The sequence below is a fragment of the Colossoma macropomum genome, unplaced genomic scaffold, assembly GCF_904425465.1.
Source record: "Colossoma macropomum unplaced genomic scaffold, Colossoma_macropomum, whole genome shotgun sequence".
In the NCBI taxonomy this organism is placed as follows: domain Eukaryota; kingdom Metazoa; phylum Chordata; class Actinopteri; order Characiformes; family Serrasalmidae; genus Colossoma; species Colossoma macropomum.
In genome coordinates, this window is record NW_023495294.1 from 1 (window position 1) to 116360 (window position 116360).

At 39.4% G+C, this 116360-nt stretch overlaps 5 protein-coding genes and 2 pseudogenes across 5 annotated transcripts; 3 read left to right on the forward strand and 4 right to left on the reverse strand.

Moving 5' to 3' along the window:
* The first annotated feature begins 10712 nt into the window (after positions 1-10712).
* LOC118801650 lies at positions 10713-21637 on the forward strand. Its single transcript, XM_036562015.1, has 12 exons — positions 10713-11862; positions 11940-12641; positions 13160-13229; positions 14217-14260; positions 16262-16287; positions 16395-16465; positions 16555-16772; positions 16945-17198; positions 17359-17469; positions 17557-17695; positions 20310-20348; positions 20561-21637. Exons 1-12 carry the CDS (start codon positions 11181-11183, stop codon positions 20830-20832), a joined length of 2628 nt encoding a protein of 875 aa, XP_036417908.1. The 5' UTR covers positions 10713-11180; the 3' UTR covers positions 20833-21637.
* A 1686-nt stretch (positions 21638-23323) lies between these two features.
* On the forward strand, positions 23324-25431 carry ins (preproinsulin). The gene is made up of 3 exons (XM_036562016.1): positions 23324-23448; positions 24274-24454; positions 25165-25431. Exons 2-3 carry the CDS (start codon positions 24277-24279, stop codon positions 25311-25313), a joined length of 327 nt encoding a protein of 108 aa, XP_036417909.1. The 5' UTR covers positions 23324-23448; positions 24274-24276; the 3' UTR covers positions 25314-25431.
* Positions 25432-27699: 2268 nt separating this feature from the next.
* On the forward strand, positions 27700-28977 carry LOC118801652 (annotated as a pseudogene).
* A 3239-nt stretch (positions 28978-32216) lies between these two features.
* Positions 32217-74625, reverse strand: LOC118801649. Its single transcript, XM_036562014.1, has 13 exons — positions 74355-74625; positions 58257-58958; positions 51274-51966; positions 46112-46816; positions 44150-44854; positions 40865-41569; positions 40055-40711; positions 39277-39355; positions 38445-38504; positions 36224-36337; positions 35917-36030; positions 34742-34849; positions 32217-33050 (listed from the first exon to the last, which is right to left on the reverse strand). The coding sequence occupies exons 1-13, from the start codon at positions 74500-74502 to the stop codon at positions 32867-32869; spliced, it is 4974 nt and encodes a 1657-aa protein (XP_036417907.1). The 5' UTR covers positions 74503-74625; the 3' UTR covers positions 32217-32866.
* A 27257-nt stretch (positions 74626-101882) lies between these two features.
* On the reverse strand, positions 101883-105984 carry LOC118801653 (NACHT, LRR and PYD domains-containing protein 1-like). Its single transcript, XM_036562017.1, has 7 exons — positions 105897-105984; positions 105177-105223; positions 104258-104292; positions 104080-104153; positions 103774-103991; positions 102534-102790; positions 101883-101927 (listed from the first exon to the last, which is right to left on the reverse strand). Exons 1-7 carry the CDS (start codon positions 105929-105931, stop codon positions 101883-101885), a joined length of 711 nt encoding a protein of 236 aa, XP_036417910.1. The 5' UTR covers positions 105932-105984.
* A 47-nt stretch (positions 105985-106031) lies between these two features.
* On the reverse strand, positions 106032-110066 carry LOC118801654 (GTPase IMAP family member 9-like). Its single transcript, XM_036562018.1, has 5 exons — positions 109947-110066; positions 106931-107593; positions 106607-106765; positions 106074-106188; positions 106032-106035 (listed from the first exon to the last, which is right to left on the reverse strand). The coding sequence occupies exons 1-5, from the start codon at positions 110059-110061 to the stop codon at positions 106032-106034; spliced, it is 1056 nt and encodes a 351-aa protein (XP_036417911.1). The 5' UTR covers positions 110062-110066.
* A 3381-nt stretch (positions 110067-113447) lies between these two features.
* On the reverse strand, positions 113448-116175 carry LOC118801655 (annotated as a pseudogene).
* Positions 116176-116360: the final 185 nt, after the last annotated feature.

A 116360-nucleotide genomic window follows, 5' to 3' on the forward strand; every position in this document is an offset into this window, starting at 1 on the left:
CCCTCTGATTTAATGACAACAGCACAACTGTTCTTAAATGAACTGATTAGGGTTTTATTCCTAAACGTGAGAACTGTAAAATAAAATAACAAACACATGTACAATTGAGCATAAATGTCTAATTTACTCCAATATTAAACCCTTTAATCTTAGTGTCAATGTTGTCTTTGTTTACTTTAACTTCGTTTTAAAACACCTTCATTTAACCGTTAGCTTTACACGAACATATAACTACATGTATATTAGCACTAGCAGCAGCAATGCAATATAAACTTCACGTAAAATAAATAACAAACAGAACACAAACCTCATTGGCTGCATTAAATTCACAGGGAGGGTATGGTTTCCCTTGTAGCGCTCCTTGACAAACGTGAAACACCTTTAAAACACTTAATTTTAACCCTTTTAACGGCGTGCAATACGAGTTCTCCGCTATCCGCACCGTCCGTGCATATAACGGGCCCCCCCCCCGGAAACACTTGCGGACATATAGTTCCGCCTCAGTCCTTAAAGTCCTTAGGGGGTAGGAACCAAAACAAAACGCGCTACTGCACTGCCCAGGTAGGCAGTTACACTCCCACCAAAATCTATGATAATTACATACTAAAACAGAAAACTAAACAACATTAGCTTCAGATCTTGGGCTCCCCAGGAATAGTCACCACAGACTGCACCTAGAGGGAGATAGAGATAGAAGAAAGAAACAGATAGAAAGATAGAAAGAGAGGATGAGACTGGAGTCTTCAGTCAGCTTCCAGCAGCGTCACCGTCTTATGGATGGGCCTCTCAAGATGGACAGGTTTGGAGACGCGCTTTCCCTTCTCATCAAGGCTGGAGTCACTGATGAGCAACTTCAGTCTTCTTACTCTTCCATCCTTTCCTGGATATACTTCGATGACCTTTGCCAACTTCCACTGGTTACGTGGTGTGGTATCGTCCTGCAGAAGAACAACGTCATTGACCCTTGCGTCTCTGCGGTCTTTTATCCACTTCTGTCTGTGTTGGAGATTCAGGAGGTACTCCTTCTTCAACCGCCTCCAGAAGAGATTGGCCAAGAGTTGGACACGACGCCATCTCCTGCGGAGGTAGAGATCTTCCTTGACAAACCTTCCAGGAGGTGGAGCGAGAATCGTCGACTTCATTGTCAAGATGTGGTTTGGGGTAAGGGGCTCTGGGCTGGATGAGTCATTAAGACAATCAGTGGTCAGAGGTCTGCTGTTGACTTCATATAAGAATGTACGTAGGGAGGAGCAGTCAAGTTGTCTGGCTGACTGTTCCATGATGGATGTCAAGACACTTCTAATGGTGCGAATTTGTCTTTCCCAGACTCCACCCATATGACTTGAGGCTGGGGTGTTCATGATGAACTCACATCCAAGTTCCCTGAGATCTTCCTGATTCATCTCTTTCAGTGCTTCAGCAAACTCGCGTCTTGCTCCGACAAAGTTTGTCCCTTGATCACATCTTATGTGGCGTACTGTTCCACGAATGGCGATGAACGAACGCAGAGCATTGATGAAGGCATCCGAGGTCAGGTCGTTGAGCATCTCAATGTGCACTGCTCTGGAACACATACAAGTAAGTAACAACCCATAACGCTTTAGCTCCTTTCTTCTCTCTTTGATGTAAAATGGTCCAAAACAATCCATCCCACAGTAGGTGAATGGAGGTGTGGTTTCCATCCTGTCTTCTGGTAGGTCTGCCATCCTTTGCTGTTCTGGGCTTCTTCTGAACTTCCTGCACATTGTGCACTTGTAGACATGGGACGATACGGCTTTGCTGCAACCTAGTATCCATATGCCATTGGATCGGAGTGCATTCATGGTCATTCCTCGTCCCTGATGGAGCACTCTCTCATGATAGTGCTTGATGAGTAATGCTGACACATGACTGTCCTTTGGAAGGACCGCTGGATGTTTAACATGTGGATGTAGAGCAGCATGGGTTAAGTGGCCTCCTACTCTAAGGATACCTTGGTCATCAAGAAATGGACTTAATCTATATAGTTTGTTGACCTTATCCTTGACTTGTGGTTCCTTGTGTCTCAGGAGGCACTGTATCTCCTTTGAGAAGGTTGCTTCTTGAACCATCTTGATAATGTTCATCTCTGCTTCTCTCCTTTCCTCTAGACTGGTGACTTCACAGGACCTTGGCTGGGGACCCTTGATTTTTTTCACATGGCGCTTGAGTCTGGCGATAGCTTTTACCGTTCTGGACCAGTCGGAGAACGTGTGCAGGCGATCTAACAGCAACTTTGTCTCTTTCGCCTGAACGTCATGGACCTGGACTTTCTTGAGTTCAGGATCATTACTTGAGATTTCTCCCATTTTGACTTCACCGCTTGGTAGCTCCCTTTGCCACAGAAACCTTGAGCCAGTGAACCAGTCAGAGGATACAAGCTGCTCTACTGTGAGACCTCTTGAGGCTTGGTCTGCTGGATTTTCTTCAGAAGCCACATACTTCCATTGTGTGGATTCTGTACTTTGCTTGATGCGTTCCACACGGTTTGTAACAAACACGTGAAATCTTCTGGCTTCATTATTGATATACCCAAGGACAACCATGGAATCAGTCCAGAAAAATTCTTGTAGACACTCTACTTCCAGTTCTTTCTTGAGCATATCACTGATGCGGACGGCTACAACTGCTGCTGACAGTTCAAGCCTTGGTATGGTTGTTCCCCATAACTAAGGAGCAGTGAACTTCACCTGATTCACTGACTGCTCGGAGATACGAGCAAGCACCATAGCCTGACACACTGGCATCGGAGAAATGGTGAAGCTCATAGTGCTGTGCCTTGAAGCTGGATGGAACGTAGCATCTTGGAATCTTAACATCAGCCAAGCTTTGCAGATCTTGGAGCCAACGTTCCCACTGAGGTCGCAGGTCATCAGGTAAAGTATCATCCCAACTGAGCTTGTCCCAACACATCTGCTGTAGGATCTGCTTTCCAACTAGAACGAAGGGTGCCACAAATCCAAGAGGATCATAGACAGAAGCAACTGTAGCCAACACTCCTCTTCGGGTAAGTGGTTTCTCTTTGATGACCACTCTGAACTGGAACTCATCAGAAGCCACGCACCACTGCACACCGAGGGCTCTTTCCATCTGCAGTTCACCCAGTGCCATGTCTTTGTCTGTAGCAGCTTCAGCACATTCTTCTTTGGGAATGGTGGCGAGGACTTCCTTGCTGTTAGAGACGAACTTGTGCAGTCGGAGTTTGCCTGTGCTGCAAAGCTCTCTTGCTTCTTTCACCAGCTGGATTGCTTGACTTGTGGATGCTACACTTGACAGGCCATCATCAACATAGAAGTTCCGCTGTATGAACTTGATGGTGTCGGCACTGAAGCGTCCCTGTCCTTCAGCTGCAATGTGCTTAAGTCCATAGTTGGCACAGCCAGGTGATGAAGCTGCACCGAACAGATGGACCTTCATTCGATAGGTGGAAGGTTGAGCTTCAAGATTTCCGTTCTCCCACCAAAGGAATCGAAGGTAATCTTGGTCTTCTGTCTTCACGTGGAACTGGTGAAACATGCGCTCTATGTCACACATGATCGCAACCAGTCCTCTTCGGAAGCGAAACAGAACTCCCACCAAGGTGTTCGTCAGCTCTGGACCGGTCAGGAGATGGTCGTTCAAGGATGTTCCTTGGAACTTGGCAGAACAATCAAAGACAACGCGTATTTTCCCTGGCTTTCGTGGATGATACACCCCATGATGCGGGATGTACCATGCTGGAGTTTTGTGGATGTCTTCTTCTGCGACCCTTTCTGCATCTCCACGGGTTATGATCTCATCCATGAAGGTCTTGTAGTCTTTATTATAGTGCTCATCTCTTCTCAGCTTTCTTTCCAGACACTTGAGACGGTGGATGGCGCACACCTTGTTATCAGGTAAGTCAGGTCTGTCCTTCTTGAATGGCAGTGGCATTTCATAATGACCATCACTCTTATGTATGATGCCCTCTTTCAATTTTGATAAGAACCTGAGATCTTCTTGAGAGACATGGTTAGCTTCAGAAGCTCTTTCAGCAAAGTCAGATTCCAGCATCTTGATGTTTGCAGGTAAGATGACTTCTTTGATCTGTGTTCTACAAACGTAATGCACTTCATTTGTGAGGCCTGAAGAGGACTGAAGACCTGGAATCACTTGCTTCACTATGACTTGGTGGCTTACTCCAATTGCATCTCCATAGTTGAGGCATGGATTACCATAGCCGACCACACTCCACCCCAAGTCTGTTCTCTGAGCAAAGGGTTGATTTTCTTCACCAGGCACCACTTGTCTTGGTACGAGGGCTTGAGGACAATTGTAGCCGATTAGCAGGCCGACATCACAGCCTTGCTGAGGAGCGATCTCATCTGCAATGTGTTCAAGATGAGACCATGCCTTCGCCGTCTCTGGTGTGGGAATATGGTTTCTGTTTGCAGGTATAAACTCTCTGGAGTAGGTCACTGGAAGTGGGATTATCTTATCTGAGTAGAACCCTCTTACTTGTAAACCAGTCAATTTCCGGCAGGACACGACTGTGTTCTTTGAAGCCAGCGTGGAGAGCCTTAGCTGCACTGGTTCACTCCTTGTATTGAGCGCTCTTGCAGTCTCTTCAAGGATAAAAGTTGTGTCACTCTGAGTATCAAGGAGTGCATACACAAGAACTTCACGATTTGGCTCAGTCATGGCAGAGACCCACACAGGAATTATTGTGGATGTATGAGTGCCTCTGCTATTCTGGGTAACTCTATGAGATGTTGCTTCACGTGATGTGCTTGGTGCTTGATCTTGTGGCTGATCTGACTTCCCATCCTTTGACTTATGGTATCTACCTCCATCAGTCCTTGCCTGCATCCTTTCTTCCTTAGTGCGATTATCATGGAGGCAAGTTGGATGTCCTTTTTCACATGTCTTGCAGATGTTCCTGTCTCCACAATCCTTGGAGCGATGGCCCCACTTCAAACAGCCGAAACACAACCTTTTCTCTTGGACAAACTTGACTCGTTCTGTGATTGTCTTCCTTATGAACTTACGACACACTGGGAGACTGTGCCCTACCTTCTCACAGAAGATACAGCTTGTGGCGTTGCCGTTCTCATCTGAGCTCGTTGTTAAGGCCTTTGCTCCATGACTTCTGTTCTTTACAACCTTGCTCTTCTCTTCTTCATTTAGTTTCAGTGCATGGAGAGATGTTATTGGATTGCAAGCGATTTTGACTTCACGTGTGAGGAACTTGACAAACTGGCTGAAGCTTGGGAATGTTTGACTTTCTTCCTCCACTTCTATGACTTTCCGGTTCCATCTTGAAGTCAACCAGTCTGGAAGCTTAGCAAGTATTTTTCGGTTCTCGTTGCAGTCATTAAGCACCTCAAGACCCTTGATTTGAGACATTGCGGACTCACAGCTGTGAAGGAAGTCGACGAGTTCTTGAAGTTCCAGACTGCCCTTGGCACTTATCTTGGGCCATGCGTCAATCTTATCTCTGAAGGCTTTGGCGATGAGGAATGGACTGCCATATCGCTCCTCTAGGATGCACCATGCTGCAAGGTAGGCTGACTCAGTGCCTAGTAGGAAGTAGCTCTCCATGGCCTTCTTTGCAGATCCACCCACATACTTGCGTAGATAATATATCTTTTCTTCAGCTGGTATGTTCTTCCTGTCAATGAGGGTCTGAAAGGAAACCTTCCAGTCATTGTATCTGAGTGGGTCACCATTGAACATTATTGGTTCAGGTACAGGAATACGGCTGGCACTAATGGATTCTGTGAGTGCTCTGACAAGAGCTCCTGTGTAGTCTTCAGCTGGATGTGTTACAGCTTGTGGTGGAGAATGATACTGCGGTGGGCTTACTTCCTGCTTGAATTCCCTTCTACCCTTCACAGGAACAGGTTGATGGAGCAGCTCATTTATTTCCTCATCTGAGCATTGACATTGACTCTGTTTAGATGTTCGATGTGAGCATTCACTCTGTTCATATACTTGCTGTCGTGCTTTAGCAGCCTTCAGTTTCTTAATCGTCTCCGGATGTTCTAATTCTCTGCGCTTGGCTTCTAGCACTCTTTGTCTCTCTGCATTTTCAGCCTCCTGTTTAGCTTTTAGCTGAGCAGCTTCAGCTTCCAGCCTCTGCAGTTCTTTAATATGATGTTCTTGCTCTAGCAGTACTTGCAGGGTGGCTTCATTGGCAGCAACTTCAGCAGCTGCACTCTTTCTGCTAGCAGAAGTTAGACGGGAATGAGTGGAGGCCTTAGTGCTGTGAGAGCGGACACTCATCTTGGCTGACCTTGTCTCTTCGTCGCCTCGTTCTTCATCCCCTTGACCTTGAGCATTTATTATGTCTAGAATGTCCATTACTTGCTGAACGATTCTCTGTGTCACTGTTTCACAGGTGTCAACTCTACGACGTGTGTCATGGTCAGGAATGCTGATGCGTCTCAACTCTTCATAAACAGCATTCAAGCTCCTTAAAGCACTGTTCACTTTGGTAACATGTTCATTCAGCAAGCTGGCTGAGCATTGACCACTTAGAGTTCGGTTGGCTATCTTTGTGACCTCCTTCCACTTCTTATAGCACACACTGAAACGACGTTCAAGTCTTCTTACTTGCTCATCGTGCAATTCTTGACCTTTCTCCGACATCTTGCGGACTCTTTGGTCTTTTTGTGGCTCTTGTTGAGGAACGAAGTCATAACCTTTTGTGCCGTTACTCACTAGTGAATGCATGTTTGTGTAAGGCTGCAGCTCATCCCTGTCGCTTGGTTGTGGCTTCATGTCCATGCAGCTCTGCGGCATATGCACACCTGCACACTCTCTTTCACTCTCAGACATCTTTTCTGATTACTGTAAAACACTGCTCTCTGGTGCTGTTTTCTGGAGCATTGAGTTCTCACTGTACCTCCCTCTGATTGAATGACAACAGCACAACTGTTCTTAAATGAACTGATTAGGGTTTTATTCCTAAACGTGAGAACTGTAAAATAAAATGACAAACACATGTACAATTGAGCATAAATGTCTAATTTACTCCAATATTAAACCCTTTAATCTTAGTGTCAATGTTGTCTTTGTTTACTTTAACTTCGTTTTAAAACACCTTCATTTAACCGTTAGCTTTACACGAACATATAACTACATGTATATTAGCACTAGCAGCAGCAATGCAATATAAACTTCACGTAAAATAAATAACAAACAGAACACAAACCTCATTGGCTGCATTAAATTCACAGGGAGGGTATGGTTTCCCTTGTAGCGCTCCTTGACAAACGTGAAACACCTTTAAAACACTTAATTTTAACCCTTTTAACGGCGTGCAATACGAGTTCTCCGCTATCCGCACCGTCCGTGCATAGAACGGCCCCCGGAAACACTTGCGGACATATAGTTCCGCCTCAGTCCTTAAAGTCCTTAGGGGGTAGGAACCAAAACAAAACGCGCTACTGCACTGCCCAGGTAGGCAGTTACAGTTGCACTTACTGAAGTAGTACATGGTCTGCTGGATTAGCAGTAAATAGGCCAGGTTAACAGCTGTGACATTCATTTTCCTGTCTTTTCTGACTGTTGATGCACCTGCACTTACTGCCCTTGAGCCACAAACTATGCCATGGGTTTGTGTGTCGCTAGATAGGGTTGCCCACCCCCCCCCCAGCAATGTTTAATTGGCTATAAACATAAACATGGTGATGGGATGATAGACAAACAGTTACTATTTGTCACTGTTTTTACAAATTCTTATTGTTTTTTCATGATGTTAAATAAAGCACACCATTATTTCTTTTGAGAGATATTTGATTGCATAAGCTGTATTTAATTGTAAATGGAGATGAGAGAGATGTTGCTGTTTCATGAGCTTTGAATGGTTAGGCAAGGCACACAATGTCAATAGAATTTTACTTTGTTGCAACAACTGAAATTGAACGTTGCAACAACTTAATCTGTTAATTGGATCATTCAGAAATCTAAATTATGCTGTCAGGACATTGACAAATATTTGTCAAGAGGACATTTTTTTTATTGGTGGGGTTTTGATGAAAACGTTTTTTGTAAGTCTTCATTTGGGCTTGTGTAAACGGGGATGATATGTGATAATAACCTTAAATTTTAGCATTGTAAACTTTTATGTTTATGCCATGATTCTGTTGTTTATAATGACATTCACTTGGCAGATATATGCACAGGTGAGATACTTGCTAGACATTGCTGCATGTTCTGGAGATTTTATAAGATCTGTATTCATAGTAGAATGAACTGTATGCCCTGTATTTTCAGTCTGTGAGAAAATAGTTACTGTGTAAGCTTTCTACAAGTGTGACCTTCAATGAACAGTGAACAGGAAAACGTGGAAGATAAGAGATCGTGTTGGAAATTAAGAGTGTTTTAGATGAGCTCAGGGTTTGGAACATGGCCAAGAAAATGATACAGCACTTTTCACCCAAAGCTGGACATGGCCCAAAAATTAATGTCATATTGGTAGCCAATGGAATTACGTAATTTGAGAATTAAGGGTTCCCAAATTATGTCAAGATGAATAAAATGGTAAGGCCAAATGAGGAGACAGCTGAGACTAAAGTATAAAAACTGATGTATTTTCTTTGTGGGCTTCACAAAGGGGCAACTCAGGTTAACGCTTTCATTTGTGGGGCCTTAATCTTTAATAAAAGATTATACCTTTTGTCTGCCATTCTTGGTGTTTAATTTTTATCTGTTTTGTATTAGGTAAATTTCAAATATTTTTGAATTTGAAGAATGCAGGACATCTCACTGCCATCCCTGGCCCTAAGATATGTTCTTTCCCCATGTCTTATCTTTTCTTCTGCGTCCTCAGTCAGCTTCTTTAGCACCTTCCTCCTGTTTGATTCTCACACCTTTGGGTGGATGTTCACAGAAAAGTTCTAAGTCCCATTTCTATGGGGTAGGTGACAGCCCCCGTTCTTCTTTTCTATACTCAGCTGTTAGGGGTGTGTGCTTGGACTTGTGAGTACCCCTTGCTGACCATAGCAGAATATCTGGTCAGAGTGTGGCTGTGGAAATTTCAGCTGAGAAATGAGGCTGCCAATCAAGGTCCACATTCAGGCCACAGCTATTCCCAGGTGTCAGGATTGTTTTCCCTCTCTGATGGTCTTTTGTGCTGTGACTTCCTTATCTGACAAAATGGATTAACCTTTCATGTGTTGATGTATGACCTCTATTTGTCTCTTGTTTACCAGCCTCCAGAATCTCTGCCAGTTTCTGTAAGAATGTCACCATCTCTCTTGATCTTGTGTCAATGCAATCTTATCATTAAAAGGAATAGTTTGAAGGACTGGGTTTGGGGCATTGCAGAGTTGGCAGTTTTTCTCAGAGTTAAACCGGAGTCATAGGTTGCTGGGGGTTGGCAGGGTGTTGTAGGTGTACCTTGATATGGAAGCTGAGCCTGACTTGTGGTATCTCTTCCCATGTTGTCCACTTACCTCGCAGCTGCTGCCTCACTGCTTTGACTTTGTACTGCTCCTCTTCCAGCCTAGCTACTTCTGATATCAACTCTTTTCTCTTCCTTCTTGTGGATGACCATGCTACTGCAGCTGTTCCCCACCCTAGACCAATCCTGCCTGACTGGGTCATGCCAACAACCTCCTGGTGCCTCAGTCTGCTGATGCTCAGACTACTTGTGACCTGTTTGGATCTGGGCCTTTTGTTACATATTGACTGATCTAATGACTCCCAAAGCTCTTAAACCAAACTTGCCTTCTCTTGTGTGTAGTCTAGGCTGATTGACTTAACTGGCAACTTTAAGTGGAAACTGAAGTTGTTGTCTTCAATTCCATGGATGATTAGTGCCATGGTTAATCTCAAAATGTCAAGGGCCACATCAGGTGTTGGTGTAGGGTGAACTGAGAGCACCAGATTTTGAGGTCTTTGTCGCTCCCCAGGTTTCAGATAGGTTGTTGCAGGAGTAGTGGGATTCTTTATCCCATTATAAAGGAGAAGGTCTAACTTCCTCAAGCTTTTTCAGGAACCATTCTGTGCAGGCTGCTATCTGGTAAATGCTTGTGATATTATCCATGTAGGCCCAGGGTGGCAATTTCTGGCCTGATTGTGACTTGAGTCCTTATACCATCTGTTTACCTCCGATGAAGATGACTTCAAAGGCTGCTGTGAATAGGATCTGGGGAGACTGAACAGCCCATTCCTATGCCTTTCTCAAGCCAATGCTAACTGTTACATCTGCTGTGATGTATGATATATCTGGAAGTCACTGAAATAACTAGTTATAACACATCTTTGATCTCACTCCACATGGGAGGTAAGTTGTTAAATTGGGAGACTGGTTTAGCAAGACGAGGTACTTGTCCTGGTGAGCTGAGTGGGATTTTCTTTCCAGGGTCGCTTAGCTGGTTCTTGGTGTTATCCCCAATTTCTTCCCCAGTGATCTCTGACTTCCCATTCTTCTTCTCCTCCAGAAGGCGTTGGGCATACTCAAATATATTTTTAAAGAACCTTGTCTTGTCCCCTTTTTGGTTTCTGCACTTTCAGATCTTCTATGCCCTTGTCAGGTCTGCCCTCCTCAGCTCTTGTGTCCTTATGTCTCCAGGTTCTCCTAAGTGTCAGCCTTGTATTCGAAAGCTCCAGAATTTCCCTTTCTTTCCTTTCCATCTCCGTGGATGACCACTTTTTATGCAAACTCTCTCTTGGCATTCCTATTAAGTCTTACTTTTGTCCATTTGATTATACTTTGTTGAGTTGAGTTCTTGCTTCACTTCTATTGTGGAACAGCTGCTGGGTATCTTCTCCTGATGCTTATGTTATCTTGTGATCCTGCTGCATTTCCACCGATCTATTTACAATAGCAGGTTCAACAGCACTTTTTTGGGGATCTGGGATTCACTTATAATGAATTGAGAGTGTTTTGGGTACAGTTAATCTGTGTTGTATTTGCATCCTAGGCATAATTCTTGGTAACAATAAGAAAATTAGGGCATCTAGGGATATTTCAGTATCTCCAAAAGGGAATCAATAAAATATCCCTCCCAGCTCTCTTGTTCTTGGAACATCCAGGTGCCCATAAGCCAGGACTTGGCTAGGAATTGTGGTAGTGACAATGCTTGATTATAACAACTAATATCTTGCATGCAGATCAGATTTGTTGTACTTCTTCTTTAGTTGCCTGTAATTACCTATCTCTCATTTTGTCATTTGCAGAGAACACCAGGGATATGAGAATTGTTCTGCTGGGGAGCATAAATGCTGGGAAGAGTTCAGCAGGAAACACTCTCCTGCGCAGAGAGACGTCTGAGTTAAAGAGAACTGCTCAGTGTGTGAAGAGACAGAGAGAAGTAGCAGGGAGACACATCACTGTGGTTGAAGCTCCAGGATGGTGGACAGATACACCTGTAAAAGAGAGCACTGAGTTACTGAAACAGGAGATTGTGCTCAGTGTGTCTCTGTGTCCTCCAGGGCCCCATGCTGTACTGCTGGTCATACGTTTGGACACCATGTTTAAAGAGGATGAGAGAACAGTATTATTGGGACACCTGAATCTTCTCACTGATGCAGTGTGGAGTCACACTATAGTGCTGTTCACCTATGGAGACTGTCTGGGAGACACACCCATAGAGCAGCACATTGAGAGTGAAGGGAAGGAGCTCCAGTGGCTGGTTGAGAAATGTGGGAACAGGTGTCATGTTCTCAACAATGAGAACAGGAGTGATGACACAAAGGTCACAGAGCTGCTGGAGAAGATAGAGGAGATGGTGGCAGCAAACAGTGGACGCCATTTTGAAATGGACAGAAAGATTCTACAGGAGGTGGAAGAGAAGAGGAGAGCAGAGGGAGAGAAGGCTAAGGAGAGGATGATGACGGTGGAGAAACAGAGAGAGGACCTCAGATCACTGATTGGTATGTTGGTTTATAGGAAGGACTTATTGTTCTTTATCATACTTTTATTTTTTCTATCTGCTCTTCTTGTGTTCTAGGATACACACCTTATCTCTCAGAGCTGAGGATTGTCTTGCTGGGGTACAGATACGCTGGGAAGAGTTCAACAGGAAACACCATCCTGAACAGAGAGGAGTTGGAGTTAAAGAGAACTGCTCAGTGTGTGAAGAGACAGGGAGAAGTAGCAGGGAGACACATCACTGTGGTTGAAGCTCCTGGGTGGAGTAATAGGGCTAAAGAGGAGAGCACTGAGTTACTAAAACAGGACATTGTACTCAGTATGTCTCTATGTCCTCCAGGACCTCACTGTCTCCTGCTGATCATTCGAGTGGACATTGTTTTTAAAGAAAATGAGGGACGCATATTAAACGGATATATGAAGCTTTTTAGTCAGAGAGCTTGGAGTCACACTATAGTGCTTTTCACCTTTGGAGACTATCTGGGAGACATACCCATAGAGCAGCACATTGAGAGTGAAGGGAAGGCCCTTCAGTGGCTAGTTGAGAAATGTAGGAACAGGTATCATGTTTTCAACAATGAGAACAGGAGTGATGACACTCAGGTCACAGAGCTGCTGGAGAAGATAGAGGAGATGGTGGCAGCAAACAGTGGACGCCATTTTAAAATAGGTAGCAAGATTCTTCAAAAGGTGGAGGAGGTGAGGAGAGCAAAGAAAGCGAGACCAAAAGAGAAGATGAAGAATGTGCAGAAACAGAGCAAGAATATGAAAGCAAATATCGGTAAGAATTACTAATAATCTCCAGCTTGAGATTCCTTCAAATCAGTGCATTACAATGTCACTTTTGTGTGTTAAAAGACAAACAATATATGATATAAAGTGTTCAGAGCATGGTTCTTGTAGGGCTGCATGCCCTTCTGTCCATTCTTTATCTCCCTCCCTCAACTTGTACAGTGATTCTGATAACATTTCAGCAAGTGAGTCCATAATGTGACAAAAATGCTGCTGAACAATATAATGCTATTTGAGACAAACATAAATTATTTTGAGCATGAACTTCAGTACCATTTTTATAGAATATGCCTGTGTAAAAAAACATCTTAAATGATAGAAGCAAGTACTATAAAATGAAAAATTGAAGTTAAAATTTTGCTAGCATGATGCAATCTGTACCTTGGTGACATTTATTTATTTATTTTTTAAATATTTGGAGTAAGAGGAAAAGAGAACTCAACTACACATGTGCTTACTCGTCCTTGTACACTGACAGTACTATTTTTGGCGTATCAATTTCCATAGACTCATCCCTCAGTTCTGGCTACGGCTCTCTAACCTCAGTGAAGGTTCCAGGGAGGCAGGGAAAGAAAAAGTGAGTTTTTCAGTTATTTGTCTGCAGATATTTTAAAGAAAGTGAAAGCTGTTTGTATAAGTATCCAAACCCCTGCTCTTTTGAAGCTTCAAACCTATACAGATGAAAAAATACAGGGGGCCAACTGCCTTTTTATTGGACATGATTGGACATAATTGGATTCCATATTTACATTTCTTCAGAGTAACTCACAAAGTGTGCAAACAGCTGAAGCCTGGACTGTGAGAATGCAAGCTTTGTATCTGATTGTTCTTTGCACAGAAAGTAAAAGGAATGATCTCAGCAAAGGAGTCACATTTGAAAATGTCAGGAGAAGACCCACATTATTCTGATGCTCTGTAGAGTAGCGTGACATTTAAGAGAAGGCATGCAGAGTCTGGAGATGACTAGAGCTTGAACAAAACGTTGTGTGGCCTCTGCAGCCAGAAAGGGTTGTACTCTCCTGATGTTCTGAAGTAGGAGTCTGCAGGATCTGAAGGTAGAAGTTTAATGATCAAAGTTGATCATCCAGCATCACTCCAAGGTCTCTCGCCCTGACTGATGGATGGTGAAGGAGTCAGGAGTGATAGATGAGTCCAGTGTAGGGAAGGGCCCTGAGTAAAATGCAGGTAGTTGAGCTGTCTTGTCCAGATTCAGTTTTAGGTGTTGTAGAATATCAAAAAGATACCTTCTGTAAAGGTTATATATTTCACAATGTTTGTAGTATCTAGAGGGCTTGAGTAGACTAGCATAATGAAATATGTTAAAGAGAAAAATAAAAAAGAATTGAGCATTGTGGAGTCCTCCTCAGTGGTCTTCGTTGTTGGACTCCTATAGGTAGGCTCTTTATGCAACTGAGTCTAAGGAAGGCTGTAGCTATAGTAGTGCTTTCACAAAGGAATAGTACCAGAGCTAATAGTTTGATCTGTGGGAGCCGATGAGTGAGAAAATGTGTCAGAATGAAGACTCTCTCTGTGCAGAATGGCTCAACAAATATTTTTATTCTAGATTTATGAACTCAGCGATGCCAACCAGTGAAAGTATCTGCTTGGGTGAGTTATAATCAGACTTTTAAACTTTTGTTTTAAATCAGAAATGCTGCATCAACCATGTTATATATACACCAATCAGGCATAACATTATGACCACCTCCTTGTTTCTATGCTCATTGTCCATTTTATCAGCTCCACTTACTGTATAGGAGCACTTTGTAGTTCTACAGTTACAGACTGTAGTCCATCTGTTTCTCTGCATACTTTGTTAGCCCCCTTTTACCCTGTTCTTCAGTGGTCAGGACCCCCATGGACCCTCACAGAGCAGGTATTATTTGGGTGGTGGATCATTCTCAGCACTGCAGTAACACTGACGTGGTGGTGATGGTGTGTTAGTGTGTGTTGCGCTGGTCCGAGTGGATCAGACACAGCAGTGCTGCTGGAGTTTTTAAACACTGTGTCCACTCACTGTCCACTCTATTAGACACTCCTACCTTGTCAGTCCACCTTGTAGATGTAAAGTCAGAGACGATAGCTCATCTGCTGCTGCACAGTTTGTGTTGGTCATCCTCTAGTCCTTCATCAGTGGTCACAGGACGCTGCCCACAGGACGCTGTTGGCTGGATATTTTTGGTTGGTGGACTATTCTGAGTCCAGCAGTGACACTGAGGTGTTTAAAAACTCCAGCAGCACTGCTGTGTCTGATCCACTCGCACCAGCAAAGCTAACACTAACACGCCACCACCACATCAGCGTCACTGCAGTGCTGAGAATGATCCACCACCCAAATAGTACCTGCTCTGTGAGGGTCCATGGGGGTCTCAACCACTTTTATATATTTTATATATATATATATATAAAATGTCTCCTCTTAATGCTGATTTGTAGCTCTGCAAAGATGCATGCATGCATCGGTCGAGACACCAGGAACAAGGGCATAGCTAGAACTTTTAGAATGGGGTGGCCAAATAAGGCCCAGAGATTTTATTAGAGTGGCACTCTCCTAGGGAAAAAAATTAAATCGAATAGTTTTATTGTATTAAACTGACATAAAAAGTGGTGTTTTGTTTTTTCTCTGTACAACTATATCTGTCCAAATACTACCAGAAGTAAACTGAAAGACAAAACTGTGTTGATGTAACATATTTTAGTCATTGATGGGAAAAATTATGTATTTGAACAAAGTAAATTAAATGCATTTTTCAGTGCACAACGTTACCTTTCATACAGACAGACCATAGTAGTTATTTATTTACTCTGCCCTCGCTACATCTTATACTGAAGTCTAATGATTAGAAGGCTAACAAGACAGCGCTGTATAAAGTAGTCTATACCACATGCATGTCTTCTGTAAAAAGTAATAAGTTAGCATGATGAATGATTATAGTTTACTCATTTTTGATAGTTAACTCATCTTACCATCACATCGCTTACTTCATAATGTAGATCTCAGAGCAGCACTGCTGAAGGCACCCAATGCACAATCACTCTCAGTTTGCTGAGCAAATTAGCCTGTTGCAGTACGATTAGGTAACTATTAAATGCAGTGCCATCATACTTTTATTACTGACTGGTAACTACCTCAATATGAGATTTTCACCATGATGCATAACTGATGCTTTATTGATGATAGCTGACTGATGATTGTTGATTGTCTCACTTTCCATAATTGGGGTTCAGGGAGATCTCTAAAATCTCCACTATGCATTATGCAAATCTGTGGAGCTGCTGATTGTGTGTCTGGTAGAGTTGGGGGTGGGCCCAAACAATACTAGACTAAACTACAAATAGTAAAACTGGGAACTGGAGGGCTGGAACTTTGGAGTTTGTTGATTTACCTGTTCAGTCATGCCCGATTCAGCTCTGTTCCTCTGTTCCTCTGTTCCCCATCCCTGCTGGTGACAATCATATTGGAACCTAGAACGTCCTGACTCCCAAGTCAACTGAAATTTGAACAAAACATTATCATGCTCTTTGTGTGCTAGACTCAGCCTTGTCTTGTAGATTTGTGATGCAGACAATGTAGATAATGACTTATGTATGTTTTTTGTACACGGGCAGAATCCAGGAGTTTGGGCAGTGGAAATGTGAGTCACCATCATAATTTTGTTCAAAAGTTTTTATTATAGTGTATTATTAAGTGTAGTGTATATATGGCAAGTATTAATTCATCTACTGCTCTACACTTCAATAGCCTGGAGTCCCTAAAGTGTTTAGCCCTGAAATGACTGAAAAAGACTTGGTGATTGAAAACAATTCATTCCGGTACTATGTTCCAAATTACCTATATACCACTTGGCTACAATATTGCACATATTAAACATGCTCACCTCAATGCATCTTCTGCTTTGCAGGTTTCAGTGCCCTCATGCTGGTCAGTTCCAGTGCCAATTTACCAGCCTTGTGTTTGAGTTGGAAGGGAAAGGGGAGTTGCAGTACAGAATAGACTCCTGGGGTACCCATCTGTTGGATGGTATAAGTCAGATGAAGCCTGCAGGTCCTCTGTACAGTATCGACTGTTTTGAAGTTTCAATCAGTCATCTGCACCTCCCACACTGTGAGATACTTTCAGGTATGTTTATTTTTGATAATGTAGTACAGAGGTTCTAGTGGGTCTTCAAGCCTTGAAATGATTCCATTTATATATAAAGAAGATAACTGCAATGATTATAAGAGCAAGTAAAAGCACCAAATTTGTGTTTACATTGACTGTAAACATTGCCCTTGCTGTTCATGTATTACAGAGGGAAACCAGGCTGAGCTGGTTGTGGCACATTTCACTGGTGATAATGTAGAGGTCATACAGCCACTGAAAGTGACAAGCACACATGTGATTATCAGTATCCAAGGCCTTTCCCTCCTTGGCCTTCTAAAAAACATGTTCTATGCTGGTCCTGTTAGTGCCCAAGTCTTACTCTTCTATAAAGAAATCACTGGAAAGCAAAGCAAGAAAAAACTACACATCCACTTACTGCCAAGGAATGTGCCAGTTGAAGAGGTAACTTTAATATCTGCAAATAGCGGTTATATTTCTGTCATGTATTGCTCATGAGCAGTGGCGAATGTCTTTGTTTTACCTTAGTACATGAACAGGAACACAGTTGCGCATTTAAATTTAAATTGTGCATTTAAATTTCTAAACTGTCTTGCCTTTAAAGGTGGAGAAAAGGCATAAGAGCAGCATATACTTTGACACCAGCTCCACATGCCAGCTTATCCCTGGTAGAAAATACAAACCATCCTGTGACCCTTACAAGCCCCAGCCAAAGGTAACTTACCATCCAGTTGTGGAGAAAGTTTTGTGTCCTTAAAAAAATTCTGTATCCTTAAGTTCAGCTGCCATTTTTTTCCTCTAGAGTGCCACATTCGAGTGTGACTATGGCCCAAACTATCACCCCACCTTTGTGGTGTTCTTTGACACTGAAGATTTTACAGTAAGTCTTTTGGATGAAGATGGCTTGGAGGTGTGGGAGCCACATGACGTATGTCTTTCAGGTAAAAATGACAATAGCATTTTCCTAGTGATAGCAAAACAAAGCAGTAAAGCTTTTGGTTAAATTGTATCATAAAAGGGTTTGTTGCTTGAAGCTTTTAAACCCAGTGCACATTAAAGAGACCTGGTGGTTAAAAGCATAAATAGCAGATATAAATCTACTCTGTTCTGGGGGATGTTTTAGGATAAACATCCAAATCTTAATCGTCTAATGATTTAAAAGAATGTGATTTCTTTCTAAAGCAAAAAGGTAACTAGTAGCACAACTACGATGCCGGGGTGTGTCACATGATAAGAAATTACATCGTCTTAGAGGCTTAAATTAGGTTACAGCTGGTATTTATAGCAAATCTCATGACAACCTCACACATTATTCATATATAGTTTGCCCAAGTCTTTCACATATTCCTTCACAGTCAAGGTAAGGGCTTCATATATGAAATCTAAATCAAGATATGTGCTTGGTATTGGCATGAAACCATGGAAACCCACTCTAGTTCACTCATTCTGAATCAGTTTCTAAAGCAGTCACATAGCTGTGTCCCAAAAAAAGCTTTGGGTGTCATTGGCCTTTTCTCCACTGCAGGGCCGAACGGTTCTGAGCACGGAGGGTTCCAGTGGCGTTCCACATGGACATGGTTCGACATGAAACGCTTTCGGCGTGGTTAGCTAACTATACTCAGGGCCACAGAACCGTTCGGTGGGATGATGTAGTGATGTAGCTATATGCTGATTGTTTCTTGGTTTATGTCGGTGTTGTGCCACAGCATCCTGCTGCATTATTATAAACTTAAAAAGAATCAAATAAGTTAGGTTTGTTCACACGGACGCCAAATACATAAAAGCAGTGCACAATTCAATAAACACCAAAGCTTCTATCTAACACCAGTTTCTAAATGTGAAATGGCAATGCTAACCAAGAGAGCTGGTTAGCGTTAGCTTAACTAGCATGCTGCCAGGTCTGCTGTCTACAGAACAGGTTGAATTCTGACTAAGAAAAGCTTTACTGACACACATTTAGATGATAATGATTTAAATCTGAGGAAACTAAGCTGAGTGGCTGATGTTAGAGGGACAGAAAGCTGAAAATTAACCTGTTCTCTGGTGTTTGGAGCTGGAGCCTCCTAGCTAAGCTAATGCCACCTGGGTCTTCTCTCCTGGCTAGCAGGTTCAACTGCTCTGCTATCACATGTATAGATGGTAAAATCTTATAACAGTGAGAGCAAAGTTGACTGATTGGTGTTGGAGTGACAGAAAGCCGAAATCAGACCTGTTCTGTAGTGCTTCAAGCTGCAGTCTGCTAGGCTAAGCTAATGCAAGTGTGCGGTGCCTCCCTCCGCAGCACGGTCTCAGTTCCAGTGAACCGATGATTAAAAACAGGATAAAGACTTGTATCTGACAGCACAATTTGGTGCAGAAGGGACAGAGATATAAAATATAGAATTGTTCCGTGGTGCTTTGAGCTGGACCCTGCTTTGCTACGCTAATGCTAGTGTAGTTAGTCGGCTATACGTGAAACCCACCACAGTAAAGGCAGTTTCAGTAACTAATGCTCAAAAAACAGCCGTTAAGAGGATAAAGAATCTGAGAGCACGGCGAGAGGTTTTGGAGTGATAGACCGAATCAGACGTGTTTTGTGGTGTGTAGTGTGTATGTAGCTATTAGCCTGTTAGCCACTCATTTATGTAGTTTTCTTGGGTTTTTCGTGGTTCTGATTTAGTGGTACAACAGATGGAAAAAGAAACGTAACCGGTCTCACAAGTCCAGACCAGCACAAAAACAGTCCAGTACGTCCCTGAGAACCATTTGGCTCGACAGTGGAAAAGAGGCCATTGATCACCAAGCATCGATACGACGGTTCACAGTGAAGCGAGTTGGTTTTTTGACACATGCTCCATAGCTTCAGTATCAAGGCTGACATCACTACATTTTTCTAAACGTATAATGGCCAAAGCTTACTTTGCAGTGGGAAGTGATGGTGAATGGGGGGAGGTTAGAAAGTTCTAGACAATAAAGTGTCAATTAACTGGTTATCGTGATGTGGGGTTTCTTACTTACTTTCATCTTCTTTAACATGTTGTATGAACAGGCAGGTAATCGTCTTCACCCATAGGTGCTATATCTCTATATTTAAACAGATTGCTGATTCATTTTAGTTGTGTCAATTCATAATATTTGAGGAAGGCACGGTTACTTCTGCCTGTGAGCCTAGCACCAGCCCTTGAGAGGAATGAATGTCATTTTTGTCAGGATGGCCTTAGCAAAATCTATGATTGTGCTTGTCAGTTGAATTATAAGTACATATTTTTCTGAAATAGTGTGTCATGAGGTTGGAGATGTGTCTGCCCACACTACTGGAACAGGATGTAACCTGTATATTTGACATTTCTGAAAGAACCACGGTTCTTGTTAATTCAGCTAGTTTGAGTTTTTCATTTTATATGGTTATAAGCCTATATGTGTGTCTTTGCATGTTGAAAATGTACAAAAATATAATTTTTTTGCCTGTGAAAAAAACACAATGACATCAATGACCTTTATAAATCCAGTTCTGGGTAGTTTTCTTAATCATGCTGTCTGACATGCACTAATCTTTTGGTGTTCTCACCATCTCAGCTCACAATACGGATGCAGCCCTAATCAAAAGGATGAAAGGTACAGTGTGACGTTTGTTTGTAATCCTTTGGGGCTTGTAAAGCTAGCAATTAAATATTTATTTGAGTGCCACCCACACAGCTAGTAGACATGCTGGAGGATTGGCTCCCAATAACAGGCCAACTTTGCATGTGCAACAGCAACTGGTGCCAGAGCTAACTGAGCCTTTAAAAGACGCTCATCTGCAATCATTTTTACTGTTTGCATTTCAGCTGCTGAATTTGTGGACGAACACAGAGAAAAGCTCATTCAGAGAGTTTCCTCAGTAATGGAACTAGCAGACTCTCTACAAAGCAAGAAAATGATTGGTGATGAAATGTACAATAACATCAAAGTCGCAAAAACATCTCAGGGACAAATGAGGATCTTGTACGAAATTCTTCAGTCGGGAGGAACCGCTGTGAAAGCAGAATTCTATGAAATCCTTAAACTGAAACAGTCTTTCCTAGTGGATGAACTGGAGTCTGGACCCAGAAAGGCCTAGTGGACCTTTAAAAGGAGAACATTTTGTCCAGAGGTGTACTTTGTGATATAATTTAGCAGTTAACATACTGCCGTGCTCTGTGACATATAAAAATAGTGGGCAGGCCCAGCTGACCTTGATTTGGACTGATGGAAGAAGAAAGAGGGAAATATCCATGTGACTTTGAAGGAGAAATCATTATTGGATGTCGGATCAGGAAGACTGCTCAACTGGATAGTGTTTCCATAGAAACAGGGACTAAAGCGTCCTCTGCATTTAAATCTATGGGAAAGACATCAGTAAAAAGGGTCGGAAATTCTGGTCACAAGCACAAATTCAGTGACCATGATTGTGCATGATTGAACACTTATGGGAGATTTTGGAGTGATGTGCTCTTCACCACCAGCGTCAAAATTGAGGAAATCAGCATTCTCTAATCAGCTGTTGGCCAAGTTTTGCATCAGTTGGCAAAATGAAAAGTTTGGGACTGGTCTGCATTTTTCACAGCTTTGGATACAGTACTCATATTTTTTTTTGCACTATTTATTTACAGTCATTGCACAAATTCAAATTATTTTAGCAAATAATTTTCTCAGTTTTTCTCAGTCTTTTTGTAAATCATTGTTTTTATCATTTTTATCCTTGGTACCTTGTGTTTTCTGTTTTTTAGATTAATTTATATATCTGTGTTTTGCAATTCATAAAGTGCTAATTATGCATTGTGCAGTAGCAATTTCAGAGTTGTATATTGTATATATGTTGCAATTACTTGTTTTTTCCCCATGAGCCTCCTGTGGCTAGAAATACTTAAAACCCTTCCTACATATTTGCTTCTCTTCATATTTCCTTCAGAATTGTCACTGCCAGCATTGGGAAACATTTGATTGGGGACATTACAGAGTAGAGACAGAGTAAGACAGAGTAAGACAAGGGCTGAGAAATCTCAGTTATAGAAAATATACTGCTATACTAAGCATTGAAAAAGTTTACAATTGATATTTTAGACATCAGGTCTTCAGGGCAACAGTGCCAGCTCAAGTGTCCAAGAGTAACTGCTCTTGGAAGCAGCAGTTAAAATTAATTGAAAAGATTTTCCCATATGTGATTTTTTTTTTTCATAAGCCAAGTTTTTAGGAATTGTTCATGGACAAATTTTGTGCAACATTTCAATGAGAGAAGGTCACCTGTCCTAAATGAACTGTCAGTCAAAGTCAATGAAGCAACCTTTGAATCTCAGTGGAGCCCCCTGACCTGAAAATCTTGGGTAACCATTAACTTCTCATTTAATGCTATTACTACACACTGAGGTTATTTGCATAATAAAATATTTACTGATCACTTACATAAAACATGTTAGTTTATTTTTGGCTTGTGAAAAAAATCCACTGTAAATTGTAAATTGGGTTTTAGAAACAAATTTTATGTTTTTGACAGTAAATGTTCATTTAAAGCATTAAATCCCTTAAACGTTTAACAAAAGATAAATATTTAAGATGTTTTATGCAGGTGGCCACCAGATCACCAACCCTGCCAGAACTTTAGAAGGCTTCCATAACACCTATATCCTGTGGGCATTGTATATAGTAGTCTATAATAGTCATACAATTTTTTAGAAGATACTAGATGACCAGTGATGGATCACCAGTTTGGCCTATTCTGCACTTACTTATTGGCTGCATATTGTATAGACCAGTATAGATTTACAGTAAAGACCTTTACATGAGATTTTGTGCAGTAGATGTCACGAAGTCATTTAACTTATGAAAACACAATAAAAAATGCAAAGACAGTAAATCATAGAATTTGAAACAATCTGAAAGTGTTACTAGTGAGTAGATCTGAATTTGTAACCAGTGATCAATGTGTTCCCAGGGTACAGAATTCATCCCCTCAGAATTCACTATAAACCAATAAATTATGTTGGTAACATACTTGTCTTGGAAAATACAATAAGTTCATAAAGTGCAGTGTACTGTTCACAAAAATACCCAAATATTCAACAGAATAATACATAGTATATGATAATAATACATAGTTATATGATCCGTTTAATCACTATCTGCACCACTCTAATAGCAGATGCTTAGTCAGCAACTACTCTATCACAGGAAACACTACGACACATAAGCTTGTGCTACATTACCCTCAATTGATATTTACCACTGAAGGATCTTTACTAATTAAACTGACCAGCTGTCGCCTTCTGTTGCCCCCAGAAAGCAAACGCAAAATGTGCTACTCAGCGTTTAGTCCAATCTTTGATGCTGCTGCCTGATCTGAGCTCAGAGTACTAATGGTTTAGCTCCATTCTGACCCTTTTATAAACTTTTTTCTCAAAGTCAGTTCAGATTATCCTTTAAGGATTCTCAGAACACATGGAAACAAGAGATGTAAGTCGGTTCAGGCGGAAAAGGCAAATTAGCTAGACAAACGTAGCTAATGTGGCATGTGTGATCCGACAGCCACTTAACGGCACTAGAGCGTTTGTGCGTGCAAGGTGTCTTTTTCCGCTGACATGGACCAACAGCAACACCTGCACAGGTATAAAGGTGGAGAAGAACTGTCGATCGTCCCAAACGGTCTCTCCTCTCTCAGCACCTCACCAACTCTGTGGGACTCCTCTGTCTACAAGAACAGGTAAGAAAGAGAACCTTTACAGGGTAGAAAGGGGTCCTAAGTGTATTTAACATTTAAAACCTCTCTGTTATCTATTTGCTGTGTTGTTGGGTTTTAGTTAACATACTAAGATGATCGCAAACTACACTATGTGACCAATAGTTCAGACATCTGCTCCCCTTGCTGATGTTGGAGTATTGCTGTGAGGATTTGGTTGCGTTCAGCCACAAGAGCATTAGTCAGGTACTGATGTTGGATGATCAGTTCTGGACACTCCAACTCATCCCAAAGGTACTGGAGGAGCTCCATCACTCCAAAGAACACAGATCCACTGCTCCACAGCCCAATGCTGGTGGGCCTTATACCCTCTAGCCAATGCTTGGCCTTGGGCACGATGATCTCAGGCACATGAGTGTCTGCTCCAGAACATCTCATTCTATTGGTCAATGCTCTTCTATTGAGATCACAAAGGCTGGGTGTCCCAAATTAAACTCCTGTCAGAAATAAGTGTAGCTGGATTCACTAATTTGAAGGGGTGTCTGGGTAAAGGTTCGACATGTAGTGTAAATGAATGAACACACTTATAATCTCTGAAGTTCTGTCTTTCAAAAGAAATATACAGATTTCTACCAAAAGTGGGCGAACGATTGTGTCGCATTTCAAATGATCAGTTTTAATCCCAGGATGCATCACTAAGAAGCTTAATAATTAACTCTTAGAACATATTAGGTACAATGTAGTTATGGATATTAACCTTAATAAAAAGAATCTGCAGCAATTACACATTTTATCACAAGTTTTACGTTGTACAGTACAGTCATATGGCTTATTTTGTCTTCCTCTCAGACCATGGCAGCGTGGCTCCAGGCTGGTGCTCTGTTGTTCCTGCTGGCGTTCTCCACTGCAGGAGCCAATGCTGGCGCACCTCAACACCTGTGCGGATCTCACTTGGTGGACGCCCTCTACCTGGTCTGTGGCCCTTCGGGATTCTTCTACAACCCCAAGAGAGAGGTGGACCCACTGCTCGGTGAGAAACAGTGTAACTAGATGGAATTAAGCAGTGGATGCTCAAAATGGATATGCAGTATTATTATCGACTGAATACTGAGAAAGTATATTTGTCACTGAACGGTTACTGAAGATTTTAGTCTTTCTAGATATGCCTAATTCATACATAGTCTCTGCCCGAAAATACCAATATCATTATTTCATTGATCAATTATATAAGATAATTATTTCAAAAAGTCTTCTGCAAAAAACTTGATGCTCCCTTCCCAGAAGGAGGAGCTTCAAATGTTTTCTCCACTCTCAACAATAAAGGTGCTAAAAAGGTTCTTTGTGGTCTGCTCTAGAAGAACAACTTTGGTTCCCTAAAAAAAGTTTTCTATAGATTTTTTTTTACAGAACTGTTTTTGTAAAGTAGATGTGGGAAGATGAAGAACCTTTTCTAAAGTTTAAAGCATAATGTAAAGCTTCTCGGAAGAACCCTTAAACTGGTATTGGTACACTATGTGAAGGTTCCTTAAAACTTTTAAATGTTCTTCACACTCACACATCTCTTTTTCTACCAATCCTTGTTTGATTTTTAGGGAATGAAAAGTGGTTCTTCTGTGGCATTGCTCTACGAACCCCTGATAGGAGTGTCAGTCTGGCTTATTTGTATATTTTGTCTTACAGAAAACACCATTTTTAACTTCTCCGTTAGAATGTTGCATTATTTCTGATTCCCTCTTTCAGGGTTCCTTCCCCCCAAGTCTGCTCAGGAGGGGGAGCTGGCCGAATTCCCTTATAAAGAGCACACTGAGCTGATGGTGAAGAGAGGCATCGTGGAGCAGTGCTGCCACAAACCCTGCAGCATCTTCGACCTGCAGAACTACTGCAACTAAACCACCAGCTACACCACCAGCATAGACTACCCCATCAGCTCAGAGCTACAAATGAAAAAATGGTGAAAAACTTGATTACTTGCCTTTTTCCTAGAAAATAAAGTTTCATCAAATGAAAGCTGAGTGTGTATTTGGTTTTTCTAGTTTGGTCATACAGCAGTGAGAAGTAACACATGTAAGACAACTGAAAACATGAGTTAAAGGACAAAACCTGAATCAGGAACTCACACAGTTACTAATCCTCATGATATAAAACCATCAACACTGTCTTAGACACTGCTTGGGAGAGGGCTGTGTGTAGAGTCCCAGCTATTGCGTCATCAATGGATCTGTTTAAGTTGCTAATGTTAGTCTAAGATGTGTTTGTGTTATTTGTGCTTTATTGTGCTGGGCTGTGGAATAGTCGGAGTGGGAGGAATCTCACTTATAGCATGAGAAGCTCTGATTGTCTTGTATAAGCGATCCACTGAAGGTTAGAGGTTCACCATTAATCTGTAAGTATATGCTAAGAATAATTAAAGATAAACTACTGCAAACAAGCAGTCCTCATGATTCCCTGGTTATATAGCGATGTCCATCACTACAGATCATTACCATGATGTAAGTACCAGAGTTGTAAGTAACGAATTACATTTACTCTCGTTACTGTAATTGAGTACAGTTATCCCTGTACCGCTACTTTTTGGAGTAGAATTAAATCCTAGTACTTTTACTCTTACTTGAGTTCATTTTTACTGAAATGCTTTTACTTCGCTACTTTAATTTTCATAACGCTACAGAGTAAAAATAAATGGTGAGCGTATCAGCTTATCACCCAATAATAACAAAGCGCGGTTAAATTTAAAAGATTTACCAATCAAAAAACAGCAGCTCCTGCAGGAAAAAAACACCACAGAGATGTCCAGTTTAGTGGAGAAGGACAGGAGAACTGAACCAGCTCACACGAGGAGCAGGCCGCGTCCAAACGGTCATCTGTGTTCATTTAAACATGAACTAAAGAAAAAGGCGTTATTATCAGCGGTCAAACATGAAACCTGCTGAGAGCCGCTCTCACAGCTCGACTCCAGCCTGAGGCAGCGTTAGCCGAGCTAGCTGACCTGAGCTAAACAGGTACCGTGTTTACGGGTTTCTTTCTTTTATAATGATTCTGTTTATTACACTGGAAATCTGTTGCGTATATTTTATTACAGTGCCTCTCAGACACTTTACTGAACAGGTGTCGCCCACAGTTTAACAGTTTATACAGCCTAGTTTAGCTGCTGTTTGGAGATAAACGGTCGTTTACGGCTGAGAAATCTAGTCTAATATGTTTTTTCGTCAACTCTGAAAGTGATTCTGTCATGCTGTCGTTCTTTAAGCTGACTGACCTGATCTGAGCCCCCCAAAGCTGGGTATGTTGCTGATGATTTTAATGGTAGAAGAGATATCAGCGAAAATATACAGTTTGAAGGCTGTGAATGTGTTTACTGTCTGTAGGGGGTCACACCTATTAACGCAAGCTAGAGTCCAGGGAGCTGATGGATGATAGGTGTGATCTTCTCATAATTCTGACTGTTTTATTCTTTTAAATGAACGTAATTAAACAGTAACAACCTCTGGACAGATAAACTAAGTTTTATGTAATCATCTAACCATGAAACACATGCAGGTTAATGTAAACCTTGTTCCTTACACAGCTCACAGAAAGGTGTGTGAGGCTGTGATCAGTCTCAGCTCTCAGAATTTTAACTCTGATGTTTTTCTGTACAGATTATTTCCAGTGATGTAGCCCAGTAGCTCAGAAATATTTTCAGGTTGTGACAGCGGAAGTATATAAATTATTATTCTCAATAGTTGTGTAGATCTTAAAATGATTAGTTAACAGAACGTTAAACACATTTTATTATGTTAAATTATTATTAAAAATTAAATGAAAACATTTTCAGACACAGAATTAGCACATTTCTTTTTACAGTGTAGCAAAAAAGTTGATTTCTCTTATTGGTAAAAGTTAGAAACACTTTACCACATAATTTGTGTGTTTGGGTTTAATAGAAACATCAGTTCAGTGAAATATGGTAGTAAACAAATTCACATTTTCCACTTACAAAGTACATTTTAGATGAAAGAAAAGAACAAACATGCAAGAAGTTGAGGATCTTCAGTCTTCATCATAAATAACAATTGCAGCTTCTTTTATTTTGTTTTTAAGAAGGGAATTTGTAATTCAGTCTTCTTCTAAAGAAAGGTTATCTTTATCTGGTCCTCAGCCAGGTGTATGTGTGTCTTTTCTGTTTCCATCCTCCCAAGTTCTTCATAGCCATCACTGTTTTTCAAAGCCTGCTTTCTTCTTGTTCTGGGGGATACTGATGTTTCTGTATCTGCTGAATGTTGTGGTCCATTATAAATGAGCACGTCTCCAGACTCAGACTCCACAGGGGTAAGGATTACCCACAGGCTCTCTGAGGTTGAACTGAGAGCTTCACACTTCCCACTGTCATTTTCTGTATTTTCAGGTCGTGACTCACTTTCTATGGCAGGCAAAGTTCCCTGCAGAGCCTGGTTTTAGATGATATCCAGGATTATATCAGTAAATGCCCTTTCTGTATGGTGCTTGTTCCCAGTCTGAGGGTATTTTGCTTCAGAGTTGTCTTTACAGACCTTCTGCTTCAAGTTTTTCCACCTTAGTTTGACGGTTCTTAACTGGCCACTACCAGTGGCATTAACTCAGACTGTGATTGTAGCCCATTCACTTAGTTTCATTTTCACTCTCCTGACCTGAGTGCTAAACGTACCCATCAGTTGCATGTTTTATACACTCAGCTTCCAGTATGGCATTTGAAAAGAGGGTTCACAATAAACACCACAGGCAATAGGAAGATTACCCAGATGACACCCTTTATACACAATTTAGATTTGGCTGGGAAGACGTTCTGTTCATCTGCATTCTACTTAAATCACATTTAGAAAGTGTCGCTCTAAGAGTCTAAGAAGCCACAGCTTCACTGTAGAGGTACAAGACCTAATCATGTTGTGGTTCTAAGCATGTGGAGCATTTTGTCAAGTTATTGGAGACAGTATGTGTTTTACAAAATCCACTGTATGTATGGTGTTTCATAGAGTCCCATTTGCTATATCCAGTCTTCTGAACCAGTTTGTTGCATATCCTGAAAATCCAGAAAACCTCAAAAAGATTAAACAGGATTATTTCTTGAGTAAAATGCCAAACACTACTGGGGTGATGAGCTGCACCCATGTCTGTACTCAGGCACTTTGTGAACAGGATGGAACGACATAGCATTAATGTTCACCTTGTGGAAGTTGCTGACCTAATCATTACAAACTGTGTTGTGAGATTTTTAAGCCCCCCTAGACCACATCGTACTTGGTTACAGTGTTTTCCCACTCTTATCAAGGTTAATGACACCTTTTGCAACAGTTAACAGATGCAGAGCTGAGATTTAACAGAACCCACACAACAGCAAGAGGAACTACTGAGCAGTTAAATGGGGTCCAGAAGAGACGTTTTGCTTGCTTGAGCTACCTATGTGTTGAGCCAAAGCAAGCATACAACATCATCTGTTCCTGCATTGCTCTTCACAATATAGCAAGAACACGCAAAGTCACTCTCTACAGTGATGAACAGCTGGATAAGTTACACTGTGAACCTTTGTTTCTCAAATGATCATTTAAAATGACTTTTTTCCCAAATGTGATGTTTACAATGCCTCCTAAGATGAGCTGTAATTCTTAAGGGTGCAGCTGGAGAATAAAAGCATTTTCTCTTTTAAAGTGGTTCATAAGTGATATTTATTTTTTTATTTACCAAGATCATACATCATTTGTCCAGTAGATGGTCACAGAGAGGGCTATTAAAAGCACAGAAAATCAGTTGTAGAAATTCTTATCCTGCAACTCTCCTAATCTGGGACATAGTCTGTGAGATCATTTTGATCCTTGATAGGAAAAAAGGGTGATTTGATTATCTGAAAAATTTGGATCAGGATTAAAGGTTTTGAAAAACCAAGCCCTATTGCTCACATGCTGTTATGAATACAGATTAATTTTCTTCTAAAATTAAATTGTAAATGACAGTGAGTCTGTCTGGGTTTTATATAATTCATGTTATATTCCAAACACAGCCTTTTGAGGTCTTAATTTGAAATAATCATTTTGAGACTCAGATTTTAACAATACAAAATAGCTGCAAACCTAAGAAATGAAATAAATGCAATGACTTCAACTGAAGGCCAGTTAAGAACCAATATTGTAAACTAACAATGAAGCACAATGTACTCTACATCACTGAAATGCTTCAAAGATGTCAATTATCTTTGAAGCAAAAGAAAAAAAAACATCTGCATATTTAATCAAGTCCATATTTGGCCCAATATGTAAAGATTTTCTGGGCTGCCCTCTTTTAGCTCACATATTTTTTCCCTTGCAAACCCACTTAGTACCCATGCCCACCAGGACCCCTTCTAGTCAACTTTGTACCCATGTGGATCAAACAGAACCATGATGACTGATAACTTGAAACTTACTTATTTAGTTGGTTAGTAATCACCTATAGGACTAGAAAACAGTGAACATAAAATCAACTTACTTACAGGCCAAAAATAATCTTTATCAAAATGTCTTATTATTCATCTCAACGAGGTGTTGCATTAGCTTTAATTCATTAGTTTAAGTGACTCCAAATGTAGTGGTTGGTGGGTAACACCTCTGCCTGCCATGCTGTAGACTGGGGTTTGATCCCAGTCTAGGCTAGAACCCTGTGCAGTCTCAATAAGAGTGCTTAGGCAGGACTCATAACACTACTTTTGTCTACCTGTGTAAAATGATCAAATTGTAAGTTGATCTGGATAAGAGTGTCTGCCAAATGCTGTAAATCTAAATGCAAACATCTGTAATGTTTAACTGTGTTTTTTTTCATTAAGATGTGTGAGAGTGTTGGCTGAATATGATCATTAAAATGTTTTCCACACATCTTAGAATAATATTACTTTGTGTTCACAGAATGTCAAATTATCCAAATTTATCAGGCTACAAGAAAAGTCACAAAATAAAACTAGGCCATTTACCATCTTACGTCAGCTGTGGCCTATATGACTGAAATGATACATTTTCTTGTTTATGAAAATTCTGCTGACCATTTCCCCCACAATCAGCTACTGCATGGCTGCACGTTTTTATTTCAGTAAGGCAGGAGTTCACCTGATCAACTGTTTGAAGACTGAGAAACAAGTAGAATCAAGTATGTTCTTGATTTGATAGAATGCAGACCTGCAAACACACTGGACCTTTGTGGATAAGACTGGACATCCCTGAGCTAAGCTAACAAGAGAATAAGTTCTGTACCAATGCAAATACATTCACTGTTTATCACACAAAAACCTTGTATTTCCATTTTTGTCATTTTATACTTTTCTTGCGATTTGAAAACTAAAGTTACTCTTTAAATTGTGTTAAAATTCCACAATGAAGAGACCAATTGAAATGTTCCAAAATGACTTGGGAAAAATCATCTTCCGTTACACATTTTTCCATTTTTTCCTTCTTCTGTAAAGTTATCATTTTGGAGATACAAGGTTTTGTTCCAACAGCTACAAAGTATGTGTAATTAAAAAACAATGTAAAAAGCAGTTACAAAGTCATACCATTAGTATGAAAGACTTCTTAATTATTACAATATCAAAAGTTTAATACAATACATGAGCATCACCAAGCAATTTTATAAACATTTGTCTCACAATCTGCCCAGAGTTAAGCTCATTCCCCAAAGAAAAACAATATATGCAAAGTAACACATCTACACATCCAGAGACATCCCGCTCATTTTTACATACAAATCGTGTATAATAGTATAACAATAGTGTGCCCTGATATACAGACTCCAGAGGTTTTAAAAGAGAAATCACTGCATTTATATATATTTTCTCCTAATAATTTAAACAAGACTAATTCCTAAGAACGACTTTATTTTAAGGTTACTGGAAAGTCAATGAACATGTTTTAAAAGATAACTTTACATCAGTAAATACTATTTAGAAAAGGATAATTATTTAATTAGTCACCAGATCCGGTATTTGTGATGCCATGAACTGAAAACAGTATTTGAAAGCAGTGGTACAGCAGTGGAGAGACAGAATGTCGACTTTGTGCACAGGTAAGCAATGTTTCAGAGCAAGTTCAGAGTTTATAAATACAAGTATGTGTCATGGCCTACAACACTGGACCTACGACAAACACTGACCCTCTTCTTCCACATCAAAACACCAACCACTGAGTACAAGCCAGATAGATCATTTAATTGTTTAGTGGCAGCATCATGCTATGGGGATGAAGTACAAGGCCAAAATAAACAAACTCTCAAACTAACTAATCAATAAACAAAACTAACCAAACCAAAAGAAAAGAAAGAAATGGATGAAAAAGTCAAATCAAATAATTTCAAAAGATAGATAGTTAGTTAGTTAGTTAGTTACTTAGTTTGGTATGTTTTCTTGGGTTTTGTCTGAATAAATGAATCCACTTTTACTTTTCCAAAACGTGCTTTAAACTGTTTCCACGTACAGCAATATTGTCCACCCTCAATCCATGGAAAATCAGATTAAAATTTCAGTAACTGTACAGATGCTGTCTCAGACATTTTTCATAGTTCTTCCATTGTAAGTTAAATGATTATTTTATATATTTATTGCTAAATAATCTCACTTATTACATGAATATCTGAAGATCACATGGAAGTGATCCCCTCAAAGTTAAGGTTCATCCATTAATTTGTAAACTTATGCTCACAATAATTTTACAAAAACTAGTATAAAGAAGCAGTCGTTATGATTCCCTGTTTGCAATCATGTTCATCACTACAGAACCCTACTGTACACACTTAAAAATGATGGTTCTTCAAGGGTTCTTTAGTAAAGAAAATAATTCTACATAGAACCATAAACGCTCAAAGAACCATTTGCATGATAAAAGGGTTCTTTGCATTGTGAAAGGGTTCTTCAGACTGATGGAGAATATGCTGTAGACGGTTCTTTTTAGAACCTTTTTGAAAATGGTTCTATAAACGATGTCAGGCGTGTTACAATAGAAAAACCGTTTTGGTGCTATATTAAACCATTTTCAAAAAGGTTCTATATAGAACCATCTACAGCATATTCTCCATCAACCTGAAGAACACGTTCATGAAGCAAAGAGCCAATTAATCAGGGAAAGGGTTCTTTGAATGTTCATGGTTCTATAGTGAATGATTTTCTTTACTAAAGAACCCTTGACGAACCATCATTGTTAAGTGTGCAGGTACAAAGCTTGAGTAGTGAAGTTATGCAAATACAGGCTCTTTGTCTGGGCAGTGAACACAGAAGCTAAAGGGAAGGGTGTCATCACCAAAGAACCAAACTGCCATCATCTACAGCCATCCACGTCCAGAATCATCTGGAACAACAATACTCAGCCTAGCAGATCCACGCTCTGACCATCAGCAGAACCTGCAGAAACAGAGTGAAGGAGGAAAAGAACCCTCTGCCAGTATAACTTATGAATTTCAAACAAACAAATAGTCCTTTTTATAAATGAGGCTCCAGCTCTACAGCGGCCTCCTCCAGAGTGTGGGTCTCCAGGGCTTTTACTGTGTAATGCGGCTTCACATGAGTTTCACAGAAAGACTGAGTGCAGTTCACACACATCTTCACTGCTTTCAGCTTCCTCCCAGTGCAGACATCACAGGCTGTGTCTCCAGGTCCAGCGTAGCTTGGAGAAACAGAAGCAGGACTGATTACTGTTTGCTCAAAGTTCTGGATCATCTCTCCAAATCCTGATGGTTTAATCCTCAAACACACTTTTCACTGTTTAAGACAAACATTTCTCACTGCAACCTTCCAACTCATTAAAATGTGCTTTAACACTAAAAGCTTCAATACAACACTAATAGCTCTGAATACAGTAACATACAGTAACGACCATGTTTACTAACTGCAATTCAAAATAATACCAATAATTAACTGAAAACTTAAATAAGCCAAGTAAAAGTACTGAAACACTAGTGGGGCAAATATTAGTGTCTCTTACCTTTATGTAGGTCAGTATTTAGTATTTTATTAAGGTCAGTATTTTGTTGTGTGTCTTTAAGTCTTTAAGGCATGGAGTGCAGGAGTTTGAAGGATTTTCTCTTTTAAATGTTTAGAGCACTGCAGGTTTTAAACACTTCTTGTCTCATTCTAGCACTTCACTACAATTTTTCACTCTTGACATTGGATTTTTTTTAGTGCATTTGAACACTTTCTCATGTACATTTTATTACCAAGAATCATTGTTTTGACATATTGAATTCAGCTCAATGGTCATAAAAATTAGAGGTTGGGGTTAAGACAATATTTAGCTTGTGTTTCTTTGATTCAAACTAGTGATTGATAAGCCTAATGACAATAGAAGTGTCCCAAAACTACTTTTGTGTGTGTACAGTATCTCACAAAAGTCAATACACCCCTTCACATTTCTGCAAATATTTTATTATATCTTTAACAGCCCTGCTCCCCATTCACACCTTGTAACTCTAACGAGTCACATGACACCAGGGAGGGACTACGACACAATTGGGCACAATTTGGACATGTTCACTGTGAGGTGTACTCACTTGTGTTGCCAGCTATTTAGACATTAATGTCTGTGTGTTGAGTTATTTTCAGAGGACAGTAAATTTATAATGCTATACAAGCTGTACACTGATTACTTTAAGTTATATCCAAGTGTCATTTCTATAGTGTTGTCCCATGAAAAGATATCAAATATTTGCAGAAATGTGAGGGGTGTACTCACTTCTGGGAGATACTGTAAGTTAGAAATGACATAAAAGGTGCTACAATGTTACATGTTTTTGACAACACTATATGATTCCACTACTGACTAAACTGATGAAAAAGTCACTGATTTAGAAAATGTGCTGCTTAAAAGTGCTATGATGAACAGAAATTCATATTATGCAGGTCCTGACTGTGAAATCAGTTCTGTAAGTCACTGTATCTGGACAATCTGAACAATAAGAAAAAAAGATAGAAGAAAGATCATTCCTTACACAACCTTTAAGTTTTCAGTGTGATATTTATATTATAGCTGTGTGGGAATCCCTCATATTTTTTATCAAAGTTTAAGGCTGACACTAAATCTAGAAAAGAAGCAAGACATCTGCGCAGAAGAATATATAAATATATAAACTATATAAGTCAAATATGTAAAAAGCAATTATCTCTAGAAGTATGCTATTTGGGGTTAAGGAGATTCATCAATGTAAACACTGCCAAATCCCCCCCCTAACCAAAAAAAAAGACTTTTGAGTATTCTGTATTTTTCAAGTTCAAACACAACAGCAAATGTGAAAAATGACTTTACTGTTACATTTTTGTTTAATACTATTATAAAACGAACAGTGTAGTTTGTAACAGTACCTTTGATGATCTTTTGAAGTCAAGTCAGTGAATTTTACAGCTTCATCCATTGATGCTTCAGACTTCATGGACAGGCTGCTGGGAGCAGGAGACGTGCTGAGCAGAAACCTGAAACATGAATTTGTGTCATTAAGTTCTGTTTAGGTGTGCTGAATTGAATACTGCTGATCTATTAAATTAAAATGTGAACTTTTAGCATATTGGCCCTTTAAACCAGAGGTTACAATCCCAGTCCTGGCAACCCAGCACTAGGGACATTTTTGTGCTTTGTCTCATTGAGCGCACCTGATTCAACTCATTAACTAATTAACAAGCTAAAAAGCTAAACATTTAAATGAAAGCTTTCATCTTTAAAAAGAGAGGAGGAAATCAAGCTCCACTCTTGATTCAGATCTGAAAAAATCCACAGGTGTTTCTGTCCATCCTTCCACTGTGAGAAGACGACTCAGCAAAGAAGAACATTTTCAAATCAAACAAAGAAGCTGCTGGTGTTCTCAGAGCAATGGACTGTCCACCAAGTCCAGACCTCAGCATCAGTGAATGTGTTTGGGATTACTTGGATCGTGAGAAGCAGAAAATACAACCAACTTCTAAGACTGAACTTTGGAGGTGTGTAAAAATATCCCTACAGATTTCTTTGAAAAACTGAAAATAAGTTTCCCAAAAAGAATGGAACCTGTAATATGGGTAAAGAATGGACACACTCAATATTAATACTAGGTTTTCTGTTTTTGCTCATGTTGAAAAATGAATAACTTGTACCTAATGAACAGTTTGGCCACTGTAAAGATGGTGGTCAGCATCCATCTTTGTCAGACTATTTTCACAATTCAACTCCCACAACAGTAACTTACATGATAAATCTGCTATATTTATTCCTAAATAATTTCACTGATAGTAAGAGCACCTCTGATGATCGTGTGGGGGTGATTTATTGAATTTTAAGGGTTTCGCCATTGACCAGTCAGTCTTCATGGATACTTCACTGGGAACAGGTGACGACCTCTCCAACAATCCAAATCTAAAATGTAACCATTTTTCTTATTTAGCTTATCATATTTCAGTCTGCAAACAGTTACCATTTTACCAATTTACCATTCAACTTAATCTTCTAAAGTTCTTCTAAAGTCTAGTATTTAGGCCCATTGTATCTTCCCACAGATGGCATATGTTACCCTTGGTATTCAGATAATGGCGTTTCACTCAAGCTGAAGTTGTGTTCTGCTGAGCATTCAGTCTCCATGGACAGGTAGCTGAGCACTGATGAAGGTCTGCTCTCCAGTCCAAACCTAAAACATCACATAGTTCTCTTTAAAGCCAACATGAAGTGTGTCATGTGTTTGTACTTTTTATGTGATCTTCACCATTTCCTCATGACATCACAAATTTGAAATTGAGAAACTACAGCACATTGATTAGCCTGTGTGAAAAATTAAAGAACCATAGTTAACATAAAATAAAGAAAAAGCTTTGTAAAAGTACCTCTGATTGTCACGTATGAATGATCTACTGAACTGTAAAGGTTCCTCCATTGACCAGTCAGTCCTTATGGACAGGTAACTGGGAGCAGGTGATGGAGCTCCGTTTATACTAAATCTGAAATATAAATTCCTTTTTTATTGTCATGTACCAGAACCTGTAAAGTGCACACATAAATTACTAAGCAAAATGATTTTTGAGTAAATTTCATACTAATCTGTAGTCTATAGTCTATAGTAGTCTCTTTTCTTTGTAAGGTCTTTTCAGTGTTTTTGAAAATGTGTTTTTTGTCCTCATCGGTGGTCATTTTCTCACCACAAGACCACTGTCAGCTGCATATTTTTGGTTGGACTATATACATTAGTTTAATATATACAATGATTCTTTCTTTTTAGGATATTAGACATCATCTTAGAATTGGATAAATCTAATACTAAAAGATAAAACATTAAGAAGTTATTTTATAACTTTAATTTGTTTAATCTATTTAAAGACTCTAAATCATAGGGAACCTAGGCCCAATCCCATTTCTCCTTTACCCCTACCCCTTGTTTTCGAGTGTCACCCTAACCCCTTGGAACTGAATGGTTCAAATCTTGCCCTACAAAATGGGATAACCCCTTAAATAAAAAAAAAGAAAAACAAACAGTGCTTCATTAACAGCTACGAGCGCTGCTCTGTAGGCGACCCTGCGATTCTGCAGTGATAACAGACAGTAAAGTTTAGCTCCTCGCCGCAGGGCTTTAGTTACATTTAGGGCATCATGTGCTTTCAAAGAGGGTTATAAGACAATTATTTGTTATCGCCCACAGCTAATTCTTTGGTGATACGAAGCTGAAGTCAGATATTCGCCAGCTTCTTGTTCGAATTTTCCCGTTCCACCTTAAATGGTGCAGCAGTTACATTCTGGCGCTTCAGGTGTCAATACTGCTGGACTATTTAAGGTGAAAGTTAGCTAGTTAGCCACTGAGGAATTAGCATGCTATTAGCGAAGAAAATGGCCATAATACATTGAAACGACATTAAACTAAGATAATACAGTGTTTACTGTCATTTTTTTAATGGAGAAAATACTTACATTTGTGGGTTTCTTTGGTCGCTCACACAGCCATCTTGCCGGTTTTTCTTTTTTTTTGTAACACACTGTTTGGAGTGAGCCTCTGACAAACCTCCGTTTGGACGGCCATGTAGACCTAACACTTCATCCTACCCCTCTATCTCAATAAGAATCAGGACAACCTCACCCTAGATGTGAATGTGCAAAACAGAGGACTAAGGGCTAAGTGGCAGGGGCAAGGGGTGAAAGTGGATTAGGCCCTTGTGTTAATAAAGAAAGCTCTCCATGCTCTGATGCTGCTATGTTATCATTAACAACAAAACCTGAACATTCTATACTAAAAAAGCAGCATCTTTTGGCTTTGAAGTATTTTCCTGACTGTTTTTGCTGTTCTTCTGAAAGAGTACCTGTGGCGTGCGCCCGCCCCCCGGGCCCCGATGGCAGCTGCGAGAGCGGGGCCTGAATATCGAGCGGTGATGAACCCCAACAAGACAGCAGGGGGTGAGCCGCAAGTGGGTAGGGGACAGCACGCAAAGCTTGAGCTCCGCCGAGAAACACGAGTGACTGCGGGAGGAGGAGGACGATGGTGCCGGCCATGAGAGGCATGAGGGCAAGGGGTGGGGCATGTTCCACAGCGAGGCCGCTTCACTACACCTCGTGTTCAACCCGGGCGGACGAGCTGCGAGCTGGGGGCGGCGACAAGGAGGCGGAGCAGCAAGCTCTCGTTCCCTCTCTCTCTCTCTCTCTGTTCCCTCTCAGCTCTTTATGCTCACGTATCAGCTGGCTCTCATTAAGGGCAGCGTGAGCACCTGAGACAAGCTCCGCCTCCTCGCTCCATCCTCCACCCACTCGTGGCTCTCTCCCCGCCATCCTCGCCAGGGTTCGTCACCGCTCGATGTTCGGGCCTCGCCTTCTGGCAGGCTTTCGCAGCTGCCATCAGAGCCCGGGGGATGGGTGCACACCACAGTACCACAAGAGCCTTCCTTATATGATGAGGCACAACTATTTAGAATTAGTTCATGCCACAGATTCTGTGTTCTTTAGTGGCTGTACTGATGATATGACAATTAGACATTACAGTCCACAGAAAGAACTATTCCCTTTCATTTAACACCATATGAATGAAGATGTTCCAGGGTCATTTATGGTATTTTTTTTTTTACCCACCGGTCAGTGATCATGGACAGATAGCTCTCGGCAGGTAAGGCCTTGCTCTCTAACTGGAACCTAAAAAACATTAATCTATTAACAGCTCATAATAAATTTGTAGCTTAAATACAGCATGCTTTTAAAGTGTTTTTTTCAATATTTGTTTTAAGTAAAACCTTCAAATACTCTTAAATGTTTTCCCAAAAAATGCAAAATTATTTAAAATAATACACTGAATATAACATTGTTCTACATTTAGAATTGTGCAAGTCCACCTTTGCAGTCACCAAACTTATTTACACTTATCTACTGAATGATGCTGAAATGGTCTGCAGAGGTCACTGGTCAAAAGAAGGTCATTTTGATGTGGACTTGTAGAAATGAAACAGAATTTTAGAACATCGTATTAGTGCAGAGAGTCTGACCAATGCATAAAAAATAGCTATTTTTGTCCATGTAGCAGTCAGCTGGCATTACATAAACTGAACAAGAAATGTATTGGTGAAAATGTATGTCATGACAGCACTGCAAACTGTATCAAATCTCCAAATCTAAACTGAATCAAATCTCCATTTGTCAAGAGGTTTCACATTTTGCAATGATTCTGCTGCATAATTTCACAGAGGAGGTATTTTTGAACAATACTTAGAACATGCATATGGCTATATATTAAGATCTTGTTCATTTCACCTGAAACTGGTGGAATGTTCTTACAATACTTGTGATTTCCATATGATTCGCTCAATACAGATGTACACAATTATTTCATTACAAATCATGTCAAAACAACAAAAAATGTGTCATTGTCCAAACACATATGCACTTGTTGAATCCTCAGAGGTCAATTTACCTTCTCACACTTGTACTGAAGCTGCTGCCTCCTGTGGATATTCTCTTGGTTGCTCTAGATGACGGAATCCTATGGGGTTCTGACACCAACAGATATAACCAAAAGATGAGGAAGAGAAAGGTACATGGGATAAAACATTTCTGTCCAGAAAATATTGCAAGATTTTACCATTTCACATTAGATTAGAATTTATTAGCAGTGGCTTACAGAAACCAAACCAAAAGAAAACAAAATAGTGGTTTTAAATGGAAATTCTGAATGTGTGACTAAATACCTTAAATATATTGATTATATCAAATGTGTTTTAAGCTCAATGATTCAAGCTTTGTGGTTAAGCATAATCACTCTGTAATACTTTTAAAGATATATTTATGACATTCATATCCTTCCACAAATTAGGGTAATGTCAAATTATAAGGAGAATATTAGCAGAGCACATAAATGTAATATAACATTTAATAACACAGGAATATCTTGCCGACTAGTTTTAAGTCACTGTTCATCATTTTCAGTCACACAACAACGTGTAAACTCTTGCCAGCCCCGAAGAGGTTTCAACTGGGCTGAGTTTCAGCTCTTCATGAACAGGTGCCCTTTTTGCAAACAAGCAACAACAAGCACAGAACAGGGACAGGAAACTGGAGCATCATAAAATGTGCATTCAAACTGAACTTTCTGCAGGTATAACACATGCAGCTCAGACGAAGATCTTAATAAGTAAAAATATCTGACTAGAGGCAGAATATTTTGGAGAAATAAATGAGCCAAATAGACTCACCTGCATCTGATCTGAGGGAGTTTTTCCTCCCCATTAGCATTTCCTCTTCTGTTCTCTGTTTCTCTTCCTCCTTCTGTGTATTTTGTTCACAGTTTGCAGCCACCATCTCCTCTATCTTCTCCAGCAGCTCTGTGACCTGAGTGTCATCACTCCTGTTCTCATTGTTGAGAACATGATACCTGTTCCCACATTTCTCAACCAGCCACTGGAGGTCCTTCCCTTCACTCTCAATGTGCTGCTCTATGGGTGTGTCTCCTAGACAGTCTCCAAAGGTGAACAGCACTATAGTGTGTCTCCAGACTGTTTCGCAGAGGTGTTTTAAGTATCCTTCTAATGCGTTTAAGTGCTTTTCTTTAAAGCCAACCTCCAGACGTATGATCAGTAGTAGAGCATGTGGTCCTGGATTACAGAAACGTAAACTGAACATTATATGTCTAAGTATCTCTGAGCTCCTCTGAGATTCATCAAACTGCCATCCTGGAGCTTCAACCACAGTGATGTGTCTCCCTGCTACTTCTCTCTGTCTCTTCACACACTGAGCAGCTCTCTTTAACTCAAACTCCTCTCTGTTCAGGATGGTGTTTCCTGCTGAACTCTTGCCAGCTCCTTTATATCCAAGCAGAACAATCCTCAGCTCTGAGTAACGTCTATTGTTACCTTTGAACAAAAATGAATTCAATGCAATTTATTAGCGCAATTTCTACTTTTTGCATCAAAAGTAGCAGCATTCTTTACCTTTAAAACACCAAATTACATACTCCTCATAATGAAGGCCCACAAAATATTTTTGTATTATAATAAATGTCTTACTTATCTGTAACTGGTTACTCATCCTCTGTTTCTGCATTTTCGTCATCCTCTCTTTTGCTCTCTCTTCCTCTGCTCTCCTCTTCTCTTCCACCTCCTGTAGAATCTTTCTGTCCATTTCAAAATGGCGTCCACTGTTTGCTGCCACCATCTCCTCTATCTTCTCCAGCAGCTCTGTGACCTGAGTGTCATCACTCCTGTTCTCATTGTTGAGAACATGATACCTGTTCCCACATTTCTCAACCAGCCACTGGAGCTCCTTCCCTTCACTCTCAATGTGCTGCTCTATGGGTGTGTCTCCCAGACAGTCTCCAAAGGTGAATAGCACTATAGTGTGATTCCACACTTCATCACTGAGAAGACTCAGGAATCCATCAAGTACTTTTTTGCATTTCTCTTTAAAAACACTGTCCACACGTATGACCAGTAGTAGAGCATGAGGTCCTGAAGGGCCCTGAGACACACTGAGCACAATCTCCTGTTTAAATAACTCAGACATGAGGTCTACAGGTATATTCTTCCACCATCCTAGAGCTTCAACCACAGTGATGTGTCTCCCTGCTACTTCTCTCTGTCTCTTCACACACTGAGCAGCTCTCTTTAACTCAAACTCCTCTCTGTTCAGGATGGTGTTTCCTGCTGAACTCTTCCCAGCATATCTGTACCCCAGCAGCACAATCCTCAGCTCTGAGAGATGGTGTGAGTCAGCTACAGGAGAAGCACAGAAAATACATGTAAGATTGTAATCAGTATTCACAGACAGCACAATTTAACAATTTGTTTTATTTTTTGTTACCAAATGTAACTAAAATGGGCATTACCTAATTGTGTGTCAACTGATAATTCTGAATATTACAGGGATGGATATTTAAATTTTAAAATTAAATCTCTGCAACATGTATTATTACATAAGGGTGAATAAAATAAGAATTACTTAATTATTCTGTTCTGCTTGATGCTCAAGCACCATATGATAATGTGTGCTTGTGTCTTCTGAGATTTATCATTCTGCTGCTAAAGGTAGACTCTGATTTGAGACTTTCTTTAGCTAAGACTCTGTTAGTCACAAGGCTGTCTTGTGGAACCTGGTGCTTGATTGTAATTACTAGTTTCAGGTGTGGTTTCAGGTTAGCCAAAGGTGTGAATTGTAGGGGCTAATATATTGAGGAGGTAATCCCTTGAAGAATCAGTGTGCTTGTGTCTTCTAACTGAGATCTGAAGATGCTAGTTCAGTCTCTTGTCATCTCAAGGCTTGACTACTGAAACTCGCTCATGGCTGGTCTTCCTATGCGGCCGTCAAGCCTCTGCAACTCATCCAGAATGCAGCAGCACAGCTCATCTTAAATTTTCCTAAGTTCAGTCATGTCACTCCACTGCTGTGCTCCCTTCACTGGCTTCCTGTAGCTGCACGCATCAGATTTAAAACCCTCATGACTACAAAAACAAAAACGGACCAGCCCCTACCGACCTAATGGCAATGGACAAAACTTGAACTGTAGCTCGAGCCCTTCGAGCTGCAAATACAGCTCGGCTTGATCCACCAGGCTTCAAGACGTGTGGAAGACAAGCATCAAGACTTTTCTTTGTCCTGGCACTCAGGTGGTGGAACAAACTCCTGCTGTCTCTCTCGCAGTCTTAAAACATAGACTAAAGTGAGCACTAAGTATTTACTGTAATGTATTGTACTGCACTTATTGAAATGTACTGTGCTGGGTTTAATTCTGTTCCTTTTTCTCTAGGTATCAACATGGGCTTTTGTTTCTAGCAATATCTGAGCTCAGGGCGAGCTTTCTCTTTAACCTATTTGTAACTAGCAAAGACACTTTCTCTGAGTGGACAACAAAACACTTTTTGTAAGTCGCTCTGGACAAGAGCATCTACTAAATGCTGTAAATGTGAATAATTTCATTCGATTGATTACATGCCCAAACCCTAACCTGAGATTAGTGTAAGTATCTGTGTATTTATGGTGAGTGAAAAAATAGGTAGTTTAAGTGCCATTGTCCCACTACACTATCATTCACTACACTTGTTTTCCATTTTCTTCCAGACTTTTTGGTGTTTGAGCTCAACAGAGTGTGTTTTTTCTTAATGTTACCCTCAAATAGTTGCTTTGGCCACACCTTATGTTTTTGCTATTTCTTTGATGGGTTTATTTTCATTTTTCAGACACATGATTGCTTACTTTGCTAGTAGTGACAAAACTCTGTACTTCATATTGAGAATTAATATCAACAGATTCCAAATGCAAATTCTGCACTTGAACTCAACTCTAGATCTATTATCTGCTTCACTGTAAGTGAAATAATGAGGGAATAACACACCAGGCCATGGAACAGCTGAGCAGCGAACTGTCCAGTTACTTTTAAACACCCCTGTCAGTAGCACCACTGTTTTTTTCTGGATCATGTTTTTCATACGCTTTTCCTAGATTTTTGTATGTTCTATAAACTTGCTTGGGTTTTGCGGTTCTGGACTGTGTTTTTGATACTTTTGCATGTAATGTTCTTAATGAACTTGTTTCTGACCTCCACCTCTGCCTCTTTTCGGACTGTGCCTTTTGGATTGTGTTTTTTCTGTGAATTGTACCCTGTAATAAACCTGCAAATGGATACTTCCAACCTGCCTACCCCTCCTACTTCACATCCCCATAATGGTGCGCTATGAATAAAAATTGTTGTAATTCTTATGACATTCACCCAATTTGTATATAAATACTCTCAAATGAAAGCTGAAAGTCTGCAATTTGAGCTCATATTCATAATTTAATTTAAACTCCAATATGCTGTGGTAGACAGCTAAAATGGGTTTGTTAACATTGAAATATTTATGGACCTGAATGTATACAGTTGGATCACTTGGTGCCTGTGATATGATACCACCATATTATTTAACTCTGGAAAAAAAAAGAATTTGGATGGGAATATTATAACAAATGTGATTAATTTAAAGTAATCAATTACACACACACACATTTTCTAAGCTGCTTATTCCACTGGGTCGCAGGGGGGTGCTGGAGCCTATCCCAGCGGTCATTGGGCAGAAGGCTGGAAACTCCCTGGACAGGTCAGTAATCAATTATAAAACATTTTAATTCAGGAAAGAGTAAATACGCCTTATTTTGATTCAGGATATATAGCACACTTGTACAATACTTGCAGACTTCTGATCAGGATGACTGAAGCTGCATTCATTCATTATCCTCTGCTCAAACAATACAGACAAAACTGATGGTGACATTCATATTTTATAAAAGAAATAAACTAAAATATTCATTAAATGACTTACACATGTGTGATTTAAAGTCTTCTCTCTGTTTCTGCACCTTCATCATCCTCGTTTTAGCTCTCTCTTCCTCTGCTCTCCTCTTCTCTTCCACCTCCTGTAGAATCTTTCTGTTCATTTCAAAATGGCGTCCACTGTTTGCTGCCACCATCTCCTCTATCTTCTCCAGCAGCTCTGTGACCTGAGTGTCATCACTCCTGTTCTCATTGTTGAGAACATGATACCTGTTCCCACATTTCTCAACCAGCCACTGGAGCTCCTTCCCTTCACTCTCAATGTGCTGCTCTATGGGTGTGTCTCCCAGACAGTCTCCACAGGTGAACAGCACTATAGTTTGACTCCACACTGTAAGACATAGAAGTTTCAGATATCCTTCTAATATTTTTCTATAATTCTGTTTAAAAACATTGTCCACACGTATGATCAGCAGCAGACAGTGAGGTCCTGGAGGACACAGAGACACACTGAGCACAATCTCCTGTTTCAGTAACTCAGTGCTCTCCTCTACAGGTTTATTACTCCACCATCCTGGAGCTTCAACCACAGTGATGTGTCTCCCTGCTACTTCTCTCTGTCTCTTCACACACTGAGCAGCTCTCTTTAACTCAAACTCCTCTCTGTTCAGGATGGTGTTTCCTGCTGAGCTCTTCCCAGAATATTTGCACCCCAGCAGCACAATCCTCAGCTCTGAGAGACGGTGTGAGTCACCTACAGGAGAAAAACATCCACAGAAAAAAACTGTTTTTAATCAAAAAGCACTAATTGGAGAAAATAAAATTATGTATTTATTTTATTATTAAGAAAAATTACTAAACAGTATTATTAAGTGGTGAGAATACGGATTTGTTACTTCTTGTTCTAGTCACGGCACTCTCTTTGACCTAAAGCTCTGACAGTAATGAAAATGATCCAGTCCATTACAGGGATTTTTTGCTACTCATGCAAGATGTTCATGATAAGAAAAGTCTGGAAAAAAATACACATATCATACAGCAATACTGGGTAAACTGGGGAGAGGAGCTCACAGGGTAAGAAGTCCCCTCCACATTTTGTTTTACTCCTATTAAAATTATTTTGTCAAATATTATTTTTACACATTTGCTGAACAGCTATGATCTAATTATTTATGAACTTGCATTTGGACGATAGTGCTCCTGGGATTTATTCCCCTGGAAACCTTTTGTTGTTGGATTACAGCGACCCGTAAAGTTGTATGAAAAAATATATCAAAAATATATGATAATAGGGGTTGTAGAGAAAGCAGGACATTTACATTTTTTTACCACTTATCATTCATTATCCTAAAAATATTTTTTGATTAAATAATAATTTAGTTAGATTTTCAACACAATGATACATGCTTGTTCAGACAAGCAGCTAAACTCTGATTTTTCAGCATATTTGGGCAGGACAGATTTTCTGCAGTCTGAACAGCAAAAGGTTACATCCAATCTGACTTTTTCCAATCTGATTCAAGCCACATTTGTAAGTGGTTTCAAATCTGACTTAAATCAAATTTCTGGACATGTGACTCAGTTTGACCGGTCAGATCAGCCTTCATGTGTTTGTCGTCATTCAGGGCACAGCAGTTCATGACTTCAGAAGGTGCAACAAGAAAGTTGTTGGTGCATATTTACACATTACAGCTTAAACATGGTGAGTAGAAGCTTTAAACAGACATATAGATAACATATTTTACTTTGTATGTTGTAGTTTTTCTGCTTTATTAAAATATCTGATCTTAGAGCCTGTTTTTGATATCACTGTCTAGTCTACAGCTTGTTAACAGTCTGTTGACCAGGTCAATCTGCAATAATGTCATATTCTGTTCATGCTGTAGTTAATAAAAAATGAAATGCTGTTGTGAAATACAGTGTGAACGTTCTATTAGCTAGTTATTGTGAACAATCCTATTCTGAGAGTGACCGGAACTAAAATGATGCATATATTCATTAAATGACTTACACATGTATAATTTAAAGTCTTCTCTCTGTTTCTGCACCTTCATCATCCTCTGTTTCACTCTCTCTTCCTCTGCTCTCCTCTTCTCTTCCACCTCCTGGAGAATCTTTCTGTCCATTTCAAAATGGCGTCCACTGTTTGCTGCCACCATCTCCTCTATCTTCTCCAGCAGCTCTGTGACCTGAGTGTCATCACTCCTGTTCTCATTGTTGAGAACATGATACCTGTTCCCACATTTCTCAACCAGCCACTGGAGCTCCTTCCCTTCACTCTCAATGTGCTGCTCTATGGGTGTGTCTCCCAGACAGTCTCCACGAGTGAACAGCACTATAGTGTGATTCCACACTGTATCAGTGAGAAGTTTCAGATATCCTTCTAATGTGTTTCTATACTTCTCTTTAAAATCACTGTCCAGACGTATGATCAGCAGCAGACAGTGAGGTCCTGGAGGACACAGAGACACACTGAGCACAATCTCCTGTTTCCGTAACTCAGTGCTCTCCTCTACAGGTTCATTCTTCCACCATCCTGGAGCTTCAACCACAGTGATGTGTCTCCCTGCTACTTCTCTCTGTCTCTTCACACACTGAGCAGTTCTCTTTAACTCAAACTCCTCTCTGTTCAGGATGGTGTTTCCTGCTGAACTCTTCCCAGCATTTCTGTTCCCCAGCAACACAATCCTCAGCTCTGAGAGGCGGTGGGCGTCACCTGGAGGAGAAATACATTCACAGAACAAAAAGACATCTGTAAATCATATTCAGCACTGTTTGGAGAAAATAAAATTGTGTATTTGTTTTATTATCAAGTAGAAAATGCAGTTTCGGAAAAAATGCAACACATGAATTAATGCTAATCAAATTGAAAGCTAAAATACTGAACATGTACATGTTAACATTGTAGCGTCGGCAGAAGAAGGAGCCATGATTCTGCTGCAAGAAGTGCTCTTTATTAAACACACCAGCAGAAAGGCACATGCAGAATACAGAAACCTGGAGGTGGGTCACCACTAGCCACATACTTTAACGCCATGGCGACTCGTCCCTCACACAAAACCCAATAACACATACACATACATATAACTAACAAACAGCAACAATAGTCCCTATGTTGGAGGGTGCATGCCTACCATGAGCAGAGTTTCTCAGACCCAGCGCCAGCCAGTAGCGGGTCACACAATATAAATTTGCTATAGCACTAGTGACACTACACAGTGGTGAACATACAGATTTGTTTCTCTGTTTGACTTAATGCTCTGACAGTGATGAAAAGTGATCCAGTCCAAAATCCAAAACATTTCAAAGCATCTAAAAAGTCTACATTTCATATAGCAATACCAGGTAACTTAGCGGGGAGGAGCTCCCAGGGTAAGAAGTCCTCTCGACCTTTTTTCACTTCTATTCAAATGATCGGATCAAATCTAATTTTAAGACATTTGCTCAATGGCTATGGTCTAATTAATTCTGAAACTTAATTTGGATGATGGCGGTCCTGGGATTTCTTCCTCCTTTTTTCATTGGATAATAGCGATTTGTGAATTTATATTAAGTTGATATTAGAAAATATAAAGTAGGTTTGTGGAGACACCAATACATTTACATTGGATTTTAAGAGGAAAAAAAATCTTTACAAGGGAAATGTAAACTTAGACTTTAGGGGCACAGGAAGTTCCTCCTAGACATGGAGCAAAAGGCTCCCTTTGGCATATTGGCTTAAAAATATTAATTAGTTAATTTTTCAACATACAGACATGAAGGCCTTGTTCAGAGAGGCAGTTCAAATCTGAGTTTGCAGCATATGTGATTTGAGTAGGATTTGAGTGGTTTTAATCAGATTCAGATTAGATTTCTGGATATGTAACTCAGTTTGACGAGTCAGATCACACTTTATGGGTGCGGCGGTTCATGACTTCAGAATGTGTGACAAGTGATTTTTGTGATTTTTGTCCATTTTCTCCCTAATTTAGTCTTAACCCACCCACTAATTAGAACCCTGCCCCAATCACACGACACCACCAGTGCTAGGAGGTTGAAGGCAAACACAAGCTTCCTCCGAGTCATGTGAAGCCAGACACTGCATCTTTTGAAACTGCTGATAATGCAACATCATTGGACAGTTGAATGCACATGGAGAAAAACGCTAACCGCCAGTTCTGTTACATCAGCTGACAGACGCCTGCGCTGGCTAGCATCATGCTTAGTGGTAGGAGGGAAGGGGGCGCCATCCTACCCACCCGGAGAGAGCGAGGCCAATTGTGCTCTCTTGGACTCCCGGCCATGGATGGCTGTAGCATCACCAGGGATCGAATTTGCGATCTTCTGATGATAGGGCCAATGCTTTTGATTGCACCATTCTGGAGCCTGAGTAGAAGCTTATAACAAACATTTATGTAACATACTTTATAGTTTACAGTGTCTTCTCCCTTAAAAGATCTGAACTTTAAACTTGTCTCTGAATGTCACTATACAGCCTATAGCTTGTTAGCGGTCTGTTGACCAGGTAGGTCTGCACTGTCATGTTTCGTTCATGCTGTAGTTAATAAAAAGTGAAACGCTGTTGTGAAATACAGTGTGATCATTCTATTAGCTAGTGTTAATTGTTAGATTTACCAAGTTTCGCCCCTACCTAGTCAGAGTATGCATGTGTGAAACATTACAACAGCAACTAATATGCATATGCAAGCAAATGCTTCTATAGCTGGGCCACACAAATCAGATCTGGTCACTTCTAACTTGAAATCTAAACAATCATTCTAAAAAGTCAGATATAAGAAACATCCAATTTGCCTGCAGTGTGAAGAAAGTCTGTGTTGTTCATGTTAGATGTAGTGATCATAAGCTGGAATAAGGCAACATTTTCATCCATCTCACTGGAGATGAGTTTGTAGGTGAGTTTCACAGTGAGGCAGAGTTTCACCCACACCTCATCTGTTCTGCCATAAACAATAATCATTTACACTCACTGATCAAATGTTCATTTCTATTGCTGGGTATAATTCTTATTATTATTGCTTCCACTTCAATAATGTGGTGTCAGCTAAGGGGCCACGCTGCTATGGCGAGCTTCGGGGATGTGATCATGCAAAGTGGATCTCGGGATGTGCCACTCTCCCATTTAAAAAGGCCGGTTATTGTTCTTGTTGCTGATGTTGTTTTTGTGGATCTTGTTAGTGGAGTAGTGGCTGTGTAATGTAACTTGTGCTTGAGGAGGATGAGCTTTGGGTGTGAGTTTGTGTACTCTCCTTGTATGTTGTATCTTCCTAGATTCCCCCCTCATTGTGTTTCGAGTTGGAGTAGTGCTGGGCTGCGCATGTCCCACTGCCTGTTGAAGTGCCTGCTCAAAATAAGAGCATTTACCTATATGCACGATGTCTTATTCTGCACCTACACTACAACAACAACAATAATAATAATAATAATAATGATAATAATAATAATGATAATAATAATACCATTAATAAATTTACCAAACATTATCATGCAATTAATACCTATTCACACATTTCAAGTGTTTCTGTTTTATCATTTGTCTTTTATCATGAGATATTAAAATGAAGTGGAATTACTAACACAAATTTGACTGAAGCCTCAATTTTAATTTAACTTATGTTTATATATTTTTTTTAAACAAGTTTAATGTTTCTAGGGCTTAATAACCATTTTTAATGCAAAGACTAGAAATTATTTGACATATAAATTATAAATTTTATAAACTTGGTTGACAAACTGATGCTAGATTCTCCAGGAGGGCTTCATACTAGGGATGTGAGATAATATTGAAATCATATTGGTATTCACAGATATTTGCTTTAAAAAATTATTGGCATCAGACGGATCATTAAATATGATGGATATTTTAAACTGGTTGATGATCTGTTTATTGTTCTCCAGTAGAGCAGAATGTTTAGGTGACGCTGGGTTACTGTGCTAAAATACATACATTATATTTATTTCACTGTATTTGCAACTCTGCAAAAATAAATGTTGTGTTTCTCTATAATTCTCATCCAGGTAGATTTAATCCTAATTTCTACATTTTATACATGTTTATGTATCTGTATAGGCAGATATGTACAGAAAAAATACTGGATATAGGCATTAGCCCACAATCCTGTATCACTGTATTCCCATATTCTACTCCAGGTAGGGGGGCTTCTTGCACAGATAGTTGGGCAAGATGCCCTTTTTAAACACTTTCTTTTTTTGTTCTATAAAACCAAACTGTCTGCTCTTCCAGTTTATTTGCTCTAACTGTGTGTAAATTTATGCATCATCATTCTGTAAATGTTAAACTCATGTGCAGATATGATTTAGCTTTACAGTAAATGAATGCTGTCCTTAAGAAGGGCAATTAACTTCATTTTCCACTACAATTTGTCTACATGCTGTCTGTGATGAGGAACCTTCAGACAACCTTTGAGACAAGGGACAAAACAAAAACCACAAATAATGACTTTGAAGATTTGCGCAAATAAGTAAACATGAGTTCCTCATTTCAAACAAAAATGAAATAATCAATAAAATAATTAAAAGAAACTAGGTCATTAATTTGTTATAGAAATTATAAAGGAATTCTGGGGCCATATTACAAAAAATTCTTCAGTCTGAGATCATATCTTATCTGCTTTGTTGTCATGGCAACTTCAGTTACAACTGAAATTAGGACAGAAGCCATTACAGAACAACAGTTATTAAGTCTATAATCTTATTTCCAGATAAGAAAACGGTATTGCAGAAACATCCTAATTTGCCAAAATATTCTAAATATTTTCTGAACTTTAAGATAAACCCAGAGCATCTTAACTTCTGTTTTAATCATCTGTGTCTATTGTTTCATATGCAGTGACAGGCAGAATAGTTCATTATAACTAACATAATGACGTTACATTTTTCTACACTGAAAACGCTGCTTTGACTTTGAGTTTTTTTTTTCTAACAGCGTTTAAAAGCCCAGATGCTGCAGACACAATCTCCCCCGTCCCCTCTTATTACCTTATTACCCTGTTTATGTTAGCATGGTCAGCTAAAGCATTTGGGAAATGAAACTGAAACTGTGAGATCAAACTGCTGATAAGGATGACTGAAACTGGCCTCCTGAGAAAAATCAAGGAATCCACACAAAACATCTTTCCACAGTCCTATTCTGATAGTGATGGAAATTAAACTCACAAATGTGTGATCTAAGGTTCCCTTTTCTCATCATCCTCTCTTTAGCTCTCTCTTCCTCTGCTCTCCTCTTCTCTTTCACCTCCTGTAGAATCTTTCTGTCCATTTCAAAATGGCATCCACTGTTTGCTGCCACCGTCTCCTCTATCTTCTCCAGCAGCTCTGTGACCTGAATGTCATCACTCCTGTTCTTATTGTTGAGAACATGATACCTGTTCCCACATTTCTCAACCAGCCACTGGAGCTCCTTCCCTTCACTCTCGATGTGCTGCTCTATGGGTGTGTCTCCCAGACAGTCTCCACAGGTGAACAGCACTATAGTGTGACTCCACACTGAATCAGTAAAAATTCTCATATATCCCTCTATTATGTTTCTATAATTCTCTTTAAAAACACTGTCCAGTCGTATGATCAGCAGCAGACAGTGAGGTCCTGGAGGACACAGAGTCACACTGAGCACAATCTCCTGTTTCAGTAACTCAGTGCTCTCCTCTACAGGTTTATCACTCCACCATCCTGGAGCTTCAACCACAGTGATGTGTCTCCCTGCTACTTCTCTCTGTCTCTTCACACACTGAGCAGCTCTCTTTAACTCAAACTCCTCTCTGTTCAGGATGGTGTTTCCTGCTGAGCTCTTCCCAGCATTTCTGTAACCCAGCAGCACAATCCTCAGCTCTGAGAGACGGTGTGTGTCACCTGCAGGAGAAAAACATCCACAGAAAAAAAAATGAATCAAAATCCGAATTATTTGAAGAAAATTAATTCTAAGTAGAAAGTGTAGAAAAAAATGCAGCACATGAATTCAGTCTCTGATAATCATTTTGAAGGCTAAAATCCTGAATGTTTACATGTTAATATAGCACTTCCAGCTCTACACGGTGGCGAACACACTGACTTGTTGCTCTGGTCACTGCACTATCTTTGACTTAATGCTTTGACAGTGTTTCCAATACACCTGATCCAACTCAAGAGAATAACAATCTCTATATTCCTTGAGGAATGTCAATGCATTTGTGTTGGCTCCACAAGTGTTACTCATCAAAATCCGCAGCTCCTACTGCAAATATTTTAGCTTTACATAAAATTTAGTGTATGCAACACAATAAAAAAGCCACACTGGACTTAGAAAAATGCATAAACTGAAAGGATAATCATGACTGATTTCTCCTCTACAAGTGAGTGACATTCAGTTTAATTCTCACAGTATTTTCAGTGAACTGTGTCTGTGTACTGTGATCACGTGATCTATTGCTGCAGGATTCAAACAATGCTGTGAGGGAATTTCTGTTTTCTGCTCCGACATCACAGCACAGACCACTGAATAAGAAGGACTTTAACTGTAAGCTCTCTTAACATTAAGGTACAACTTAATTGAACTCTGTACTGACTGTCCATCCAGCTGTTTTTCGTGTTGATAAGACTCTAAACTCCCTGTATTGGGATTTGTATCACTAGCACTGCTACCAAGCCTCTCAGCTTAAAGTAAGCTAAGTTTGTTAGCTAGCTGGCATGAAGCCAGACATGGTTTCCTTAAACCGCACAATGAAGGTTAACAATACTGGTTTGCTTATGGTGGAAAATCCTCTGGGAGATCACATGACTGCAGAGCTTCCCTCACACACTGAGTCTCACTTGGACTCCATCTCCCAGAATCACATGACTCCTGACCTTGTCTCACACTCCTATCAGTGCTTTAGATTGTGTTGCTGGATTCATCTGATTCATGTTTTTGACGTTTTTTGCCTGTTCTTCGACTACGTCTTTTGCCTGCCCCTTTTTGGACTGTTCACATCGTGTTATGTTTGTCCTTGTGTATCTGCTGTGTATTTTGGATTTGACCCATGCATGTTTTTTGACTGAGAACTTGGACTTTGATTCTGGAAGTAAAGCCTCTTTAGTCTTTGCAAACTGCGAGCATCTGACTCTTGTTGGCACGTTACACATCACATCATGGTAACTTCAGTCATTCACTGAGATATAGTAAGAAAAAGCTTTCAACACCGACCTGCATTTTCAGATGCAAAGCAGCTGATGGACCTGGATTTACAATCCAGCAAATTGGATTTGTTGGATAAGTGATCTGATCGGTTAGACTGCAGTCACATTTGCGTACATGTTCACACTGGTTGCCATTGTAATGACACATGCATGCATAGACTGACTAGGTAGGGGCAAAAAACAACTAAACAAAACAACTCTATGAAGCTAGCCCCCTATGTGATCAGAAATGGAATAAAAATACTACTATTTTAAATACTACTACTATTTGTTTGTGCTTCGTTTGTGCTGGTTTGCGCCATAGGAATCATTTGTGCTGCCACTGTTTTTGAGAAATTAAACATTAAATTTTATTATCTGTGACATCACTCAGCCCCCAGCACAAAATAGTCTCATTTGTTATTGCTTCATTTGCCCTGGTTTGTGTTGTTCAAGAAATGTTTTTGCTCTTCTAATTTTTAAGTTGTTGGATAATCAGTTTTTGTCATTACATTATTTACCACACCCTTGACACTGGTTGATGCTGAAGATCTGAGAAACATGATCTTTGCCTCCTGAGAAGTCGGTGTCCCTGATTACAACAGAGTTATTTGACTTTTTCAGCTTTAATTATTCAGCTGCATAATTGCATTGAGTATATGTCAAGAGCTGACTAAAAGTGACAATTAAAATGACTACTTTGCTGTTTAAAAGGAATTTTTAAAATAATTAGGTACCATGTGCTTGACTTTATAATACTGTTCCTGATCATCATTAACTCCTGTTCATTAATAGTGAGTTACCATGTGTTTCACTTTATATTACTGTTCCAGATCATCAATTCCTAGTTCATTAATAATTAGTTACCATGTGTTTCACTTTATAATACTGTTCCTGATCATGATCACCTCCTAGTTCATTAATATTGAATTACCATGTGTTTCACTTTATAATACTGTTCCTGATCATCATTAACTCCTGTTCATTAATAGTGATTACCATGTGTTTCACTTTATAATACTGTTCCAGATCATCAATTCCTAGTTCATTAATAATTAGTTACCATGTGTTTCACTTTAAAATACTGTTCCTGATCATGATCACCTCCTAGTTCATTAATATTGAATTACCATGTGTTTCATTTTATAATACTGTCCCAGGTCATCATTAACTCCTAGTTCATTCATTATGAGTTACCAAGTATTTCACTTTATACTGTTCCCGATCATCATTAACTCCTAGTTCATTAATAATGAGTTACCATGTGTTTCACTCTATAATACTGTTCCTGATCATCATTAACTCCTAGTTCATTAATAGTGAGTTACCATGTGTTTCACTTTATACTGTTCCTGATCATCATTAACTCCTAGTTCATTAATAATGAGTTACCATTGTTTAATTTTATATTGTTCCTGATCATCAGTAGCTCCTAATGAAGAACAGCAACACCTCATCCATTATCTAACAGACAGTAATTACATAATCACTTGGTAATATTTAAAACCAAGTGAATTTAAAGGCAGGACACATATACATTCAGATATTTCAATGAGCCCTCTCTTCAACTGACACTGCCCTCAAGAGGACTTTAAAGGAGAACGGCTGTTCAGAAGAAACAACACTGGCACACATGCTCCTGCAGAAAAGAAAATGTAAGTATTTCACTACTGTTAGAAGTGTTGGCCTCTGACCCTCTGCTCTGCCTTATTCATTTACAGAATATAGGGTTAGGGAAGGCGTAAATTTAGCTTTAATATTGCAGACAGAAAAAGAAGATTACATCTAGAAGATTACACTTCAAATTAATTCTTACAACCATAGAAAATGTCAAAACTGTGCTCTAAGTAGTTTTTATGATTCTTTAAAATTTGCCTAACTTGCTGTACATCACATCTTAGGTATTTGGTTTTCTTACCAATTGAGCTGAAATACTAACTGTAAATACACTGAGCAATATTTCACTTTGTCATCTAGCTCAATGTTAATAAATTCCCACAATATGCTGTAATTTTGTCATGCTATTTATGTGCAACATGTAATCATTGAAAATTAATTTTTCAGTCAGTTCTCAAAATATAGGTTTTCTGTATTATTCTTACATTTCTGTCAAAACTATTTAGATGTTGATGGAGGAGCTGAGTGATGACATTTATTGAAAAAAAAATCTTTAGCCTATAACTTGATTATTAAAACTATGACAGCGTTTTAGGGCCACTGTTAATAAAAAATATATATAGTAGACTTTGAGAATAAAGTTGTAATATTTCGGGAATAAAGTCGTAAAAAAGTGGGCTAACTGTAGGGAGGCTGCCATAACACACTGGGGTCTCGGTTGCTGTACTGGCATGCCGGAGTTCCACACACTCCTGTCTCCTTGTGGATCAATCATTTTGATTATCATTGCCCTCTTTGAATGGCACGGAGATGTAGCCACTGATAGCTGTGTAGACGACCCTGCCTGTGATTCTCCTTAAAAAAACAGACAGACAGTTTCCTCCGAGTCCGTCTGGCTCTTTATTCTAAATAAACACTGCTCAGCCGGCTCTGCAGTTTCATGCTCAGCCGTTTCAGCGGTTTCTCACACTAATGCCAATCTGGTGCTGATGTGCCTGGAGAGACAGGAAGACTGAGTATTTCTTTATGGGTGAAATTGATATGAAACTCCAACTCCTCAACGCCCCTCATTTTAACACGAGGAGGTGCTGTCTTTCCTTTGCAAACCCTTTGGTCACAATATTGTGACTTTTCTTGGTATTAATGCCACTTTAATGTCATAATTCTGCAACTTTTTTCCTCTCAATATTAACTATATTCTCGAAATATAACAACTTTTTTTTCTAAAAATATTACAACTTTTTTCTAGAAATAGTATGACTTTTTTGCGACATATTATAACTTTATTCTTGAAATATCATGCCGTATGACTTTTTTTCTCAAAATGTTATAACTTTTTTCTTGAGTCAACTATTTTTATTTTTATTAAGAGTGGCCCTAAAATGCCGTCGTATAAAACAGCACAGGCCAGCACAAAAGAGTGACACTGTTTTGGTGAGATTGGGGGCAAGCGGCATCATTCATCAAAACATTATTGCTTAATAACTTAAAAATTAAAACAGCATAAATATTTCTGTTAAATGGCACAAACCAGCATGAATGCAGCACAAACAAATGACACTGTTGTGGTGCAATTTAGCTGCTGATGGGGGGCTGAGTGATGTCACATATCAAACCTTATTGCTTAAAAACATGAGAACTGACAAAATCAAACAAAGCGTGATTGTTCATGATGTTCGAATGTACAACAAGAAAGTCAATGCTATGTATTCACATATTACAGCTTAAACAGGGAGAGTAGAAGCTTTTATCACAACATATTTTTTACTTTGTATGTTGTAGTTTACAGTGTCTGCTTCATTCACTTAAACCTGACTCTGAATATCACTGTACAGCCTGTATCTTGTTTGCAGTCCGTTGGCCAGGTCTAAATGCACTAATATCCTGTTCTGTTCATGCTGTAGGAAATAAAAAATGAAACTCTGTTGTAAAATACAGCATGGTCATCCTATTAGCTAGTTATTATCGTTAGATTCGCTTAGTTTTACACTCACCTAGTCAGAGTATGCACAAGTGCGTGGTGGTAACTATGGCAACAAATATGGATATGTGAGCAAATGTGACTAAAGTCTGACAGCAGCAATCAGTTCTGGTCACTTCTAACTTGAAATCTAAACAATTGGCCTTAAAAGTCAGCTATTAATGAATGGTATTACCATTAATGAATGTACTTAACATGTTTACTAAAAATCACAATAGCTAGCTGTATAATTGACAAAATCGACATTGGATTATTAAGTTAAATTTTATTGAGGCCTCAATTTCAATTGAACATGTTTTTTTAAATATTGTTAATGGTTCTAGTCATTTAATTAATAAAAAATATTGAAATGCAAATACTAGAAATGATCTGACATATGAATCAAATGTTCTACAAAACACACATGAAAAACCAATACAATATTTGCCAGCAGGGCTTCACAATAGGATGCATATTGAAATCATATTAATATCATATCAGTATTGGTAGATATTTGCCTTAAGAAATTATTGGCATTAGACAAAAATTTAGATTTTTTCAATTTGAAAAATATTTCAAACTGATATTTGATGATGTGTTTATTGTACTCTGGAAGAGCAGAATGTTTAGGTGACGCTGGGATACTGTGCTAAAATACCTATGTTTTATTCATTTTACTGCATGAATAACTCTACAGAAATAAACAGTGTGTTTCTCTGTGATGCTGGTTGAGGTAGATTTAGTCCTAATTTCTATGTCTCTTAATTATTTTTGTATCTGTATAAGTAGATATGTACATGAAAAATACTGGATATAGGCATCGGTCCACAAATCTGGCATCATTGCCATCCTATGTTGTACTCCAAGTAGGGCCTTCTTGCACCAAATTCAGTGCAAGATGCCTCTTTTTAAGATTTTGTTTTTTTGTTCTATAAAGCAAAACTGTCTGCTGTTTTGATTTATTTCCTCTAATTGTGTATAAGTCTATGCATCATCATCCTGCAATTGTACAGATACAATTTTGCTTTACAGCAAATGAACACTGTTCTTAAGGAGGACAGTTAACTTCATTTTTCCACTGCAATTTGTCTACATGCTCTCTGTGATGAGGAACCATTAGGCAACCTTTGAGACAAGGAACAAAACAAAAATTACAATAATGACTTTAATGACTTGAGCAAAAAAGGAGTTCCTCGTTTAAAAAAAATGAAATCACCAATGAAATAATTAAAAGAGTTAGGGTAATTAATTTGTTTTAGAAATGATAGTGGTAATCTGAAGCTGTTTGATTCAGGACTTGTTGAAGACTGAACTATGGAATCAAACTTCTGATCAGGATGACTGAAACTGAAACTGAAACCTGAGAAAAATCATATAATTTGTTCTTCTCTTCATTAAATTTAAAGAAATTCATGTTCATTAAATGACTTACGCATGTATGATCTGAGGTCTTCTCTCTGATTCTGCACCATCATCCTCTCTTTAGCTCTCTCTTCCTCTGCTCTCCTCTTCTCTTCCACCTCCTGTAGAATCTTTCTGTTCATTTCAAAATGGCGTCCACTGTTTGCTGCCACCATCTCCTCTATCTTCTCCAGCAGCTCTGTGACCTGAGTGTCATCACTCCTGTTCTTATTGTTGAGAACATGATACCTGTTCCCACATTTCTCAACCAGCCACTGGAGCTCCTTCCCTTCACTCTCAATGTGCTGCTCTATGGGTGTGTTTCCTAGACAGTCTTCATGAGTGAACAGCACTATAGTGTGACTCCAGACTGTATCAGTAAAAATTCTCAGATAGCCCTCTATTATATTTCTATAATTGTCTTTAAAAATATTGTTCAGACGTATGATCAGCAGCAGACAGTGAGGTCCTGGAGGACACAGAGACACACTGAGCACAATCTCCTGTTTCAGTAACTCAGTGCTCTCCTCTACAGGTATATTCTTCCACCATCCTGGAGCTTCAACCACAGTGATGTGTCTCCCTGCTACTTCTCTCTGTCTCTTCACACACTGAGCAGCTCTCTTTAACTCAAACTCCTCTCTGTTCAGGATGGTGTTTCCTGCTGAACTCTTCCCAGCATTTCTGTTCCCCAGCAGCACAATCCTCAGCTCTGAGAGACACAAGACACCAGCTGGAGAAAAACATCCACAGAAAAAATGAGAAACATTCTTTAATTAAAAGCAACATTGTTTTGGAGAAATAAAATTCTGTATTTGTTTTGTTATTATGTAGAAAGTTAAAGGAAAAAAATATCTAATACAATTATTTTTTTACTTCTCAAATGATCAGGTTAAATCTAATTTTAACACACTCGCTGAACAGCTTTGGTTCAATTAATTATGAAAACACATTTAGATGATGGCGTTCCTGGGATTTATTCCCCCAGAAACCTTTTGTCCTTGGATAATAGCTATCTATGAATTTAAGTTGCTGAGAAAATGTATTTAAAAGTATGGTGATGGGGATTGTGGAGAGAGCAGTATCTTTACACTTGATTTTGAAAGGAAAAAAAAATCTTTTCAAGTGAAAATGTAAACTTAGACTTTAGGGGCAAAAGATTTCCCCACACACACAGAGCAAAAGAACCCCATGCGCATATTGGTGTAAAAAAATTATTTAGTTAGATTTTCAACATAAGGATACAAAGACCTTGTTCATACAAGCAGTTCAACTCAATATTTTGGCATATCTGATTTGAGCAGGACAGATTTTCTGCAGTCTGAATGGCAAAAAGCCACATCAAATGTTATTTTTTCCAAATAGATTAAAGCTACATTTGGAGCGGGTTTCAAACCTGATTCAAATCTAAGTTGACCAGTCCTAATGCTCTGCAAAAAGAGGAGATTAGTTTTTGTGCCTACTCTGTTATTTTGGGCCTACCATTGGTTAAATAAACATAATCCCTCTATCTCTTGGTCAGACTATGAAATAATTAGTTAGTCTTCCTTTTGTCAGGACCAGTGCCTTGATTACCCCAGCATAGCTCTAACGTCTACTACCATTGAGAGTCCTAATTCTAACAGTCCCGTATCTATCCCCTCTTTAGTAACAGTAAAGGCACTGAACTTCCTCCTCATCATGATTATGATTGTGCCATTGAGATTATTGAGGGTTCTGTTCTTCCTAAATCTAGATTATACCTTCCCATACAAGCAGAGGAAAAAGCTATGGAGGATTATGTTCAGGAGGCTTTAGCTCAGGGGTTTATCTGGGGGACTTAGGTCACCAAAAGTTAACCGTATCCCTTGCCTTTAGTTCCTGTAGACTTAGAGCAGCTTAAAAAAGCCACCATTGAAACTCTGTAGTGCATACAACCTTGTTAGGATTTAGAAGGCTAATGAGTGGAAGACTGCCTTCATTACCGCTACAGGACACTATGAGTATTTAGTAATGCCATTCGTCCTCTGTAAAGCTCCTTCTGTTTTCCAGGCATTCATTAACAATGTCTTAAGAGACATGGTAGGTAGATTTGTTATTGTGTACGTTGACAACATTGTTATATATTCTCCTGATCCCCAGATTCATATTCATATTCATTCTCCAAGTCTGTCAGGTCCTCGCCAGACTCCTAGTGAACCACTTGTGTGTTAAAGGTGAGAAATGTGAATTTCATTTTTTGTCCACCTCATTTTAGTTTATATTATTAGTGCTGAGGGAGGAACCATGAATGACTCCAAGATCGAAGCAGTTTCTACCTCTGTTAAGGATCTGCAGCTTCGCAGACTTTTATTGCAGATTCATTCAGGGTTATAATATTATCGCTGCTCCATTAACTGCTTTTCTCCAGGGTAATACCAAACAACTCGTTTGGACCCCCCAGTCTGAACAAGCTTTCAGCACCTTAAGTCAGTGTTCACTTCCACTGCCTTTCTCAAACACCCAGATCCTTCTGAACCCTTTGTTGTAGAGTTAGATGGAAATCGGTGTAGGAGCAGTTCTGTCTCAACATGAAGGCTCACCACCTAAGTCACACCCAGTTGTTTTCTACTCACACAAGCTCACACCAACATAATGTAATTATGGCACTGGTGATACAGAACTATTAGCTATCAAACTGGCATTTGAGGAATGCCATCACTAGTAGGAGGGAGCTAAGCATCCATTCTTAGTCCTTACTGATCAAAAGAATTTGGAGTATCTTTGGCTAAGAGGCTACATCCCCATTAGGCCCGTTGGTTGTTTTCCAGTCTTTCATATTTCCGTAACATACAGACCCGGCACATGCAATACCAAAGCTGATGCCCTGTCTAGAATGTATAGTGAGGAAACTCCTGTCAAAGAAACACCAGAGAATATCTTGTATCTTGAAATAATTGCAGCACCCATTCGTTGGGAGCTTCAGAGACCAACTGTTCCGGAACAATGTCCTCCCAACAACAGATATGTACCCACTTAGTTCTGTGACTGTATCATTACCTGGGCCCATTCTTCCCTTTCTTCTGGTCATGCTGGTGAAACACATACTTTGTGTAGATCGTCATTGTGGTGACACCCTTGTCTATTCCCCAGGTGATCGGTTTTGGCTTTTGACCAGGTTCTCGGAGTAAGAAACTGTTGGCTAAATACATTGGTGCTTTCAAAGTCATTAAACATGTCAGTGAGGTTACTTATCAGTCAGAGTTGCCCCATCAGTGTAGAGTTTGTAACTCATTTCATATCTCCCTTCTGAAGCCAGTTGTTCCTGGCCCGCTGGACAAGGTCACGCCTGATGTTTGGCTGCCCCCTCTGGTTGGGGTTGAGGGCTCCCGATTCTATGCTGTTCATAGGCTTCTGGACTCCAGAAGGAAAAGAGGGGTTCTCCAAAGCCTGGTCGACTGGGAGGGCTTTGGACTCGAGGACAGGAGTTGGGTATCTGCTATAGAAGTCCTGGATCCCTTAGTTGCAGGACTTTCATCAGCGCCATCCAGGGCTGTCCGGCTCCATGTACCAGAGGTCATCCCAGAAGCTGTCTGTTCCAAACCCCTACTGGTCATCAGAGGGTTTATCCGGGGAGAGGATCTCCAGTCCAGAACCACAACAGCTCCAGACATGTGGCCCGAGACACTTCCGGGAGCATGGGTGGTCATTGTTGAGGTCGCCCTCGTTCTTCGGCTGTCCCAGACTCTTTGGGGGGGTTGTACTGTCATTCTTCCTGGCTCTCAGACAAACTCTAACTATCTTACAGACTCCAACTCCCAAGATGCATCAGTCAGTCACGTGACCCAGCCAACCAATCATCCATCAGTCATCAGATCTCAGTTATCAGAATTTGTATGTTCTCCTGTTATGACCTTGTTTTGACTATTGTTGTTGTTTCTCAGAATTCTCCCTTTGGCTAAGATGACCGGATTGTTTGCTTTTTGGTTTAGACCCTTGCTTGTTTCCTCTCAACTCTTTTTGTCTGATACCATGTACCATGTTTTGCTCTTTTTGTTTTTGAGCTGGTCTGGTGTTTAGTCTTTTGGATCTTTTTTTTTAATAAGCCTTATGGTTTCACTATCCTGTGAGAGCTAAACTCATGTACAGACATGTCAGTTTCCGTTATTTTCCACTACTGTCAGGCACATGCCCGGTCGTTCTCCTAGACTTCTTCCTTTAGCATGTGTTGCTCATTCTGCCCTAAGTTTTATATTGACCTATTTTCTATTTCTATCCATTCATCTTCTAAGCCACTTATCCTTCTGGGTTGCAGAGGGTGCTGGAGCCTATCCCAGCGTTTATCAGGCAGAAGGCTGTGATTATTATTACTATTATTATTATTATTATTATCATTATTATTCTTATTATCATTATTATTATTATCATTATTATTATATCTGTTGCAAAGTCTTGATATTTGCCTATATTTTGCTAGCCTTTGTTCTAGGTATTTACCCTTGTTATTTTCTTAAGTTTGTATCCACTTGTGTTAACCTACATGCCTAACCAAGATATTTTTCTGGAAGTAAATCTGCACTTAGACCCTACCACATTGTCTGAGTTTCTTTGTTACAACTATGATTTGTCACATGCTTTTTGTGATGAGGAAAATAAAAATGACAATGACTTTGATGACTTGAGCAAATAAGTAAACGCAAGTTCTTCATTTGAAACAATAATGAAAGGATGAGTACAATAATTACAAGAAATTAGATAATTAATTTATTTTAGATATTGCAATGGTAATCTGAAGCTGTTTAATTCAAGACATGTTGAAGTCCTGAACAGTGATATCAAACTGCTGATCAAGATGACAGAAACTGGCCTCCTGATGAAAATCACACCATTCATTCTCCTCTTCATCAAATTTAAGGAATGTACATGTAGTGTATTTATCGACCGTGCCTCATGGCAACATGTGTGGAGAATGTTGTGTGCTCCATTGTGTGTGAAATTGATAACCTGTGAATGTTTAAGTTCTGAGTAGAGTGCCAAAGGTCTCTTTGAAGGCCTCCTGGAATGTATGCAAAATTGTATATGTGCTGATCGACTGTCTAGTGGGCTCAAAAACAATGGGGAAAACAGATAGACTGAGAGGAAACAGATGGAAGGCCTTATTCTATAAAAGGGCCAAGTGGTTATTTGAGGAAGGGTTTTGAGGCCCCACTTAAAAATGCTAATGTGAGAAGCAGCTGGGTAAAATTGACTGGTAAAAATGGTATAGGGTGATGCATTTGGAGAGGAGACAGGGAGCCTAAGGGTGGTGGCACATGGTATAAAGACTTTGGATGCTAAGCATTAAATGGGTTCACACTCTGCAGACTATGTTGTAAATAAAGGGATTTAATCAGTAAAGGAAACTTCTCTGTTGTATTTGAATAAAATATATGTGCTTTGCTACCACATACATAAAACTGATGTACAACTCCTATTCTGATAGTGACTGAAATCAAAATGCTGAATATGCTTGTAACTTACACATGTGTGATCTCAGGTCTTCTCTCTGTTTCTGCACCTTCATCTTCCTCTCTTTAGCTCTCTCTTCCTCTGCTCTCCTCTTCTCTTCCACCTCCTGTAGAATCTTTCTGTCCATTTCAAAATGGCATCCACTGTTTGCTGCCACCATCTCCTCTATCTTCTCCAGCAGCTCTGTGACCCGAGTGTCATCACTCCTGTTCTTATTGTTGAGAACATGATACCTGTTTCCACATTTCTCAACCAGCCACTGGAACTCCTTCCCTTCACTCTCAATGTGCTGCTCTATGGGTGTGTCTCCCAGACAGTCTCCACAGGTGAACAGCACTATAGTGTGACTCCACACTGCATCAGTAAGAAGTTTCAGATATCCCTCTAATATATTTCTATAATTGTCTTTAAAAATATTGTCCACACGTATGACCAGCAGCAGACAGTGAGGTCCTGGAGGACACAGAGACACACTGAGCACAATCTCCTGTTTCAGTAACTCAGTGCTCTCCTCTACAGGTTCATTCTTCCACCATCCTGGAGCTTCAACCACAGTGATGTGTCTCCCTGCTACTTCTCTCTGTCTCTTCACACACTGAGCAGCACTCTTTAACTCAAACTCCTCTCTGTTCAGGATGGTGTTTCCTGCTGAACTCTTTCCAGCATATCTGTTCCCCAGCAGCACAATCCTCAGCTCTGAGAGATGGTGTATGTCAGCTGGAGGAGAAAAACATCCACAGAAAAAAATGAAAGACATCCTGTAATCATAATCAGCATTGTTTTGGAGAAAATAAAAGTTTGCATTTGTTTTCTTATTAACTAAAAAAATGATAGAGATACTGAATGTTTACACGTTGATATATATTTTTATTGCATTTACAACTCTACACAGAATACATTGAATAGTTTCTCTGGCCACTGCACTGTCTTTGACCTGTTGCTCTTACAGTGATGGAAAAAATCCAAAATCGAAAAAAATTCAAAGCATCTAAAAAGTCCTATAGGGCGGTGACGGGGAGGCGGAACAACGAGCGCTCTTTCTCTCTTAGCTCTCCAGCAGTGTGAGCACCTTCTTAAAAGAGCTGAGACGGAACAGAGAGTTGTGAGTTGTTTTTATGTTTGTTTGGAGAGAAAAATAAAGAAATGGCTGCTGCGACCATGAACCCTGCCTCCAGTGTCCTTCATGAGCCTGGGGTAGCACAAGTCGTGCTACGTCCACATATCATACAACACTAACTAACTGGGTGACTTAGGGAGAGAAGCCCCCATGGTAAGTTGTCCACCTCACCTTTTTCACTCCTATTCAAATAATGGGGTCAAATCTAATTGTAACTGTAAATAATTTTGTAAATTAATTTGGATGACAGCCTTCCTGGGATTCATTCCCACACATACTGTAATTGGATAATAGTGTACTAAAATGCTAAAATTACTCTTTTTTTATTTTTTTTTTTAAATACATGATTGTAAGGCTTGTGAGGAGAGCAATACATTCACATTTGAAATGATTTTTTGTTTGAATTGAAAAGGGACAAGCATTTCCCCCCATACAATGGACAAAAAGCCCCTTTTAGCACAGTGACCTCACAGTATTGTTTAGGTAGATTTTTAATATTAAGATTCAAAGTTGTTCACCGGAGTTTAACTGACTGGCTAGCATTGCAGAGCCGAGCCATACAAAGTGAAATGAGACTTTCAATACAGTGAATATCTACATAATATACATTAATATAACATACATTTCAAGCTAACAAGTCCAAAAAAAGCAACAACAGATTCAGTAACAATTCAAACTCTGGTCCAATTCTTCTGGGTTTCCCCGTGTCTTGTCACTGCACGTGGGATTGTTTTGCATGTTAGCTTCTGCAGTTGGACTCCATCTGCTGTTTGATCTGTACTTTTGGATTATACACTGTTTTAAAGTTTGCTATGTATATAGTAAGTCTCTGGGTGGGACTGTGGCTGTAGGAGTGTGTGTGTGTATATGTGCGCATTTGGTAGTCAGTGTTTCTTTTAGTGTGTGTTTCTTTTGCTTGTTGTTGCTACTCTCCAGGTAGTTTGAAATTTGCTTTAGTACAATACATTTTCATTTTTGCTTTAATCCCGTCTGTTGTGTTTGCTTTATTCATCTATATTTCACAACATAGACACCACTTTTAAGACTGCTGTGCTTTAACCTAGATCAGATCCATAATATTATATATGGTTATGTGAACATCATGTATGATTATGCTCTGAATAAGAAGAAACAAACAATTACTGTTTAATATTATGCAACAAGTTACTCTTTATTTTACAGTTCCCATCATATTACTGAGAACTTACCACTATGTACCTAGTATTATGTCTGGTTCATTTCTGCATATGATGATGATAAGAGGATAAGTAGTTTCTGTGTAATTGTATGTATGAGGTTGCATTTTATTTTACAGTGCCTCTACCACAGTGTTACCACAACATTACATTAATTACCCTGAACTTGCAAATGGTGCACCGAATATTACTTGAAAGTACTATGTATTTATCATTAAATTCTGAGTAACTTCATATCTGAGTTATGCATATCTGATACTTATATATATATGGTACATACGTCACATGTACATAGTAATTTACATTAAAAAAATACTATTTATTGTACTGCTAAGTACCGCATATTTGCATATTAAATACTAGTTACATAACATAAAATAAAGTGCTACCACAATTATAACAATAATTATAGTTATTAGTTAATTTATCTAATATCATAATGTATTTACTATAATCACAGTAACTATTTGCTTAATTAACAATTTTAACATATCAAGTGTTTGTATGTTGTTTTTCAATTATTAATATGAAGAGGAATCATTAAGATATAAATTGATTGACTGCAATTTAACTTTAAAATATTTGTAGTGTTAGAATTTAATAAATAACTTTTTTTTTGAAATTGGTAAAAACTATCTGACAGAGTGATGCAAGATTCACCTGGGAGGCTTCTTACTAGGGATGCGCAACTATGTCGGAGTCATATCAGCATCAGCAGATATTTGCTTTGATACAAAATACTGGCATTAGACAGATGATTAGATGTGATATTTCAAAGTCAAATTTGATGCATTTGTTGAACTCCAGAAGAGCAGAATGTTTAGGTGACGCTGGGTTTCTGTGCTAAAATACCTAAATTTTATTGATTTTACTACATTTTTAAATCTACAGAAATAAATTTTGTGGTTCACTGCAATGCTGATTCTGGTAGATTTAGTCCAAATTTCTACATTTTATACATGTTTGTGTATCTGTATAGGCAGATATGTACATGAAAAATAATAGATGTAATCATGGGCCCAGAATTTCCCTATCAGCATAACATTGCTACTTGTTCCAGGTAGGGCAGCTTTGTGCACTGATAGTGTGGTATGATGCCTTTTTTACAAGAGTTTCTTTTTTTGTGCTATAAAAACCAAACTGTCTGCTGTTCCAGTTTATTTCCTCTAACTGTGTGTAAGTTTATGTATTATCATCCTGCAAGTGCCAATATGATTTAGCTTTACAGTAAATGAGTATTATTCTTAAGAGGGCAATTTCCTTCTTTTTCCACACTGGAAGTTCTGATATTATTTGTGCTTAAATATTCAAGCCATAATTATCTAATTTCTAATATCTAATATCTAACATTCTTGCAATGTTTTAATTCAGGTTAGACAATTCAGACAAGTTGTTTGTACTGTCTGGTTGAAAACTCAAGTGTACTTATTTTTCACTTAGACCAAAGTCAATAATAACCAGCAAAAAGAGAATACAAGTCTTTGGTTGCATTTCAATGAGACAAATGCATTTAAAACAATAAAAAGAGGTCAAGTGACATGAAATCAATGTAAGAGAGGTTTTGTTTTTCATTTTGGCACATATTCTACATAACACCATATTGTTGATATAGTAATTATCATCATAATATAAAAAATATTGTATTATGCATTTAATCTATATATATTTAAAAATGTAAAATATACACATTATAACAATATTTAGAACTATGTTATATTTTATATAATCAGTCACTCATAGAATTTTTTATTATTATTATATAAATTATATTTATCATCATTTATAATAAGAACGCATATATAATGCATATGAATGAACAGAACAATTAACAAATATAGATTCATTAATATAGTAGGAGCCACAAAGAGATCATGAACAAACACTTTAAACATTTGTGGTACAAATCATGAAACAACATTGTATATACTAGAACAAATTGTGTTATGGCATTTCATGAATGAATATTGTTAATTATGTACGTAACTGTGATTATATGAATAGTGGAAGACAGCCAGGGACAATTCTTAACAAGTAGAGGCTTCTCTAGCTGTGCCAGCAGCAGACTGAGAAAGTATGACAGTCACCTTGTGACACCAGCGTGTGACATAGTCGAGCCTATATATGCACGAGTCCCTCTGCAGTCTTCCTCTGGAGCCTGGTCTCTTCTCACAGACTCCAAGTGACCAGGAAACCTGTCAGTCATGTTCACCAGAGGGGCACCTTTTAGGGTAGGCCAGGAAGGTGCTATGCCCCAAAAAGGGTCCAGTAGCCATTGCAGGTGTAATGAATTCTAGCTAGCAGTGAGATGTTAGCTCGGTTAGAGCGTTGTAAATTAAAGGCGCTAACACAGATTTCTATCATTAACCTTGGGTTTAAATGAGTGAGCAAACGAGGAAACACCAAGATACTGTGGGCCAATCAGAACGATTCCAGGATCACCTACAGCGCCGGGGCAAACCACTACCCAAGAGACGACGCTGCACCACTGCACTATGATTGGAAGTTTAGGGAAGCTTCCTTTTAATAAAGAAACAGGTATGTACAGAAATAAACAAAATTAAATAAAACAAACATACATTAAACAATTCAATTTGAATCTGTATTAGGCTAGTAAAGCTACTGCTTCTACCCGGGTAGGAAATAAAACACCAAATTCTAAATTTCCCCTTTTTAAGATGTGACCATTTTCCAGTTTACAAAAATAAAGTTAAATTTGATAATATCTTCAGTCACAGTTTTCAGTCAGTTCAACAATATAATCCAATCAGTTCCACTCAGTAAATAGTATAATTCAATTACAATTTCAGTATCAACTTTTCTTTCGTGTGTGTGTGTGTGTGTGTGTGTGTGTGTATAATCAATGCTCCTCTGTGTTCCACAGGTTGCAAATGTGTGGGTATGTGTGAGAGTTCCAGTCCATGAAAAAGTATTCCTCCTACCGCTCTGGAGAGAGGCTTCAGTGCAAAGTTCAATAGAAAAGGGAGACTTCACAGCTTAAATGATGTCCACTGTGCTTGCGAATCACTTTTTAGGATCAATATTCCAGGATGGCTCGCCATCAAATGAGAACAGATCCAACTTCAACTCTAGCAAAAAACCTGACCTATAATAAGGTCATAAATCACTGTTAAATTCAAGTTTCAAAGTCTCTATAAACATTAACATAAACTTTAACCTAAGTAATTCACATATAGCTGCTCTTATTTGCAGTATTTCCAATGTTTATAACAAATAACTGCACTTATTTACAGCATTTTCAGTTTCTACACAGTAAAAATAAAGAAGACTGCATCACTCGGCACTGAAAGGGTTATCTTCTGCAGCGCGTGCCGTGGCGTCGCCTCTCTCGGCCAGGCGCAGCACAGGCTGTGACTACACACGGCAGAAAACTCACATAAACTCCTTGAAATTCAACAGATATCTCAAATATAGCTTACTCTTGGTTCACCGTTTCACTGCCAAAGTTATAAGAAAATGTTCAAACACATTTATATCGCTAGTGTTTAGCTCATTGCATGTATGTAAATACGAACTTATCTTAGCATAACCGACTATAGCATCAGCAATATAATACACTTACCGATATGGAAATCCGTTTATTTCAGCTTGTGTTCCGTGTAAGCTGCTAGGCTGATGGATTTATTAATTAACCTAGAGCTGAGAACTTTGGGTAAGAACGTGAGGTTAGGTCTCAACAACACGTATCCAGGCTCCACTGGAGACACATGAGGCTTACAGAAGGTGTCTGTAGCTCAGACACATTTAGCCGTGGAAACAGTAGGCAAAAGGGCTGTCTTTAAGGAGACCCACTTAAGAGCAGCCTCATCCAGAGGTTCAAACGGCGTGTGACACAGCACCAAAGGGCGGTTCCAGGGTGGTGCCCTAAGTGATCAGGGTGGATACAATCTCTTCACCTCCTTTAGAAAGGTGGTCACCAGCTTACGAGATCCCAAAGAGAAGCCCTTGGATAGTGCCAAACAACCAGGGCTGTCACTAAAGTTTTAGGGTAGAGGAGGTCCTTTCCTCATCAAGCAGGGACTACATAAAGGAAAGCAATACTTCGATGATATACAAGAATAGGTCTATCTGGATGTTCAAATACCAGTTGCTAAATGCCCTCCATCTACCCTTCTATAGAGCGTAGATGGAGGGAGGCTCTGGCATTCAGGATAGTGTTTCTAATCATCCCCAGTGCAAATACCTGTGCAGCAGCTTTGAGGAAACCCTGAAGCCATGGTAGTGTCAGATGTGGCAACTCTGAGCTCAGTTTGAGGCAACAGAATTGCTGAGAATCACTGATAAATGACAGAATCACTCAAGCCCGCTCCCAGGACAACAATGCTGCCATAGACTGTGACTTAAAAAGCATACCTATAAACCGGATCAGCCGCGATGGCAGGAGTCAGCTCTTCACCCGGTTTACAGTGAGGCCTAAAACTTGAGTATGCTCCAACAATTTGTGTGTACTTGATTGCTCATTCCTTGAAGGAGGCTCATACAAGCCAGTCATCCAGGTATGGCAGAATTTTTAAACGCTGAGCCATCCAGGGGGACAGCGTAGGTAGAAGGTAGCTGGTGAAGACAACTTCTATATCACCCCTTGCCAGGAGGGAACTGACTTCCTGAGAAAGTTTAACAAACAACAGTGACCCTTGGCCAACATCTGAGTGGGGGCCTGTGATGAAACTGTAGCCTGTACTCCTCTGACATAGTGCGAATGACCCATTGGTCTAATGCAATTTCCAGTATGCCAGGTGTTGGGAGGACATGATTTCTGTTACTGACAAGGCCCGTCAACAGCAGGTGCCTTCTGTGTCTCGCCATGAGATGCATTACGGACTGTGTGCAGCTGAGGAGGTGCTCCTGGCTTTGGGCAGCCGGTGTTGGGAGTCTAGGAAAAGCTAGAGCGCAAGTCCATCCTCTGGAGATCACGTGACAGAAGGGAAGCAGCGCCAGAGGGGGTGGGGGTGGTGGGTGAAAATGAAATGTCTTTTTCATATTCTCCAGTTTGCCTGATTCTGAGAAGGCCATTGCCATTGAATACAAATATATTTGATTTACAGCCTCCTGAACAGCCAGACCAAACAAGTGGCCAAGCACAAGCTGCAGAGTCCAAAGTGTGGCCCTACATGAGTCAGATAAAGATGTTTGTGCTACCCAGAACTGCTGTTGACTTTGTGTAAGGGTAGCTATCAACCAACCAGTGGTTTCAGCTAAATAGCCCACTATCCCCATCATCAGAAGGGCGGCTGTAAAGTCAGCAAAAAATCTTGACAAACAGGCATGAAGAATTTCTCCTTGGTTGCTGTGTATTTGGAAAAGGCACTGGCTCTTGGTGCATGTGCTGCCGGCATGTCCAGCTGTGGCTTACCCAAGGCAGTCTTCACAGCATTGTGTACCTGATTTGCTGATGTTGGTGTAGATGCTGGTGTTGGTGTAGATGCAAAAGGGCTTGATTAGGGCAGGCTGGCCGATGTAACTAATAGTGCTATTAGCTTAGTTTAGTTAGCAAAACTAGTGCTGTTCAAGGAGGACTGGTAGTTGTGACAGGAGCCAGTAAGTACTATCATGTGGGGAGTTCTCAGAAGAAACTCAGACAACTCAAAGTTCTTGTCCATAATGCAGCTTTACTTTGGCACAGCAAACAGGATATAGGAGGGGAAAGTCACCCTCAGCCTAGCTTATGACTCTTACTGTTAGCTGGCTAGTCTCTCTCTCAAGCTATAACCACCATCTTGAAGAACGTAGACCCACCCTTGAAAATAAAAGTCCAAAAAACAACCCAACCTAACATGAAGAAAACACCTCTTTTTTATTAAACTTAATAGAACCAAGCATAACTGATGCCACATTGCCCATGGCTGCTGGGGTATCATGGTCCTCCTGGGTCACCAAGGGGATTTCAAAGCTGGGGTGCTGATGAGGGTGCAGCTCGTGTGCTCTGCCCACAGCCCTCAGGGATTCAATGACTGACATACGTGCTGCATTTTCAGCTCCCCCAGCATTTGTGGCTTCATTCATGAAAAGCCATGGTGGCCTTGATGGCGCAATCTGCCCCACCAACAGGCTCTAGTGCTGCGTGGTCAGCTCTTCCAGAGCTGGTGGCTTCCTCCATGGTGAACAAAGGCCACAATGCCAGGGAGCCACCACTCTCTGCCTCGACTCCACTAACTGCCACAAACACCTTCACTTCTCCAAGCCCAGCATGTCCTTCCTGAGGTCAAGCACGGCCCTGGCCACCGCAAGGGACTCCAAACCGAGTATGAATGCATCCTGGAAAGCGTGAGCCAGAACTAGTGCACTTAGCTCAGGCCCCCCACCATCTTCTTGGCTGGCTTCCATTTCCTCATCAGCTTAGATTCACAGAATTGACTGGCGCAGCATCCCCTTAGCGTTGGTAGCATTGTGTTGCTTGCTGCACCGCCCCCTTGCCACTGCAGAGATTGCTTTGGCTACCGTGGTTGCCAAGTCACATCAGGGGCAGAGACTATAGGTAGAGACAATGGGCAATGCTGTCCCATTGACAGCCGTAGGTCAGCTATTTCCTCAGCTCACCTCTCACCAGCACACCATGTATCTTCAAGAGGGCATACTGTTCCCCCCCAGCCCCCCAGTTGCCCATGCTTTGCAGCAGTTTCCTGCTTTCTTTTGCTATCTTCAGGAGAGCATACTCTTCCCAGGGCCACTGGGCCTGGTTCTTCTCAACTTTTTTGTCCTCTGCTGGCCTCACCTCCCTCTGCCACACCAAACCCCTCTCGGTGTGGGCAAATGGGGAACCCCACCAGATCCATGCCCTGCCACTGGGAACAATCTCTTGATGCCATTTTAACTGGCACTTCTGACACCATTATGTTATGGGGAGTTCTCAGAAGATGCTCAGACAACTCGGCTCTTAATCTTAGCTGACACCACTATACATAAAGGTTCAACAGGTAAATAACAAATGAATGTTTCACAAACAAACTGCCTTCATCACCATTTGTCTGCCACAGTAAACTATAAAACAACTCTTTGTTCGTGTTACACAGCAGCCTGTTTAAGATTTAAAGGAAGATGTCTATCAACGGCTCTAAAAAGCGCTCTTAGTTCATAGGACAGTGACCGTAGTTTGTAGCCATGGGTATTCAGTTTGTAACAGATAACATATCTGCCAAATGTGGATAAAAACATTTATACATTTATATATTTATAAATTGGATAGGTCTGGTCTTAAATATTATTGACTGAGCCACATTGGAAGCCATCATAAAATACATGATATATGTACATCTATGACCACCTCACAACAGCTGAATTCTGTATCACTGACTCACATGATGAAAAATCCTTAGAATGTTAATGAAATAATCTTTGACTCTAATGCTTTTTGCATGAACAACTGAGTGTACTGATGAAGTAAGAACCCAGTTTGATTTGGTCCTGACTCTCTGGTAGACATTTTCTAGAACCCTCTGGGAGAACACATGATTGTGACATCGCACCAGCCCAAGTATCAGAGATCTGCCTCACCTGTTTCTCTTATCATGTGATTAGTCCAGTTAGTATTTAAGCCCGAGCTTTAGCTTAGCTCAGTGTGAAGTATTGCTTGGTTCACAGAGCTACTGAGCATTCTTTCCCATGTATTCACTGACTTTCTGTGCAACTGACTGATCCATGTTTTTTGACTTTGCCATTTTGCCTGCTCCTTGCACGGATATTATTTTGTTATGTTTATCTATTTTTGTATCTGGCTTATGTTGGATTGACCTCTGCCCGGTTTTCAACTATGATTGGATCATATTCAAACCAGTAAAGCCTCCTCAGTGTATTTTCACCACACATGTCTGACAACTTCTGTCCCATTACAAAGAGTTACATGAAAAGTAAGAAACAACTAGCTGTTTAGCACAGAAAGTCAAGATTAATTATCACATTTTGGTATCGGTGTAGCAGCAGCATTCAAATACAGTGCGAATGTACTTACCTCATGCTATTTACCTCATAAAACTGCAATGCAGATCAGAAGAAATAAACATAATATATTGGCCGATTGCTAGCTTTGTGGCTTTGTGTAAAATTTGCTGATTCTAAATCTGACTGTGTATCCCTTTGCAACTGAGTAATTGATTTGTTTTAGTTAGTAATTAATTTAAATTATAACGGTAATCTAAGCTGTTTGATTCAGGATGTGTTGAAGATCTGAACAGTGAGATCAAACTGCTGATCAGGGTGACAGAAAATGGCCTCCTGAGAAAAATCATTGCATTTATTCTTCTCTTTGTTAAATTCAAGTCATTCACACAACTTGGTTTTACTCCTATTTTGATTGTGACCAAAATCAAAAATTAAATATGTTGATGAAATGACTTACACATGTGTAAATTTAGGCCTTCTCTCTGCTTCTGTACCTTCATCATCCTCTCTTTTGCTCCCTCTATCTCTGCTCTCCTCTTCTCTTCCACCTCCTGAAGAATCTTTCTGTCCATTTCAAAATGGCGTCCACTGTTTGCTGCCACCATCTCCTCTATCTTCTCCAGCAGCTCTGTGACCTGAGTGTCATCACTCCTGTTCTTATTGTTGAGAACATGATACCTGTTCCCACATTTCTCAACCAGCCACTGAAGCTCCTTCCCTTCACTCTCAATGTGTTGCTCTATGGGTGTGTCTAACAGACAGTCTCCATAGGTGAACAGGACTATAGTGTGACTCCAAACTGAATCAGTTAGAAGATTCAGATATCCTTCTATTATGTTTCTATAATTCTGTTTAAAAACACTGTCCACACGTATGATCAGCAGCAGACAGTGAGGTCCTGGAGGACACAGAGATACACTGAGCACAATCTCCTGTTTCAGTAACTCAGTGCTCTCCTCTACAGGTTTATCTCGCCACCATCCTGGAGCTTCAACCACAGTGATGTGTCTCCCTGCTACTTCTCTCTGTCTCTTCACACACTGAGCAGTTCTCTTTAACTCAAACTCTTCTCTGTTCAGGATGGTGTTTCCTGCTGAACTCTTCCCAGAATATCTGTATCCCAACAGCACAATCCTCAGCTCTGAGAGACAAGGTGTATCAGGTGTACCTGTAAGACAAAAACAGACGTTTGTTTTATTATTGTCTAGGGAATTAAAAACTCATCAATTACTGCTAATCATTCTGAAAGCTAAAATCCTGAATGTTTACATGGTACTATAAATTTGTTATCACACTTACAACTCTAGTGGTGAGCATATAGACTTGCTGCTCTGGTCACTGCTCGGTTTTTGACCTAAAGCTCTGACAATGCTGGAAAATGATCCAGTGCATTTTTGGTACTTATACAAGCTGTTTATGATAAGAGGTGTCTTAATAACCATCTAAAAAGTCTGTGAATTCATAAGCTGTATAAGAAAATCTATTAAAACATATGATTATGGGGTTATGGAGAAAGCATTACATTCAGATTTGGTTTTAAGAGGATTTTATTTTCAAGTGAAAGTGCAAACATTTGTGGCAAGACATCCCCACAGGGCCACTTAAACATATTAGTCTAAAAATATTATTCATAGATTCAAAGGCACAACTGTATTGACTGGAATATCACTGGCTAACTAGTATTAGTATTACATGCTTTTTAACCAGAAATGGGCAACATTTTTATATCGTTTTACTGGATATTAATTTGTAGGTGAGTGTAGCACACCATGTGCTACGCTGGGCTCAGGAAGGATGCTGGAGGCAGGGTTCAGGGTCACAGCAGCCAATTCTACTTTATTTTTCACTCCAAACAAAACAAAACAAAACAAAACAACTCACAGCCAAAGCTGTCCACTTTTCACTGGCTTCAAACAAGACTTTTCAGTCCTTTTCTCCGAAACCAAACCTATGCTAGGCATTTTTCAGTGCCCTTTAAAGCTACACTTTTCAGTCCCTTTCTCACTCAAACTTTTCAGCTCTTCACTCTGTTGCTGCTGCTCGTCCCTCCTCTCTCCCCCTCTCTCTCTTCCCCTGCCTCCCTCCACCCAGGGATAAATTAAAGGACGGATCAACATACTCGAAGATGGGCGGCAAAGAAGACATAGCCAAGAAGAAGGGGGTACTGAGCACTATGCCTGCCCCCTCCCAGATGAGGTGAAGGAAACAGTGTGGCGAGGCTTGACAGCAAAGCCATTTACATTACATTTACAGCATTAAGCAGACACTCTTATCCAGAGCGACACACAAAAATGCTTTGTTGTCTACTCAGAGAAAGTATCTTTGCTAGTTACAAATAGGTTAAAGAGAAAGCTAGTCCTGAGCTCAGACATTGCTAAAAACAAAAGCCTATGTTGATACTATAGTAAAAGAAACATAATCAAATATAGCACAACACAATACAATACATTTCAATAAGTGCAGTACAATACGTTTCAATAAATATTTAACTTGCTCACTTAAGTGCTGTAAAAAAAAGGGATGTGTCTTGAGTCTGCATTTGAAGACCACAAGAGAGACTGCTGTTTGGACAGCCAGTGGGAGACGCTTGGCTTCCATGCGTCTTGAAGGATGGCGGATCAAGCCAAGCTGTACTTGAAGCTCAAAGGGCTCAAGGTACAGTTTGAGTTTTGAAAAAATTGCCATCAGGTAGGGAGGGGCTGGTCCGTTTTTGGCTTTGTAGGCAAGCATCAGGGTTTTAAATCTGATGCGTGCAGCTACAGGAAGCCAGTGAAGGGACACAGCAGTGGAGTGACATGATTGAACTTGAATGCTGCTGCATTCTGGATGAGTTGCAATGCAGCTGTGTCTAGCCCTGGAGGGGAAAGCACTATAGGTGCTTGTGGATCTTCTGCTGGAACAACATGACAACTTAGCAGTGTTGACCATGGCCCTCCAGTGATGCTTAAGGCTCACTTTAGCCTTTCCAGAGGCAGAGGCTAAGTAAGACTGAACAGAGTGGACACGCTGCTGCCAGAGGAGCTTAGATGGCACATGCAGCTCCCTGCACAGGTCAGCCTTCAAGCAATCACCACAAAGCCAGGAAGATCAGCTGCAGCTGCAGACTTTCAGTTGAATGCTGCATATACAGGAAACAGCTCAGTGCTCTCACTGACACTGGCTTGTCAGTGTCACTGCTGGGTCTAGGTGTGTACCCTCGCATCAAGAGCAGCACTCTTGCCAACTAGGAAGCCATGACCATCCAAGGCAAGTTTGTCACAGCAGCAGAGTCGACGTGAGAGGGAGGAGAGGGCTCTCATTCATGGTGAGGAGCCAGGGCCGGGGGCAACCCACACAAGCAGCATCTCCATCAACATAGATGGTGCAGTGACCGATGTAGAATGCGGAGCGCGTCTGAGACTCCCTGTAGCACTGGATGCTGTGAGGAGTACTGCCATGCCCAGGAGGATGCACAGGTTTCTTGAGCATGTTTATGGCTGCAGGTGGGACAGAAACTGGGTTGGACAGACATGATGCCACACAGGCCCATCGCTATGGCTGAGAGAGCCTCTGGGTGCTCAACGAGATGCTGTTTTGTGTTTGGGAGGAGCCAGTGCCGGGGAAGCATTTGTGGCAGCTGCTGGTGCCGCAGAGCCTGAGGAAGATGGTGCTGGGTGTGATGCATGGGGTGGCTGGTGTGGGGCAGGTCAGTGTGGGTACAACACTGAAGGGGTTGCAGCAGAGGTTATATTGGCTGGGCTGCTACACGAACAAGCTGTATGTGCATTGCTGCGACCACTGCATGGCAAAGAAAGCACCGCTGCTTCAGGTTTTTTACTTTAGTCAGTATTTGTGTTCAAGGAGGGTGGACTTTGCAGATAAGTAGTGGGTAGTGTTTACCTTCCTCGAATGTTGTGTCCTCTTGCATTACCCTGCCCTGTGTTTCATGTTGGGGTAGCAGTGGGTGGGCATAGCACTGAAGTGCCCGTTCAATAAAAAAGCATATAAAAGGTGTGAAGAACCTGTTCATTAACGAGACGATGTGCCAACCGGCCCCTAAGCGAGTGGCGTCAGAGCGACTGGAGTCAGTGCTGGGTAAGCATTTGTGGCAGCTGCTGGTGCTGCGCAGCTTGAAGAAGACAGTGCTGGGCGTGGTTCATGAGGTGGCTGGAATGGGGCACATCAGCATGGGCAAGACAGCATGGGGTTGCAGCAGAGTTTCTTCTGGCTGGGCTGCTGCACAGATGTGGAGCTGTCCGTGGACAGGCTGTTACTGAGGTGCCCCAGAGCCTTTGATAAGGCTGGTTGGGCCGCTGGGATGGCCAACCCTTGCGGGGGGGTGTGTGGTGTCTGCCACATGCTGCCATGAAGATCTTAGGAGGTGTGGCAATGCAAAGTGGCTCTCGGGAAGCGCCACACTCCACACATAAAAAGAGGCATTTGCTGTTGTTGTTGCTGTGTGGTTTAGTGGAAGTTGCGTTTATTGGAGTAATTGCATCCAAGGAGGGTGGGTTTTACAGAGAAGTAGTAATAAGAAATGTCTACCTTCTTCAAAGCTCTGTTTTCTCACCATACCCCTGCTTTGTGTTTCGTGTTGGGGTATCGTTGGGCTGGGCATTACTAGTCTTTGTAAAGACTCCCAGCTGAAGTGTCTGTTTAATAAAGAGCATTAGCTTATTAAAATGAAGCGGCATCATTCAGACTGTTACGACTCCTGGTCACAATATTCCTGGCGTTCGTTGTCTTCTGCTGCTGCTTTACAGTGTTTGTGTCTATGTTGTAGTATGTGCAAGTCTGTGACTGACCACATGGTATTGCCTTCCATTGTAAAGAGGATGAAAAGGCACCTCCTGGGGTGACATTCAGGGCGCTGTCTCCTCTGACATAACTATGGAAGTACACCTGTCCACACCAGAGTTTGTGAGTGTAGTGGAAGACATTTTTGCTTCTTGTTCTGTAATCACTTATCTCTGGGTTTTCTATTTCCCTTTCCTTGCTCAATTATCAGAGAAAACATGATTTCTGTTCCTATGTTACCAAATCAGCCACTGGAGCTCCTTCCCTTCACTCCCATTGTGCTGCTCTAAGGGTGTCTCCCCCCAGACAGTCTCAGTAAGTGAACAGAACTGAAGTTTGATCCCAGACTCTAAAAGTGGGTAACTTTAGGTTCCTTAGTAGTTCTTTCATGACTTCATTTTGAAATGTTTTGCTCAGATTTACCACCAACAGTACAGCACAGGGCCCTAGAGGACACAGACATACCAAGCACCATTTGAGTAGTCTTGGTTTCCAAAGTCCTGACTTTGTTCTTCTCCCTCCTGAAGCTTCAACCACAGTCACGTGTCTCCCTGCTAGTTCCCCTTCTGTTCACACAGTGAGCAGTTCTCTTTAACTCAAACTCCTTTTTGTTTAGGATGGTGTTTCCTACTTACTCTGCATTTCCCACTAATAAAATCCTCAGCTCCGAGAAACAACGCTCTGACCCCACAACAAAATAAAGCACATACATTATCAGAACTGATTAAGGTGTGTATAAGGAATCTTGCCTTTGTCAAATGTTAACTTTGAAGAAATCAATGGGAAAATGAAAGTGCCGCATTTAAAAAAATGACAGTTTTTATTGGAGTATTTTAATGAAGATACACTAACCCAGTGTTCAATATATCATAGCCCATAGGTCTCACTGATGACTCCTCATATGTTATCATTAAGTCCAAATGTAATGGTAATTTGTAGAAACTTAAAAAATAAAATAATGTTTATTGTGTATTGTCTGCTTACACATAAAGTTGCAGATTTTGCTAAGGTCTACTGAATGCAAAAGATAACAAATTAAGAAACAGGAGCTAAAGTAATACATCATTTCTGTAGGTCACTATTTGCAAATTAATACAAGACAACTAACTGTGTCTTGGGGAAATAATGAAAATGATCAGCTACCGAACAATTTTAAGAACTCACCAGAGCAATAACTTGCAGTACCACCAGTGGCCATCTCTACCCTGCTCTTGCTCTCTTAAGCTCCCATATCTAGAACAAAAGATAAACACATTCAATACAAAAAAGCAATGAGAAATAACTTTATTGTTTGATTTTACACTGAAAAGACAATTCTAATCTTTCACACACACACACACACGCACGCACGCACGCACGCACGCACGCACGCACGCACACACACACACACACACACACACACATTATCTAAGCTGCTTATCCTCCTGGGTTCTAATCTTTCAGTGACAAAAAAATACTAAAACTTTGCCAGGGACAAAAACAAAACAAAAACATACAGTGCCCTCCAGAAATATTGCCACCCTTGGTAAACATGAGCAAAATGAGCTGTAAAAATATTCTTTATTGCTTGATCTTTTAATCTTTCATTCAAAATATTAACAATAATCTAATTATTTCTCTATTATTTAACTGTATTTAAAGTACAATGGTTTAAATAAAAAAAAAACTAACATCTAACATTTTTTTTTAGATGTTTTGAGTACTTTTTTAGTACTTCCAGATACTGATACCATAATGAGTGACCTGATTAGAATTAAATAGTTGTTAAATGAATGCAATGAACTATAACAATTAAATCATTAAAATCTAGTTGATGTTACATTAGCTGTGTTACATTAACTTGGATCAAGGTACATTACAGTGGAGGAGAGTAGGTTTTGTTCTATGTCAGAAAAATACTTTTGTATAGCAGTAAGTAAAGTGCATTTCATAGTTTTGATCCTCATTGGTCTCTTTCAACAACACTCTCTGTAGCACAATGACAGCAGGAATCACATCTGAGGCTAATGCATACATCTGAGCTCATGACTTGAGTTGTACATCATTTTACATCAAGACAGCAGTAACTCGTAGCTGGCTGTAATCAGTAGTATTTTTCAGTATTCACTATGTTTATGTCAGTGCTACTGTATTTATGGCATCAAGATAGGGCCAAAAGTTTTGAGAACCAAAAAGCAGAATCCATAACTTAAAAAATCACCCATTTTGTATTTTACATTAATAAATTATTAGTTTTCACTTTTCATGGGGCTCTTTCTCAGTTACGCTTGTCTCTCAGTTTCTCTGTCAGTGCAAAAATCTTCTCTGTTGAGTTTTCATGTGAGGGCGGGATCTAGTCAGTCATTGGCTGCTGGTGAGATAAGACCCGTCCCCTGAATATATTCTACATGCCCAACTACGTCAGCACCAGCTCGTGAGTTTTGCCTCTCCTGGAAAATGCCCAACAGCCAGCCAACGCAGGTAATCTGTCTGTTTCTACATTGTGAACACAGTGAACACAGTGCACTCTTTCAACCTAAGAGGCGTAAGTAGGCCAGTCACGTGAGAAAGTGGCCTTGAGGTACTAGAAAAATAGGGTCTTTCAAAAAAAATAATATCTTTCACTTGGACCTAATGCTACCTAATTAGGGGATTCTATGGATCCATCTGGATGTAGTGGTAGCCAAACTGGGTTGTGGAATGTAAAAGTAGGAGGGGGCGAATACCTCATCGCCCCAAATGAACTGTATCAAAACCTGTTTCTGAACACTGTCAGTGCATTTGGTTTCTGCAGACCTGTGCCCAAGCTATACCTTGAGCTAAACTTGAATAAAGATTGAGGCCTCTTTCTCTTTCCATGTGAACTCAGCATCTGAGGTTTTTTTTAACCTTTTTTGTAAAATAAAATGGTTATTAGCTGCAAGTGTATAGTAAGTGTTAGAGATTCAGTTAAGTGTCCAGGCTCTGAGTGGTAGTGATCACTTGGGGTCCCAACAGTAAATTATTAGCTAGCTAACATTAGCTAGCTGGTTAGCCACCAACATGAGCTGTTGTTAACTAAGTTAACTAAGTAGAGCCCAGAGCAGGACTTCTCAATTTAGCCAGACAACTTAGAAATACAAATTTGAGAGTTGTGCAATAAGAATACCCAGCTCATTTCCAATTGAATAGGCTTGACTTTGAGTTCAAGGTATCTGGCTAAATGGAGAAATCCTGCTTTGTTTGCTTTTTGAGATGCTCTCTAGGTCCGCTGCTGACTCTCTGCAAAGTTTAGTTCCAACTCTAATCTATGCTTGGCTCTAAGCTTGGGTCAAGCGATCTTATGTAATGATTGCTCATTTAGGGCAAAATAAACACAACATGCTTTATTTTATGCTTGTACAGCTGCAATAGTTGTTATTGTTATTGTATAGTCTGAGCTACATTCTGTATCATCATGTGAATAATTTATTTTGAATTATTATTGTACATTTTTTGGTGCTGTCACGCATCCCTCCAGATCTGACTCCTTGGAGAACTCCAATTCCCAGAACTCCCTTTGTGATCACGTGACTATCATACCACCATCCACAGCCAATCATCGTTCCCCTTCACCTGAATACTAATCTGGTGCACCTGTCTTGTTTATCATATGTCTTGTGATAGATAGTATTTAAAGCCCAGCCTCTTTCATTTGAGCTACTGAGGATTTCTTTTTGTATTTATTTGCCTGCCTGTGTAACAGACTGTGTTTTTGGATTTTCAACTTTGCATTTTTGCCTTGCCTTTTTGGATCATGTTTGCCTTTTTTTGTTATGTTTATCCCTTTATGTTTTTGGCTTGTTATGGACTTGACCTGTGCCTGAGTTCGTCCTACAAGTTTAGATCACGTTCTAACTGGTAAAACCTACTTTTCTCATTTTATCCGCGAGGGTCTGGTCAGTTCTGTTACGTTACAGAATACCTTGCCTCCCATGAAGACGGTGGATTCTGAGGCTATTCAAAAGGCCACTGTTGATCAAGGTCATCTGTTGAGGCTACATCAGCAGGTATTCACAGGGGTCACTCATACTACTAACAGTGAGAGTACAGTGAACATTCCCACACCTGTAGAACTTTATAGTTCTACCTTTTCTGTGAGTAAACCTGACATGTTTGATGGCATCCCAGATAAATGCCATAGATTTTTGCTTCAAAGCTCCATTTCTTTAGCACCTCCCCACCAAGTACCTTTGTGATCTTGTGGCTGGCCAAAGGTTCAGAATCTATCGTCTGAACAATTTTTGAAATACTTCCATACAGATTTTGATCATCCATATCAGGGTAAAGTTAGGGGAGCACTCCTCACTACAAGACAATGTTGTGGGCTCGAGGTCAAGCCTTGTGACCAGAATGTCACCGGTCCGATCCCCTGTGCCAACGGTACGTGACTGATGTGCCGCTTAAAAATCCATGGGTGAATGCGGAAATACGCCAGCTTAAGAGAAATTGACGTAAATCTGAGCGCTTATGGAGAAAACTAAACTGCGGGTACATTATGATATTCTCAAACATCAGATCTCAGTCTATAATAATGCTATGAAAACATCCAGACAGTCATACCTCTCCAGTGTAATTAATAGACACAAAGATAATACCAAAATCCTTTTTTCCACCGTAGACCGACTAATTAAACCTAACTTGTCTGCTAGTGCGTTTCATGATGATTTATCTTCTAAAGTCTGTGAGTTCACAATTCATTTTCAAAATAAAATAGACCTGATACGACAGGGTGTAGCTCAGCAGACTCAAACAAGCTCCTATAATGCTCCTGATAAGCCACCTACATCAGTAATGACATTTTTCTCTGTTATCAACTATGAGGAGCTCACCACTATTTTAAACAAACTAAGTTCATCCACGTGTGATCTTGACCCTGTTTCTACTTCATTCCTTAAGATGGTTTTTAATTTTCTACAATTAAATCATGAAAAAAACTGAAATATTGATCATTGGTACAGAAACTCATTTATGAGAAACTTGGTTCTTTAGTTTATTATACCAAACCTGAAGTACGAAACCTGGGTGTGATCTTAAACTCTGAGCTCTGTTTTATCTGCATGTAAACACAGTCACTAAAGTAGCTTTTTATCATTTAAGAAATATCGCTACAGTTCTGCCTTTTCTCTCGCGACGCAGAGAAACTTGTTCATGCATTTGTTACAAGCAGACTTGACTACTGTAATGATCTTCTTACTGGACTTTCTAAGAAAACTACACATCCCTTACAACTTGTACAAAATGCAGCAGCGCAGATCCTAACAAAAACAAAAAAGAGAGATTACATCACTCCCGTTTTGAAAGAACTGCACTGGCTGACTGTATCATTCAGGATAGATTTCAAGGTTCTGCAACTAGTCTTTAAAGCTCAAAATAACCTAGCACCTGCTTACATCACTGAGTGTCTGTCTGTTTATGTTCCGGCACGTAATCTAAGATCTGCAGATAGTGGCCTTCTACAGATACCTTCTGTAAAATATAGAAAACATGGAGAGACTCTTTCAGTTATTATGCTTCTAAACTGTGGAACTCAATTCCACCTTTTATTAGACAGTCAAGCTCAGTGCTCACTTTTAAGAAGCACCTAAAAACATCTCTTTAAATTAGCATTTAATTAAAACTCTACATCTTGTTGTAAATATCTTCTAATTTGATCTTTTTCATTTTCTTCTGATTCTAAATAAATACTAATGATTCCTTGTTTTATCACCTGTCTGTAAAGCACTCTGATGGGCCATCATGGGTCTTCTGTCGTTCCAGGCTTAATTGACTTTGGAGCAGAACAGAATTTCATTCACGGCAAGCTTGTGGAGTTACAGATTCCCATGGAGCCCCGAAGACCCCATTACATGTCGTCACATTGGATGGGGAACCAGTAGGAGCTGGCTCTATAACTAAACAGACAGAACCAGTAGCACTGAGTACTAGTGCCCCTCACACAAGATTTTTTTACAGACATTTACCGTTAATAAATACAGATTTTTTTTCTGTCTTCTTCATAATAAGACAATATACCTGTAAATACAAGGAAATCCATTTATCAATAAATCTGCTGTAAAAGTACAAAGTCTCACTTTAAATTATAAGAATCCACACGATGATAGTGCCTTTCCAGATGTGTAAGCTGCCCACACCATAGGCACTAATGCACCCCCATACCATCAGAGATGCAGGCTTTTGAACTGTGAGCTGATAACAAGCTGGATGGTCCCTCTCCTCTTGAGTCTGCAGGACACAGCCTCGTGGTTTCCAAAAAGAATTTCACATTTTAACTAATTTGACCACAGAACAGTTTTCTATTTTGCCTCAGTCCATTCTCTTTGGCCCAGAGAAGAAGGCAGCATTTCTGGATCATGTTGACGTATGGCTTCTTCTTTGCATGATACAGCTTTAACTTGCATTTATGGATTGCACAGCGAACTTTGTTAACTACAATGATTTCTGGAAGTGTTCCTGAGCCCATGCAGTGATTTCCAGTACAGAATCATGCCTGTTTTCAATGCAGTGCCACCTGAGGGCCCAAAGATCACAAGCATCCAATATTGACCGTTGGCCTGGTCCTTTGCGTACAGGAATTTCTCCAGATTCTCTGAATCTTTTGATGATAGTATGTACTGTAGATGGTGGGATATCCAAAGTCTTCACAATTTTATGCTGAGGAACATTTTTCTGAAATTTTTCCACAATTTTTAGACACACAGTTTTTCACAGATTGGTGAACCTCTGCCAAGACTCTGCCTCTCTAAACTACTCTTTTTACACCCAGTCATGTGAGTTAGCTGCAAATTGCTTCTCCAGCTGTTTTTTATAAGTACCACTTATTTTTCCAGCCTTTTGTTGCCCCTGTCCCAACATTTTTGAGATGCATTGCTGCCATCAAGTTCTAAATGAGTTAATGTTTTTCATCTAATGGTAAAATGTCTCACTTTCAACATCTGATATGTGTTCTATGTTCTATTGTGAATAAAATAGGGTTTTTTTTTTACGCAGCGTCCCAACTTTTTTGGAATTGGGGTTGTGCTTGTAAGTACTGGACATCTACCTATCAAAGACTACGTATTTAGTGAACTGTAAAATAATGTGCTACTAAAATGTCCTCTGAAAAATGAGTAGTATTTACTTAATGGCTGTTTTGACTGGAAATTAAATAAATGACTGACTTTTGCACAGTACTGTATATTATAAATCCCTAATCACATCTGGTTCTTTGGCCAATTCCCACCACATTTCTTAGCCCTCCATTTAGTGCTTAGCAACAAGTTGCTATCTCCCATTACCTCTGCCAAGTTTTTAGTTCAGCAGCGTGCCAACAGTCCCTGTATACATATTCTGAATTTGAAGTTCCACATGTGGTCAAAATATGTGTTTCAGGAGACTTGTAAAAGATACTTGATACCCTGACAGAAAAGAGGTGTTGTGTTCAAAAGAAGGTGCTACATAACCAACGACAACTACAGTATACTTGCTTGAAGGTGACAATCAATTTTTGCACCACCTTGGGATGAGGTTTAGATTATTTAGGTCACTATTGTGGTTATGTTAACAGCCTGTGCCCTCTTGCATTTTGCAATGTTTAGTATAATACCTAAATGAATGGAAAAACCTGCCTGTCATATGTGTATATATATATATATATATATATATATATATATATATATATATAGAGAGAGAGAGAGAGAGAGAGAGAGAGAGAGAGAGAGAGAGAGGTGGGTAGCTTGCTGGCTTTACGGTAGGCTGTGGCCTGCTGCTGTGTGTTGTGAACATGATTAACAGGTAAATGGAAACACTCCATATCCTGACTGATCGAAGAATCCTAGTCCATATTATTTGTTCTTTTCTCCTGTTTGTAGAACATGGGGGAGCCACAGAGAACACATTTTTCTCTGAGCACATGAGGAGAATTTAGACAAATATAGCAAAAAAAATCAGGGTAAATATGAAATGAGATATCTTTAACCCCCTCCACCACAATACATTCCCTACTTTCTGCAGCTGTTATGAACAACTGGCTAGTAAATGCAACAAACTAACCCACATAAATCTGAAGATCACCGGCTCAGAACACAGGTAGTCAGAGTAGTCACAAGCATGGAAACAATGAAAGACCAGGAACTTAAACACCACAGGAATGTGGCAACCAGGAAAACTGCTCAGATTCATACCAACATAAATGTACGCAAGACAGCAATACACAAACTATAAAAACAAGACTAACAGGCTGAGGCAGAGGTGAACACAGTGATGACAGGAGGGAGGAGCTATACAAAGACAGAAGATCACAAACAGGCTTAACAGGAAACAGGTTTCTATCACTTCTTACCAAATTTACACAGAAGGTATAAGACAGCTGTAGAATTATTTACTGCAGAGAACTGCTGTATCTACATAGGTTTCATTAATACACACAAGAGACTAGTTTTAGTTTAAACTATTTCACTCTGTGAATTAAGCATGTACAGACTTTCTGAGCAGCTGAAATCTAGTAACTGTGTGAACTCTCCATGTGTCTGACAGATATAAGCTCTCTCAGATTTACAGCTGTTTTCCCCACTCACTGTAAACATAATGAGAAGAATAATTTCTAGGGCTGTGATGGTGAATGCGTCAGTCCATTTTAACCATAAGACATGCTTAAAGCAGCGAACACAATATTTGCTAAACTATGAGAAATCGTTCTTTTCATAAAAAATAAAAGAAAGAAAAAATCAAGTGTAATTCCTCAAAACACACAAGTCTACATTATGAACAGCGTTAAGGTAGTTAACACTTACCACTCAATCAGTGCACCAGTGTATATCAGTTGTTTACTTCAGGTTTCATCTGATAGTTCAGAAGTTAAATATATACATGAAAACAAAAGCCTGCTCAGATTCAGATTTCCATCAGTCTAGAAACGAATGCCTCTGCACAGGGACAGAAGTTATGCTCCACCCTCACACTCACACTCTCCAGAACTGCAGCTATGCCTCACACTCTCAGGAACTGCAGTTATGCCTCACACTCTCAGGAACTGCCCATTCTATCATATTACACTGTAAAACCTGTTGCTTTGATCATGAACACCTTAAATATTTGTTTGAAAAATCTGATCACAAGTTTTTAATCAGCTCTGCTGTAAGAGGTCATCTATCTATAGAAACTAGAAAAGAAGTTTGAAGTATTAAAAAAAAAATGTGTATTTTGATAACTAATTACTTAGTGTCAACATTTTATATGACTGAAATTTTTTTAAGAGCAAAGTCTCAAAATACCATAACAGGAATTAAAGGACACAGTAATTATATCGTAATGAGAGCAGTACTACTTCAAGTACAATTTTTTGTCCAAAAAATAGCAGCATATTAACAGAGAATTTAACTTAACATCACAGAGAAAGTAATAAATAGTGTAATTTAACTTAACATTCCCCTGTTGTTTCCACACATTTCCAAATGTAGCTATTAATGCAGACATTTTTTTTACAAGAAAGACAAGGAAGTCTTAGAAAAAGACATGAAATTTTACTTGATTCTTTAACACTATAAAAAAAATACCTGAACCATAAAAAAATCTAACAATCTTGTGTAACACTGCTGATAGCTTTATTCTTAAAAGGTATAAAAAGTGACTAGATCTAGGAAGTTTGAGATCTATAGGGTACTTGGCTTGCAACCTTTATATAAAAGGAAAAAATCTAGTATGTATACACTGTAAATTCTAATTAGTTAACCTTATTTAAAAAAGGCATGCAAACTAATTGCCTTAAAATAAATTAAGTGGTATAAATATTGTATGTTGTACTAACAGATGCTTATTTAGTATAGTTTATTTACACTTAAGTTTAATTAACTTATATAAAAAACCTGTATAGACTACTTAATAATTTACATTAGATGTACTTACAAACACATACCACCCCCTGCACTGCAGAGGAGAAGAACAGATTTTGTTCTATATCAGAAAAACTCCTGTGCAGTTTTAAGTAAAGTACGTTTCCTCATCTGTGTCTTTCGACAACAGTCTCTGTAGCACAGTGACAGCAGGAGGTTCATTTGAGGAGCTCATGTTTCAAGTTCTACATCTTGTTGGAGTCTTCTGTTTGGACGGTTGAGCTGTAGTTGAATGTCTTATAAAGCCAGACATACACTGTATGACTTGAGAAATCTTGTTATCTGGTGACTCACACTGTAAGTGTACGGACAAAGCATACGATTTATATACTCACACTCTGCAAAAACACCCAGCTGACTGACATGATGAGTATGCTTTACTCAAATTCAAACCATCAACAATTTCATTAACTTTTTTCACTAAGCTTTTACAGTGTCCTCCCAATTCAAATCATCCAATAAAAACACAGAGGAGAGGTAGAGAATACTGTACCACAGACCTACGTTATGTGCTACAACTAAAAAAAATGGTCGGTTGGTAGGTAACAAACATGACAGCTGTGGGTTGACTTCGATCGAGCAAGTTAAGATTCCCTCATTTGAGATAAGATGCTGTGAGATAAGATTCCAAAAATAAGAATTGCTTCTGTAATATGAATTTGTGAGAAATCTTATCTTGACCTGTCAGATCTTAAGTTAAGACGAAAGTATGTTTCTGTAATATGTTCCAGGTTGTTATTATAAAGAGATGTACAATTGTGTTAATAGAATGAGAACAGTTTGGGGCTGAGGCTGCAACCCTAAGGAGGGCCAGTGCTGACTACTATTTGAGCAGAGACTCTACTCTCCACTCTCACCATCTATGATGGTTAGAAAATCCAGGATCCAGTTACAAGTGGGAGTGGGTAGGGCAAGATCAACTATTTATCTGACCAGTTTGGAGGGCCAAGCTGGAATCCAGGAAGACCATTCGCACATAGGTATTTCTTTTGTCCAGATGCTCAAGGTCAGAATGGAGAAATGGCAGCCGCATTGTCTTAAGGCAACAGTTGGACGGCAGAGCGTCAACTGACTCCAGCATAATGTTACTAATATGTCCAAGCACTACCTTCTCAAGGCATTTCATGGCTACTGCCATAAGTGCTACTGGTCTGAGGTCATTGAGGTAGGTCAGCTGCGTAGCACATGCTTTCAGTACCTTTGGTGGAATGCCATCAGGTTCTGCTGCCTTATGGGGCAATGCAAACTTCCAAAAAAGTTTACTTGAAGAGTGGATTTATCAGGCTTACCAGGAATGTTAAAGGGGGTGTCACTGTTCATAGTGTCAAAACATTCATTGAAAGAATTGAATCTGTTTGTGAGGGTCATATCAGCATTCATAATGTTGGATCAGTTATCTCTGTAGCTTATGACAGCCTCAATTCCTTGCCACATGCTACAGCACTAATAGTGGGCTTCGATGTTCCTTATATATACACTTTTAGCCCCTGTAATAGCCCTTGACACAGCATATCAAGCTGTTTTATACTGCGTCTTATTGCCAGACTTAAACCCCATTTAAAAAAGTTTTGTAAAAATCTCATGGTTCTTATTTATTTTACCTCAGTCGTGTAAGTTTAATACATGTCCATGTACCCAGTATATGGCAGAAATGTAAGAAAACAAGCTTATGTTACCACCCTAAATAGAGGGAGTAAGAGACCACGGATGAAACATAAGTGCAGTTTTCTCAAAAATGGCTTTATGTTGAATGAATAATGATATATATTATAAAACAAGGCTTGTTTACATGTTCTTGAGCTTAGTCCATTGACAGTAAAATAAGAGCTCAATTAATCTCTTCTCCATGACTTAAGAATTAGCTTGAGATAATTACTTAACTGTTGAATCTCTATGTTGCATAATCCATACTTCCTTTAAAATATACCAAGCCTTATAACATGCAGAATAAAGCCATTCAATTACATCTCACATACTTTGTAATTCTGATAACATTACTGAAATGTACAAAAAAATATGCTTAAGAATTTCTAACTATGTCAGTAAATAAACAAATTGAAACAAATGAATTCCATGAACTATATCTATCTGTTATTATTGTTATCTAGTTTTGGTTTGACTTTCTTGAACTTCAAATAGTAAATTCAGAGAATGTGTCACGTATTCCTCTGGATCTGAGAACTACACTTCCCAGAACTCTCTTGGAGATCACATGACCGCTGATCAGCCAACAGCAACCAATTGACACTCACCTGAATACTAATCCGTTACACCTATTTTGCTTTTCACATGATTCTACACAGTTAGTTTATAAGCCCAGGCTTTTAGCTTAGCAATTTGTCAGGTATTGCTTCATTTCCTTGAGCTACCGAGCGTTCTGTCTACCTTCTGACTCTTTGATTTTTGCCTTTGCCCTTTTGATATCGGTTGCCTGACTATGTTATGTTTTTCTTTGTGTCTTTTTGGATTGTTTTGGATCTGACCTGTGCATGTTTTTTGACTATGAGCTTAGATCATGTTTCAAACAGTAAAACCTCTTCTTTTAACAACATCTGTGAGCATCTGTGCAGTTGCGTTGTGTTATAAAGAGTCAGATTACTGGCTGTTCTTTTTAAATTACTGTTTGATGTTCAGTGAGCCAGGTTACTTACTTTTTAAAGTTAAATCTGCTTCCTGGTGTAGTAATTGTATAAATAAAAGCTACATATAAAATGAAATTTTCTGCATTAATCACTGCTATATAATATACACTGGTAATGCATTTTCAGGATTATACGATTGTACTTTAAGGCTTCATGGTTTTCACATTTTCAGTAAAGTATAATAGGATCCCTGGAAAGCGATGGCCTTTAGAAAGTCATATTATTGGATGAATTGTATATAAAATAATTGTATATATAGATTAATTGTATATAAAATATTTTCTACTTTATATATATAAAGTATTATTTGATTTGTTATATAATTGTGACAGCTAGTTGTGAGCAATATGATATTTTATCATTTATTGTAATAATTTACATCACAATATGTTTCCCTGAGCATACTGTGAATATCATCAGTACTGAGAAACTAACCATTTGTCATTACCAGGGGCGTATCTACATTAGGGGCCGGTGGGGCCTGACCCCACTAGATGTCACTGTGGAGCAGTGCACGACATGATCAATAATTCAGTAGAACAACTAATATATATGTATAAATTTTCATAACTAACATTGTGGCGTGTTTATTACATATGACAATGGTAGGGCTGTCCAATACATTCCATATATCTTCCTGTACCTGTTGTGTAAATGCCAGTATTCAACCTATTTCTCCTAGCAGTCTTTGTTTGGTGAGCATGAGGCCTGTCAGCGTTAGTCTAACCAAGTGAGCAGTTAAAAAACACCAGCTGTGGGTCACGATCACGTTGGCCTCATGCTGAGAGCATACGTCCAGACATTTAGTAAACGACGATTACGGTATGGGTGTTGCTACGCAGCTAGCCATTGTTCCTCATCAGTTGTGTTAGTTGCTCCTAAAAACAAAACAATATAATGACAAGTCTAAAATCAAATAAAAGTTAAATCTGGTACCCTGCCATCCAGCCAAAGAATTTCAACATTATTCAGTTTGGAAACAACAAAAACTGCTCCTTCAGTCCAGAGTGGGTCAAGAAAAACATGGCTAACTGTGAGTGTAGCTAAAAACTGCTTTCCTTGTCTGAATTCGCTGTGCTTTCAGTTGAATTCATTCATAGATTGGTGGACTTTGAGAGAAGTTTTTGACAAGTTTGCACAGGTGAAAGATCGTCATGCATCCTTCCCTTTCGAGCAGTGAAGCAGGTTTCCCTGCTCTCTGATCTGCTGCTTTGGATATGTATCTGCAGACCACAATGATCTTATACTTCTAGGTAACTTTGGTTTTGTAATGCGAAGCTGTATGACAAGGTTTTGTGAGATCTAATCTGTTATTGTATCACTCATATTCTCCACTTCCACTCACTGCACCACATTACGTAAATTTGTGATTTCATTGATGGAGTGCTTTTGGGTTCGGATCAGGTTTGTGTGTAGTTTCATTGACGAACGAGTCCCCTGCTCCCCCTAAGTTTTTTGTGCCCCACCAGGCTTTCTGTGCCAGAGACGCCACTGGTCATTACAAAGAGGGTATAATTCATCAGGTTTAACCCTGCCATTTTCTCTCTTCCAACTAATCAAAGCTCAGTAAAACCAAAAATATTGTGATACATGTTGTATATTTTAAAAATATGTTCAAGTACTGTGACGTAATATTTTTGAAATATCACCCACCACAAGTGATGAACCACTACCTTATCATGAACATTACATCATATTAGCTAAATTAGGTGGCTAACAGGCACTCACAGGAGAACTTAGCATTTTCGTTCTGTAATAAATTCATATAAAAGTACTGTGATTTAATTCTACTCAAAAATGGGTAACACTTTATATTGATTATACATGATCTGCCATTAATTAAGGCATTTATTAATGAATAATGAGAAAGTAATGGGCCATTAAACAGGAACAAATGAGTAAGTCATATATCAACGACCAAAAGATTAAATTACTCTGCATTAACTAACTAATATATGAAAATGAAGGTAATAAAGGCTTTCTTCAACGTCATGTTGTACTTCTGCTTCATCTTGCTGTGTAAGTAACCCTTGTATTTGCCTGTCTTTATCTGTCAGGTCTTGAGTTTATTGTTTTTGATTTATGTTACCTTGTCTATTTCTACTTACCAAATGTCTGTTTATTTAATAAAAACAAAAACTTAAACTGACATCTTTTTGCCACTAGTCCTCATTTGTGACAGTTGGCATAATTTTAATTCATCCCTTATGTTAAATATGACACCTTCTAAAGAGAAGTTGAAGATCAAGTCAATGTCTCAGGTACAAAAAAACTCAGAATGGTGTATAGAAGAAAGCTCGGCTATGTCCAGTTAGCGCACCCTCTCACTCTCTTGGCTGAGTCTGTTTACTACTAGGCCCAGTGATCCACTGCCACCGTGCACACACAACCTTTCAGAATAAGATCACCAGTAAAAGGAAGCATAACAAATAAACAAAGCAACTTAAAATCAACATGTACACCTTTCTAATTTTTAACCAAACAGAATAGACATGACTGATGCTGCACTATTAGTAGAATCACACAATGCTGCTGAGAAACACAAACTCTTTACTACTCTTAAAACCAAAAAAAGGTTTACTGCAAATAAGTAACATTAAGCACCAAACCAAACGTTTAATATACTTTAAAAAGATATCAGTAATAACCTGTTCTGTTTCACCACAGATAAAGATGTATGTTTTATACGTTAAGTATGAAAATACACACTAGCATTACACTCATTGTGTATATAATCCAGTAAATGTACACTGTAAAAAAATTCAACTTGCTAAATGTTAGGCAAATTAAAAAAATACAGTTGGTCCAACTTTCTCATGACGATTTAACTGACTCAACAACCTATACTGCATTCATGGCTGTCTCATAGCACACACGCTGCATCAACTGACAATTTCAAGTTGATGTAACATTCTTACATGGGTTCTAGTACCTGGACGGGTCTGCTGTTCAGCAAACTGATTTAGTAGCGTCTAACTGATTCTCTATAAACGTGGAGCTGTGTAACAGAGTATATCAAAACCAGTGTTCAAAACTATAGAAATATTTTTGCTGCGCAAGTTAAGACTTAGCAAAACACAGCCATTAGCAGACTCTATTTGGTTTATATTGTACATTCTCTGTAGCTGGACTAAGTAGCTATAATGTTATATTCCTGTAGCAGGCTGACTGTTAGCTAGATGACGCTAGCTAACATGCTAATGGGCTAATAACCCAGCTAACATGAAGAGTCAGGCTTGAGCTCGTATGCGGTGCAGCAGTCTCGGCTAAGAGTTTTGGCACACCGGAATTGGGACGGTTACGGGCGAGACTCAGCAACTGATGTTTAGGGAAAAAATACTTGGGCAGATTCTACCCATACTGAGGCAGATTCTACCCATACTGAGGCAGATTCCACCTGTATTTAGGTAGATTCCACCCGTACTGAGGTCCGAGCCGTGACCAACGTCCACCGCAGGAAGTGAGCGCTTAGAGCAGCTTCTGGAAACTTCGGAAGGCTTTATGTCTGGTAAGTAAATGCTTGGTTTATTTGATGTACCAACAGTTTTTCAGTCAGACATTTCCTCAAACCTAATACTATAATTTGTTAATGTTGAACTCTTTATTATGTTAAAACTAACATGAGCATCATTTGCTAACAGTCAGTTAGCTAGCTAGCTCGCGATTATCTGCTGTGGTAGCTTAGTGAGTCACCTCTTTTAGATGAGTGCTCTCACAAATAAAACGTAAAAAGTTATTTTCTATTATTTAAAAGTTATTCAGTATTTATAACCAGACTAATGTGCGTAATCTTTGCTTTCTCTTCTATTCATGTCGCTGCTTTAAGGCTTAACCAAATTGGTTATGTTCTTGTAATGACCTCAACTACCACCAGCATTTCTCAGGTATGGAAGCAGCCTTATTTACATTTCTTTCTCTAACATGTTGCTGCTTTGTTTTTCTTAGTACTCAACAGTTCTCCTATCTGTAGCACAGATTGCGTTTCTGTTTCTTACCATTTAAAATAAACCTATTGCATCACTCATGAACTGTAAAAAAAGGTTCGTCAGATCAACCTAAAAAAATACTTCATGTGGCAGCAAGAAATTAATTTAATTTTATTCAGCTCAAAAAGTTACATTGATTGAAAGAATTGTTCATTCAAATGATTTATTTAGCTTGAATAGAATTAGTTAATTTACTTGTTACCACATAAGTATTTTTTTGGTTGAACTGACGAGTCATTTTTACAGCATGAAGCTGAAGTTGACATTCATATTTCTGAGCCACCTCGAATTGTGGAATGAAAACATTGAGATTTAAGGTGATTTAATAGAAAATTAAAAAAATAAGAGAACTATGGCCTCCTGCTTTGCTCAGAACTGGTAACTAATATTCTTCAGTACAATGTGGACCAGAGTCTGACAACTTTAAAGGATTGAGATGACATTGTAAGATGGTGGGCTTCTTTTTTTGAAACTGGAAAATACTCTTAAGCATGTGCCCATGCTTTGTTTCTAGGTAATAAAACTTTTTTGTTTGACTGAACCATTTGTTTTTTTTTCCTTTCCTGTAGTTTAATCTAATGTGCACCAGTATTTTTGATTTTCATTTTAAAATCACTAAAATTCTGATTTATGAGGATGCCTCTGAACTCGCCTACTGTGGATTGTGTTTTCTCAACTTGTCTTTTTTTTATTCCTCTCGAGTTTTCAAGACTGATAAATCTGCTTCCATAGTGGATCCCCATCTTGTACAACCAAAGTTTAAAATATGAATTTTGAAAGTTTCCATATATCTTTTATCCGTTACTTCTAGACCCCTCCCATCCACCGCATTGCAGCTACAGGAACCTTCTCGCCAGGAGTGAACAAAGTACAAAACTTCTGAACTTGAGGAAAAGTAGAAATTATCTTTATAAAATATGATTTGAGTTGAAGTAAAAGGATTCTACTTATGATTTTACCTACAGAGGTTCTTGGTTTTAGAGTCAGTGTCAATCAGATATAATAAAGCATAAAACTATTACTATTATTTTATATATGTTTTTATTTGTGAAAGTCAATGCAGATGGAAGAATGGTGAAACAAGGATTTAGTGTTTTATGTATAATGAATTGTGTTTAATACGATCATGGACATTTACAGTTGCAGTTATATTATTTTGATATATAATTTGATATATTTATTTATGTTAAGGAGGCTGTGTGGCTGCAGACATCAGAGTTCACTGTTTGTGTCTATAGCAATGTTTTCTTAAGAGAAAGTGTTCATCAAAATTAACATTTTCTATAATAAATTTTTATCATTTTCTCATACTTGTGTAATTTTGAAGCAAGTACTCAGGATCAAATGTTGACTGAATACCTCTACAGAAGTAATATTTAACCAAGAGTATTTCTGCTTTTACTCAAGTTTGTATTTGTGTTTTGCCCACTCTGCTCCTTGCTGACTATCTAAGCCCAGAAGAGGTCAGGAACAACAAAGTATTTGTATCTTTCAGGTATGGAAGCAAAGTCTTTACTGGATTTGAGAGGGTTGAATGCTTGTACAAGTTTAGTTAGTCAAAGGAAATATGCCTGCATCTGACTCAGTTAGTGAAGTTAGCATTTTAAACCTTTACCAAATGTTCTCTCTTCCTACAGCCATCTGTCTGGTTCTCGACTGATCAGGACTTAGAGCCTGTCCCAGGTACTTTTACTTATAGTATTGTTTATAGTATTCATATTATTAGAACAGATTTTATTATATGTTTTGCTGTGTCATTTAGCTCAAAATATTGCCAATGTTATGAATTTTATGATGTACGTAGAACTATGGCTCACATGCTTTGCTTTTTTCTTTAATTTGCAAAAATGTTGCTTTCAAGATTGTGTGATGTGAAAAACATAGTACATTGTTATTCACAATAACACGCTCCTTCTTGTATTCTATTGTACATGTCTTTTCTTTTTCTTGGTGTTTTTCTCATCCTTACGTTTTCTCTGCTGAGTGTTTATAACCAATTTTGCTTACTTTTTCTTTCATTTTTGATGCAGCCATGAGGAATCCACCCTCACAAGCTGCAAGTGACGAAGAAATTGACCAGAGACCTCCACATCTGTTAAGGGACAAGTATGTTTAGCACAGTAGGGTAGGCTTTAGATGTTCATTTTCTTGCTGTTTCTCTGTCCCACGTATACGTATATATACAGTGTATCACAGTACACTGTAAACATGCAGAGCTTTGATTACAAACAGCTGAATATTGAGATTTTGAAAATCTGAGATTTTAATCAGCACTCTGCTGTAAGAATTCATCTTTCTATAGAAACTAGAACAGAAGTTTAAGGCATTAAAAACTGTCTTCTAATATCTGATGACTTGAGCTGCTGCCAATATCTAGCAATCTAGCATAGACTTAATAAACAAGCAGCCATACTAATCTGCTAATTGTGACAATTCCAAGCACTCATTTTCATTTTCATGTAACTAACACACAGGAATGAGTAAGCTATGAGAATTAAATAGAATTAAATAATTACAGCTTAGAAAATGTGTGAACAGGACCATATAAGCTCTCAAAATCAGGGACATACAGGACAACCAAACTTGCATCCAAATGTCGCAAAAAACATGAACTAGATTAGGGAAGACAAGCTAAGCATATGTATCCACAGGACTCTGAAAAATAATAAATGTACCCAAACCAACATCACATTACATAAAATAATAAATCCCCTCAAATACATAAAAAGTATGACAAGAATAATTACAGTATAGTAGTCATGACAGAGTACACTACTACAGATATAATTCTTTGGGTAGAAAACACCTAAATAAAATTACCCTGGTCACCATCATGAAGCTTTGATCTTCTTTTTCTCACTTTGCTGGTCCATTAATGAAACAAACAGAAGCCCATTGATAAGGTCAGTTCAAAAATCAGTTTTCTGGAGGGGGAAATTAGTCTCTCCTGCTAGAATCAAAGGATACTGATTTAAGAAAAATTGAGAACAATGGCCTGGATAAAAAATGTAACCTTGCCAGTCTGATAAACAAAGAGAAAGAAAGGCACCTTGGCACATAAAGGATGTGGTTCATAGTCAAGTATAACAAATAAAATAACAGATTTTAGCAAGAGCTGTTATCTCTCTTTCATGTTAACTTAATTACCATCTAAAACAACAAGGTGTGCATTAAGTTAGTGGCAGATTCACAATTAACACATTCTTAGGCATTTATGACTGTCTTGTCATGAAACATTTCTCATTTGTGGGAATTCTAACAAGTGAAGGTGATTTCAGTGGATTTCATTCTAAGTTGTGAGAAAAGTCCTGACAACTAAACTCATTTCCAGCCATAACCTTTAAAACTTTTTATGAGATTTTGCCTTGTATGATTCTGATGCTCAGGGCACTTTATGTATTTAGACAAAATATTGAGTATTAATATATTATGTTGTAAATATGTATAATAATAATAATAATAATAATAATAATAGTAATATAACATTTTCTTTTTCTATTCTTTTTTTTTACAGTGATCCAAACGTGGCACCACATCTCCAAAACCAGTTGGCCACATGTTTTTGATTCTTTAGAAAGAAAAACAGCTGAGGTCATAGCTAGAATTTAATAACAGTCTAACATTGTCTCAGATATTTAGACCATGTGGAGTTCACTGGGCTCTGCTCAGGTAGTTAACTTCTTTAGTTCTATCTGTAAAGAACCTCAAATGCTAGTTAGCAAGTTAGCAGAAAAAAAACATTACACCTTACATTCAGTCTGGAAACAAAATCTGACCAAGTACTTCAATGTTATTTATGTAAGGCACATTTACAGGATCAGGTCCCCTCACTGTTTGGGAAAGGTTTGGGACATGTCCCACCCCCAACCCCCCAGCTAAAATGAAGTTTTATTTGTCTCTGTCTGTCTGTTCATGTCTATAGGTCAGTGGTCCTTGCAGTTAGGGAGTGTTAGGGAGTGTTTTTTTCCCCAAATAAGTGGCCTCAACTCAAAAAAGTGGTGGGGCATCACTCCATCAAATGGCCCTCTGAAGTCATGCAATCATCTCAAACAGAAATTCCAAATATGTCTTTCAAATATATACATGTAATTATATCCATGTAAATATTTATATCAACCAACACAAAAAGAGTTTGCTGAGATGGACAGAGAAAACAATTTCATGAAGAAGAGCTGACTGGCTCACTAATGGAGCAGTTCTCTTTGTAGCAGCTATTAAGGCATGGTTACCCTGCTGGCAACATGCATATTAGCTGCTGGAGTGTTTGGTGTTCAAAATAGATAAAGTTCCTCTTTAAACATCCACTAAGCTTTGCTGGGTCCAGCCTCCAGTTCATCCACTAAGAAAGGCAGCTTCTTTTTAAGGATTTCATAGAATTCTGCTTTCACAGCTGCTCCTCCTGAGTCTAGAGCTCTGTACAAGATCCTCATTTGCTCTGAGATGTTTTTGCAGTTTGAATGTTGCTGTACATTTCATCAGTGATCATGTTTTTACTTTTTAGACAGTCTGTTGTCTCCATCACTGAGGGAATTCTCTGAATGAGCCTTTCTCTGTTTTCATCCACAAACTCAGCACCTGAGATTTAAACATGAATCAAGACCTAAAATGAACTTATGAAGCTGTAAAATTAAATGAAACAATGAACAGAAATCTTTAGTCTTAGAAGTTCAGCTGGCTTTATTCTATGACTAATATCTTTTAGCAACAACAATACTGATTTACGGCCAATAGAACTCATTCACACGCATATAAGATTTAATCTGGCAGTAAGTCATGCAAAGCAAGATTTCCTATATGTTTGATATTAGCACTGAATGTGTTAGATAAGTGAGGAAGGAGTCAAACAGGCAAAAGCACCTTTAAAAGAGCATTCAGTTCCACTCAGACAGCTGTGTTTTTTCACTGTAGAATTTTGACGTATAACTAGACTCATTTATAGTAAAGTCAGGAACTCTTACCTGTTGAATCTAACTTGCGTGGGGCTGCCTCTGTACCATAATCTGAAATGGCAAGATGAGAAGACGGCTTAGTCCCATCACACTGTCACACACTCAGTTAAGAAAAGGTAAGGTAAATTAACAACCACCTACAATAGGCTTTTCTAGCTAGAGTACTGTGCAAAAGTCAGAGACCACCCTTCATTTATTTAATTTTCAATTAAATAATTATTTTTTATCATCAGATATAACAGACCACTTGTATAAAGAAGGGTAAGGTCAAAGGAAGCTAAATGAAAAACAGCAGTCTCAAAAAATTGAGTAAATAAGACTCCAAACAGCAAAACCTGGTAGACACCAAAACTGTTCACATCAGATAAACAGCACTTAAAGCTTTCATCTTCAAGAGAGAGGAGAAAATCAAGCATCCTTCCACTGTGAGAAGACGACTCAGCACTATGGGTCTGAAAGGATGTGCAACTGTTAAGAAGACCTCACTGAGAAAAAGAGGCGGACACATCAAACAAAGAAGCTGAACAATGACTGACCACCCCAGTCCAGACCTCAACATCACTGAATGTGTTGGACTATTTGGATTCTCTGAAGCAGGATATTTAACCAACATCTAAGACTGAACTTTGAAGGTGTGGAAAAATCTCCCTGCAGTTAAATGATTATGAAAAAATAAAGGCGGTCTCTGTGCAACACAGCACAGTACTGTATATGACAACTAAAATATGTAATATTTAAATATTTACATATGTAAATATGTAACTAATATACAGAATTATTGATTGATGTGCACTAGCATGTTTCTTGTCTTTCTGTTACACACTGGCCAAAGCTGGTGGTGTCCTTCAAATAACGAAAAGACTAAACAAAATCAAACTACTGTCATAATTACACTTAAAATGAACTTGCATATGTCTCTGCAGTGCTAGACCACTTTCTGCAGTGGGCCAGTTGCAGTGAGCGAGAGATCTTAGAACAAATGACACTGTGATTAGGATTTTTGGTCAGCAAGCAGGGCATATCTCACCATACAAACTCAAAACACTGCATCATTTTGGCCAAAAAGCCACTGTTGTGCTTTGAAATGAATGTTACATTAGTTTGAAATACACTGCCATCTTAATAATCTGTTGTTGCTGTCACTGCTTTAGCATAGCAGAGCTCTAGCAAAGTACTCAGGCACAGAACGTGTTTTTACAATAATTTGTCCCTTTGAATCATTTTAATTATGGTTAAACTGCGTTAAGTCATACCCACTGATCTACAGTCAATTAATCAAAAAAATGTTTTAAAGCAATCTCTGACTTGATAAATGTGAATAATTTTTAGATAAGTTATAGATACCTTAGATAAGCTATACTCTTACTGCCTTACTGGAAGCTTATTAGGGCACTGTTTTTATGTGTAAACTGCATGCCAAAATCACACTAGCCTCTTAAACCATATAAAGTTGTTAAATAATCTCAAATAGGCTATTTTATTGGTTTCTGATACTGTGTGACATAAGTAAATACAAAGATTTAAGCTTAAGATGGATACCATTCCTGTTTTAACTGTAATGTTACACTATTTCACTTTTAGCATGTGTTCTTTTCCCCCATCCCATCCCTGTTCAGCAGTGTCCATGTTGGGAACAGTGCTGGTGGGTTACCTCTCAGCTGCATTGGTTACCTGTAAGAAGAACCAGCCGGGGCTCCCAAACATCCTGACCATCTTCATCCAAAAGACCTACTGTGAGATCCTCAGCTGTGGAGTCAAGAAACACCTCAAATGTGGGATGGGGGGCCATAGTCATAGTCAAACATTTCAACCTACAGGGAAGCAAAATAGCCTTCCAATAAAATTCTTCCAAAAAGCATCAACAATGTAACTCTCTCCACAAGAGGGAGCTATTTTAATAGTAACCATGTTGCTGTTATGTTGTAATTTACCTTTGGCTGGGATATGTAAGGGTCACATGATGGTCTGTATTTTCTATCAGGGATCAGCTGGCATTTAGAGCTGGTTTTAATGTTTCTAAAGTCCATCTGTTGATTCTTCACCTTCAAATGCAGATTATTGTTACAGGCACTTAGTGATGTTCACTGGTGCTCATTTTAGAAATATTGTTTGCACATAAAGAGTTTCTGAATACTTTTACTTCATTACAAAAAGATATTAATTAATGACATCACTTCATCACTACATGAAAGAGTCCACAAAAGGATATGGTCATTTTTTATAGCTAGCTAAAAATCTGTCTGCCAGAAGAGTGAGATTTTCTTTTCCTGTGATTATTATGCTGACACTGTGTACTTGGGATTATTGTTTTCAGAAAAACTTCTCGCTACCTTCTCTTCAATTAGTAGGTTGGATTTGGTTATAAAAATAGAATCTTTGCCAAAATAATATATGAGTTTAATTTCAAAGCAGATTACCTCATCAGCTGGCACGTTCCCCGGCAGCAAATGAATGTGTAGCTTTTTCCTGGTTTGTTTGCCAGTAATTTCTTTATAGAACAGTAATACTTGGCCATTGACAGGACTGGCAGAGAAAATCATCTTCTTTAAAAGGCCAAAGAGAGAGAAGCCTTGGATGCTAATAATCACATGTGTGTTTGTCTTTTTCAGTGGCTGAATGAGCTCTACATTATCACCAGTAAAATGTGCCACCACCAGCTCAGCTTGGTTTCCCCCTGCATTAAATGAACAATCAGAAGTTCAAGGTCTCCCTCAGTATGCTGTCATTATCATTGAAAACAAATTATCCAAAACAGAAATAATTTTGGTACTGTAAGTATTGCTTGACCTAATATCATTAGCTAGGTTTATACAGTGGTACCTGGTGTTGAAAAGGGGCATGTGAAGACGATTCTAATCACTGATTACCTTGTTACCACTAAGTTCTCACCTTTGGCTGTATTTTTTCAGCTGAGAGAGGCTTGACGTGCTCTTGAATTAAGTACAGCATAAAATAAATGTGTGGATTCATAGACATTTATTACTCAAACCAGCCCATCATTTCCCTCAGCATCCATGAAGAGTTTGATAATTATCTGAAATAGATCCAGTACACTGGCTATGGGAAGTCTGTACTGGTTTAAACAAGCCATTGTCCACTTAGCCTTGCCATTTCCCCTTGGGGGCATTAAAAGGATGCTCCATTACTTTACATGCTCAACTGAAGTGTGTTAGATGAGCCCTTGGAGGAGCAAAAGACTGAGTGAATACAAATATCAACTTCAGCAGCAGAACCTGCCCAGAAATCACTTCATCCTGACAAATTTCCCTTTTTAAACACAAAAATAATGGTGGAAAACGCTGTTTAAAAGCCAGTAAATGTCATTAAACTGCTTAATATTTCAAAACCATTACATTCGATTTGCTGGACTTTAGGTAAATTACTCCATATGTTATACGTGATTGCTGATACAACTTTATGACTTCAGGCTGAGTGTAACTAAATGATCAACTCCACACTGTCCCGTCCTCCCATTCTGCCACGAGTGGCCACTTGTGTAAAGTACACATACATATCTGAGTGATGAGTCAAAGTGGGTGAGGACATGTTAAAAATAGTCTTGAAATGGGATCCAGGAGTGTATTAGGAGGATGCTGTACCAAGGAAATACAACTTACTAAATAACACTCTAAAATAAGTACACTCTGTTCAACTTACCCTGTACTATCTCACAGTGTGGGAGGTGCAAATGACTGATTGAACCTCCAAAGCAGTCAATGTTGTACAGAGGACCTGCAGGCTTCATCTGGCCTAAACCATCCAACAGACGGGCATCCCAGGAGTCTATTCTGTACAGCACCTCTCCTTCACTCTCCATCTCAAACACAAGGTTGGTCAAACTGCACTGAAACTGAGCAGCATGAGGGCTCAAAAACCTGCAGAGCAGTAGAACAGTTGTAAAATGGTGTCATGTCTTCATGGTCTGGTTTTTGAGGAGCACAATGATATCAGCAGACAGAGTACCTGTATGAACTACTGTTCTTGACCTTCGAACTCATCACTTCAGGAATGAATACTTCAGTATCGGCTGACGGCTGCTGAAGTGGAGAACAGCAGAAGAAATCTACAATAAATAATCTTGAAATAGAATTGATTCTTTAATATATGTAAATACTTTATGTAAGAAAACCGTTGTATTCACATGGCCTGTGTCTGAAGTTCCAAGCAGCAATATTTCTGAGAAAAAAAACATACAAGCAAATATGGTTCATTCAATCATGAATTAAAAAACTAATACCAAGGTGATTGGACCCACTAGTCTTGTCCACAGCTGAATGAAACAAATGAATTAAGTCAGATATGACCCACCTTTAGATGAGTAATTTTGCCATGATCATTTTACCGTGATTCTAAATGATAGTATTGGTCGACTATTGGTGTGAGAGGGATCAAGTGCTCACAAACCGTGACCTTGAGGCACTGGCTATGGACAGATGCAGCACTGCTCTGGTAGTTTCTATCTACAGGTTAAAACACGTTTCTTCATATGGAGGCACTGGCTATGGACAGATTCAGCACTGTATCAAAGATAGACTCACTGTACTAGATGGACAGCCTTCTACTATTGGCCATTAAGGTCCACAAAACAACAGGATCCCTGTTATTTTGATCCAGGAACTCAACAGAATCTATCTATCTATCTATCTATCTATCTATATTATTATTATTATTATTATTACTTCAGAAATTTATGTACTTGGCTTTTAATATATAAATTTAATATAGCAATTTTATTTTTGTTGCTTATTGGTAACCAGTTTATTTTAACTTTTGGTACATAATTTGAAAACAGGTTACTTCCTAATTCTACTAAATCTAGCAAATACATTCAGTACATTTTCCACTATTGGTGGCAAGTTCAACCATAAGAGACTGATTCAAAAACACAGATCTAGCACTGCATTGAAAAGAAATGTATGTGCCCTGGCTTCAAATCCAGTGCAGAATATTATGTGACAGTAAGGTAAGTCAACATATAATAAATGAAGGAGCTGAGCAACTCCATTGCAAGAACAATGCAATAGTAACAACATAGTACAATATGTTTTCTGATAACTCACCTGAGTGACAGCTGATTTCACAGGTTGCAACTAATGACTTCTGATCTCTAGAATGAAAACATAAAACCCATCATTCATTGTTGATTGTTGCAATAAGTTGATTAGTTAGCCTTTTTTCTATAGACAACGTGCTATCAGCAAACAGCTTGGAAACCAATTGCAATAGAATATTAATATATGTTATGTATGGATGCTATATCAATATCGATGATTATCTGGCCGATTTCAGCAGAAAATTGTGGACTGGATATCAGAGAAAGAAAAAAAATGCATGTGAACCAATCCTGTAACAAATCTATCCTGAAATAGTACCGACTCACACTATGGTATATGTATTTCTGTGGGGTAGTAAAGTGTTTCAGTTGTCTTAGCATGATAGACTACTTTTAGATGCTCATCTTAAGTGGTTTAATGAAACATAAGACAAAAATATAGCATCCAGTGTTTGACACACTTGATCCTAAGTCTTAAGAGATTTGCTCAAATCTATGCCACTAGCAGCATCAGCAGTCAAAACATTTGATTTTTATGTGGAATAATGCTAATGCTGCATATATTCGCAAGGGCCTGACTGTGCAAATTACAAGACAAAAAGCAGGACAATGACGATAATTATAACAAGAAGTGAAAGGCCACATTATCTATAGATTTTTCTTCTCTAGGACACCAACTGAAAGGAGCACTATGATTTTAATGGTCTACCTTTTTCTGAGGACTCACCTTCTCACTTTCCTCTCCACTTTTTTCTGTTTCATTCTCCCCACATCCTCTTTTGGCTCACCTCGTTTTCTAAAAACATCTTGTATAATCTTGGGCAACCATATTGCTCTTTTGGATTTGGGTATTTCCACAATTTCATCTGTAGACTGCAAAGAGCCAGATCCAGAACTGTGGGACGAGGCTACGGAATGTGATGATCCATAAAATGAACTGATGTCAGTTAGTTGTGATGTAGATGAAGTGTTGGCGGAAAGTCCCGGAGACTGCATATCTGACCACTCTTCATCACTCACTGTGAATAATGATGATGAAAGATTTGATGATGGTGTGACTTTGAAGTCTTTGGCTCTCAATATTCTGAATGAGCATAAATCCGATTGTAAGGGTGCTTTTGTTTTGTTTCTTTGACAATATTAAAAACTGCACTACATATTTGAAGTTTCTAATTTGGCCTTCCGCATAAATAAATTCAATGTAAGAAGATGAAAATGTAATAAGTTAGTAAGAAGTTACTATGCTTAGAAATAGTAAATGAGTACAATTACTCAAGTAACTCCAGTCCGTTATTGTTTTTGGGTTAATAGGCCTGAACAATCCAACATCTTACTAACACTCCTTAACAATAGATTACATAAATGCAAGCATGTTGTTTACTTAATAAAACAGGGTGATGACAAAATACCAGAGTAAAATAACTCAGACATACTCACTCAGTGGAGACAAGATCATACTGTTAGGTCTTTGTAAGACAGATCCAGGAATGGAAAATAAGGACCCATATCCAGAGCTGTTAGATGAAGTTATGGAATATGTTGATCCAAAATGAGAACTTTCTAGAAACCGGTCATCTGACCCCTGTTCTCTCTTCACTGGGAAAACAGTACAAAAGAAATGAAATGAATTCTCACAGTTCAGCAAATTAAACCTGTATAATATCAGAGATGCCAAGCACTGCTTATGCCTTACGCTATTCACTTTTTAGCTCAGATGAATGAATAGATTGGAAATGGGAAATTCACTATGCTATTACTCACTATTTTGATGTTCATACATGCCAGGATATCCCTTCCCCAAGGTTATTTGTCCTTTTTGAACACTGCAGGGAAACTGAAAGAGTTGTCCACTGTTTGCTGCCACCATCTCCTCTATCTTCTCCAGCAGCTCTGTGACCTGAGTGTCATCACTCCTGTTCTCATTGTTGAGAACATGATACCTGTTCCCACATTTCTCAACCAGCCACTGGAGCTCCTTCCCTTCACTCTCAATGTGCTGCTCTATGGGTGTGTCTCCCAGACAGTCTCCATGAGTGAACAGAACTATAGTGTGACTCCACACTGAATCAGTGAGAAGCTCCGAGCGTTCTTGAATGTTCTTTCTATTTTTCTCTTCAAAAACAGTGTCAGCACGTATAACCAATATCACAGCATGAGGTGCAGGAGGACACAAAGACACACTAAGCAAAATCTCTCTTTTAAGTATCTCAGAGAACTCCTCCACAGGTGTATCAGGCCACCATTCTGGACCCTTAACTACAGTAATGAGCCTCCCTGCTATGTCTACTTGTCTCTTCACACATTGAGAAGTTCCATTTAAGTCAAACTTTTTTCCACCAAGTATGATGTTTCCTGCTGAACTCTTCCCAGCAAACCTGTTACCCAACAGCAAAATCCTCAGCTCTGAGAGACAGCATTTGTCCCCTGTCAGAGAAACAAATATATATCCTAAGCTTCAAGAATTTTTGTATTTAAAATGTACAACAAATATATATGTATTTATATTGTATATGCGACACTCACAATTTTCTAAACCATCATGCATAAAACCTTCAATAGCTATACAATTTCAGCACATTGCTGATAGATGACAACAAATGATCCAGGAAACTTTGACCGGTCTTCATTTACCAGAACGCTTCACTGGAAGACATTCCCTCTACTTCTGATTCCTCAGTCTTTGTCTCCTCAGTCTTCTCAATTTGTATTACCTGTGTTTGTCTCTATACATTATTATTATTATTATTATTATTATTATATATATACTCAACATCTATATATTGAAAAATATTAAATATGGATACTTTCATTACTCCCTGCTTGTGCTTCACTGATTAAAATTTTCCTTAGCTTACACATCTAGCTTTTTGTTTTGTTTAAGACTGTGAGTAAATAAACTGAACCGAGTGTCCTGTTCAACCTGTATGCTAAGATTAAGATTAAGTGACCTTTATTAGACAACAACGGGGAAATTTCACCTCTGCATTTAACCCATCCATGCAATGAAACACCACATACATGCTAGTGAACACACACACTAGGGGGCAGTGAGCACACTTGCCTGGAGCAGTGGGCAGCCCTATCTGCAGCTCCTGGAGGGTGATTGGGGGTTAGGTGCCTTGCTCAAGGGCACTTCAGTCACATACTGTCAGCTCAGGGGATTGATCCGGTCACAGGGCTGGTTCCCTAACCTCCATGACTGCCCCAAATGTATGTAGTATATATGTATCTGCCCTCAGTCCCAATAGACTTTACTATGAAGGAAATAGCAGACTTGGATACTTTTTCAGAGGCTATTACTTTTTAGGGCAAACTACTGGGGGAACAAAAACAAAAGTTATCAGCTTAGTTGTGGATGTTAATGAACTCTCAAGTAAACTCAGCAATTGGCTTTGTTGGGACTTATGATTTCTGAACTCACCAAACAAGTCCACCTTTTAACCTAAGACACACATAAAACACAAATCTCTGATTTATATTTGCCCACTGCTAATATTGTTTCCTTTGTTCCTTTCAGATGAGCTTTTTTCTGGTTCAGGTTTTACCTGACTGATTGCAATCAGTTTGTAAATATAAACGGCAAACGCTCTGTTCTTACACGAGCACAGTATGGTGTTCCACAAGGCTTTGTTTTAGGACCTCTATTATTCACATTATATATGCTACCACTGGGTCCCGTTATCAGTAAACAAGGCATCAATTTCCACACGCTAATGATGCACAATTGTACAAATCGACCACACTAGATGATAAACATCAACTTAATAAGATTGAGGACTGTGTAAAAAGCTGCTTGGTCCAAAGCTGCTAGAAACAAACTGTCTAATGTAACGCTTAAACCTAACTCTCAGTTGCATCAGGTAAAAAACCTTGGTGTCACAACCGATCCCGATCTGCCTTTCGCTAAATATATAACCAATATTATTAGAATAGCTTTCCTCCATCTTCACAATATTGCAAAATTAAGAAATGCACTGTATCTACAGGATGCAGAAAAAATAGTTCATGCATTTATTATCTCAAGGCTGGATTACTGTAATGCCCTGCTGTCTGGATGTTCCAGGAAAAGCCTCAACAAGCTTCAGTTAGTCCTTACATGAACTAGAAGTCTGTGTTCAGGACTCAGTCACAGCCTCAGTCTTGTTTAGTCAAGCTGTTGGTAGTTAGTTTTTCCCATTAAACAATGGGAAGTTATTGCAGTTATTGTTTGCTATTCAGTGTCGGCCAGAGGAGGATGGCATATAAAAAGGGCCTGTGTACTGACTTAATGACTAAACTAGCCTACAGAGATAATGGCAGCTCTTTAGACTTCTAGATCATTATATCCATACTTTTGTCCATACTATCACTTTTGTACATGCAGATTTAACTTGTAAGCCAACTTTTCTGGGGTACAACAACGACCCTGAAGGAGTGAAGATGACAGAATGTCCAGTCTGGCCCCAGTGTACCACCCTAAAAGAGAACCTACATTTCCCTGGGCTTTGCAAATTTCTTTTGAAAGTTCTTGTTAGGGTGCTATAGCCACTCCATTGACTGCTCTTTTGAAAGCTATTCTTTTCTACTTTCCAATCTGTAATTATCTCCTTCTGCCTGTCTTTTTTATAATTAAGCCCTTGTGTAAATAAACCAAATGTAATCTCTACCTCTCTGTTCTCTCAAGCTCAGTTTGACAGACAACAAAACATGAAAATACAACTTGTGCTTTTGTTTTAATAAATACTCAAACAGTTGTTAAATGTTTTATACAAAAATTGCATATAGAAAGTATACCTACCGGCTTTTGATCTGACGTCTCTTCTTTGTTTTTTCACCTTCATCATCCTCTCTTTTGCTCCCTCTTCCTCTATTCTTCTCTTCCCTTCCAGGTCCTGTAGGATCTTTCTGTCCATTTCAAAATGGCGTCCACTGTTTGCTGCCACCATCTCCTCTATCTTCTCCAGACTCTCTCACTGAGATGGTTCAGGAATCCCTCTATTACTTTTGTACATTTGTATTTTATGGTTACTATGTCTATTAGTAGTAGAACAGCATGGGGTCCTGGAGGAAGCAGAGACACACTGAGCAAAATCTCTTGTTTGTGTAACTGAGTAGTCCAGTTTATAGGTTTACCTCTCCACCATCCTGGAGCTTCAACCACAGTGATGTGTCTCCCTGCTACTTCTCTCTGTCTCTTCACACACTGAGCAGCTCTCTTTAACTCAAACTCCTCTCTGCCCAGGATGGTGTTCCCTGCTGAACTCTTCCCAACATATCTCTTTCCTAACATCACAATCCTCAGTTCAGAGAGATGGATATCACCTGTGATGAAAATGACAAACTATAAAATTTTACATCACATCCATAACAGCTGAATGTGGCTTGAACATCTACAGCTGTTACAAAGACAATGGCAAAATAAGGCATGTAGTTGGTCAATTGACATTTTTCACAGTACCTTACACAGAACACTTGTTAGCATTTTCTGGACATGTTGCTCTCAGAAAAAAAAATCACCCAAAGTGGCATCAGACTTTTAAATTATATGGAGATTCTTTAAAGCTAAAAAAATTCTGCACACTCACACATCTTAATTATAAAAATGATTCAAAGAACACTTTTGGCAGCTTTATTTTTAAGAATGTCTTCAGAAATCCATTAGGACCTCTGTAACGTTTTGGATGCATGTAGGCCACATGGCAGAAGTGCATGTGTCTTCATGTATTTGTGTTCTGCACCGAAGGGTCTTACTATTGGTATTAAAGATGATACTGATAATAGTTTTGGTTAATAAACCACAAATCAAGTTGTGGAGGAAGGGCATGGCCAAGCATCACATGCAAGACAGAGAGCCAGTTATGCTGAACCAGAGCTAGGTAACTGATAAGATTCAGCAATCTCTTTTCTCAGTAGGTGGCAGAACCCAGAGACAGAAAAAGCCCAGTGGAGGCATAAGAAAGAAACAGGACTGAAAAAGTCTCTGCAAACATGCTCTTTAATTTGTATGCAGGCTGAAAAGCTGAGCAATTTGTGTTGGGTTCAGAATAAAAGGAAAACTCTGTGTCTCCACAACCTGCTCCCAGTGTTCTCACTCCTCTCAGCCTCGCAAAGGTCTGTACAGTGGTGCCAAAACCCAGGACATGTGGACAAATGTTGCCATGGAGTCCTCACTGCTTGAAGATATTGTTAAAGTGCTCCCCTTTCAGCAGGAGACCTAACATCAGGCTCTCCTGGATTTCCAGAGGGAAAACCAGGCCTGCTTCAAGGCCCTGGCCAAGGGCCAAGAGGTGGACAAGAAGTTTATGTGGGGCTTGTTGACAGCAACCAGTACTTCAGCTCCAGCCACCATCTCCATCTTGAAGATGACTCCCCAGGATGAACTAGAAGTGACTGTAGAGCTCTTTGAGAGAGCAGCAGAAGACTGGGGTGGCCAAAGAAGGACTGGGCAATCTGACTGCTTCCTCTGCTCACAGTCGAAGCCAAGCTTGCTGTCTAACAGCTTACAGCTCATGCACAGCTGGAATACAATGATCTGAAACAACCGTCCTTCAGAGGGTTAGTCAGACTCCTGAACAACACCAGCAGCAGCTTTGCTTACTGATGCTATGGGAGTTTGATCGGCCCTTTTTTATGTTGGTCCAATAGCTCCGCAATTCCTTCAGAAGTTAGTTGTTGTCCGAAGAATGCGATGGCTGTGTACTGATAGCTGTGGCCAAAAGCTTGTTAGTCCCTGTCAGGGTGGTAACTCAAGAACCCCCTGGTGGACACAAGTGGTGAGGCAGGCCATCAAGCTGAAGGAGGCCTTTAGGGACTGGATGGCCCGGAGGACTCCTGACTCCTGATAGGTACCAAAGGGCAAAAAAGGCAGCGGTGGCAGTGGTGGCTGCAGCAAAATCCAGGGTGTGGGAGGAGTTTAGTGAGGCCATGGAAAAGACTTTTGGTTGGCTTCAAGGAGGTTCTGGATGACTATCCATCTACTCAGGAGCAGTTGGGGTGGCTTTGTCCAAGCTATACTCAGTGGGGGTGCAGAAACTTTGACTTCAAGCGAGGATATTGTCGATCGGTGGAAGGAGCACTTTAAGGAACTCCTTAACCTGACAGACATGCCTCCCTCACACAAGTCAGGACCAGAGGCTTCTGGCATGTCACTCAGTTTCCCTGGTGGAGGTCACTGAGATAGTTGGCAAACTCCTCAGTGGCAAGGCACCATGGGTGGATGAGATTTGCCTGGAAATGCTTAAGGCTCTGGATGTTGTGGGGCTGTCGTGGACGTCTCTGCAATGCTGCATGGACCTCAGAAACAGTACCGTTGGACTGGCAGACCGGGGTGGTGGTCCCAATACTTAAGAAAGGGGACCAGAGGGTGTGTGCCAACTACCAGGGTATCACATTGCTCAGCCTCCATGGGAAAGTCTATGCCAAGGTGCTGAAAAGGAGACTCTGACCGATAGTCGAAGATTAAGAAGGGGAAATTGCCAACACAGCCTACATGTGTTTTAATGGACTTGGAAAAAGCTTACAACCATGTTCCCTGAGATATCCTGTGGGAGGTTCTCCAGAAGTATGGGGTGCCGGAGCCACTAATCCAGGCCATTCAATCTCTGTACATCCAGAGTGAGAGCTGTGTCCATATACTTGCCATTAAGTCAAGCTCTTTCAATGTGAGTGTTCCACCAAGGTTGTGTCTTGTCTCCACTCGCGTTCATGATATTCATGGACAGGGTGTCAAGGCTGAGCCATAAGGCAAAGCTCTCTGTTTACCGGTCAGTCTACATCCCATTCTTCACCTATGGTCATGAGCTGTGGGTAATGACAGAAAGAGATCGCCAGTACAAGTGGCAGAAATGAGCTTTCTTTGCAGGGTGGTGGGCTACACTCTACTTGACAGGGTGAGGTCACCTGAGAGGAGCTCGGAGTAGAGCCACTAGGTGGTTGGACACCTCCCAGGGGGGGTTTACCAGGCATGGCCTACTGGGATTATATCTCCAAGTTGGCCTTGGAGTGGCTTGGGGTACCCTGGAATGAGCTGGAGGAAGTTTCAGGAGACAGGGTCATCTGGGATTCTTTGCTGTCCCAACTGCTACCATGACCCTAACTGGTTTAAGCAGTTAAAGTGGATGAATGAATTAATGAATGAACATAAGGTTAAGGTGGAAGTTGGTCCTTGCCTTTCCCATCCTCTAATTTTGAGGATTAATTTTGGGTTGCCCCCTGTTCAGACAACTCTCCTCTCCAGTGGCTTCACCTCATGAAAGATACCAACTCTAGAATTCCTCATTGGTACCTAGCCCTTCAACCCTTAGATTTGAAGTTGTTCACCAGCCAGGTGCTCAGATGGTGGTGGCTGACTTCTTTCTTTGCTTGAATGAGGGGGGGTGGGCTTCCTGCCAGATGACTGCCCAGCCTGAGTCGGGTTGTTGGGGTATGTGGAGGAGGGGGAGTGGTCGACTGTCACATGCAGGATGGAGAGCGAGTCATGCCGAACCAGTGGGCCGAGTAGCTGATTAGATTCGCCTGTGCCTTGTTTCTGTCGGCCGACTTATAGCACCCTCTTTTCTCTGGTGGCAGAGCCCAGAGACAGTAGGAGAGCAGTGGAGTCATGAGAAAGAAAAATGGCTGAAAAATTCCCTGCATCTGAGCTCTTTAATTTTTGTACGCAGGCTGGAAAACTAAGCAATTTGTGCTATGTTCAGAATAAAAGAAAAATGCTGTCTCCACAACCTGCTCCCTGAGGACTACTTGTGCAATTTCTCACTCAAAACAAAGATGTCCTTACAGAATAATAATAATAATGCTAAAAAAAATTTGCTCACCCATACAAGACTTCATTTCTTGTTTTTGTTTGTGTACTTTTAACATCCTCTCTCTTGCTCTTTTTTCCTCTGCTCTCCTCTTCTCTTCCACTTCCTGTAAAATATTTCCATCTATTTCAAAACAGCAGCCACTGTTTCTTGCCACCACCTCCTCTATCTTCTCCAGCAGCTCTGTGACCTGAGTGTCATCACTCCTGTTCTCATTGTTGAGAACATGATACCTGTTCCCACATTCCTCAACCAGGCACTGGAGGGCTGTTGTATCTCCCTCAATATGCTGCTCTATGGTTCTATCTCCAAGTAAGTCTCCATAAGTGAACAGAACTATCGTGTGACTCCATACTCTCTCACCAAGTATCTTCAGATATCCTTCACAAACTTCTCTAACAGAATCTTTAAGCATGAATTTCAAAGGTATAATCAGCAATACAGCATGTGGTCCTAGAGGAGACAAACTGAGCACAATCTCCTGTTTCAGTAAGTCAGTGCTCTCCTCTAAATGTGTGTTCCTCCCCCATCCTGGAGCTTCAACCACAGTGATGTGTCTCCCTGCTACTTATCTCTGTCTCTTCACACACTGAGCAGTTCTCTTTAACTCAAACTCCTCTCTGTCCAGGATGGTGTTCCCTGCTGAACTCTTTCCAGCATATCTGTACCCGAACAGCACAATCCTCAGCTCTGAGACATGTTTGTTTTCAGCTACAGAAGGAAAATATAGTTATAGTAATTCTTCAAAACAAAATAAAAAAAGAATTAAAAATAATATATTATTGTAGTTTATTCAAAGTAAAACAAAAATGATTGATACCCATTACTTTAAATTCATTATAACTCAGACACTATAACAACAGATATTATTAACAAGTTCTTATTTTTGGTGCTGTGAACTTGGTGCTTACAGTGTTCTTTCAGTTTAATAGATAAAATTTCAAAGGTCTGCACATCACGTCATCCAAGGTAAGATATAATTAGCCCATGAACATTTTTATGACCACCATGGCAATGTGTTTTAGCCTAGGATGCTTTAGAGGTTAGGATGTTAGAATGTTGTGTAACAGGACTGCTTCTCATTACTATAGCACCACAAATTAGTATAAAAATAAGTTTATAAAAGTTATCAATTTCACACAGCAGAATCTGTATTAAAATCAAACGTACATACTGCATCTTCTGCATTAAACATAAACCATTAATCAATATTTTTGAATATACACAGTAAACAAAGAACTTTATGAACAATATGTAGTGATACTAAAAGATTGATTCAAAGTGCTTCAATGCAGTGGCACATAAGGCATAGCTGTTTAATAAAGGGTGGTATAAATAAGAAAAATAGTGTGTTGTTAATTTTATTAATTAAAATTAATAACTAAATAGTCATATGACCACACATTAATACACATAACAACATAATGGCACACTGCATATTCTGACAGATCAAAATAAAATTTCATTATGTATTATTTCAATAATTCTTCCTTTCACAATAGACATGAAATACACACTTACGTATTTGTGATCTGATGTGCTCTCTCTGTTTCTGCACTTTCATCATCCTCTCGTTCGCTCTTTCATTCTCTGTTCTCCTCTTCTCTTTCACCTCCTGTAGAATCTTTCTGTCCATTTCAAAATGGCATCCACTGTTTGCCGCCACCATCTCCTCTATCTTCTCCAGCAGCTCTGTGACCTGAGTGTCATCACTCCTGTTCTCATTGTTGAGAACATGATACCTGTTCCCACATTTCTCAACCAGCCACTGGAGCTCCTTCCCTTCACTCTCAATGTGCTGCTCTATGGGTGTGTCTCCCAGCCAGTCTCCATAGGTGAACAGCACTATAGTGTGACTCCACACTGTGTCAGTGAGAAGCTCTAAATGTCCCTCTAATCCTTTTCTAACAAGCTCTTTAAACATGAAATTCAATGAAATGACAAGTAGTACAACATGAGGTCCTGGAGGACACAGAGACACACTGAGCACAATCTCCTGTTTCAGTAACTCAGTGCTCCTCTCTACAGGTTTATTCCCCCACCATCCTGGAGCTTCAACCACAGTGATGTGTCTCCCTGCTACTTCTCTCTGTCTCTTCACACACTGAGCAGTTCTCTTTAACTCAAACTCCTCTCTGTTCAGGATGGTGTTTCCTGCTGAACTCTTCCCAGAATATCTGCCCCCCATCAGCACAATCCTCAGCTCTGAGAGGTTGTCTGTGTTGTCTGTTAAAGAAAAACAGAGCCTCTGTAAAATCACTTTAATTTTCTCTTCTATCCTGAAAACTACTAAACTCTATATGTATCTATTCAATAGATTTAAAATTCAGAGTGTCCTTCATAGCTTACAGATTTACAAAGTTTCATTGCTATTTAATGCAAGGGATCTACATGTGTACGTGTGTATTAGG

Excerpts from the sequence above, each read along its gene's own strand:
- LOC118801654 (XM_036562018.1), bottom strand. The coding sequence starts at position 110,061 with ATGGACAGAAAGATCCTACAGGACCTGGAAGGGAAGAGAAGAATAGAG. Across the intron at positions 107,594-109,946 it reads AGACGTCAGATCAAAAGCCG|GGGACAAATGCTGTCTCTCA; the intron begins GTAGGTATACTT and ends TTTCTCTGACAG. Across the intron at positions 106,189-106,606 it reads TATGATCTTGTCTCCACTGA|TGAGTGATGAAGAGTGGTCA; the intron begins GTGAGTATGTCT and ends CATTATTCACAG.
- LOC118801653 (XM_036562017.1), bottom strand. The coding sequence starts at position 105,931 with ATGAAACAGAAAAAAGTGGAGAGGAAAGTGAGAAG. Across the intron at positions 104,154-104,257 it reads GAACTTCAGACACAGGCCAT|CAGCCGTCAGCCGATACTGA; the intron begins GTGAATACAACG and ends TCTCCACTTCAG. Across the intron at positions 101,928-102,533 it reads GGAACGTGCCAGCTGATGAG|GTTGAAATGTTTGACTATGA; the intron begins GTAATCTGCTTT and ends GCTTCCCTGTAG.
- ins (XM_036562016.1), top strand. The coding sequence starts at position 24,277 with ATGGCAGCGTGGCTCCAGGCTGGTGCTCTGTTGTTCCTGCTGGCGTTC. Across the intron at positions 24,455-25,164 it reads AGAGGTGGACCCACTGCTCG|GGTTCCTTCCCCCCAAGTCT; the intron begins GTGAGAAACAGT and ends TCCCTCTTTCAG.
- LOC118801649 (XM_036562014.1), bottom strand. The coding sequence starts at position 74,502 with ATGGTGGCAGCAAACAGTGGACGCCATTTTGAAATGGACAGAAAGATT. Across the intron at positions 51,967-58,256 it reads AGACCTCAGATCATACATGC|GTGACACACACCGTCTCTCA; the intron begins GTAAGTCATTTA and ends TTTCTCCTGCAG. Across the intron at positions 34,850-35,916 it reads CCATTATCTGAATACCAAGG|GTTTCTGCTCAGCACGTCTC; the intron begins GTAACATATGCC and ends TTCATGTTTCAG.
- LOC118801650 (XM_036562015.1), top strand. The coding sequence starts at position 11,181 with ATGAGAATTGTTCTGCTGGGGAGCATAAATGCTGGGAAGAGTTCAGCA. Across the intron at positions 13,230-14,216 it reads GGGAGGCAGGGAAAGAAAAA|ATTTATGAACTCAGCGATGC; the intron begins GTGAGTTTTTCA and ends TTTTTATTCTAG. Across the intron at positions 16,288-16,394 it reads GGAGTTTGGGCAGTGGAAAT|CCTGGAGTCCCTAAAGTGTT; the intron begins GTGAGTCACCAT and ends ACACTTCAATAG.